Source organism: Miscanthus floridulus, chromosome 3 (assembly GCF_019320115.1).
Source record: "Miscanthus floridulus cultivar M001 chromosome 3, ASM1932011v1, whole genome shotgun sequence".
Taxonomy (NCBI): Eukaryota; Viridiplantae; Streptophyta; class Magnoliopsida; order Poales; family Poaceae; genus Miscanthus; species Miscanthus floridulus.
The window spans coordinates 121,294,814-121,423,934 of record NC_089582.1 but is presented as its reverse complement, the minus strand read 5'-3'; the positions used below and the strand labels follow the sequence as shown (position 1 = coordinate 121,423,934).

At 48.0% G+C, this 129,121-nt stretch overlaps 3 protein-coding genes and 3 pseudogenes across 9 annotated transcripts; 4 read left to right on the top strand and 2 right to left on the bottom strand.

The window, feature by feature from the left end:
* Positions 1-41,734: 41,734 nt before the first annotated feature.
* LOC136542234 (auxin response factor 10-like) lies at positions 41,735-44,829 on the top strand (annotated as a pseudogene).
* A 1,090-nt stretch (positions 44,830-45,919) lies between these two features.
* On the top strand, positions 45,920-72,420 carry LOC136544305 (auxin response factor 10-like; annotated as a pseudogene).
* A 633-nt stretch (positions 72,421-73,053) lies between these two features.
* LOC136546715 (U-box domain-containing protein 44-like) lies at positions 73,054-76,312 on the bottom strand. Its single transcript, XM_066538678.1, has 4 exons — positions 76,148-76,312; positions 75,510-76,009; positions 75,104-75,413; positions 73,054-74,890 (listed from the first exon to the last, which is right to left on the bottom strand). The coding sequence occupies exons 1-4, from the start codon at positions 76,185-76,187 to the stop codon at positions 73,266-73,268; spliced, it is 2,475 nt and encodes an 824-aa protein (XP_066394775.1). The 5' UTR covers positions 76,188-76,312; the 3' UTR covers positions 73,054-73,265.
* A 2,883-nt stretch (positions 76,313-79,195) lies between these two features.
* Positions 79,196-87,115, top strand: LOC136542231 (uncharacterized; annotated as a pseudogene).
* LOC136542232 (probable inactive beta-glucosidase 33) lies at positions 80,609-83,825 on the bottom strand. Of its 6 annotated transcripts, XM_066534577.1 has the most exons (8): positions 83,540-83,824; positions 82,860-83,437; positions 82,617-82,657; positions 82,246-82,401; positions 82,081-82,152; positions 81,826-81,913; positions 81,548-81,739; positions 80,635-81,409 (listed from the first exon to the last, which is right to left on the bottom strand). In XM_066534577.1, exons 4-7 carry the CDS (start codon positions 82,304-82,306, stop codon positions 81,673-81,675), a joined length of 288 nt encoding a protein of 95 aa, XP_066390674.1. In that variant the 5' UTR covers positions 82,307-82,401; positions 82,617-82,657; positions 82,860-83,437; positions 83,540-83,824; the 3' UTR covers positions 80,635-81,409; positions 81,548-81,672. The 6 variants fall into 6 exon arrangements, with proteins under 6 accessions (XP_066390673.1, XP_066390674.1, XP_066390675.1 ...); XM_066534578.1 differs by lacking the exon at positions 82,617-82,657; XM_066534575.1 differs by having other exon boundaries at positions 80,637-81,409; positions 82,246-83,015; positions 83,152-83,437.
* A 2,893-nt stretch (positions 87,116-90,008) lies between the features above and the next one.
* Positions 90,009-94,083, top strand: LOC136546714 (transcription initiation factor TFIID subunit 15-like). Of its 2 annotated transcripts, none has more exons than XM_066538675.1 (8): positions 90,009-90,167; positions 91,295-91,411; positions 91,531-91,868; positions 91,978-92,196; positions 92,476-92,559; positions 93,179-93,260; positions 93,340-93,466; positions 93,673-94,083. In XM_066538675.1, the coding sequence occupies exons 2-8, from the start codon at positions 91,295-91,297 to the stop codon at positions 93,915-93,917; spliced, it is 1,212 nt and encodes a 403-aa protein (XP_066394772.1). In that variant the 5' UTR covers positions 90,009-90,167; the 3' UTR covers positions 93,918-94,083. The 2 variants fall into 2 exon arrangements, with proteins under 2 accessions (XP_066394772.1, XP_066394773.1); XM_066538676.1 differs by having other exon boundaries at positions 91,282-91,411.
* Positions 94,084-129,121: the final 35,038 nt, after the last annotated feature.

Below are 129,121 nucleotides of genomic sequence, written 5' to 3'. Positions count from 1 at the left end.
GAAAGTTTGGCCGGTTATATATGTTTGTTTAAACCGTATTCTTACTGTAAAATATCATTCCCGCACATATTCTATTGTGCTAGATGATTGCATGATTGTATATATTTTGGTGTTTCAAAGTTCAAACTTGCTAATAAAAAAAAGTTATCAACCTTGCTGTAGTTTATATTATTGATTTTTTGTTTTATATCTCCTCAGTCCTGAAGGGAGAACAATGTGTTACCAACTTTGCCCTGAATAAATGTGGATCGATCTGCGTGTGTATCTATATGTGTGTACTGCGTGACAAAAAGCAGAAAAGAAGGCAATGAAAGAAGGAAGCTAAGATAAAGAATGGAAGGGAAAAATATCTTTAGAAGTCTTGAGGAAGAAGGGGATACAGAGGAGCTTTGCTGTCTCAGCCACCCTTTGGTGTGCGCCATGCATCAGCTTTAATTTACTTATTTCAGGGGTCCTTCTATGATCGTCCCCAAAATGGCAGTAATGATAAGCGAAGCGCTGCACATTATGCAAATTAAGAAAGGTCGATCTGTACATATATTGGGAAACAATTAGGCGGGGACATATATTCCATGGAAACGCCGCGTAAAGCTATCGCGTATTCGTGATATGTAAGCATTCGGCTCATAATAGGCTTTATAAAGGAAAGTAGCTTGAAAGAAAAAAAAAACTATATTAATTTAGAGATTACAACTCTCTTAGGTGCTACTCCGTAAATGCTTGTGCATAGACATGTAAATTGCGAGGCATTGAGTCCCGAAAATCACCAAGCAACTCAAAACCCAAGGAAGAGGGATCATGCAACATACCCGTGACCAGGTGTGGCGGACAGGTTCTGCCCCAACTCGAACTCAGGCGGTACGGTGGCGGAGGTGGACGAGCTTTCAAGGCGTCTACACGGCTCACCATCTCGCGCGCCATGCTTCCAAATTGCTTAGCTTGTCTACCGATTGCTAAAGCATTGTTTGGAACCCCTTCATTTGAGTACACGGGAATTTGTACCTGCTTGTAGCATGCAGGCCGCCTATTCTGCCCCTGAATGGGCTTAACTCGACACGAACAACCTAAATAGGCCCATACACTCAGGCACTGTTATGAGCTCCCAACATCTTCAGCGTCTTCTGCATGTATGTGACAAAGATAGGTTAGTATCCTATTCATAGAGGTCCAAGACCTCATCGCATTTGACCCTGCACTATTTTTCATGTATATCTTTGATTAGTTATTTTTTTCTAAAATATATTCTTAGAATCCTTGATATTTATGATATTTTGCACTACACATATACCTTACATGTTTTCAATCAAACTATATACAATTCAAAAGTATTGATAGATTTAAATTTTTTCCTAATTCTTATCTAAGGGGCCGTTTGGATCATCTTATTTTGGAGGAATTGAAATCTACTTAATTAATTATGCTATTTGGTTTGGAATTTGAGATTCCATAACTTTCCATAAGGTGGGAGATAGAAATGATTCTATAGATCACCATGTTATGTTTCTACTCTTTAACTTATAGCAAGCTCTTTAACTCGCTTCCCTAGAGTAGAAATGTAACATATAAGCATCTTTCTTACATGCCTAACAATAGTATACAAATATATTCTATATATAACTATATTAGTTTGATTATTATGTGCCTAAATTATAATTTATTAGAATGAATTCAATTCCAATGATCTAGAGCCAAGAGCATCTCTAAGAGTCAAATCATTTTTCTAAAGGCAAATTTAGCTATTATTAAAGGAAAAAATGTCTCCACCAGACTTTTTTTTGCGACGAAAGAAGAATTATATTATATGATAGCTGGGTACATCAACACGTTACAAGTACTCTGAATTACAAAATAGTACTTACGCTGTGAATAACACAACTCAAAACCTAAGCTGTTAGATGCTTTGCAGTATGGATGACCGCACAGGCAAACACTCAGCAAATGGCCTGAGAACAAATGCCCAACGAACGACGGCCAACATTCCTGTAGGCGGAATTGAGAAACTTCTTCTTTGTGGTGTCTTCCTTCTTCTTTCTGCCACCAAAGAGTGACGAAGACTGATCCAAAAATTATTCTCCTTAGTCCTTCATCATGGCCCGATCTAACCACAACAAAATAAAGAAAAGATCAGAGAAAATTATTTCATGGCGACGACATCATCTCCGCCTTGATGCCGCCGTCCAGAAACAAAAGTCTCCATATCGTCATGTCGATGAAGATGCTGACGCCGAAGTTGTCGCCCTCATCTTCAACGGAGCCGTCACGGAGAAGACAATTCCACCATTCCCCTTCACCGTCGCCGGAGAGGAGAAGGAGATAAAACTCCAATACCAAAAAATTTGACATGGTGAGACACTAATCCTAATGACTCGAACTAAAAGGAAAAACTTATTAAAAACAATGGATCCCCACTCCCTTCAGCCTCCGGCGAGATGCTGGAGGGGAAGGGAGGGGGACCAGCGGTGGTGGGCGACGACGGTGGCGGCGCTAGGGCAGAGTCGCCCGTCTCTTCTTTTCGGGCCTTTGTATACGACCAGATCTGGTTAAAACCGATACAGAGTTATGCTCCCGTCTCTATTAGACTCTATAAATGACTCTCCTACTCTAGTACTTTTTTGTCCAATCTATTTTAGAGAGTGGCTAAATCGCTAAATTTGGCTAGTTTTTTTTTTTTTTTTTTTTTTTTTTTTTTTTTTTTTTTTTTTTGCTAATCTCTTGATGATGCTGTAACGTGCGTGGTCCCATTTGTTTATATTCGACGAGCATGCCAAGATAGATAAAAGACACGGCTTCAGATTAGTCCATCATCACCTTCAATGTGCCTGTGTTTTGTGGGCAATAAACTCTAGAAAAAATTGGATTCATACCATCAAAAGAACAGATTGTTAGATATGATACCATCAAAAGATTCTTCTTTAGATATGAAAAAGCAAAAAATAAAGATACTGTAGAAATCTACCATTCCGTCGTTAGTATGATCGATTTTTTTCCCTGTGTCTACTTCCGGTTTCACCCTTCTTCTAAACAATCCTACAGACCGACATGTACAGAGTCGAGAAGAGCCGCAGAAGAGAAAGGGAACCCGCGACCGCCGACCGGCGGCGCCTTTCCTCGGCGGCCTCCCTGCCGCGCTCCCCACCAGTGCGCTCCGCCACCGCCCGCGCTCAAGGCGCCGCTCTCCCCTGCACTGGTGCCGCGTCTCCTGGGGCCTCCTCGACGCCGTGCTCTTCGACATCCCTAACCCCGCGCCTCCCCGACGGCATGCCCCCCACCGGCGCACCTTCTTTTTTTAGAAACATAAAGCGTTACGCTTCAGGTTCAAAGCGTAATGGCACGCCCGCCAAAGACAAGGCCTAAAGGCCAGACATCGCAGCAGAACTAACAGGCATTACAGAAGCAAAGCTCTGCTGACCCACAGCGATACAATCCATCACCGAAAGCTGCGACACCGTTACTTGAGAAAGTAATGGACTCCAGCCGATTCTAGGTGGTCTTTTTGCTTCCAGCTCGATCTTTTGAACCACCACCATCAGCTCCTCCTCCATCACCGCCTTGTACATTGGTCTCCATCTTCTTAAGGTTCTTGCAATTTCCGTCAGCACCTTCTTCATCCCTAACCAGACTTCTCCCTGAAAACAAATTCTGTTACGCAAATTCCACAAACACCACGGAGCAGCTGCATTTACCACATTAACCAGCATATATCTTTTGTTTGCTATCCACAGAGAAGCAACACGTTCATAATCCCATTGTCCAGACAAACCCAGAATGTCAGCTAGGGCTGAACACATACACCTGGCAACACAGCACTCGAAAAATAAATGGTGAACTGTTTCTGTTTCAGAACAGAAAAGACACGTCAAATCATCCAACTTCCTTCTCTTAGTTAAGTTGTTTCTTGTTAAGACCTTGTTTTTTGAGAGCAGCCATAAGAAGATTTGGACCCTCGGAGGGATTTTCAGTTTCCACACAGCTTGGACATACACAGGCCTAATACCTCTATGATTAATAACAGCATACAAAGATTGAACTGAGTACTTGCCATTGGAGCTAAAACTCCAAATGATCTGATCTTCCTCCTCAACTAAATTGACTTCCTCAATAATTCCTAATAGTTGAAACCACATAACCATCAACCTTTCTGAAACAGTTCTTCTAAATGAGAGTTTCAGAGATTCTCCATCCCAAACCTGATCAATGGTCTTCCCCTGTTGTTCATTAATGATATACAGGGGCCAAAACTGAATGGCCAGGCTAGAATTACCTAGCCAATGATCTTCCCAAAATCTAATTTTCTTCCCATTGCCTACATGCCACATGATGCCTATGTGGGTTGCTTGCAAGGCCCAAACCACTCCTTTCCAAAAAGGGGAGGCTCGACTGTCAGTGCAACAGCAAATATTTGGGCTATTAGTTCTATACTTATGATCAACTATCTTAGTCCAAATGGCATGTGATTGCAGGTTATATCTAAAAATCCAAGAGCTCATAAGAGACAAATTAAGATTTCTAAGATCCGGAATGCCCAGGCCTCCTAATTCTTTTTTCTGGGCAACCAGCTGCCAATGAGCAAGGTGGTACTTATGTTTCTCCTCACTATTATTCCATAAGAACCGAGCCATATGAGTATTGATTATATCAATCGCCCATCTAGGGAACTTGATAATAGACATCAAATAAATTGGAATACTAGCTAAACAAGCTTTCAGCAAAGTAAGACGTCCTGCATAGGACAACAGTCGTCCTTTCCACCCAGCTATCCTTTTCATCACTTTGTCAATAATAGGTTGGAGGTCCTCCCTCCTAAGCTTTGTGAAATATAAAGGAGCTCCTAAGTACTTAAGAGGGAAATCCCCTATTTTACAACAAAAGATTTTTGCAAAATCATTAACCCTCTCCTCATCAATCCCAATTGTTAGAAGATCACTCTTATCATAGTTAATTTTCATCCCAGTCATTTGCTCATAGCAAAGAAGAAGCCACTTCAAGTTATTTGCCTTTTCAATGTCCTTTTCTAAAAATAGGAGTGTATCATCTGCGTACTTGTCGGTGTTTTGTAAACGGACTAGTAAACTTATACGATTGCCGCGCTGCTCTAGGAAGACGATGGTAGCATCTAATAGACACGAGAATTTATACTGGTTCAGGCCAGATCCTTATGTCCAGTCTCAGAGATGATCGAGTGCGTGTTTCTCGCTTGAATGCTCTGAAGTTCTTACAATGGGGAGTGCAAGAAAGGTAGAAGAGATGGAAGGACCTATGCTAGGCGAAGGGCTGCCTGAAGAGAAGCTCCAGGAGCCCTACTACAACGGTGAATGAATGGAATGGTAGAGGATGTGAATTATGTTGCCCTGGCAGTCCTTATATAGAGTTCGGGGCTAGGGCTCATACAAAGAGAAGGCTCTCCTGACCGAAGGGTCATGAGCCTGAGAGAGGTCCTAGCTAACTTGGCTTGCAAGCTACGCCGTCTTCTGGTGCTCGTCTGGTCGTGGCTATCGTCATGGTCTTGTGGCCATGCTGCGACAAGGTGTGACGTAGTGTTACTGTGCCGGCCGTGGCGGCACTGTAGACATGGTGATGGTTCGCCAGCCGTCCTGTGCAGCATGGTCTCCGTTGTGGTGTTCGTCATCATCGTCTTGTCTCCCGGGGCGTCGTACGGGAGTTGGTGGTTGCCCGGGTCATCGATGACCGTCTTGTCTTGAGGAGCTGAGGATCATGACCCCAGTTGTCGAGGTTAGGGCTTGCTGCCAGTCTAGATGGCTTTGATGTCGTGACCTTCGTCGTGGATCCCATCCCGTAGTGGATGGGACCGTATATCCGTATCACCGGTCCGTATCTGGTCGGTGGTCTTCGTACCCGTTATCACCGCTTTGAGGCGGTGTTGTCTTTTCCGTGCGGCGTGGCACAGGGTTGGTGTCTGATCGGGCTGAGGTGACTGTTGTCCCCTCGGTCCTTGCAGGGTCAGTGCAGCGTGCTCGCTTTTATCAGAGCAGGAGCACTTGGCTAGACGTGACCTCTCCCCATCCCTTCCGAGGGTCGTAATGGGGAGAGGTTGTGTGCTTTGCGAACGTCGTGCGGCTAGGGCTGGAGATAGGGTCGCGGCCGACCCCGGCCTTAGTTCCTGACCTGTGTTGCTCGTCTTTTGCCGAGCCTCGATCGCTTGGGCCTCTACCTGCTGATGCGTTGCGGGCCACGCGGCCTGGTACCTAACCGGTGCCTTAAGATACCCGGGGTTATAACTCCGACATACTGCAGGCTGATAACAACCCCCTCAATCACTTGAGGCATCAGACCAGAGACCAACTTACTTCTAGCTGCTTTAACCAGCATACTAGTGAAAATGTCAGCCACCAAATTAAATAAAAGTGGAGACAAAGGATCTCCTTGCCTCAAACCTTTTCCTGGTTTGAAGTATGAGCTATTCTCATCATCAATTTTGACACAGATAGAACCACCCTGAATCACAGACCTAATCCATCTCCTCCAGGTAGAGCCAAAACCCCTAGAGATCAATATATCTTCTACAAAAGCCCAACTCGCCCTGTTGTAGGCCTTTTCATAATCCAGCTTAAGAATAACACCACTTAGCTTATTTTTATGAATATCATGTATTATCTCATGGGCTGCCACCACACTTTCTAGGATAAACCTTTCTTTAATAAAGGCTGTCTGATTGGGGGAGATAAGTCTATCAGCTATCTTGATGAGTTTATTATTCAGAGCCTTTGAAAAAATCTTAAAGCTGCAATTCAATAGACTAATAGGCCTAAATTTTTTAAGGTTTTTAGCTTCAGGTTCTTTGGGAATTAATGTGATCATGGCATAGTTCAATCTATCCAAGTTCAACTTCCCAGACTCAAAATCTTTAACTAAACTCATAAAATCTGACTTGATAACATCCCAAAAGGCTTGGTAAAACATAAAAGAAAAACCATCCGGGCCAGGGGCCCCTTCGGCATATGATTCAAAAACCACTAATCTAATTTCTTCTTTAGAGAAAGGAGCTTCCAACAGCTCATTCTCCTGAGTGGTAACCTAATCTTCTTCTTTCCAAAAATCCTCCCCTAACTTCACTCCTAGGCTCTCCTCAAACCCAAACAAATTCTTGTAGAAGAATACAGCATGTTTCAACATATCCTCTGTTTCTTCCAACATACCATCCTCACTTTCCAAGGCCGAGGTCCTTTTTTTCCTCGCCCTTTGATTGGCTAAAGCCTGGAAATACGAAGTATTTCGATCACCCTCCTTCATGTTTCGGTCACGAGACCTTTATCTTGCCTTAATCTCTTCTAAATTCCAAATACCTTCAAGATCTGAAACAATCAGATCCATTCTACATTTCTCTCCTGGTGTTAAAAGACCAGCCTCATACCTCAGACCCACCTTTTCAAACTCCTTAAGGAGCTCTCTTTTTTGTTTTTTTATACCTGCATTTGTATTAATAGACCAGCCTTTCGCTTTCTTTCTTAAAAGCCTAATTTTAAACTGCCATCTATCTAGTGGATCCGTAAAAGCACAGTTCGTATTCCAGGTTTTTCTAACTAGTTCCTTAAAATCAGGTTGCGCAAGCCACCTGTTGACACCAAATTTTGACCGAAGTACATAAGAGCCCTGAATTTCGAGATCTATTGGAACAAGCCGAAATATTTGCAAAAATCGGCTAAGTTAGTTACCATTAGAGTCGACTGAACGATATGGCGTCATCTGAAGGGTGAGCCTTGTCGACGTAGGATGGCAGTAGCCCAAAGCAAGAAGGCGTGTCGGACTCTATAGAAGGGAAAGATTGGAGTCCAAGATATCTTAGTTTAGAATGTTTTCCTTTTCCAAGTTTTGTAACCAGTCTTGTTCGACCAGGACTCGTAGTCAAGCCTCGGGTATAAATATTGAACCCTAGCTATTGTAATAGACATCTCTCATCGATCAACCAAACAAGTACCTTTACTTTTCAGCTCACGCCACCTCTTAGGAGTAGGTGTAGAGTAAATTTCGATGAGTTCTTTGGGCAAGCAGGACTGCATCGGACGACCTGACCTCTGGCTTGTTTGTGAATATCCGTCATGACTTATATTGTTACTTGTGAGGCTACAACAGACGACTGATCTCTTGCAAGTCACGTTATAAGTTAGTTATCGATCTATATTGTTATTTGTAAGGCTACAACAGATCTCTTACAAATCATGGTATAGATTAGTTATCGATTCGTATCAACATTTACAAGGTTGCAACAGACGACTGATCTCTTGTAAACATTGGTATTAATCAAAGTTATCGATATCATGCTAAATAGTTTGCTATTTAACTCAATATCACCAATTGCCCGATCTAGATTGAGATTTAATCGTCTTACTATTTTGATCTATCGTATGCTGATTATTATCACAGTTGAATTCAATTCTTGACGTTAGATCCTGTTTGATGACTAATCTATCTCGATCTTGATCGTACATGGTGGGTGTTTGAAGTTGTGTTCTATTAAGAGATAGATTCATTGATTGCCAGTATCCGGTATGACTCCGTTATCAATGCTGCATCAGCCGACTTGACCTATTGATAGCGTGTTAGATTGGACATTGTCGGTTAATAGATCTATCTATTAAGAAGAGCATGGTATCAAGCCACCCTTTATGTCTCCATCGGCTATTTAGCCGATGGCCTGAGCTTCCACGCGTATAACATGCCTTCATGATTTCTTTGTGATGTAAATAGATCTATCGATTGTTGGTCTCTGATCTAGGGTCCTACTGTCAATGCTGCATCAGATGACTTGATCTGTTGATGGTACAATAGATTGAGTCTAGTTGTTGTAGGTTTATTTATACTCAACGGACAAGTGATCGCATGTTATACGATAAGATCACCGGAATCAACTATTTTAGCCGATAGCCCTATTTGTCGAGGATGTCCTGGCTATTTACATGCTTTTGTTTGTTTATATCTTAGTTAAAGCTAGTATGTTTTCTTACATGTATGCTTACATGCCTATCTTTACACCTCTTTCGCATGTTTTCATGATCATCGGCTAAGTTAAGATCCACGTAACCGAGTAAATAATAATTGTCGATATGCTTGTTTTGTTTACATTACATCATGAACGTGCTGGATATTGACTCTCTAGTTGATAGCCTTATCCTACTAGCCATTTGGTTGTATATTTAGAACTGTCTGGACAAACACCGGCATGTTCCACCTTAAATTACTGATCAATTTTCTCTCCTTATCAATTGCAGGGTCAAATTGACTGGCACGCCCTCGGTCACGACCATCCGGTCCAGTGTCCACTCCTAAGCCTAGAGAGAGCTTGGGATCTGCTCCACGTGGTTTCTCTTGGCTTGCTTCATGTGTGCTCCCTTGACGGTGGAGAATGACATTTCTCAAACCTAAAAAGCCTTGGTTTTTTTTTCTGTTCATTAATACCAAAGTTCAGAACCAGAGGCACATGGTCACTACCTACCCTAGCCTTAGCAGTCACACAAGATTGTGGATACTTCTGATCAAAAATTGTGTTACAGAAAAACTTATCAGTAGCAACCATAATTGGTTGCTCTTGATTATTAGTCCATGTGTATGATCTAGATGAATTCTTTAACTCTATCAAACCAAAGCCATGAATCCAATCATTGAACAAGTCCACCCACTTTTGGTTTATAATCTCATTACTTTTATCTTTCAAAGTAGAAACTAGATTAAAATCCCCCCCAATAAGTGTTGGGCCATCCCAGTTTTCTAGCAAAGAATTCAATTCTTGAATAAAGTCTGCTTTGCCTTCCTCATAAGAGGACCCATACACACTGATAAAGCACCAAACAAATTTATCTGAGCAATTTTTAACCATAACCGACACACAGTTTTTAGTTTGTTGCCAAGCTAGACCTTCAAACTTCCTACTGTTCAAACCCACCAAAATTCCCCCAGCTGTCCCTTGTGTAGGTAGGAAATTCCAAATAAAATCCCTATTAACATAATTCAGAAAGGAATCCTCAAAAGATTCTTTTTAGTGTCTTGAAAACTCACAAAATCCAACTTGTTTTTAGAAACAAAATCCGTTATACATTGCAATCTACCCCTCTTATTGAGGCCTCCAACATTCCATATTGCTCCTATCATTTTTATTGTTAATGGTCTCAAGACCCATACTAGAAACTTTCACCTAAGAGTTAACTATTCTCTCATCATTCTTCTTCACAGAAGAATTTGAACCAAATGAGTTACGAGACCTAAGAATAGGGAACTCTTCTATATTTAATTCCACATCTAGGTCTGTTGGGAGATTAATCTCAAGATTCTTATCCACAAAAGCGACTCTATTCTCCAATTCTTTCTATTTCAGCACATCGATATTATGATGAATCATAGAATTATCATCACCCAAGGAAATGTTCACAGAAACTGCTTTATTATTAAGAGAATTATTGCTTTCAAAAGCAAAAGAAGAATGCTTAATACCTTGTGAGAGATTCTTAAGAGCCTTATGCTCCTAGGCTCTCTGCATGATAGTTTTTTCATCCTTTGGTATCTCCTAGGTCTTGGCATCCTCTGAACAGCCCCCCAAGTATTCTTTCTCTTTTGATTCTTCTTATCTGCTCTTTCTTCATATCTTTCAACTTCAAGTTCAACATTACCCATTTTAGATCTCCCCCACAGTATTTTTGGTAAAAAAACAGTACCCATTTCAGCATCCTCCAGAGACATCTGAATATAAAAGTGCAATCAAGCCCTAATTATAGGTTTTGGTGATAATGACCACACAATTAGAGGACTAATAAGATTTATCGAGATGACAAGCAGAAAATTTAGAATCGAGGATGTTGTACATAACGGAGGAGCCCCCAATTACAAAAGGTGATGGCATCAAGCTCAAAAGAAGGTTTATTTTATTTTATATTTTGAATTTAAGTATAGGAAATATCGTACTATAAAGGGGGACATAATAAACTTGCTAAAGTGTGCAACCAAGTGCTCAATCTTATACACATACATCCTCAGTTGCTTAGCCAAGACAACCAACTCAACTTCCTTCTATCCCTTGTTGTCTGGCTTGGTGTGGCACTGCCGCACCTAAAGCGCGGCACTACCACAGTGCGGCACTGCCATAGATAGGCCGTGGCACTACTGCGACTTATCTGACAGTTGGGACCAGGGGAGGTATTTATACCTCTCCTCTTCCCTCACAACGGTCTTCTTCGACCTCTGGCCATTCAGACCGAGCAGAATAGAAAAGTGCTCACTCTCTCTCTCTTCTCTATTGGTGATCTTGAGCTCCCAAGCATTCCTTTGTGATTTTCCCATCAATCCTTGGGAGAGAAGGCTCCAAAACTCGATTAGAGAGCAAATCCATTGATTCCCATAGCCTAAGAGCACTTGATTCGTGTTTTAGCCGGTGGATTGTGTTTGTTACTCTTGGAGCTTGCTCCTAGCCGGTGAGAGTGTCGCCTGTGGAGCTCGCCAACTTGTGTGGTAGCCCTAGGAGGTTTATAACCATCTTTTGAAGCTAGTAAACTCCCCCCTCATCTCAAGAGTTAACTCTCTTGACTTAAGATCAAGGAAGGGTTGCAAAGCTCTAAGCCTTAGTGGCTAACCTCAGCAACATAGACTTAGGCAAGCCTTGGTGGTGAGCTGAACCATGGGATAAATACTTGTGTCACATTATGCTTGATTTACTTCATTGCTTTTCATATTGTTGTTGAGATGATTTTTAGGGTTTGAGGTCGATCTACTTGTATACACTTGTGCTACTACTTTTTTGCTATCGATCTATGATCAACATACCTATAGGAACCTTAGTAATTTCTCTGATCTAAGTTTCCTTGTATAGATTTTGAATTGTGCCTCAAAGTTGTCTGTAGGTGCGGCAGTGCTGCTGTTCTGGCCCTACAGTGCCGCAGCTCGGTAGTGCCATGGGGTCAGAGCGGCAGTGCCACGGGTTGAATTTGAAGTTTGCTCAAGTTTGTTTGAACAGACCTATTCACCTCCCCTCTAGGCTAACCAGAGATCCTACAAAATATCCTACCCCATCTCTCCAAGCTCATCCTCCTCTTTTGAATCCTGCAATTCCATCGTCCTTAGAAGTTGAGAGCACTCATCATGATCAGAACCAATCTTCGCCAACCTTCTGAATTCTTTCCACTTAGAATGGTGTGATTCATCCTCTAACATTCTGTTGCATTTGTTCCCCACAATACCATAGTCAGAGTTTTTAGCACAACAAGGCTTAGGTGTTACCATATCACCAAATTATTTCATCTCCTTATATTCTTTAACCTGCTTTCAGTTCCCTTATTCTGATTACAATCCAAGGACTTCACTTGATCTAAGTGGTGTATACTAGGTGACCCTCGTTGTATAGTGTTGATAGTCTCCATATCTTCCATCATGTTATCCTATAGATCAGAGGATTTAAATCCCATAATCAATGAGTCCACATTTATATTATGCTTAGACATGTCTTCACTGTTTCTTTTCTCATTTGAAAACACCTTAGCATTCACATCAATATGTTCCTGAGGGTTCTTTTCTAAATTACTATCAACTGTCAATAGCCCTGGTAGAGTGGTACCCATAAGTTGAATCAACTGCTTTTCCTGGTCCAAATCGTGCAGAACCATAACATTCTTACTAACTGTCTTATGACCAGCACTTGAACTCGCATTTGTCTTGGTAACTGGAGTTTTAAGTCATCTAGAGTTCAATTCAGCCTCAACCGCTTTTCCAAATTCATCATCACTGTCCAAATCATCAGCCTCATCATCATCATTCTTCTTGTCATCTCCATCATCCCCACCACCATCACCATCTTCTGGCTGCTATTTATCCCCACAACATGAAGATTCTTATTCATCACAAATAACCTTTCAGTAGGTATCTTTGTTGGATCCTTGCAAGCAACTTTAATCCTCACCACCTCATAAAATGTTTTGAACAGCGTAGACCAGTCCACTTCCACCATCAACCCAAAACCAGAAGCTATCTGAGCAAAGGTCTTCTAGTGACACCATCTGGGAGGTATACCTTTCAACTGAACCCAGACCTCCTAAAGAACACCAAAAGGCTCCATATCTCCAACCTACTCAAGAACCTCCACCTGGACCCCCTTTTTCCTCAGGTTGAATGATGGGTAATTTTTTATGTCAGCTACTCACTTATGTGGAGGAAATCTGACCAAAAACTTACCCTTCTCCAGCTCTCTAATCTGCCATGGCCACTCTCTACAATAAATCTCAGATAATTCACTTTCCAACTTAGCCATGGTCACATACCCATATTTCACTTTAACCATGCCACAATTAGTGAGATTTAACCACTAAGTGGACTCAACATCACACACTTCAAGGTGATAAAACCCTAGACCTAGACTGACACTCCCTACATAAGCTGCAATTAGATGCTCTTGCTTCCAAACTGGGCAAACATTCATGTGATGGCTAGGTATACCGCAAATGAAATAGATCTTTGGCCTAGTATAGTTACCCACAAAGTGCCCTAGCTCCCCACAGTTATAGCATGTGAACTTCCTATACCTTGGATCAATAACAAAGGGGGATTCTCAGGAATCTCATTACCTTGCCCTCTTCCCTGACCTCCTTTCCTTGGCTGAGCAGGCTGCTGCTTCCTAGGTGGCTACTGTCGAGGCTGCTGCTGCCTTGGTGGGGGTGGGTGAGGAGCTCCTTGATTCTGAGGAACCTACTGCCTCTAGCCCTAACCTTGCCAGCCCAAACCCTGATTCTGAGGAACTAGTTGACGCTGATCTTGCCCTTGCCAGCCCTGACCTAGGTTCTAAGGAACCAGCAAACGCTGACTCTGACCTTGCCATCCTAAGCGCTGCTGTTGGTGTTGGGGAAACCTTGCCCAATTTTTAGGCCTCATCGGGCGCGGCGGTGGTGGGGAGGCTCCTACCACACCTAATGTCCACCTAGCGATGCCCTTTTGAATGACTTGAGTGTAAGTTTCCCTCTCCTCCTTGGTGCTCCAAATCTCGGTGAACTTGATCTTCACCGGATCCTTGTCAATCCAATCAGATTAGCGAACTAGATGGCAATCTTCGATGGTGAACCGCTTCAAATCAATGAGATCCTTTTAGATCCAGAACAACTAGCTAGAATTAGTGGATTTGGCAGTAGTGTCTAGAACCCTAGGTCAGCCTAGCGGCGGTGGCGGTGGCAATGAGTCGATGGCCCATAGTTGGCCAAAAAAGTCCACCATGACTTCATCTTCGAGCAGCCGAACACCTGGCACAAACCTAGCCTTAGGGGGCAAGCTCTCCCTTTTCTCTCCGGTATGTGGGCACATCCCCCTTGCTCTCTAACTCATGGACCCTCCCTTAGGACGGGGTCGAGCGGTCAGCTAGGGAGGAAACAGCCATGGCGGTGGGTTGAGGTTGTAGCTCTATCGTGTTGTGGAAGACGACATCTCCCCACCGGCACACCTCTCTTAGGTGACCACTTTGTGTGCCCTACCTCCATTGCTGCTGCTTTCCCTTCTCCGTTTCTCATCTTTCTTTCTTTTTATTAAATCCTAGGTTTTCCTTTTTACTGGTGCTGATTAATCAACCTCGAATTGATACAGTGCTGATTAATCAACCTTGAATTGAGTTGTATGGATCCTTCTAAGATGCTAGATGGGTAAGAGCTTTCTCTTTTCTTCTGAACCTCTATAATTTCTTGCAATTTGTACCTATTATGTTGGTATGATGGATGTGGACCTAGAATTGTTGCTGATTGGCATCACATTTGTTCTTGTAGGAGTAAATGTAGAGTACAAATCACTGTTAATGCTTACTTTACTATGCGGGGTGGTAGAAAGGAGTACAATTGGGGTAGGACAGTAAGCTGGCTTGTGGATTCAGAAGAGTACTCAAATCATCGATCTAGAGAAAGATATTGCTCCATATTTTAACAGAAGTATTTGTAAAGAAACTAAATGGTGGCAACACATTCATGGTTATCAAACTCTTAGAATTGGATGCTCAAACATGTTCCAGTACAAGCAAGATGAAGGGTGAAAGATGTTGTAAAGGAGGATCCCAGCTTGAGTGCAAAGAAGGCCAGCTGTGCCGGAAGAGAGGTGTTGATCAAATCAAATGCTCAGGCGGTTTTGACTTACTCCATGAGTTGTTTTCTTTTGCCGATCAACATCTATAAGAAGATGAGGGCTGTAGTTGCAAATTATTGGTGGGGCAGCTCAGCTGATAACCGACATATGCACTGGATGAGTTGTGAGAGGCTCAACTAGCCAAAAACCAAAGGAGGCATGGGATTTAGGGATCTCAGGAGATTTAACCTAGCCATGCTAGGGAAGCAAGGTTGGTGACTCATCACTAGGCCGGATTCCCTATGTGCAAGAGTCCTAAAAGGAAGGTATTTCCATGATACAGACTTCATGCATGCTACTAGAAAGAAACATGCCAGTAGTACATGGAGGGCGATCCTTGCTGGTCATGAGGTTCTGTAGCATGGTTTGATTAAAAGGGCTATCGATGAAGAATCCACTAATATTTGGTGCGATCATTGGATCTTGGATCACTTTGGGGCACGGTCGATCACCCCTAGAGAGGATGGGCATCCAACCCTGCTTTCTTAGTTGCTGCTAGATAATGGTTTGTGGGATGAAGCCTTGATCCGAGACTAGTTCCATCCGATTGATGCAGAAGCCATCTTGAGACAACCAAGAGGGAAAGGACAGTCAGATTTTTGGGCTTGGGAACCTAAAAAGTTTGGGGTTTGCATAGTAAGATCAACTTACAAACTTATGGTTACAAGGAAATCTGAAGCTTTATTTGTGCAACGGCCAAGCTCGTCTGATGATGGACCTTGGAAGAAGATTTGGAAGGTGGAAATTCTGCAAAAAGTAAGAGTCTTCTGGTGGCAAGTGTTACATGAATTTTTGTCAGCGAGACAGATCCTCTGCAGGAGACATGTGGAACCGGTAGTTTTTTTGTGAAGTATGTGGAGACCCAGAGGAGTCAATTAAACATGTTCTAGGTGATTGCACGGTAGCCAAGAAGTTCTGGAGTCAAACCAGAGCGACAATTGGGGTAAACATTCCTAATCTAAATGCAGAGACATGGGTGACTGACCTGATGTCGGAGCTTTGCCTAAAAAGGGATCGAGCTATTATCATGTGTGGCATGTGGGCATTATGGATGATGCGCAATAAACGCCCGCATGGTGAGCTATCGATGATGATCCAGCAGGCGGTGACCTAGGTGAAAGACACGACATTTGACTTGTGGCAGTTGGGACATTAGCTCGGTCAACCTAGCGGGGTGCATGATATACCAACATGGAAGCGACCAGAATTGGGCTGGGTGAAGCTGAACACAAATGCTGCATTTTTTGTGGAAAGCAAACATGGGGCCACCTCGTGTGTTATTAGAGATGAATGGGGTGTCTTCCAAACTGGCCAAGCTACTTGGTATGCGAGAGCTTTTTGATGCATGTTCAATGGAGGCAGTGGCCTGCTGAGATGGTCTGAGGCTTGCTGCGTGGCTTGGGCCATGGCGAGTAGCAGTGGAGACCGATTGCCTTCAATTTGTGTAGCTCTAGAGAAAGAAGGAGTCACAACAATCAGTCATTGATCCTATTCTGAAGGAGATTGATGTGGTTTGTCATGCCTTTTAGGAGTTTTCCATTTCTTTTGTTAGTAGATCATGTAATAAACTAGCACATGTATTAGCTAAACAAGTTTCTTCTTTGCACCCTTTGGGGACATGGCATGTAACTCCAACATGCGTGTATGACTTGATCATGTTTAAGGCTTTGACCAGCTGATAATAAAATGCAAGCAAGTCACAAAAAAAGCTTGAGTGCAAAGAAGTTATAGAAAAGATTAGAGAAACACTACAACTTTGAATTGTCATATTTCAAAGTGTGGCTCGGAAAGAAGTCTACAATGGAGAGGCAGGGAAAAGAGGCTCATACCAATGCAAAAGGTGCTTTTAGTTTGGACATATAGAGAAGGGTTGTACTACCACTCAAGCTGAATTAGAAAAAGAGCTTTCACCACCTCATCCAAAAAGGCAAAGGTACTGTAATAGGGATTCCACTGTAATAATATGTTTGATGTGTAATGCATTATGTTCCCTATCTAACTTATGTTGTACCTCCTAGGAAATCCAAATCTAAAGTTGAAGTCTCCATGGTTGATGTTGAACCATCCCAAATTGTGGTTGATCCAAAGGTGATGTCGAGTCCAGGTGTAATAACAAGAATCATATTGAAAGTGCAATCAAGCCCTAATTGTGGGTTTTGGTGATAATGACCACACAATTATAGGACTAATGAGATTTATCGAGATGACAAGTAGGGAATCTATAATCAAGGATGTTATACGAAATGGAGGAGCCCCCAATTACAAATGTTGATGGCTTCAAATTCAAAGGAGGTTTAAATTATTTATATTTTGAATTTGAGTATAGGAAAAGCCATACTATAAAGGGGGACACAATGCTTAAGCTAACATGTGCTACTAAGTGCTCAATCCTATACATATATCCTTAGTTTCACAGCCAAGACAGCTAGTACTTCACTCTTACCCTTGTTGTCTTGCCTGGTGCGGTAGTGTCGCACCTCGAGAGAGATACTACCGCACTTGAGCCGCTGCACTACCATGACTTAAGTGTCCGTTGGGGGCTAGGGGGTATTTATACCTTTCCCCTTCCTCCCCAATGTCTCTCTCTACTTCCCCAACCATTCAGTTTGAGCAGAAATAGAAAAGTGTCTCTCTCTCTCTCTCCTCCATTGGTGATCTTGAGTTCCCAAGCTTCTCCATTGATTTCTCCATCAATCCTTGAGAGAAAAAGGTGCCAAACTCGATTAGAGAGCAGATCTACTGATTCCCAAACTCTAAAGAGCACTTGGTTCACGTTTTTGCCGGTGGTTGTGTTTGTTACTCTTGGAGCTTGGCTCCTAGCCGGCTAGAGCGTCGCTCGTGAAGCTTGCAACTTATGTGGCAGCCCCGGGAGGTTTGTAACCAACTCTTGCAGCTAGTAAACTCAAACCTCATCTCAAGAGTTAAGTCTCTTGACTTGAGAATGATGAAGGATTGGAAAGCCCTAAGCCTTAGTGGCTAACATCAACAACGTGGACTTAGGCAAGCCTTAGTGGTGAACTAAACCACAAGATAAATCATTGTGTCACCTTATGCTTGCTTTACATTCTTGTGATTCATATTGTTGTTGATGTGATTTCTAGGGTTTGAGGTCAATCTACTTATGTGTGGTGTTCCTACACTTCTTGCTGTCGATCTGTGTTCAATATACCTATAGGGACCTCAGTAACCTTTTAGATCCAAGTTTCCTTTTTATAGATTTTTAATTACATCATGAAGTTGTCTGCAAGTGTGGTAGTGCTGCTGTTCTGGCTCGGTAGTGCCACAGCGTGGCAGTGCCATGGGCATAGAGCGGCAGTGCCATGGGTTGAATTTGACAAATGTTCAAGTTTTATTTTAACAGGCCTATCCACCCCCCTCTAGGCTAATCAGAGATCCTACAAGTGGTATCAGAGCAGGTTACCTCATCTACGCTTCACCGTGTGAGGTATGGAGCCTAGAGGAGGAACTAGTGGCGTGAAGCCAGTGGATGTCGATCCAGAGCGGGTTGATCTGCACGACACCGATAGTAGTGAGTTGAGCTTGTTGACAGCAAGCAACACCACGCTACCACATCTTGAGGCTACCGATGCTGAAAGAGCCCTCAATGATGATGAGAGAAGAAAAAGGAAGGAAGGAAGGAAGCTCAAAAGAGAAGTAAGAGAGAAGAAGAAGGAGCAGCAGTGGTTAGAAGACAAGAAGCAAAGAAAAGAAGAAAGAAAACTCAAAAGAGAAGCAAGAAGAAAAAGGAGAGAAGCTAGAAAGAAGAAGGATGAAGAAGAGAAGGCAACAAATGCATCATCAAGTGACATATCAAGTAGTTCTGAAGATGAAGATGATGATGAGTCCTACCAATTGTCGAAGGGGCAAGAAGGAGAAGAAAGGAAAGGGCAAAGCCAACAACAACAAATATGCTGCTGTATCATTTAACTATTCTTCTATGCCTATGACTAACCATGATTGGAGGTCTTTCATCAATGTGCCTGCGGGCAAGCTACCTCATTTCGATGGGACTAACTTTGTTAAGTGTAAGCACTTGATGAGAGCCTATCTTGTAGGTCTTCACCCCGGCATTTGGGAGATTGTTTGCAATGGATTTGAGCCACTAGTTGATCCCAAGAACCCAACACTAGAAGAGATGAGAATCATTCACCTCAATGGTCAAGCCATAAGTGTGTTGCTTAGTGCTTTGGATGGTGATGAGTATAATAGAGTGATTGGGGTTGATGTTGCTAAGCAAATATGGGACACTTGAAGGGGTTGACAAAGTGAGAAAGGCAATAATTGATTTGTTGATGTCAAAGCTCAACCAGTTTGTAACTTGGATAGAGAGGGGACACAAGAGATGTTTGATAGGTTGATGACGATGGTGGGAAAGATTAGAGGCTATGGTTGTGATGAGCTAGATAATCACAAAGTTGTCAAGATTATGTTGGAGGCTTATTCACCTAGAAATGAGACCGTAGTGACTCTAATTAGAGACAAGAAGAAGTTTGAGTACTTTACACCAAATGATGTACTTGGAAGGATCTTGACCTTTGACATGCAAAGAGAAGAAGCAAATGAGAGGAAAAAGCTTGGAGAATTGCAAGCAAAGCTAGAAGGCATCAAGATCAAGGATGTAGCTCTCAAGGCCAACAAATCAAGCAAGCAAGGCTCAACAAGTAAGTTCAAGATAAACAAGCAAGCTTCAACTAGCAAGCCCAAAGCAATCAAGCAAGTCCAAGAAAGAGTAGAAACCACATCATCCTCAAGTGAAAGTGAAAATGATGATGATCAATATGAGAAGGTTGATGATGTTGCTCTCTTTATGAAGAGATTTCACAAGGGGCTAAAGAAGCAAGGCTACAAGGTAGTGAAGAGAAAGTTTCTAAACAAGAAAAGAGGATATGCTACAATTATGGTAGCACCAATCACTTCATTGCCAAGTATCCATATGAGATCAAGGACAACAAATACAATAAGGACAAGAAAGAGGACAAGGCCAACCATAGAAAGAGCAAGAAGTACATGGAAGAGGCTCATATTGGGCATGAATGGGACTCAACTAAATAGAGCACAATTGAAGAAGATGAGAAGATTGCAACCATAGCTATTCACAAGTCATCCCCTACACCAAGGCTCTTCAACAACATGTCCGACGATGACTACTAATCCCCTCACATTTGTATCATGGCAAAGGATGAGAAGGTAAAATCCAAATCGAAGGCCAAACCTCCTCCTCCTAGTGATATCTTTAGTAGTGATATTAATGATAGCTCTAGTGATGATGAATCTAGTGATGAAGAAATTGATCAAATAACTAAAAATTTAGATGGAAAAGACCAAATTATTCATCACTAAGCTAATAGAGGATTTAGAGAGTATCCAAGCTGAGCTAGAATCTAGAGAGGATACTCTTATCCAATAAGAGGATCTCTACATTGCTAGCAAAGAAGCTCTTGCATTAGAGAGAAGTGAGGTGGAATCTTTGCACAAGGCTTTGGCCAAAGAGCAAGAGGACCATGCTATCACAAAGAAAGCAAATAATGCTCTCAAGAAAAAGTATTATGACTTGGATGAAAAGCACAAAGAACTTGAGCTGCAATATGGCATTCTTTGGGACAGCAACTCACATCCCTCTAAGGCGAAGGAAACCTCTACTCCCTCCACTAGTCAAGGTTGTGGAAAATGTTATAATCTTGATTTGAATGCCTATTCCACTAACCTTGCCAATATGGAGGCTATGAGAAAGGAGATTGCAAGGCTCAATGAGATCAATAGTAAATGGTGCATGATTGGCAAGGCTCAAATCAATGGCAAAAAGGAGGAACAAAAAGGGCCACAATACAAGCAACGAAGGCATCCCTCAATCAAGCACGGGCTTGGACACACAAAAGGAGACAAGACAAATGGAAGAAGGATAGTGAATGGCTATGAGTGTGTGCAATTTGAGAGAAAGGGCAGAATTGGTATAGATCAACCTACACAGCCCACGGTAGTGCATCGTCCCCCAATGGTAGTGTCGCACAGCAGCAGTGCCGTGGTGAAGGGTGGTAGTGCCGCGCCCCGCAAAAATAGGAAGGCTACCAATTCTTTTCCTGATCAAACTAAGCCCAATAAGGTGTTCTAGTAGAAATAGGTTTTCCAAAAGCCTAAGGAATCAATGTGGGGGCACCAAGAACAAGTATGCCTATCAACCAAAGACCCATGCACCTCGACAAAGCTTGACGTCATGCTTTGTTTTGAAGAACAACAGCAGTGGAGAAGTGGTTGCCAAATATGTTGGAAATGAAACCAACATATATAGGAATACTTCTATTTGGGTTCCTAAGTTTCTTGTGACTAACATGCAAGGTCCCAAGTTAAGTTGGGGACCTAAATCTAGAAACTAAAATTGTTTTGCAGTCATACTCCTCTGGTGGATCAAGTTGGGTGCTTGATAGCGAATGTACAAATCATTTGATCGGAGAAAGGAGTATGTTCTCATCATATTCCCGATGACGCACTCAAATGAAAATATTTTTTTGGAGACAATTCAAAGGGGGATGTGATTGGTCTCAGTAAAGTTGATATAACCCTTGAGCATTCAATTACAAATGTATTACATGTTGATTCATTAAGTTACAATTTATTGTCTGTTTCTCAATTATGTGAGATGGGCTACAATTGTCTCTTTATGGATAAGGGTGTGAAAGTCTTTAAAAGAGAGGATTCCTCTAGTGTCTTTATAGGTTGACTAAAGAATAAGCTTTACCTAATTGATTTCAACAAAAGTAAAGCTAATCTTGAGACTTGTTTAGTGGTAAAATTTAGCATGGGTTGGCTTTGGCATCGCCGACTAGCCCATGTTGGGATGAGGAACTTGGCCAAACTTCTAAAAGATGAACACATCCTTGGACTAATAAACATTCACTTTGAGAAAGATAGGATTTGTAGCGCTTGTCAAGCCAGAAAGCAAGTTGGCGTACCTCACCCATTGAAGAGCATCATGACCACCAAGCAACCATTGGAGCTAATACATATAGATCTCTTTGGATCGGTCGCCTACCTAAGTCTCGAGGGTAACAAATATGGTCTTGTTATTATTGATGACTATTCCCATTTCACTTAGGTATTTTTCTTGTATGACAAGTGACAAGTTCAAGAGAAGGTGAAGATATTTGTTAGAAGAGCTCAAAAGGAGTTTGGTCTTCCCATCAAGAAAGTGAGAAGCGACAATGGGAACAAATTTAAGAATACTCTAGTTGAGGAATTTCTTGATGAAGAGGGCATCAAGCATGAGTTTTCAACTCCATACACCCCTTAATAAAATGGTTTAGTAGAGAGGAAGAATCGTACACTCATTAACATGGCAAGGACAATGCTAATGAGTACAAGATGTTAGACCTCTTTTGGTGCGACACCGTCAACACCTCTTGCCATGCCATCAACTGCCTCTACCTACACAAGAAGTTTAAGAAAACTTCATATGAGCTTCTAATCGGTAACAAGCCTAAAGTGTCTTACTTTAGAGTGTTTGGGTGCAAGTGTTTCATACTTAACAAGAAACCAAAAACCTCTAAGTTTGCACCTAAAGTTGATGAAGGTTTTCTTCTTGGTTATGGATCAAATGAGCATGCTTATCGTGTTTTCAACAAATCCTCTAGAAGAGTTGAGATCACGGTAGACGTGACATTTGATGAATCTAATGGCTCTCAAGTAGAGCAAGTTGACTCAAGTGTTGTAGGAAAGAAGGATCCACCATGTGAAGCAATCAAGCAATTGGCTATTGGGGATATTAGACCATAAGAAGATAAAGCCACTAAAGTAGAGGTTCCTCAAGTTGCTGCTGCACCAATTTCCGCTGATGTACCTGATGCTGAATAGCAGCAGACCCTCGCTGCAACACCTGCACGCGGCAGTGCTGCACCTGAGAGCGGCAGTGCCACGCCTACACAGTCAGCAGTAGCTGATTTGACTTTAGCTTGTGGACAAGACCTACAACCCATATTTAAGCAAGAAGATGATGAAGGTATAGAAGATGAACAAGAGGCCATTGAGCATCCAAGGCTAAGGCAAACAATTAGAAAAATTGGTAAAGATATATTTGTGTGCCAAATATATGTCGATGACATAATATTTGGTAGTACTAATCATTCTTTTTATGAGGAATTTAGTAGGATCATGACCAAGAGATTTGAGATATCCATGATGGGTGAATTGAAGTTCTTCCTTAGATTTCAAATCAAGCAAGTGAAGGATAGAACTTTTATTAGTCAAACAAATTACACCCATGATATGATTAAGAAGTTTGACATGGTGAATGCCAAGCCTATCAAAACTCACATGCCAACCAATGGACATCTAGATCTCAATGATGAAGGAAAAGTCGTGGATACTAAGGTATATCACTCTATGATTGGCTCTCTACTTTATTTGTGCACATCTAGGCACGATATTATGCTTAGTGTGTGCATGTGTGCTATATTTCAAGCTAACCCAAAAGAGTGCTGCTTAGTGGCCGTTAAGAAAATCTTGAGATATTTAGTACACACTCCTAACCTTGGCTTGTGGTATCCTAAGGGTTCTAAGTTCGATCTACTTGGGTATTCGGATTCTGATTACGCCAGTTACAAAGTAGATCGAAAAAGCACTTCGAGGACATTTCAATTTCTTGGGCGGTCCCTAGTGTCTTGGAGTTCTAAGAAGCAAAATTATGTAGCCCTTTTCACCACTGAGGCCGAGTATGTTGAGCCAGTGCATGTTGTGCTCAACTACTTTGGATGAGGCAAACCCTTCTTGATTTCAGATATCACTTTACCAAAATCCTATTATTGTATGACAATGAAAGTGCCATAAAGCTTGCAAACAATCCCGTAAGCCACTAAAAAACTGAGCACATAGACATCCAACATTATTTCTTAAGAGACCACAAAACCAAAGGAGATATCAAAATTCACCATGTGAGCACCGAAAATCAACTAGCCGATATTTTCACTAAGCCTCTCGATGAGTCAAGGTTTTGTGCTTTGTGTAGTGAGCTAAATATACTTGATTCTCGTAACATGGTTTGAACTATAGCACACCTTGATTGATGAACTAGCAAGGATAGGAGAAAAGAATTGTAAAGGTTTAAATATTGTGTTTCAAAATTTTTATGAAAAGCTACAAATGCATTATGATCATTGTTTGTACTGATTATCTGCTGCTGATCATAGTGTGCTTGAGACATGTGTCCATATCCTATATATTTAGAGCTATTCAGTTAGCAGCTAATTTCTGCTGTTCTAGGGAGTGCGGCTGTGTCGTGCCTGCTCTACAGCAGTGCCGCACTTTGAATTCCAATTGGAATTTGGCCCACAACGGCCAGTTACCATGGGGCCCATTCTTTCCTCTTATCCCAACCGGCCCTAGGTAACTCTATCTCTCTCCCTTTTCACCTAATGTGTCGCTCCCTCCCTCTCTATCGCTCATCCACGCTACCCCACCATCGTCGTGCTTCTGTGCCACGCCCCAACGGTGCCGTGCCGGCTACTGGTCTTCTTCCTCATCGCCAGCAGCTGCTGAGGCTCTTGGGTAGAGCCATTTCCTCCCTTTCCTCTCCAATCTGTGAGAACCAAAGGTGATACCCTATTCCTTCTCGATCTATGCAATGTGTCGATTCTAGTTGTCTTGGATGGTTGATTGGAAGGTAGATAGTAGTTTGGATGGTGCCTTAGAGATTGACTGAGGTAGAAATCATGATCCAATCGTGGACTGCTACGGCAGTGCCGCACCTTTGTGGCAAAGTTGGTAGTGCTCAACACTTGGTTCGATGGTTGACTCACTTTATCTATTTCACTTAGCTCCCAAGGCCAAGATTCATGATTACTAGGCTTTCTTTCAATCATATCTAGATGAATCAATGACATAGACATGTTTATACTTGCTGAGATTGTATAGTGGGCTAGGAGTTAAATTATGAAGTAAGTTCAGTAGATAAGAAGATGCAAAATGCAGTCTTAGTGGAACAGCTGGTGTGGCAGTGCCGCTCCCAGGCACGGAAGTGTCTCATGTCTAGGGGCAGTACCACATCAGCTGCTCCCCTGGCTTGCACTTTGACTCTTCTTGAGTACTTAATTTGCTTTAATAGGGTAACTTCTACTCTCCATTTGTACAGTTCTCATTTTGGTCTATGTTTTTGTGTAGATGGCCTTCGGAGGTGAAGATGACCTGAGGAGGAAGAGGAGGCTAACTGAGTCTCATGACAAGCAAGCCCCTCACAGTAGTTATGGGAGGATAGCTGGTGGTAGCAGCAGTGCAACAACTAAGGGTGGTGTCCGAGATAGGGGGAGGATAGAGCAGTTGATCCAAGAAGAGGAGGATTTGTAGAGGGCTAGCCACACCATTCCTCCTGGTGCTTGCCCAAACACTCCTCCTCACCTTGAGGAGTTTAACAGAGGCTATATCAGAGAGTACCCTGAGGAGGTGATCGTGAGGCGTCCAGTTGACACTCGTGCTCATCCCGTGCTCAACTATGCAGAAAAATAGAAGATGGTGGAAGAAGCACGTGAGAATAATCCTTATAAGTAGCCAAAGGATTTGGGGGTGGACTACAAATTTTGGAATGAGTTTCATTCCAACTTTTATGCCTCAGTGATCTTCAACTCAAGGAAGTCAAAGATTGTGAAGATGCAATATATTGATTGGGAGGAGATCAAGGAGAAGGATGATCCCAAGTTTAACAAAGTGATCAAGGCTTGTGAGCTTTTTGGCCTCACTGACATCATGAGCTTCTAGTATAATTGGAATGAGAAAGTGCTAGCCCAGTTCCATGCTACCTTTTTCTATGACATCTATACTGATGAGATACACTGGATGACTAAGGGATGGCACTATTGGATTGACTTTGTGACTTTCAGCCGGATCCTTGGTTTTGGTGAGGAGGAGTGGGGCTTCACTTATATCCATGATGAGGCTAGAGCTAAGATCCATGACATTGAATACATGTGGATTGATAGGAGAGGTGCAGATGGCAAGGTTAGTAGCTTGCAAAGCTACTACTACATCTTGAACAACCTAATCAGGCACACTATCAATCCCAATGATGGAGTAGCTTTAGATCTTAATGGGTATGTGAGAAATGTGCTTGCTTGGTTTGCTTCTGGAGGTGGCAGGTTCAATGTCCCTCGCTTCATGTGGCATGAGCTAAGGAATGCCATGGATGATGGGATAAAGAGGCTGCCATATGCCCCCTATCTCATGTTCATGATTGAGAGGGTCACCAGTTACAAGTTTGACAAAGATGGTCTCCACACCGTCTATAAGATTGAGAAGACCCAAGCCTCAGGTGCTAGCAAGGCAGTGAGATTCTCTCCATCAGTTGAAGACGTGCCTGAGTCCTCTCACTCTAGGTCTCGCAAGGACAAGAAGATGGAGAAGTTTGGGAAATAGATCAAGTCCATTTTCACTACTTGCACCTATGCAGCGAGAACCGCATATGAGGACTGGTTGGAGAACCATGAAGCCAACTGGGAGGCTAGAGAGCGTGCAGGGTTGCCACCCCTTCCTCCAGTTTAGTCACCGCTGAGGTTTGATAACCTCCCTAGCCTCTTCGACATGGATTCAGAGTATGAGGAGGAGGAGGAGGAGCAACTAGAGCTTGACCCTCACACGACATTGAGCACTACCTTGTAGTCCTTGACGAGGAGCACCAGGCGTAAGTGCCACACTTCGACCACCCATCACCAAGGGAGGGCGGTGATGTCCTCCTTCGATGAAGATGATGGTGGTGGTGGTGGTGGTGGTGAGGAGGAGGCTGCTGTAGGTGCTGGTGGAGCTGCTAGTGGCCATGATGTCGATTGGGAGAACATCCAAGAAGAGGAGTGAGTTGTTGGTCTTTCTTCTTTTCTTCACCTTTTGGTGCTTTATGCCAAAGGGGGAGAAAATTAGAGGGGTCAGCACTTTTTCAACACCATGGAGAGTCTGCTGCAACTTGAGTTTCATGTTCTATCCGTAGAGAGTAGTCTTCGTTAGGTGAGAGTTTGAGAGTCGCTCAAAACTCTAGTTTGTGTAATATCGCTACATATGTACTCTATATGTGTGGGATATGGACATGCATTAATCTGTGTTGTAGCTTGACATATATATGTGCTAGAATGTACTTCTTTATATGTGTTACATGTTGTGTGGTGCCTGTTCTTACCTGTGCTATTGCAGCAAGTGCGGCAGTGCCGTACCTAGGCTCTACAGTAGTGTTGCGGCTAAGGAGCAGCAGTGCTGCACCCAACTGTCCTGTCATAGCAAATTTGTTGTGCATAAACTATCATTTGCATCACGTTTATATATTTGACATAGTGTGTTGCACCCCATAGGAGCATGGATGTAGGGGGAGCCCCATCATTTTCACTAAAATGTGAATCTTGGCCTCTTATGCCAATTTGAGAATTCAAATTCTCTATTCACATATTTAGGGGGAGGCTCTACACCCATGGCTCAAAAATCTCAGTATTTATTTCTTATCTTTTGTAAGCTCTAATTGGGTTGTCATCAATCACCAAAAAGGGAGAGATTGAAACTATAATCAAGCCCTAATTGTGGGTTTTGGTGATAATGACCACGTAATTAGAGGACTAATGAGATTTAACAAGATGACAAGCAGGGAATCTATAATCGAGGATGTTATACAAAATGGAGGAGCTCCCAATTATAAATGTTGATGGCTTCAAATTCTAAGGAGGTTTAAATTCTTTTATATTTTGAATTTAAGTATAGGAAAAGCCATACTATAAAGGAAGAAACAATGCTTAAGCTAACATGTGCTACCAAGTGCTCAATCCTACGCATATATCCTCAGTTTCATAGCCAAGACAACCAGCACTTCACTCTTACCCTTGTTATCTTGCCTGGTGTGGCAGTGCTGCACCTAGAGAGAGGCACTGTCGTAGAGCAGCACTGCTGCACTTGAGCCGCGGCACTGCCACGACTTAAGTGACTGTTCGGGGCTAGGGGGTATTTATACCTTTCCCCTTCCTCCCCAACATCTCTCTCTGCTTCCCCAACCATTTAGTTCAAGCAAAAATAGAAAAGTGCTTCTCTCTATGTGGTAGAAGCGCCCAATTTAACATAATCCCAAGTATACTTATCAGCCATTTGACACTAAGTACACAAGAGACTAAGCAAAACCTGGTAGTCTATCGAGCACACCCAGCGGGTGAACTCGAAAATCCACGTTTCCATTAGGATCATAAACAAGTGAATAAAGCTTACAACATTCTTAACCATTTCATAAATCAGAGTTTTTACAAAATAGATTTCATAAAAGCAGCGGAAGAAAGGTTATTTTATACAAAAGCAGCGGAAACTTAACAGTTTTGAATATTGAAGTAGATGTAGGGATTTAAGAATAAGATGCTACGATAGCAGTGATAGAGGAAGCCTCGCTGAGCCCACCAGGAGGTATCCACACATAGCAATAGTTAGCTCCAATATCCACATGTTACATGCAATAGGGTGAATAAAACCCTAAGTACACAATGTACTCCGCAAGACTTACTCGACTAGGTGGGAGTAGTCTCCTGACTCTCAAGGATATGCAAGGGGCTATTTGGCTAGCTATTTAGTTATTTTTGCAGAGAAGCATTACTAATAGTGCATCTTGGTATTCAAGGTTTTAGCAGTCACATCAAGTTTATTACTTAACCATTCTAGGTAAGCACCTGAACTACTTTTAAGCATGTGGTAAGCAATCAAAATATATTTCATCATCTGGCATAAGCCTCATCATCAACTCCATGTTCTAGTTGCATTAACTATGATAGCAGTGGTGCGACAAGTGGTATCCATATCCGAGGAGGGTGGTGATTGCAATTGATGTACATCTAGCTAGGCAATCCCAAACACATGCCTGTACTTCTCTCAAAAGAGCAAGTACCAGGCAGCCATTCCAATTGTACAACCAAGACCCAAAATGACCTAACCACCCAGGGAACCCACCCTAGGAGGCCCATCCTGAACGGGTTTCCCCCTCCTAAGTTTGGTCCATGGACATTCCCCGCCCTAAAATAGCCACTAGATGGCCAGTGAAACACTACAGTGAACGTTTTGCGCACCTTAGTCGTAAGAAAGTATTAAGCTTCACGGTCAACTATAACTCAGGCCCTAGTTATGTGTTTGGTACCTTCAAGCTTATCACATCGCTACTAATGGTACGGTACTTAACCGACACAGGTGGGAAAACGAGCACCTAGAGCCCAACTCTACGGCACCCACCAACCATTCAGAAAAACCATTTTCCACTTCTTGCCTAGTCTCCAATTATTATCCAGCATCTCAAGTCCAAGTGATAGTAGTAACAGTATAACCATCGCCTATTTCTCATGAGTGACCGTCCATCACTCGACTTCTACCGTAAGCCCTATAGAATGGCATACTACACGATTTCTATCATACTAGTAGGACTCATAGGATAAAATATTTATGTAGGTGGGTTTCAAGCAACTCCTGCAACTTAATGCATAAACAACATATTAATAAGTGCTAGAAAAATAGAGGTTATGCACCAGGGCTTGCCTGGGTAACTTATTAACACTGAGTTAGCTGGCTCCATCATCAACCATCATCTTCAGTACTAATCACTATGACACCCTCTCTCGCTTGACGCCAACATCCTTCAGTTGATCCATTGATCGATCATCGTTCCTAAATGATATACAATAATGCAATGCATGCTTAAGTCAAACAAGCATAACAAGACATTTACAAACACTACAATACAAGCATCATGTCACCACGGTGAAAGGTAACTAAACGTTGGAGGTTCGACTCTCATCCTCTCCTAGCGACTTACTTGTGAGTTACTATTATCAACCTAACACAAGTGAGCAAAACAACCATTTGCATTTTTAACATACAAGTGAAAGCTTATCATAACATGTCAAGCACACTTCTACTTACTAAACATATTTTTTGCCTAGTCATCACGTAAAACAAGTAGTGTAGACAAATGTATATTAACCCTAATCTAAACACCTAACATATATAAAAAGCTTTAATAATTATAACCAAGGAATAAAAAGGTGGCACACCAAACATCTCTTTTGGACATGAAAAATTTATGGTGATACATCTTAACTAAACATAACTACTGCATAAATTTCATAATTTCTGGATAAGCATATTATTTACTAACAATTAATTAAGATTTAATGGCAATAAAAGCATGTGACACATGATAATTCAATAACTCAATAAATAAACATCCATTGAACATGAAATTTTTACCACGGCACCAGCATGCAACAATTAACCTACCGTAAAAAATTCACAGCAATTGGATTTATACAACAACATATATGAATTTAACATTAAAAAGGATAGACCAATATCTATAGCACAACTTTTGTACTAAAACATGTCATATTATGTATCTACTGCATAGATGTAGTTGTGTGGAGTGTAACAAAACTAGTTTGGTATTTTTATGATTTTTCTATGATTTATTATGAATTTTCAAAGTTTTAGTCGATTTAAACATAAAAGAAAAAGGGAAAACCATAAAAGACAAACACTTTGCACCGAGGCCCCAGAGCTTTTCCTGAATCAACCCACAGTCTAGCAGCACTATTCATGTGAGTCATGAGATTTACATTCGAAACCCTAGAAAAGCTTCTATTTAAACACGAGGTCCTTTTCTTCTTCTTCCTCGTCTTCACCGAGTAGAGGAGGGTCGTGGCAGGACCGATTTGGCCGGCAGAGGCCACTCGTGAGGGCGGTGCATGGGGGCAGAAGTAGCCTTGGTTGCATGCATGGGTGGCGGTAGCTCGACCAGAGGAGGAGTGTGGAGGGTCGGCCGCGTGTGCGTGCCGCGCGCAGATCGGCGGCAGCGGCGCTGTGGGGCGCGATGGGCGGTGAGGGTGAGCTGTGTGGAACCGAGCGGCCACAAAGTGCCCACGACTAGGCTCCACTCGTGCCAGGGTAGGGCATGGTGGCCAGGCCATGTGCTCGTGCGGCGGTGGCCTAGGCAGGGGCCACGGTGGCTCCTGGCAACACGGGCTACGATGAGCGCGTGCAGGGCATAGCGAGGAGCGAGGTGGAGGTGGGGACGAGATCAACTCAGCCTATGATCGAATGTAGCAGTGAGAACGAATGTCATGGCCATTAATGGAGATGGGGATCCCGATCTTCTGTCAGGTGATGGTAACTATCGTTGTGGCGGAGAATGACACACCGATCCGGCTTCAGATCGAAAGATCGAACCCTGCAATCTTAGCACCATAGCTCCTCTGGTTATCAACCAAGTCATGGACTATGTTGACCTCACCAATAAGGCTAATCCTTGCCTATGCAACGAAGAACACAAGCAAGAACAAGAAAGAACACAACCGAATTGCAGATGAAAGATTATCTCGTGAAGTTGGGGTCTCACAAACCGATGAACGGCGAAACTGTTCTTGACAGAATAATCTAAGCAAAACCCAAAACTTAATGATGGTGGTGGAGTATGATTATAAAGGTCTTAGGGTCATCACCTACCCTGGACGCGCCCCCTAATGGGCCCAAACACGATACACGGTCCAACGGACCAAAAGAAGGTGTCGCAGCACACTGGTAGATTCTGGATGCAGACTTGTTTCGATGATTCCTGTTGATTCCGAAGAGGTTTTGATGTGAAACCACTTGTATTGGCTTCCTTATCAAATTAGCTTTCCATCCATATATGGATCATTGAAAACGGAGTCCGGATACGTCCTGGGTGATCAGTTTAAGGTAGACTGGTCCTGGAGGCCGAGGTAGACTCGAATTCTTGTTGGACTGGGCCTGCGGCTTGTGTTGGACGTCCTTGCTGGTCATCATCACCTCCACCACTTCCTCTAAGTCCTTCATGACCCTCTCTAATATTCCTAAGCAAGATAACATCATTAGGTAGTAGTCTATTCTCAAAAGTATGAAAAGTATCGCTTAAGAACGAGCTCACCTCTAAATTGAGTTGTCGCTTTCGAGCCCGGGTCATTGGACCTTACATGACGGTTGGAGGATTAGCGGGTACCTCTAAAGAAGTGATGTCCTCATCATCCTCCCCCTCACTCAAGCTCATCTTCTTCTCCCAAATAAGGTTTCAAATCTACAATGTTAAAGGTGGGACTAACCCCGAACTCGGGTGGCAATTCAAGTTTGTAGGCATTATCATTTATTTTCTCAATGATCTTATAAGGACCAGCTGCTCTTGGCATTAATTTAGACTTATGCAGCTCAGTAAATCTATCTTTTCTCAAATGTAACCAAACCAAATCAGCCGGTTCAAGTTTAATCTCTTTTCTACCTTTACTACCAGCAATTCTATACTTTTCATTCATTCTTTCAATATTTGCTTTAGTTGTTTCATGCAACTTACGAATAAAATCAGCACGCTCTCTAGCATCACTATGTATTCTCTCAGTGGTAGGTAAAGGCAAAAGATCAATAGGAGCATAAGGGTTAAAACCATACACTACCTGAAAGGACTTATCTTAGTGGTGGAATGTTCCGCCCTGTTATATGCAAACTCCACATGTGGCAAACACTCTTCCCACATCTTTAAGTTGTGCTTCAAAATTGCTCTCAACATGGTGGACAATGTTCAATTCACAACCTCAGTTTGCCCATCAGTTTAGGGATGACAGGTTGTAGAAAATAGTAGCTTGGTCCCCAATTTATTCCACAACGTGCGCCAAAAATAACTCAAGAATTTTGCGTCGTGATCTGAAACAATAGTAGAAGGCATACTATGCAAGCGAACGATTTCTTGAAAGAAAAGGTCAGCAATATGAACAGCATCGTCGCTCTTATGACAAGGAATAAAATGTGCCATCTTAGAAAAACGATCAACCTCCACAAAAATACTATCCCTCCCCCTCTTAGTCCTTGGCAAACCCAACACAAAATCCATAGATATATCAGCCCAAGGAGTAGAAGGAACAGGAAGAGGCATATACAAACCATGTGGGTTCAACCGCGACTTAGCTTTTTGACATGTGGCACACCGAGCCACGTACCGCTCTACATCTCGCCTCGTCCTTGGCCAAAAGAAGTGTATGGACAACACCTCCTCCGTCTTCTTGGCACCAAAATATCCCATCAATCCGCCTCTATGTGCCTCCTGCAACAACAAAAGATGAACGGAACTAATTGGAATGCATAGACGGTTAGCTCTAAACAAAAACCCATCATTGATCATAAACTTATTCCATGCACATCTCTCTTTATAATTAAGCAACACGTCCTTAAAATCAGGATCAAGCATATATTATTCTTTTATTGATTGAAGACCAAAAATCCGACAATCAAGTTGGGACAGCAATGTATATCTTCTAGACAAAGCATCAACAATCACATTATCCTTCCATTTCTTGTGTTTGATAATATAAGGAAAAGATTCAATAAATTCAACCCATTTAGCATGCCTATGATTCAGATTATTTTGAGAGCGAAGATACTTAAGCGATTCATGATCAGAATGAATAACAAATTCTTTAGGCCACAAATAATGACGCCACGTCTCTAAAGAATGAACAAGTGCATACAATTCCTTATCATACGTAGAATAATTAAGAACAGGGCCATACAATTTTTCACTAAAGTAAGCAATGGGTTTACCATCTTGCATCAAAACACCTCCAATGCCAACTCCACTAGCATCACATTCTAGCTCAAAAGTCTTACCAAAATTTGGAAGTTGCAGCAATGGTGCGTGTGTAAGCTTATCCTTCAAAGTGTCAAGGGACTCCTCATGTGCCTTTCCCCAATGAAACACCACCCCTTTCTTCATCAACTCATGCAATGGGGCAGCAATGGTGCTGAAATCTTTGACAAAGCGGTGGTAGAATCCTACAAGACCAAGAAAACTCCTCACCTATGTGACGGTTTGGGGAACCAGCTAGCTCTTTATGGCTTCAGTTTTCATCTCATCCACCTCAATTCCCTGTGGAGTTACAACATAGCCAAGAAAAGAAACTTGATCCATGCAAAAGATGCACTTCTCAAGGTTACCAAATAAACGTGCATCACGTAAAGCATTAAAAACAGCACTTAAGTGATCCATATGTTCATCAAAAGACTTGCTGTAAATCAATATATCATCAAAGTAAACTACCACAAAATGACCAATAAAAACTCTTAAAACCTCATTCATTAAGCGCATGAAAGTGCTAGGTGTATTTGTCAAACCAAAAGGCATAACTAACCACTCATACAACCCGAATTTGGTTTTAAACGTAGTTTTCCATTCATCTCCAAGTTTCATTCTAATCTGGTGGTAGCCACTTCGCAAGTTAATCTTAGTGAAAATTATAGAACCACACAACTCATCAAGCATGTCATCTAGCCAAGGAATAGGATGACGATACTGAATAATAATATTATTGATGGCTCTACAATCAACACACATATGCCAAGTTTCATCTTTCTTAGGAACCAAAAGTACAGGAACGGCATAAGGACTAAGGCTTTCATGTACATACCCACGGTCCAAAAGGTCTTGGACTTACTGCTGAATTTCCTTAGTCTCCTCAGGATTGGTTTGATAGGCAGCACGGTTGGGTAAGGTTGCTCCCAGAATCAAATCTATTTGATGCTCTATCCCTCTCATAGGTGACAGCCCCGGGGGTATCTCAGCTGGAAAAATATCCTCATACTCTTGCAAAAGGTTAGTGACAACAGGAGGTACCGAGCTAACAATATCATCAAGCGAAAACATAGCTCGTTTGCATACTAAAGCATAGCAAATATCATCATTAGAAATTTTAGAAAAGTCACATTTTGTTGCAAGCATAACACCATCCTTCAATTTAATCCCCTCAGCCTTAGAAATAGATGTAGACTTATCCTTTTTAGGTGGGAAAATAGAATTAGCAACTTGCTGATTTTTAGATTGAACATCATTGAAACTAGCAGCGCGTTCTCTATCAGCTTGTACAATTTGAGCAAGGGTCAAAGGTACTAAAGTAATTTTCTTTCCTTTATGCACAAAAGTGTATTTATTACTTCTACCATGGTGTGTATCATCATTATCATGTTCCTAAGGATGACCCAATAAGAGTGAACAAACTTGCATAGGTACCGCATCACAATCAATAGAATCAGTATAAGAACCAATGAAAAATGAAACTCTGCAAGTTTGTGTTACCTTTGCTTTACTAGAATCATTTAGCCACTGAATATGGTATGGACGTGGGTGTGGACGTGTGGTCAAGCCAAGCTTCTTGACCAAATCTGAACTCACCAAATTGTTGCAGCTATCTCCATCAATAATGACACATGCTCGACGGTCGCTGATGACGAAGAAAATCTGGAACAAGTTATGGCGTTGTAGCTTCTTAGGTTGCTAGACTTGTGAGCTGAGCACCCGCTGTACAATGATGCTCCTATAGGACGTCATGGCCTTGTCACCAAGGACTTCACCGTCGTCCTCATCTGCATCTTGGTCTTCTTCATCCTCAATGTCAGAGGTGCTGATGTAACCATCTTCTATAGCAATATATGCCCACTAACTTGGGTAGTCCTTCTGCACATGGCCAATGCCATGGCAGCGGTGGCACTGAATACCTGAAGTGCATCCCATCGATGCAATGGATGAGGAACTCTTGGTAGGCACCTGCAAAGAATTTTTACCTGAATCTAAAGGTCGTGCGGGAGGTGCCTTAGGTGTAGCGGAAACTCCAGAGGCTATTGATCGCTTGCTCGCTGGTGGAGGCGCCTGAAAAGTGGTTGGCTTGGTTAGCCTCGAAGATGGTGCTGAGCGTGGCGTGTATGTGCTAGTGCTGACCTTGTTCTTGCCCTGCTGTTCATGCCCCTGTAATTCCTTTTCTACAAGCATAGCAAACTGAAATAACTGGTTGACAGTGTTAAATTCTTTATAATCAACAATGTCCTGAATCTCACACCTCAAACCCGAATAAAAATGACAAATGGCATCTTCGTTTCCCTTCACAACAATACAGTGCATCAATCCCTTTTGGAGCTCACCATAGTAATCCTGTACAGATTTATCTCCTTCTTCTAAACGCATCGATTTCTTACGCAAGTCTCTATGATAAGGAGGAACAAAATGATTATGCATAGCTACCTTAAGTTCTTCCCATGTACTAGGTAAAGCATTCTGTGCAGCTAGCCCATTTCACCAAATAATGGCAAAATCCTTAAACTCACTAGTAGCTTGTCTAACTCTATGCTGCTCAGGTACAAGGTGGGCACTAAACTTTTGTTCTACCATCATCTCCCAGTCAAGATATCCCTCAGCATGATAATGACCCGAAAAAGATGGTATTGTGAACTTAATTATAGCATAAGGAATTAAGGATCATCGGGCACATGGTGATTATTACCTTGACGGTGGTGGTGGTGGACACCACCCATACCTGTCGTGTTGCGGTGAAGACATTATCGTAATCTCTCTTGTCGAAAAGTTGCTCGACCTATGTTCCTGTTGGCATCATACACCGTGTCTTGACCATCTGTGTTGTTGCCGGAGACGTCGTTGTTGCCTGCCACAAAGGTTTTCAACTCAGTAACCTTGTCGGTTAGCATGGAAATTTGCTTGTCCAATCTCTCCATGCTATTGCCAATGTTGAGTTCAATGAGTGCGTCAGTGACGGCCTTCCTGACGGCCTCATTTATTCTTTTTTGGGCATCCTCTACAACAGCTTGTAGTTGCTCTTGGCTGACACACTCGCTGAAACCCTTAGGATTGTTATCTCTAGTCTATTCACCTCTTGCCATTGAAAACACAAAAACAAGAACAAGCAGGTAAAAGTTATCCCTACCAAATGACTACGTGGTTGTAGTGGTGTCACTTTTCATAGCAAATGGAAGCATCTTACCAAGCTCTTACAAAGTTCTTACCAACATAAGCAGTGGGCGGTACAACCAGCGGCTGGTTTGTGATACCTGTGAGGCAGTGATACCGAGATTGCAAGGCCCTTTGTCTGTACTGATCTGAAGAGTTTGTGGAGCTTGGAAGGCATATAAAGAGTAATATGTATATCTAGCACACAAGTTAGTAACAGAAAGAAATGCTGACTTATAGTCCAAAGTACTTGTTCTCGTTGCTGGTCTAAAATGTTCCAAGTACCAGGTGTGTGACAAAAGTATGGTGGATAGCAAGGTGATAGGTGTGTAAAAAATAAGTATGGTGGATGGAAATAGCAACACAAACAAGGAACTAGACAGCACACGCAAACACAGCTCACTTTGGTCTTCTCTATGTGCTCTTCTAGATATTGTTCCTCTTTTGCCCCTCCCTTTTTTTTATTTTTTGGGCTATCGTTGTTTTTTTTTGGGAAAATTTTGACTTTTTTATTTTATTTTTTTGATATTTTTCCTTTACTTAGGACCACAAAAGAAGTAACCACAGAAAATATGAGCTGAAACAAGTGAAAGACGTGGGCTGTGGAATTTTTAGAAAACTTGCTCAAAATCAACAAAAACCTTGTGACCACGAAAAGAGGATCTTGTGACCACTTTTTGACCAATCTAAAATTTTTGAACCCCAACAGATGGGGGATGGACGGATCCAAAAAAAAAATCTGATCGATTTTGATATATGGAACGTCAAAATCGGAGTTCGTATGCGAAAACTAGACCAATTTTAAAAATTGGCTCTGAATTAGAGGACAAAACGGGAACAATATGCGCAAAACTGGTCACAATAGCAAAGATTTGATGGAAATGATGGGGGAAAACACACGAACTGGACTCTAATACGACCTAACCAGCAACAAGACCTCGACCAGGACATAAACTCAATACGACGGACTCTGAAACTGAAATATGCAAAGGCTATGGCGCGGAGGGTTCTAGGACAGGAAAAATGAGTATGGTACTGGACTATGGGAGGAATGCAAAACACTCAAAACTAGGGAAAAAAGTGAACCTGATGATATACCATAGCTCTGATTACCACTTAATGGAGACGGGGATCCCGATCTTCCGTCACGTGATGGTAACTATCGTTGTGGCGGAGAATGACACACCGATCCGGCTTTAGATTGAAAGATCGAACCCTGCAATCTTAGCACCACAGCTCCTCTGGTTATCAACCAAGTCATGGACCAGGTTGACCTCGCCAAGAAGGCTAATCGTTGCCTGCGCAATGAAGAACACAGGCAAGAACAAGAAAGAACATAACCAAATTGCAGATGAAAGATTATCTCACGAAGTTGGGGTCTCACAAACCGATGAATGGTGAAATTGTTCTTGACAGAATAATCTAAGCAAAACTCAAAACTTAATGACGGTGGTGGCGTATGATTATAAAGGTCTTAGGGTCGTCGCCTACCTTGGACGCGCCCCCTAATGGGCCCAAACACGATACACGGTCCAACGGACTAAAAGGTGTCTCAGCACCCTGGCAGATTCTGGACGTAGACTTATTTCAACGATTCCCATTGATTTCGAAGAGGTTTTGATATGAAACCACCTGGATTGGCTTCCTTATCAAATTAGCTTTCCGTCCATATGTAGATCATCACCTCACGATAAACTTTCATTCTTATTAAGGGACCAAGGTCTTTAGAGCAGCGGATTAGTAGGTAATTAGGACCAAAGTTAGCAGTGTCAGTGAAAACACTAAGCACTTAGAAACTTAGAGGATGGCATCTATGTCACCTAGAGGAATTAATTGAAGGTTCATTATTAGCTAGAAACATTAGCTTTCTTATCTATTTTGTGTGTGAGCATGGCTCGTCAAATGTGGTCTTTTGTGCAATTTTGTATGTGTAACTAGGGATCCTGTGTACATATGGGTCATGTTCGGCTTACCCCATATTCGGTTTGTTCTGCTTTTTTTTCAGCCGGAACAGTATTTTTCTCTCACAACAATTCAGCCGGAACTGTGTTTTTCAGCCAATTTCAACCAAATTTCATACCAGCGAACGGGACCATGGTGCTGCTATGCAGTATTATCTCAGATTTTGATGAACTTATAAAAATTAGTTGTACCCTGTTATTATATTGTATTGAAATGGCAGCAAAATTGGGGCAAATTTGTGTTATATAATTCTCAAATGTTTGTGTTATATTTTGCTGAGAGGTTGTGTTATATCCTACTAAAAATATTGTTTTATATTATACGACCTCTTATATCCTATTATAATGCTACTGAAACGGAAACTGCAGCGCAGCTATATTGCTACTGGAATGGGAGTTGGAGTGTAGCCTTCTAGCAAGGGTACAATGGTCACAATTAAAATTCAGTTAACAGAAGTGGTAAGCTGCTAAGAAGTTATTTCTTTTGCTGGTACATATCTAAACAAGAATCTTTTGATGGTATGAATCCAATTTTCCCTAAATTCTTCGTTCGGCTTGCTGAATCTTGATTAAAATTGGCTGAAAAACACTGTTCCGGTTGAAATGCTGTGAGAGAAAAATACTGTTCTGGCTAAAAAAAGAAGCCAAACAAGCCAGATATGGGGTAGGCCGAACAGGTATGTTGGCAATGTATTGACAAAGTCTTGAAGCAAATAAAAAGATGCTACTGTAGTTCTGATATGTCACCACAATAACTACAGTCAATCCGCCGGCTTTATCAACATGATGATGATGAAGGCTACTTGTTGACCTGTTAAATTTGTGGCACCGTAATTGTAGTGTCCATCTTGTAACCAACAACATCAAATTAAAAGAGGGAAATTGGCTGGCGGACACTCACAGTGGTGGTCGTTTGCTGGCGGACACCCAAAGTGGAGTTGTATGCTAGAAGACACTCTGGTTTGTTGTAATTATGCCAGAGGACACTGTGGGCCAGTTTCCCCCGGTTGAGGAGAGAGAAATTTTCAGTTTGGACATCCGGTGCCCCTGAGCCACGTTTGGGTCTGGTTGGACCAGCTAAAAACCGACCCGAGCCTGGTCTGGTTGGACCTGCAGTGAGATGGCCACGGACAGGCTACCGTCGCGGTTGGCGCTGGGGAGCACGAACGCCATGTGGTCCCAAACAGCGACGTGTCGCGCTCCTATCGGCTAGGTGACGTGGTATTGGATGCATCGGGTGCGTCCACTCCTCCCGTTCGGTCAACGCCCGGCGAGAAAGAGAGAGAAGGGAAGGAGAGCATAGAGAGGGGAAGAAGCAGAGCACGGCGGTGGTAGGCAGAGGCGAGGGCGAGGGTCGCTCCAGTGGTGGTGGGTCAGGGCGGGGACAACCTCCAGCGTCTCGGCACCGACGGTGTTGGCTCCAGCAGTCCTGCTGGATGGCGAGCTCGACATCCTCTGTTTCTCCTGCCTCGGCATTAGGATAGGGGAAGGGAAGCAGAGAGAGAGAGAGAGAGCGTGGAGCGGGGTGGAGGCTCTGCTCAATGGTGTAGGGTTGGTGGCCGAGGAGAAGGCGGCTCCACGCAGCGCTCAGTCCTAGTGCGGTGGTCAACGGTGTCCGTGGTGATGGAGGCAGCGTCCTTGGTGCCAGAGGCGCTCTGCACCGTGCAGGGTTGGCCAGGGAAGCAGTCGACAGGAATCCTCTGCCGTGAACGCGCTCTCAGCCGTGGATGAGGCTCGTGGCGGAGGTGCTGCCGCGACACGCAGAGGCTTGGGATGAGGCTCGTGGCGAACGACGCCGTGGACGCGCTCTTAGCCGTGGTGTCCTAGCGTTGACGGGGCTGATAGGGCTCCTCCGCCGTGACGGCCGTGGGAGCACCACGAGGCCGCCACGGTGCTCTTTGAGCTCTACAAGATATTCTGCTCCACGTCCGTCCGCTACCTCACGCTCCTAGCCCCGCGCCTCGCCCTCGTGAACGTCTCCTTCACCATCGACATTGTCACGGTGGGCGGCGAGAGCACATTGTCCTTCCTGGACGCTATGGAGGAAGCGGGGAACTAGATGGATAGGAAGGTGGACGAGGTCGAGCATCGTCGTAGCTTGTTCCTTCTTCGTCGCTCTCCTGCCTTCCTCTGCTCCACACGGGGATGAGGAGACCGAAGCCGGTCCACCGCTCACCGTCGGAGCACAGACGCCACCCGCGCTGCGGCAGCCCGAGCCCGCGCCGGAGCCGCCCTCGGCAACCCTCCTCTGACTCCTCCCCATCCTCTGCCTTGACCAACGTCGTGAGCCCTCTGCCCTCTCCGTCTCTCTCTCATCTCCCTCTCTGCTCCACTTTCACCCCACGCCGCCGGAGCCAACCTCCCCACAGTCGGCGCGTCCCTCCCTCTCTGTTCCGCCTCCCTCTCCTCCCTCGCTATCTTCCTCCGCTCTCTCTCTCTCTCTCTCCTTCGTCGCCGTCCCCTATGCCCTCTGTCGACCGGTCACCATGTCGGAGCCGTGGCCATGAGCCACCGCCGCCATGCCCTCTCCTCTCTTTCCGTCGCCCTCTCTCTCTTCTTTCTCTCTATCCCTTCCTCTCCTTTCTGACCTCACGGCTTGGCAGCGGATGAGGACGACCAACGCAAGGCAGTGCTCGGCCACATCACTCGGCCCAATAGGGGCAGGCCACGCCTGGCCGCGGGGCCCGCCTGTCATAGGCTTCACTCCCTGTCCCTCCTCTTCTGTAGACAAGGTTCACAAAGACCACTGATAGTCCACAGATCGGTGTATAGGTCCACGAGCTCACAGTGCCCCAGTCAACCCTGACCCACGCGTCAACCACAGGATAAATTGCTACGCATACACAGGGGGTGTACACAGAATAGTAAAGAATGACCTAAACGTGGCTTAGGGGCACCGGATGTCCAAACTGAAAATTTCTCTCTCCTCAACCGGGGGAAACCGGCCCGCGGTGTCCTCTGGCATAATTACAACAAACCAGAGTGTCTTCTAGCATACAGCTCCACTTTAGGTGTCCGCCAGCGCACGACCACCACTGTGGGTGTCCACCAGCCAATTTTCCCAATTAAAAGGCTGTTTTGCTCAAAGACAGACACCCCCACGGCCCCACATGCGGCGTTTGACAGCCAGCCCTATGCCCCTATGGACTCTGTTGCTCAACTTGAGTACTTGACCCCCGCTTGGCTTGGGCAGGCTGAACAGTTCCACCTCAACTCCCTCTCGGCCGCTCACTCGTGTGCGTGCTACCATTATCTCTCAAATCACTTCAGCGTTCATAATTGCTGATGCAAGGGGCAACGGGCAACGGCGCCTAGCCATAAGGTGCCCGGAGCGGACCGCGGAGGTATGTTACTGACCGGAGCCCGGAGCCCGGAGCCGCGGTGCGGAGGACTTGTTCCACGTCGCTCCGAACCGCCCGCCCACCCTGCAACCGCAGCTTCCGCCCACTCATTCACCGGGCGGCTTCCATACATATACATCCTTCACCGGAAGCAGCTCTCCTCGTGGACTAGACACACAGCCCAGTCATGTCTACTGCAGCCTGCGCGCCCACGCGGCTCGGGACGACGCTCACGTTTGCGGCGCGGGTGCTCCCATCGCCGGAGCCGGAGGCCGGTCGTGGCGCCGCCGAGCCCAAGGGGCGCGACGTGCACCCGCAGCTGTGGCAGGCGTGCGCGGGCTCCATGTGCGCCGTGCCGCCCGTCGGCGCCGCGGTCTACTACTTCCCACAGGGCCACGACGAGCAGGCCGGCGCCGCCGTGGACCTGCGCGCCGCGGGCGTGCGCGTCCCGCCGTTCGTGGCGTGCCGCGTCGCGGCCGTCAGGCTGATGGCGGAGCCCGACACCGACGACATGTACACCAAGACACGCCTCGTCCCGCTCCACCCCTGGGAGCCGGTGGCAGACGTGGGCGACGCCCTGGCCGAGGAGAGCAGGGGCGGGGATGGGGACGACCAGCAGCAGCGGCCCAGGCCGCTGTCTTTCGCCAAGACGCTGACGCAGTCCGATGTCAACACCGGCGGCGGCTTCTCCGTGCCGCGGCTCTGCGAGCTGTCCATCTTCCCGGAGCTGGACTACAGCTTCGATCCGCCCCTGCAGATCATCTCCGCCACGGACGTCCACGGCGTCGAGTGGACGTTCCGCCTCATCTACCGGGGCAGCCCACGCCGGCACCTGCTCACCACCGGCTGGAGCAACTTCGTCCACAGCAAGGAGCTCCTGCCCGGCGACTCCGTCGTCTTTGTGCGCGAAGAGGACGGCAAGGTCCACGTAGGCCTGCGGCGCGCCAAGAGCGTGTTCTGCGACGGCGGCGGCAATGCGGGCAGCACGGGCGCCGCCGTCGCGTGTCCATCGGGCGGCAAGGTCCCAGCGGAGGATGTGGTCGAGGCGGCGAGGCTGGCCGCCGCCGGGCAGCCGTTCGAGGTGGTGCACTACCCGCGTGCGAGCGCGCCAGAGTTCTGCGTGCTTGCGGACGCCGTCAAGGAGTCCATGCGGGCCCCCTGGTGCCCCGGCCTGCGGTTCAAGATGGCGTTCGAGGCGGAGGACCTGTCGCGGATCAGCTGGTTCATGGGCACCATCGCCCGTGTCGAGCCGACCGATCCCGAACGGTGGCCGCAGTCGCCCTGGCGATGTCAGCTCTGAACCGGTGTTCTTGACAGCCGGTGAGCTTGCAATCGTCAAATGCAAATCACAGAAGCACTCAAACACAACGTAAACACTTGGGACACTGGGTTTTGGTGCTGCGAACTGCAAGCAGCGTTTTCTGTTCTTTCTCTTCTCTATTTATTCAGAGTTACAGACTATCAGGACCACGCAGTGGTCAGGCGCGCACCGTGCGGCGAGCATGTCCATCCCCGTGCCCACGATGCCGCTCAAACACCGGTCATCCTCAGGACGTGCGAGCTACTCCCGCTGCTACTTCAACGCGAGATGGCAACCACAGATCAGTGCTCATCCGCATGCAAAACTGAATAAGAAACATGCAGTCCTAACTAACTGAGCCAGCCAATGCGCTAGGATTACTACTAACAGGCGACTCCTTCAGGTACGCGTAAATAAACGAACGCACACGCCATCACTCCCTCCGTTCGTTCTTCCTCTGAACCGTTCAGTGAATCGTGGTTGTTGCTTCTCCAATTTCATAGGTGACCTGGGACGAGCCTGAGCTCCTGCAGAACGTGAACCGCGTGTGCCCGTGGCGGGTCCAGCTGGTGTCGAGCATGCCCAACCTGCCCCGCTTCTCGCCGCCGCCGCGCAAGAAGCCGCGCACCCCGGCGTACACGGAGACTCTCGGAGCGCCAGCAACTTTTCGACCCTGCCTTCCCGTTCCCGCCCACACACCCACTCCCGCCGGGAACGAGATCCTCTGCAGTCGATCTGGCTGACTGCTCTCTACAGTCGAGGGATCTACGTCGTCCGTTCCATCCAAAGGGCATCTCACGGTCCTCGTGTAGCAGGCTGTACAACATAGGCCCAAGTAGGCCCGTGCAGTATGCGGCTCGGTCTGTCGTGTCCGCCGTCGTCGCCACTTGGTCCTTCCCCTCCGTCGCCGTCTCTCCCACGAGCACATGCATCTCACCGACGAGCAGGGAAGCCATGTCACCGCTGCCACAGCTGCCTGCCTCGCGAACTCGCTCGACCTTGCCGCCGCGCTGTCGCTAGGCTCCAGTGACGAGACAACGGTGGCCGCGGCTTCCGCGCCCGTGGTCCCGATCCCGTGCGGCCGAGCCCCCGCACGCAGGAGAGGAACAGGAGCGCGTGCGCTTGCGCTTGCTTCTTCCCGCGCGTGCGTCGTCGCTGCAGCGCCGCCCTGCACCACTTCACGCATCACGTGCCACCGTCATCGCCCACGAACCTTGCTCGTGCATGACCACCCGGCGCCGCCTATGGAGCTCGCACGTGCTGGACGGCGCCGCTGCACGCGGAGCTCGCAGCTGCCCTGCCTCGGTACCCACATGCGCCCCGTCGCGTGCAGAGCTCGCGGCCACCGTGTCGCGAGTCACGCGCGGCCGCGCCATCACGTGCGGAGCTCGCGGACACCCCTCCCCGGCTCGCCGCGGCAGCGGAGCTCGCTCGTGGCCGGCGACGTCTACGTGGACTTTGTCGACTCGGGGGCCGCATCTTCGGTACTTCGCCAAGGCCGCCGTTGGCGGAGCACTCCGTGGACGACTCGGCAGAATTTTTTTTTTTTAGTCTTTTTTTTAAAAGTTTTTTTATAAATAAATCTCTAGAGGAAAGATTTTTAGATCGTTAGTTCGACGCCATCGATATTAACATTGAGCTAACACGTCTCAACGTCGGTGTCTGACGCCATCGATATTAACATTGAGCACGTCGGTGTCTTTCACGTTGAGATCTTGGGCTCGACGCCGTGGCGGCGCTGATTTGGCTGGTAGTGGTAGGCGCAGGCGCTGGCTACGAGAGGCGCTGATGGGACAACGTTGTGGTCGTGGCATCCTGTACAGCCCTGATGGGACATTGATGGGACCCTGATGGCCAGGTGGCGGGTGCACTAGACACTGATCTCTCATGCAGGCGTACTACCCTATGTTTTTTCTAGAATTAAAAAAGAATAAGCTAGTGTACACGTACGGGAAATAGTAATGAAATCCATAGCCCACCGTGAATTTGTCTGGCAGTAGCTCAGAAAGGACAGGAAGACAGCACCCGAGCTGCGTTTAGTTCCCGCTCAAAATCTCAAAAAGTGCTATAGGATTTATCACATCGAATCTTGCGTATATGGAGCATTAAATATAGACGAAATAAAAAACTAATTACACAGTTTGGTTAGAAATTACGAGATGAACGTTTTGAGCCTAATTAGTCTATAATTAAACACTATTTGTCAAATAAAAACGAAAATGCTACCGTAGTCCAAATTCCAACTTTCACACGCGCTCAATGCCATGGGCCAACTTGGTCACAAGTTTTTATCTGTTTTATAGGAGTATTGCTGAGTAGCAACAGGCAAGTAGCGCCTGTTGGTCGTAGCTTCTGGATGGCCATGTTCTGATATGGTAAGACTGACTCCAACGGTCTGATCCAAATCAGATACATATTTGATGGTTTAGGTAAGGCACAGTGAAATCTTCGACGCATCCTATTCTTGACTTCTCCAACGATGAGCCCCAAATCCCCACGCTCCCTCACTCTCCTCTCCCCAGGCGGCAGCAGCGCCTCGCCAGCAGCGCTCGGAGCAAGCGGCGTCCGCCACGGACACGGCCTGCCTTCTTCCCTCCCTCTCCTGGCCGGATTCGGCCCCCCTCCCTCCCCTTCTTCTTCCCCGAGCCTCCCTCTCCCGGATCCGGCCGGTGGCGCCCGTGCCCCGGCAGAGCTCGCGCCCGCGCTCGATCCCGTGCGGAGGAGGGAGATGGCGGAGGTGAGGAGGATGGCGTGGCCGAGGTGGAGGCGGGCCGCGCGCCGGAGCAAGCTTGCCGCGCGCGCCGGCGAGGAGGTGGGCCGCAGTGCGGGGGAAGCTCGCCGTGCCGGGGGAAGCACGGGGTAGGGCGCTCCCAGACGCGAGCAGCCTTGCTCCCAGACGAGGGTCCTCGAGCCCGCCTCGCCCCGCCGGCCGCGCTCCACCGCGGACCTGCCTCGTCGAGTCGAGCCGGCCGCGCCCTGCACCGACGGCTCCTATGGGCCCACCACTGCAGGTTTGGGTCGGCTCTCTTCGAGGACGCAGAATTGCCTCCCAACTCGCCGAGAACGCAGAATGCGTAGCTGCTTTCGGTCTTCGGTTGGAAAGTGTTTTGAGGACCCAAAACACTGTACGTAACGCATTTTTGTGTTTAGGACACGCCGTTGAAGACAGTCTAAGGCAGGTCTCTTTTGTGAGGGTAGGTACAACAACAGTCGCATCAACAAGCGTGTCAGAAGCTTTGCCAATCCGAAGGAGAGAGAAAACATGGCACGGGACTACTTAGCGCTGTAGAAGTTGACTAGCTAATCACATATTCCCATGCAAAAAAAAAATTGTTGCCTTTTTCTGATTTTTATCCAGCGTGAGAGGGAGGGTAAGAAAGAGAGTATGGAATAGTTGAACGGTGGGACCATTTCAGTACTAAAAATTATATATTAAATTAGCTGTAGACAAGTTGGTGAATGGTTTGGCTATTAAGACTTATCTTACAGTTAAACACTTATCTCAACTATTGAACCTGCAATGACCGTGTTGTGATAGAGGCAGCATTTCCTTCCAAGGAAAATAACGAATAAATCAGATCCGTTCCCGGACGCCAAACGTACTCCATCCAGAGGTGAAATTCAGCCGACTAGCATCAGCATTAGGTAGCTGCAGCTGCGCCAATACTGTGCTACAGTAGTACGTAGCCTACAGTTGGGTCCGGTTTAGATAGTAAATTTTTACAACCTGGACATCGTAGCATGTTTCGTTTGTATTTGACAAACTTTGTCCGATCATGGACTAACTAGGCTCAAAAGATTCATCTCGTGATTTACAACCAAACTGTACAATTAGTTATTTTTTTTACCTACATTTAATGCTCCATGCATACGTCCAAAAATTGATATAATGGAGAGAGAGTGAAAATTTGGAGGTGATTTAAACAAGGCCTTGGTCGATCTCTGTACGGAGACAGAGCCTATAATACACGCCTGAGTCTTTCAGCATGGCACATGAGGGGCAGGCCCGCGCCCGGCAGGCGTGCAGCGGAAGAGTGACCGTGGCCGTTCGTTTTGGCGAGACTAGCTGGCCGGGCGGCGGCGCGCGCAGTGCACAGTGCACTGGCACTGCAGTGGGATGCGCATGGGCAGAACTCACGGCGAGATTCCCGCGTCCCGCGTCAGCGCGGCATGTTGGGGGTGGTGGTCCCGAGAAGCTGTGCGTGCGATTCCCGAGGGATGAGAGAGGTCGACCGTGTGTCGCGTTGCGCCCACCAGTGCCAAAAAATTCTCGTGGATCTCCTGGTCAGTCTTGCTGTGCCTGGAGCCCTGGACGGGACCTGTTACACCATGGCCACAAGGTTGTCCCATCAGGGCCTCTCGCACAGGGCACTGAGTTGGCGCCAGCGTCTACGGCGCCCAGCTCGGCGTCAGCATCTATGGCGCCGAGCTGTCTGCCAAATCAGCGCCACGGCAGCGTTAAGCCCAAGATCTCGGCGCCAGAGACGCTGGGGCCGAGACGTGTTAGCTCGACGCCAGCATCGCCGAGCTAAGGGTTGAAATCTTTCCTCCATGAATCTATTTATGACAAACTTTTAAAAAAAAGGGGCTAAAAAGTAAAAAATTCGAACGACTCTCTGCCGCCATCTTTCTCGTGCATAACTGACCTGGAGCCCCTACCGTTCATCCTGAGATGGCCTTTCGACGGAACGGACAGATTGTAGATCTCTCGGCCGTAGAGAGCAGTCAGCTAGGTCGACTGCAGGGATCTCGTTCCCGCAATTCGCTCCATTCTTTTCGGATCTCCACCTCAGCGAGGACTTGCAGCAAAGCCTGCTGTTCTGTGGCATCCGCCCCGCCGATCACCAAGCCCCTCCCGCGCCAAGGATCGCAACCGACTTGAAGATCGGCAGCCCAATGCCCCGCTCTCCATCACCTGAGGCCAAGAAAGGCGACGACGTCAAGCCACCGGGGAATATAAGCAAATCCAGATTCTCTGACTTTGTGAACAAAAAAGTCACAGGTGACTTTAGGCATGTCCGATGCCATCCATACACGAATCAACGGCTGGTGGCCACTTATCTCTCCCCTTGCCAGCCTGCTCAGCCGGTCAGCCCACACGTATAACACAGCCCAAGTAAAGAGGCCCATTTCCTGGTTAAGAGACGTCGACGGCTCAGAGGCTGCTTTTGGCGTGGAAATTTCCTGGTTGCCGCCGCCGCCGCCGCTAGGTCGTGCTCGCACCCGCCACAGTCGTCGCGCCTGGCCGCAGTAGTCGCACCCGCCTCAGTCGTCGTGCCTTGCTGTGCTCGCGCTCGCGTCTCTTCCACTCACCGCGTCGGTTGTGCCGGAGTCGTCGTCGTCCGAAGTTGTCTTGCGAAGACGGCGCAGGCTCATGCCATGACTGAGCATGGTGTTGTGGTTGGCGGAGGGTGACTGACGCACTTACCGGCGAGTTGTAAACTGGGTGATGATCAGGGTCTCATCTTCCTCTTCCTTGCTGTGATACTGCTTCTCCATGGGTAGCAAAAAAATCTTCCCTGTCTCACTATTATTTGTTCATGAGTCTGAAAATTCACTCGTACACGTTCATTGTTTGTGCAGTGTTCTTTGAGCCCTTAACTTTTACTTAAAATCCAATGGCGCAACCCGACAAGTAAGATATGCTTACATTCGATCCCCTTTTTTTACTTCCAGATGTGCAGCAATAATAAGCATGCATTTATTTTCATACAGAGAGAATGCAACTCCAATTTGGGTACCTTATATTGGTCAGAAATTTAGAAACTTGGAAGATGCTTGGTCATTTTGGGTAGATTATGGGGGTCATGCAGGTTTTGAGGTCAGAAAATGGTACACAAATGAAAGTAAATATGATAAAAGGGTAACTTCATGTAGATATGTGTGTGCCAAGGAGGGTTGTCGAGCACGAGACAGGAGAGATCATGTCACAAAAAATCCTCGAGCTGAAACAAGAACATGTTGTCCAGTTCGTATGGGTATTACATTAGATCGAGTGACAGGGAATTATGAAGTGCTTGATCTAATTCTTCAACACAATCATGTGCTTCACTTGCCACAAACCTCTCAATATTTCTCTTCTCTTTTCTAACTGTTCATTTGCCTTTGCAGGGTCGTACTAAATTCTCTGACCGGGCCATTCAAGATCTTTTTTTAGATCTTTGATTTAGTAGCTGCTATCACATATGGAACATTTCCGTCTTTTGAGATGATTGTTGAGCACCTGTGTGCTAATGGATTGCTTGAATGGAGATTATTTTGGTTCCTTTAGCCTTGATAGTTCTCTGGCTAACTGTACACAATTATATGCTGTAGTGGTGACTATTGATGGAAGTTATTTATTAGCATGTGTCGGGTACCGTGAGAAGGGGTACCCTAAGCAAGACCCAAAAAATGACTGCTTAGACTTCGTAGAGATCGAAACCAGCTAAACACTGCTGGCCTCGGCCGATTCTCCGACTCGCCCGAGGCCCATCACCGCGGGCCTCGGCCGATTCTCCGACTCGCCCGAGGCTCCCTCACTACCGACCTCGAGCGATTCCCCGCCAAAGGCCTCGGCCGGGCCACCGACCCTCCGTCTCGCGCAAGGCGGGCTCGGCAGCACTCCGCTGCCTCTTCCTCCTCCCGTCCCTCTGACAAAACGTCGTGTCGCATCAACTCAGCCAACTGCTGCCCCTGACGACAACCGCATGCTCGGCACAGTACAGCAGAATGGCCGATGGGACAGGAGGCAGGACTGGGCAGGGGTTACCCGTCACTGTACTAACCACCATGCACATGGTTGACACCCATGCCTCACTGTGCTGCCAACTCCTGCTCCGAGGACAACGCAGCGTGGGGAGCCACGTCTGGGCTACTGTGGCCTCGGAATCAGTACCCAGGACCAATAATTCCCTCCAAGGCCTCGGTAGTTTGCCTCAGGGGCTCGACAGCCTGGGGACCCATGTCCACCAAAGCCCCCCGCGATGGCTTGGCCTCGGCACCTACAGAGCCACAGCCCCCTACGACGTCATCACGCGATGACCTGCACGTCCCCCGGACTGGGCAGGGGTTACCCGTCACTGTGCTAACCACCATGCACATGGTTGACACCCATGCCTCACTGTGCTGCCAACTCCTGCTCCGAGGACAACGCAGCGTGGGGAGCCGCGCCTGGGCTACTGTGGCCTCGGAATCAGTACCCAGGGCCAACAACTCCCCCGAGGCCTCGGCAGTTTGCTTCACGGGCTCGGCAGCCTGAGGGTCCATGACCGCCGAGCCCCCCACGATGGCTCGGCCTCGGCATCTGCAGAGCCGCTGCCCACTACGACGTCATTACACGGTGACCAGCACGTCGCCCGCCATGTCCTGCATCAAGCTGTACTGGAGCCCCACGACGCACAAGATCAAGTATGACCGGCGTGTCACTTCTGCACGACAAGGACGGAGCCACTCCATCGACCATACCACAACAACAGTGGCCGGCTACAGGGCTCGGACACGACACCCCATTTGCAGAAGCGCTATGTAGCAACCTATGTACGTTCCCGGTCCTCCCTTAGAGTATAAAAGGGAGGGACCGGGGCCATTTCTAGGGGACGAGAAAGACGAACACACCGATAGAACCACGCACTCCTACGCTGCTTGGGAACAACGCCTCAAGCAGCCCGCACCACCCACGCCGAGACCTGGGGCTAGTCCCCTCTCTCACCTAGCTTGTAACCCCCTACTACGAGCACTCCGGTGCAAGGAATACAAGATCGATCTCTCGGACTGGACGTAGGGCCTCGATTGCCTGAACCAGTATAAACCTTGTGTCTCTTTGCACTACCATCCGGGATTAGGGGCACGCAGCACAGATTCACTCGTTGGTTGAGGGACCCCTGGTTCCAAAGCACAGACAGTTGGCGCGCCAGGTAGGGGCGTCTGCGTGTCAGCTTCGTCATCCTAGCAAGTTCCGGATGGCAGACCCCGTACGACCATTGCGTCTCGGCACCGTAGTTCGGTTCGGGAGCCTAGAGTTCATGTCTCTAGGGCATGAGTACGACATGGTGCTCCTCACTCCTCGAGCCCCACCGTCCGACGATGAAGTCGCGCCCCGGCAGCCCAGGCGCAGGCGGCGCCCGGGCGGCCGCTCTCGCCACGCTCGCCAGGCGCGACGCGAGCAAGGCCACCCCGACGCTACGCGAGCCCAGGGCGCCACGCCCTCCCCCGCCGATGCCCTACGACCAGCTGTTGGTACGGGGTCCCTGGCTGGGGACCTGTCTGGCCTGAGCATGGACGAAGGAAAATCGCCGGTGGCTCGCGGCGACGCCCAGTCGTCTAGCTCCGCTCCACCACTCCCTGAAGAGCCGACCCGGGCGGGGCAGAGTATGGAGACGGCACCGTCCCCATACCCCTTTGGGTTAAGAAATGCCGCCGCCTCTTACGCCTACGCTTACGCTGCCACTCACGAGCACCCCTCGGAACGCCGCCAGCGCTTCACTCTCGACCTGAGCACCCGCTCCGACTCCTCGGACGAGGACGAAGCATGGCCCAGGGTGGATTTCTCCGAACTCCACAACCCTGGGGCCTTGCGCCAATTCTTGGCCGTAAGCGACTACTGCCTCGGCTACTCCGACTCTGACGACGAAGGGACTTACGATCCATCTCGTGAGTGCTTCCACGTCGGGCTCGGGATGCCAAGGGCGGGCGAAGAGGACGAAAGGACAGGCAACCATTCCCCGCCCCAGGCAGGGGCGGGCGACGCCACACCTCCGCGTCTCGAGGCCCCGGCAGCACGGAACGAGAATCCCGTTCGTGGGGGGCATCGACGCCCAGACCTGGAGCAGCTCCGCGAGCTTCGAGACAAGGTCGAACAAGACCGACTCCTTCTACAACAGCTTCGGAACACTCTCGAGCAGGAGCAGCAAGGGCGCGGTGAGGGCGGAGGAGCCCGAGGGAGGGCCCGCGACGTCCATCACCGCATCAACAACGACGAGGAGGGAGCGCCACCCCCAATCTTTAATCGCGCTAGCCAGAATGTCGCAGCAGCTGCGATGCTGGTCCGATCAATGCCCGAGCCCTCCACCACCGAGGGGCGACGGGTCCGTGGGGAACTCCGCGATCTCCTCGAGACCGCAGCGGTGCAGCAGGCCGAAAGTTCCGCCTCCCGCCGGCGCGGAGGCACCTCGGAGCAACCCACAGCGCAACCTCGCCGGGGCCAGGATGCCTCGGTCCGTCCCGAGGACGCTCGCGCGCCGACGGTCAACAGGGCCCCCTCGGTGCGCGACCGACTTAGGGACCAACGCGAGGCACAGGGCGACCACGAAGTAGTTGGCAGGCGACGGCGCCACGACGACGGAGCCGCACGGGGCTACCACCCACACCGAGGCGGTCGCTACGACAGCGGTGAGGACCGCAGTCCTTCCCCTGAGCCGCCAGGACCTCGGGTCTTCAGCAGGGCCATCCGTGTTGCTCCTTTCCCCGCCCGGTTCCGACAGCCGGCCAACCTCGCGAAATACAGCGGCGAGACCAACCCGGAACTCTGGCTCGCCGATTACCGCCTGGCCTGCCAGCTAGGTGGCGCGGACGATGACCTGCTCATCATCCGCAATCTCCCTCTGCTCTTGTCGGACTCGGCACGAGCCTGGCTCGAGCATCTCCCTCCCTCGCAAATCCACGACTGGCGCGACTTGGTTAGGATCTTCGTCGGGAACTTCCAGGGCACATACGTGCGCCCTGGGAATTCCTGGGATCTTAAAAGCTGCCGCCAGAAGCCAGACGAGTCTCTCCGAGACTTCATCCGGCGCTTCTCCAAGCAGTGCACCGAGCTACCCAGCGTCGGCGACTCGGAGATCGTCCAGGCTTTCCTCTCCGGCACCACTTGTCGGGACTTGGTCCGAGAGTTAGGACGCAACGTCCCACGCTCTGCTGCCGCGCTCCTCGACATCGCCACCAGCTTCGCCTCAGGGGAAGAGGCTGTCGGAGCCATCTTCCCCAACGCCTGACCCCAAGGGGAAGCGGAGGGAAGAGGCCCCCGAGGCCTCAGCCCCCCACCTCCCTAAGAAAAAGAAGAAGGGTCGCCCAGGGAAGCAGGAAGTTCTCGAGGCCGTCCATGTCGCCACGACGGATCGCAGGAATCCCCGCGGCCCCCGCGGCCCCGGGCTATTTGACGACATGCTGAAAAAGCCCTGCCCTTACCATCAAGGTCCGGTGAAGCACGCCCTCGAGGAGTGCACCATGCTCCGGCGCTACTACGCCAGGCTCGGGCTCCCCGACGACGACGCCAAGCAGAAGGGCCCCAGCGGTCGGAACGAGGACAAGGACGACGGGTTCCCCGTGGTACGCAACGCTTTCATGATCTTTGGCGGACCCTCGGCATGCCTCACGGCACGCCAGCGAAAGAGGGAACGCCGGGAGGTTTTCTCGGTCAAGGTGGCCACCCCCCGGTACCTCGACTGGTCTCGGGAGGCAATCACCTTTGACCAGGATGACCACCCTCGATTATGTTCCAAACCCCGGGCGGTACCCGCTTGTCGTCGACCCGATCGTCGGCAACACCCGACTTACCAAAGTGCTCATGGACGGAGGCAGCGGCCTCAACATCCTCTACGTCAACACTCTGGAGCTCCTGGAGCTCGACCAATCACGGCTCCAAGGCGGTTCCGTGCCCTTCCACGGCATCGTGCCAGGAAAGCGCACGCGACCCCTCGGGCGCATCGACTTACCCGTCTGCTTCGGCACTCCCTCCAACTACCGCAAGGAGGTCCTCACCTTCGAGGTGGTTGAATTCAAGGGGGCTTACCACGCCATCTTGGGGCGCCCGTGCTACGCCAGGTTCATGGCGATCCCCAACTACACCTACCTCAAGCTCAAGATGCCAGGCCCCAACGGCATCATCACCGTCGAGTCCACGTACGAGCATGCATACGACTGCGACGTCGAGTGCATCGAGTACGCCGAGGCCATCGTGGAGGCTGAGACCCTCATCGCCGATCTCGTCTAGCTTGGTGGCGAGGTTCCCGACGCCAAGCGGCGCGCCGGGACCTTCGAGCCCGCGGAGGCTGTCAAGCCCGTCCCCGTCGATCCCACCGTCCCCGACGGCCGAGAACTGAAGATCGGCGCCACCCTCGACAGCAAATAGGAGGCCGTGCTCGTCGACTTTCTCCGTGCGAACGTCGATATGTTCGCATGGAGTCCCTCGGACATGCCGGGCATACCAAGGGAGGTCGCCGAGCACGCCTTAGATATCCGGGCAGGCTCCAGGCCGGCAAGGCAGCGCCTGCGCCGATTTGACGAGGAGAAGCGCAGGGCCATCGGCGAAGAATTGCAGAAGCTCATGGTAGCCGGATTCATCAAGGAAGTATTCCATCCAGAGTGGTTGGCTAACCCTGTATTAGTCAGAAAGAAAAGTGGCAAGTGGAGGATGTGCGTGGACTACACTGGTCTAAATAAAGCGTGCCCGAAAGTCCCATTCCCACTACCACGAATTGACCAAATCGTCGACTCCACTGCAGGATGCGAAATCCTCTCCTTCCTTGATGCATATTCCGGTTACCACCAAATCAAGATGAAAGAGTCCGACCAGCTCGCGACTTCTTTCATCACTCCATTCGGCATGTACTGCTACATAACCATGCCGTTCGGCCTCAGAAACGCAGGGGCTACTTACCAACGATGCATGATCCAAGTCTTTGGTGAACACATCGGGCGAACCGTCGAGGCCTACGTAGATGACATCGTAGTCAAGTCCAGGAAGGCCGGGGATCTCGTCGGCGATTTGGAGATTGCCTTCACATGTCTCAGAGAGAAGGGCATCAAGCTCAACCCCGAGAAGTGTGTCTTCGGGGTTCCCCGAGGCATGCTCTTGGGATTCATAGTCTCGGAACGAGGGATCGAGGCCAACCCGGAGAAGGTCTCGGCCGTGACCAACATGGGCCCGATCCAGGGACCTCAAAGGGGTGCAGAGGGATCATGGGATGCCTTGCGGCCCTAAGCCGCTTCATCTCGCGCCTCGGCGAAAAAGGCCTGCCCCTGTACCGCCTCTTGAGAAAGTCCGAGCGCTTTTCTTGGACCACCGAGGCCGAGGAAGCCCTCGCCAGGCTCAAAGCACTGCTCACCACCCCCCCCCAGTCCTAGTTCCACCCACCGAGGGCGAGCGCCTCTTACTCTACGTCACTGCGATGACCCAAGTGGTCAGCGCGGCCATAGTAGTCGAGAGGCAGGAGAAGGGACACGCTCTACCCGTCCAACGACCTGTTTACTTCATCAGCGAAGTGCTCTCCGAGACTAAGACACGTTACCCCCACATCCAGAAGCTGGTTTACACCGTAGTCTTGGCTAGACGCAAGCTGCGTCACTACTTCGAATCCCACCCGGTGACTGTGGTGTCGTCTTTTCCTCTGGGAGAGATAATCCAAAACCGGGAGGCCTCGGGTAGAATAGCCAAGTGGGCTGTCGAACTCATGGGGGAAACCTTGTCTTTCGCGCCTCGGAAGGCGATCAAATCACAGGTCATGTCTGACTTTGTAGCCGAATGGACCGACACACAGCTGCCACCCGTTCAGATCCAATCAGAATGCTGGACCATGTACTTCGACGGGTCTCTGATGAAAACTGGGGCCGGCGCGGGCCTGCTCCTGGTCTCGCCCCTCGGAGTACACATGCGCTACATGATTCCGGCTTCACTTCGCCGCCTCCAACAATGTCGCCGAATACGAGGCCCTCGTCAACGGCCTGCAAATCGCCATCGAACTTGGAGTGCGACGTCTCGACGTACGGGGTGATTCGCAGCTCGTCGTCGATCAGGTGATGAAAGAGTCAAGCTGCCATGACCCCAAAATGAAGGCGTACTGCACGATAGTACGTCGCCTGGAGAACAAGTTCGACGGTCTCGAACTCAGCCACGTTGCACGAAAGTTCAACGAGGCCGCGGACGAACTAGCAAAGATGGCGTCGGCACGGACCCCGGTTCCCCCGAACGTCTTCGCCAGAGACCTCCACAAGCCATCCGTCGACTATGCCTCGACGGAAGAGGGCCCATCAGCCGAGCCCACCGCAGGGCCCGAGGCCCCCTTTGCCACCGAGACCTCGCCCGCCGGGCCCGAGGCCATGGCAATTGACGCAGAGCCTCCCGAGGCCGATCCAGGAACGGACTGGCGAGTCCCTTTCCTTGATCGCCTCAGTTCGAGGAGAACTTCCTGCTGACAGAACCGAAGCCCGGCGGCTTGCGCGACGCTGCCAAGACTTACGTCCTCTGCAATAGCGAGTTGTATAGGCGCAGCCCATCCGGTATTCTCCAACGATGCATCACCACCGAGGCTGGCCAATCCTTACTTTGGGACTTGCACGCGGGAGTCTGCGGGCACCACGCGGCGCCTCGGGCGCTCGTGGGTAACGCCTTCCGCCAAGGTTTCTATTGGCCAACGGCGGTGGCAGACGCCACGAGGCTAGTACGCTCCTGCGAGGGATGCCAGTACTACGCTCGACAGACGCACCTCCCGGCCCAAGCCCTCCAAACCATCCCCATCACATGGCCATTCGCTGTGTGGGGGCTGGACATGGTTGGGCCTCTGCAGAAGGCACCCGGGGGCTATACCCATCTGCTGGTAGCTATCGACAAATTCTCCAAATGGATCGAGGCTCGTCCGATCGCTCAGATCAAATCCGAGCAAGCGGTGCTGTTTTTTACGGATATCATCCACAGGTTCGGGGTTCCTAATACCATCATCACTGACAATGGGACACAATTCACCGGTCGCAAATTCCTAACTTTCTACGACGACCACCACATCCGGGTGGCCTGGTCAGCCGTAGGGCACCCAAGGACGAATGGCCAAGTAGAGCGTGCCAACGGCATGATCCTACAAGGCCTTAAGCCAAGAATATTCAATCGGTTGAAGAAGTTTGGCAAGAAATGGCTCGCCGAACTCCCGTCAGTCATCTGGAGCCTAAGGAATACCCCGAGCCGAGCCACGGGGTTCACACCGTTCTTCCTGGTCTATGGAGCCGAGGCCATCCTCCCCACTGACCTAGAATACGGTTCCCCGAGGCTACAGGCGTACAACGAGCAAAGCAACCGCACTGCCCGCGAAGACGCCCTCGACCAACTGGAGGAAGCCCGAGACGTCGCGCTGCTACACTCAGCCAGGTACCAGCAAGCCCTACGACGCTACCAAGCCCGGCGCGTCCAGAGACGAGACCTGAAGGTGGGCGACCTGGTGCTGAGACGGAGGCAGAGCAACAAGGGCCGCCACAAGCTGACCCCACCCTGGGAAGGGCCGTACATCATCGCTCAAGTGCTGAAGCCCGGGACCTACAAGTTGGCCAACGAGAAGGGCGAAATCTTCACAAACGCTTGGAACATAGAACAGCTACGTCGTTTCTACCCTTAAATTTCCAAACGTTGTTTACATGGTTTCTCGAAATACAATAAAGAAGCGTTCTTAGTTGTTATAATCTTTCGTGGAACCCCCCTGATAGACAAGTCGATTGTATAGAACCTAAGGACCGCACGATCGTCTCAAAAGCGAAAAGACTGGCCGAGCCGTGAGAACGACCCACGCCTCCGGGCTACGGCAGCTCCCTCACCACCTTTTCACCCAAAGGACAGCGTAGGCTCCGAGGAAGTTCTATGCAGAGAGCTTGTCTATCAATAGGGGCTCGACGTCACAATACCCCTATAAGGGGGACTCGGCTCTGCCTCTGCAAAGCCGAGCCCCCCTCGGGGGCTAAAGAGGGGAACCCCCTAAGTCTCGAACACCGTTTGTTAATGGTCTTTCAAAAAATTTCTACGCCAAACTCTCTCGCGCTCCGACGGGACCCTCACAAAAAACCCAAAGACCAAAAGTTTGTCTGGAGGCCAAAGGGCCGGTCGAGACGTGAGAACGGCCTACGCCTCTGGGCTACGGCAGCTCCCTCACCACCCTTCGCCGAAGGACGGCTTAGGTCCCGAGGGATTTCTTTGCGGGTTCCCAAGATCGAGACAGAGGGCACAGGCTCGGAAGTAGAACAGAAAACGATTAAAAAACGCACGTACGCAAATACTTTACAGGCCTCGACGGCCACGAAGACGTCACGATATGACAACTAACCCAATCCGGTTACATGGCCCCTTTTTTGGCCCAGATCAAAGCTCAAGGACCGGCGGCCGGCGCGGGAGGGACCACCTCTTCTTCAAATAGACGGGCCAGCGCTGTGCCAGGTGCCTCGGCCGCCTCCAACAGCTTCGCGACCTCCGCATCCGCCTCTTCGTCATCTTCTGGCAACACGTAGCCGTCGCTGACAGCCTCGAGGTTGATGGCGTAATGCGAGGAGACGACGGCCAGGGCACGCTTGACACCCGTGTGCAACGCCCCCCGGAGCCTCTCGTGGACGCGGCCGCTCAATGCAATCAGGCGGCTCCCAAGGGAGCTGGCTGATTGGACCTCCTCGACGTCTAGGGTCTCGCAGGCGATACGAACGGCTGCCGCACAGCGCCTCGTGCTCCCGGACCTCAACATCTAGCGCTGCTTGCGCTGCGACGGAGGCCTCAGCCGCCTGGGAAGCCTCTTTCTCCAGATCTACGTCGCAACGAAGGGGCAGGAGTCAAACGCGAACCGGAACAAATGGACAAGGAACATGGTCCAGCGGAACTTACCTTCGGCCTTGTTCTTCCAGGATAAGACCTCGACCCGAGAGGCCTCGGCCTGCCTTGGTAGCCTCTGCCAGGGCGACTTTCGTCGCCTGATGCTCGCTCTGCTCCGCACCCAGCTGCCCGGCCGTGGCCTTTGTAGAGGCCGTTGCTTCTTGGGCCCGAGACCTGAAGGAGTCTCTCTCCTCCTCCAGTTCCTTAATCTTCGCCACCAGAGGGGCAGCCTAGCCCTTAGCCGTGACCAGCTCGGCCTGAAGGTCAGCACAACGAAGGCGGAGGTCCTCCACTTCCGCACTCCGCGCCGACAGAAGCCCCTGGGCATCGGCAAGCAGGCCCCTCTGTCACCGGAGCTGGTCCCAGACACCCCTCTCCCTCCGTAGGAACACCGATTTCCCAAGGGACCGGGTCTCGAGCTCCTAAAAAGGTAAAAAACGCACGTCAAACACTGCGAGGACAACTCGGCACGAGACACGAAAGTACTTACCCGAGTGACACCAGGCAAGTCCCCTTCCATGACAGTCATCGCTGTCTGCAACGACCGCACTGCCAGTTGGCGGTACTCCTCGAGGGTATCCCAACGCCCCCCCTCGGCGATGTCTTCAAGGGCGAACACAGGCTCCCCCTCGGGATCAGCCTGGTCCCGCCAGAAAACACGCGGGAAGTTCCACCCACGGGGCTCGGGCCGTAGCGGGGCAAGGGCTGAACTCCCCTCGGCAGGATCTGGGACTTGCTGCTCCGCGGCACTGGCCGCCTCGACGTCCGCCGCCTCCTTCCCTCGGGAAGAATCATCAGACGAGATTGTCTGAACCAGGGGCGGCGCCAAAGTTTGCTCCGCCTCCACCTCCATCGCCTCGGTCTCGATGGACCCGGGGGCTCTGGCCTCCGCCATCTCTACCTCGATGGCCCCGGAGTCCACCGCCCTGACCTCGGAGGTCTTGGGGGCCCCGGCCTCACTCTCAATGGCCTCGGCAGTGCTAGACGCCCCAGCCTCCATCGCCCCAAGACCCACAACATCGCGAGGCGTGGGCTCCTCCTCCTCCACTCGCTCCGCGGCCGCCTCGGCACCCTTTTCCTGGGCGGCCACCTCCTCCGAAACGGCCTCGCCCGACGCCGCGCCACGCTGCGCGTCAGCCTGCGCCTCCGCTGCCTGATGGGCGGAGGAGCTAACGTTCACCTTGAGCGCCTTACGGGGCGCCAAGGGAGGATCTTCCACCAGATGCGTCTGGCTGGAAACAAAGACACTCCCGAGGTCAGCATGCGATCAAGGGGCAAACAAGAAGTACTACGGACTCCACCAGAGAAGACGCTCACCGCGAACGGGGATGCAGCCGCTTCGACACCGCCTGCCTCCTCTGCAACGGTGGCGGTGGTAGCGGCAGCGCGGCCTCGGTGTCCACCAATGCCAGCTGGCCTCCGTCGGACCCCGGCACCTCCTTGACCCTTCGCGGAGACAATGGGGTCGCCCCCACCGTCACCCGCTCCACCTCCACCGTCGAACCCGTCAGGCCGACGGCGCGCTCCTCCGACACCCACGCCTCGGGTGTGTCGGCCTCGTCCCCGGGATGGACCGCCACTGGACGGACCGCCACTGGCCCCGGGACACCTCCTCCTCCTCCTAGGGGCGTCAGGCTCCTTGCCGACGCCCCGGGTACCATCTCCCTGATGTCGGGGAGGTGTTCCAAACAGGCCGTCCCCACCTCGCGCCCGCCGCCGTCGCTCGAAGAATCCAACACCGACGACGAAGGAGACGGCTCCAACGGGAGACCGTCGAGCTTCTGACGCCGGCGGCGGGCGTCCAGCTTTTCGCGCGCAAGGATCTTCTTCGTGCGCTTCGCCTCCTTGGCATCTTTCTTCCTCTTCTCCTCCTCGGCACACGCCCTGTTCGCGGATCGCCGCCGGGCGTCCTCGGGTACGGGCGGCGGAGAGCCTCGCACATCTCTTATCCCCTGAGGGAACGACGAAGTAAGACAACAGACGAAAAGGCAAAAAGCAAGAAGGCCGCGAGAGCCTCGGCAACTTCCAACTTACCAGCGAGACATACCCCCGCGACGGGCGCATCGGGAACGGCATCAAATCCTCAATCTTCGGCTTCACGTCCACCGTTTCCCTCACCCGACGCAGGGTCTCTTCGTCGGTAAGGGCGAAGGCAGACATCTTGATACCGGCGATCGGATCGCTCGGCGTCATCTCGAACAGCCGCCGCCGCCGAGCCATCAGCGGCAACAACCCTCCGGCGGTGAAAAGCCGCCACGACCACAGCCGCCGAAAGGCCATGGTCACGCAGCTTCCGCAAGGCCCTCAAAAGCGGTTCCAGCCTAGGCTGATCGGCCTGGATGACGCCGTACCCCCACTTCTCCGGTTGACTCTCCACGACCCGCCCGGTATAAGGGGGAAGTCCTCCGCCGTCGTTGCGGAGGTAGAACCAGCCATCATACCAACGACGGTTGGACGATGACAGCTGGGCCGGGATGTAGAGGGACTGCCGGTCTTGCCGCACGTGAAGGGTGCAGCCGCCGGCCCTCTGCACCTTCCGAGCCCCCCTCGTTCCCCCCGGCTTGGTGGTGAACGTCGCTCGGAACAAGTGGAGCCACAACTCCCAGTGGGGAGCGATCCCCAAGTACCCCTCACAGACGGCGACGAAGATGGCCGCCTGCGCGATGGAGTTGGGGCTGAAATTGTGCAGCTCCATGCCATAATAGTGCGGGAGCACCCGCATAAAGTTATCCACCGGCGACCCAAAGCCTCGCTCGTGGAAGACCATGAAGCTCACCACGTAGCCGTCGCGCGGCCTCGGCTCCGACTCGTCCCCCGGAGCAATCCACTCCGGCTCGTCGGGGTCGGTGATTGGGCGAAGAAGACCGGCCTCCACGAGCGACTGCAGCTTCTCCTCGGTGACGTCAGACCGCTCCTAGGGATCCGCCGCAAGGAGGACGAGACCACCAGCCATTTGCGCGGCGAAGGACGCTGCTACGGCAGTTATCTCTCTCCCTCTCTCTTTCAGTCTCTCGCCCTCGCCCTTCTCCTCCCCGGCGCTCTATGCTCTCAGCAGCGGCACGGAGGTAGCAAAAGCGAATGCGAAAGAGGTAAGAAGGGGAAGGGCGAGGTTCTTTGCGTATTTATGCAGGGACAAGACGAAATCGCCGGGCGACGAAATCGGGGAAGTTTCCCCCAAAAGATCCGGAGCGGTTATCCAGATCCGGTTTTACAGCCCACGCGCCCACTCCCTCCTCAATAAATCGTGCGTGCAGATACGTCCCGTCGACTGACCCCACGTCGCGTCCAACCGCAGCAGCAGCAGGCGCCGTTCTGCCTCCCCGAAAAAGCCGCCTCAAAAGGCGCGCCTGCCGTTGTTAGCCGTAGGGAGAGAGATAACCCCCCTGATTCCTTTCAGGCAAAGGAACTGGGCACCGAGCCCGTTACGGTCCAGGGGTTCAAAGGCTGGGCCCCCAGGGGTTTCGACAGCCGCCCCAGGGCAACAGAGCCAGGGGCGACTACGGGCGAGCCTATGCGAGGCCGAGGCCCAAGCAAGCGAAACGCTTGGGACGCCCCGTGTCGTGTCCGAGACCGGTAGGGAGGTCTCCGAATGGGATTCCACCGCAGGGAGGCGCCGAGCCACCGAGGCCCAGCGAACGGCCTCGGCACCCACTAGAGAAACCCGCCGATACTTTTGGAGCGCGTCTCCGAACCGCTAGCCGACCCCCAGCGAACGGGGTACGGGCCTCCACTCGGACTTACCCGATAACAGCTCACCGGAAATGCCGTCGCTCGCGCCCACCGAGGGTAGCATGGCATCTTCCACCCCTCCTTCCGAGCGAAAAGGAAGCGCGAGGGTCGAATAAAAAGTCAGGAGAATCCCTGACGGCCCTCCTGCCCCGCGCAGAGGCTAAGGGACCCTTCCTGCAAAACATTGCCGAGGCCCAGCGACTTAGACTCGCACACGATGGGGCTCGGCAAAACAAACCCTCCTTCCGAGCAAAAAGGAAGTGCGAGGGTCGTTCAAAAAGTCAGGAGAATCCCTGACGGCCCTCTTGCTCCGCGCAGAGGCTAAGGGACCCTTCCTGCAAAACATTGCCGAGGCCCAGCGGCTTAGACTCGCACACGAGGGGGCTCAGCAAAACAAACCCTCCTTCCGAGCGAAAAGGAAGCGCGAGGGTCATTCAAAAAGCCAGAAGAACTCCTGACGGTCCTCTCGCCCCGTGCAGAGGCTAGGGAGCTCCTTCTGCAAAAGACGCCGAGACCCCGCGACCTAGCCTCGCACCCGAGGGGGGCTCGGCAGACAGACCCTCACGCGCGAGGGGCGAACCAAAAGCCAGGGGGACCTCTGACCGCTCTCTCGCTCCGTGCGAGAGACTCGGGGGTTCCTCCTGCAACTTTGCCGAGACCCAGCGGCTCAAGCTCGCACACGAGTGGGCTCGGCAAACAGCCCCCCCGTCCGAACGAAAAGGACGTGCGGGGGACGAACAAAAAAGTCGGGAGGACCCCTGACCGCCCTCTCGCTCCGTGCAGAGGCTCGGGGGCTCTTCCTACAGCCTAGATAAAGACAAAGCGACCCAAGCCCGTTATGGTCCAGGGGTTCGAAGACTGGGCCCCCAGGGGTTTCGACAGCCGCCCCAGGATAAAGGAGTCAGGGACGACCACGAGCGAGCCCGTACAGGCGCGCCCCGGGTCGTGTCCGAGACCGGCAGGGAGGTCTCCGAATGGGATCCCACCGTAGGGAGGCACCGAGCCACCGAGGCCCAGCGAACGTCCTCGGCACCCACTAGAGAAACCCGCCGGTATTCTTGGAGCGCGTCTCCGGACCGCTAGCCGACCCCCAGCGAACGGGGTACGGGCCTCCACTCGGACTTACCCGATAACAGCTCACCGGAAATGCCATCGCTCGCGCCCACCGAGGGTAGCATGGCATCTTCCACCCCTCCTTTCGAGCGAAAAGGAAGCACGAGGGTCATACAAAAAGCCGAGAGAACCCCTGATGGCCCTCTCGCTCCAGGCGGAGGCTAATGGGCTCTTTCCGCGACATCGTCGAGGCCCCGCGATCCGAACTCGCACCCACGGGCCCGGCAAACACGATGAAAACGCTCCACTCGAAAGAGAAAAAAGCCCCTGAAGAAGTGAAATCACTCCTCCAGGGCCTCGGGGGCTACACCCGGCGGGTGCGCTCGCGCGCACCCACCGAAACCTCGAATGCAAAACACCATCCCGACAGGAACTATCAAGAGCCAATTCTTGTCAGAACCTCAGGGGGAGTGCCTCCACTCCCCCCAAGGCTCGGGGGCTACTGTCGGGTACCGTGAGAAGGGGTACCCTAAGCAAGACCCAAAAAACGACTGCTTAGACTTCGTAGAGATCGAAACCAGCTAAACACTGCTGGCCTCGGCCGATTCTCCGACTCGCCCGAGGCCCATCACCGCGGGCCTCGGCCGATTCTCTGACTCGCCCGAGGCTCCCTCACTACCGACCTCGAGCGATTCCCCGCCAAAGGCCTCGGCCGGGCCACCGACCCTCTGTCTCGCGCAAGGCGGGCTTGGCAGCACTCCGCTGCCTCTTCCTCCTCCCGTCCCTCTGACAAAACGTCGTGTCGCATCAACTCAGCCAACTGCTGCCCCTGACGACAACCGCATGCTCGGCACAGTACAGCAGAATGGCCGATGGGACAGGAGGCAGGACTGGGCAGGGGTTACCCGTCACTGTGCTAACCACCATGCACATGGTTGACACCGATGCCTCACTGTGCTGCCAACTCCTGCTCCGAGGACAACGCAGCGTGGGGAGCCACGTCTGGGCTACTGTGGCCTCGGAATCAGTACCCAGGACCAATAATTCCCTCCAAGGCCTCGGTAGTTTGCCTCAGGGGCTCGACAGCCTGGGGACCCATGTCCACCAAAGCCCCCTGCGATGGCTTGGCCTCGGCACCTACAGAGCCACAGCCCCCTACGACGTCATCACGCGATGACCTGCACGTCCCCCAGACTGGGCAGGGGTTACCCGTCACTGTGCTAACCACCATGCACATGGTTGACACCCATGCCTCACTGTGCTGCCAACTCCTGCTCCGAGGACAACGCAGCGTGGGGAGCCGTGCCTAGGCTACTGTGGCCTCGGAATCAGTACCCAGGGCCAACAACTCCCCCGAGGCCTCGGCAGTTTGCTTCACGGGCTCGGCAGCCTGAGGGTCCATGACCGCCGAGCCCCCCACGATGGCTCGGCCTCGGCATCTGCAGAGCCGCTGCCCACTACGACGTCATTACACGGTGACCAGCACGTTGCCCGCCATGTCCTGCATCAAGCTGTACTGGAGCCCCGCGACGCACAAGATCAAGTATGACCGGCGTGTCACTTCTGCACGACAAGGACGGAGCCACTCCATCGACCATACCACAACAACAGTGGCCGGCTACAGGGCTCGGACATGACACCCCATTTGCAGAAGCGCTATGTAGCAACCTATGTACGTTCCCGGTCCTCCCTTAGAGTATAAAAGGGAGGGACCGGGGCCATTTCTAGGGGAGGAGAAAGACGAACACACCGATAGAACCACGCACTCCTACGCTGCTTGGGAACAACGCCTCAAGCAGCCCGCACCACCCACGCCGAGACCTGGGGCTAGTCCCCTCTCTCACCTAGCTTGTAACCCCCTACTACGAGCACTCCGGTGCAAGGAATACAAGATCGATCTCTCGGACTGGACGTAGGGCCTCGATTGCCTGAACCAGTATAAACCTTGTGTCTCTTTGCACTACCATCCGGGATTAGGGGCACGCAGCACAGATTCACTCGTTGGTTGAGGGACCCCTGGTTCCAAAGCACAGACAGCATGGAACTGTTAAAAATATTCAAGTGAATCCTATTTTAGTTCTGCACTAAAATGACTGCATACTGAAACTCTGTAAACTGCATGTCTCCCCTGTCCATGAAGTGGGCTTTACTTGGGCTGGTTTCACGTTTGGGCTAGACAAGCCTACAGTGAGAGAACTGAGATGGGCAGCCACCGTTGGATTCTAAATGAATGGCATCCGGCAACAAGAAAGTCGCCTGTGACTTTTGTTCAGAGAATCTGGATTGGAATACAAGAGCACGACCAACGCAAGCATACGTCGGTTGTAGTCCCAATAAAAAGTAGTACTCCAAGTAAGCTCTAGCATTTTAAGACCACTATTGTCATGTGGGGCCGCCCCTATGCAAGGAAACGGCGCGCCCGAGACATACGCCGCGCCATCAAGCGCGCTGCTGGGGCCGCGCCGTCGCCCTCTAGGCATGCAGAGTAGGTTGAGCCATCTAGTGGCTAGGATAGAAAGAGTATCAAATCAGTTCCTCATATTAAGGAACAATTAGCTCCTGGTTTGTTAGCCTCTAAGGCCTATTTAGTCGGTACGGTGACAATGAAAGAAGGCAAGCAAGATATTATCATCTAATCTTTCTTTCTCTCTTCTTCCAAACAAACTAGGCGCAGAGGGGTAAAACCTCGCCTTAGTCACAGATCACGACTACGAACTACGTAGTCGGGGTCCTGCTACCCTTAACGTCGACGTCCTTGACAACCTGGTATCACGATCCCGGCGTTCCTCGCCTATGCGTGGTGCCTCTCCACCGCCGTCGCACTCTACATCTTCACCGCCCGCCGCTTGCAGCGCCTCCACCATGGGGGACAACGCCGACCTCAAGGCCACCCTAGAGACCCTGGCCGCCACCCTCAAGACCCTGTAGACCTCGGTCAAGGCCAATTCTCGGGCCATTGAATGCCTGGCCACTGAACCACGATCATCCTCCAGCAAGTCCAGCGCCGGTGAGCACCACCAGGACCGTCCGCTATGGTTCCAGAAGATGGATTTCCCACGGTACGACGGCAAGTCCGATCCTCTCATCTTCATCAATAGGTGTGAGTCGTATTTTCATCAGCAGTGGATCATGGGGGAGGAGAAGGTGTGGATGGCCTCCTACAACCTGGAGGAGGGCGCCTAGATGTGGTACATCTAGGTCCAGCAGGACGAAGGGATTCTGTCCTAGCGGTGTTTCAAGGACTTGCTGAACCTCCGCTATGGCCCTCCCCTACGATCCAACCCCCTCTTCGAGCTAGCGGACTGCAGGCACACCGGCACCGACACCATCATCGAGTACCAGGACCGCTTCCAGGCGCTCCTTCCCTGTGCGGGGCCCCTCGATGAGGCTCAGCGGGTGCAACTCTTCACCGGTGGCCTGCTACCGCCGCTCAGCTTCGACGTCGAGGTCCACAACCCGCAGACCCTCGCCGGCGTGATGAGTTTGGCCCACAAGCTAGAGCTGCGGGAGTAGTACACCCCAACGCCACCCTGCGCTGCCATGCATGGCCTCCTGCCGGTGCCCGTTTAGCGTCTCACCCTTCCAACGCCCCCCGCGACGACTTCATCCACCTCAGCTACCGTCACCGTGGAGGGCCGGCCAATCAAGCGCCTGACCACAGTCGAGCAGGAGGAGCTCCACCGCTTGGGCCTCTGCTACAACTGCGATGAGAAATTCGTACGCGGTCATAACAAGGTCTGTAAATGCCTATTCTTGCTGGACAGCACGGTGGATGACACGGAGGAGGCCCTAGAGTCGTCCGAACCGGTGGCTGTAGAGGAGGAGTCACCCGTGTTCTCTCTCCACGCCATCGCGGGCGTTCGTTTCACTAACACCATGCAACTCAATGTCAGCCTCGGCGGTACTTTGTTCCTAGCGCTCCTAGACTCAGGGTCTACACACAATTTCATCTCTGAGTCCATGGCGCAGCGCACGGGTCTCCCTCTACAACACCGATGTAGGCTCACGGCGACAGTGGTGAACGGTGAACGCGTCTCCTGCATGGGCGTCATCCGCCGGGCCACGATCACCATCCACGGCGACACCTTTCACGCCGATCTATTTGTCATGCCCCTTGCAGGTTTCGACGTGGTTTTGGGCACTCAGTGGCTGGCAACGTTGGGCCCTGTCCTCTAGGATTTTGGTGCCCGGCGCATGACGTTCCACCAGAACGGCCAGCCGGTCTGTTGGCAGGGCATCCAGGGTCTCGAGGCGCCCACCATCTGCACCACCACGGCGACGCCATCCCTGCTGGACGAGCTCCTCGCCTCCTTCATCAACATTTTCGATGAACCGCACGGGCTGCCACCACCCCGCGCCCATGACCACGGCATTACCCTTGTTCCTAGTTCGCATCCAATCGCGGTGCTCCCCTACCGCTACCCGGCCATGCACAAGGACGAGCTCGAATGCCAGTGCACCGCGATGCTGGCGCAAGGACTCATCCAACGGAGCTCCTCGGTGTTCACCTCGCCCGTCCTCCTCGTCAAGAAAGCCGATGGATCGTGGAGGTTCTGCGTCGACTACCGTGCCCTGAACGCCATCACCGTCAAGGACACCTTCCCCATACCCGTCGTCAACGAGCTTCTAGATGAGCTCCATGGCGCCAAGTTCTTCACCAAACTTGACCTGCGCTCGAGCTACCATCAAGTCCGCATGCGCCCCAACGACATCGCCAAGACGGCGTTCTGCACCCACGACGGTCTGTACGAGTTCTTGGTCATGCCGTTCAGGCTATGCAACGCCCTGGTGACGTTCCAGGCCCTGATGAACGACATGTTGCGGCCTTTTCTTCATCGATTTGTACTCATGTTTTTCGATGACATTTTGATCTACAGTGCATCATGGGCTGATCATCTTCACCACCTGCGGGTCGTCTTTGCCGTGATGCAGTAGCACCGCCTCTTCGTTAATCGCTCTAAATGCGCTTTCGGCGAGCGCTCCATCGCCTACCTAGGGCACATCATCTTCGACGCCGGCGTCGCCATGGACCCCGCCAAGGTGTAGGCGGTCTATGACTGGCCCCAACCCTGCTCGACACGTGCAGTGCGGGGGTTCTTGGGACTTGCGGGCTATTACCGCAAGTTTGTCCATGACTACGGCGCCATCGTAGCTCCACTAACGGCACTGTTGAAGAAGGAGGGCTTCACCTGGAACGACGCCGCCGCCACGGCCTTCTAGGCTCTAAAAATCGCGGTCATCATGGCCCCGATCCTGGCGCTCCCATACTTCGCACGGCCATTTGTCGTCGAGTACGATGCGTCCACCCATGGCTTCAGGGCGGTGTTGATCTAGGACAAGCACCCCGTTGCGTACTTCAGTCGGCCGGTGGCGCCCCGACACCGCTCCCTCGCCGCCTACAAGCGCGAGCTCATTGGCCTCGTCCACGCCATCCGAAACTGGCGCCCATATCTTTAAGGTCGTCGCTTCATGGTGCGCACAGACCACTACAGCCTGAAGTTCCTCCTCGACCAGCGCCTCACAACGATTCCGCAGCACCATTGGGTCAGGAAGCTGCTCGGGTTCGACTTCACCGTCGAGTACAAGCCCGGCGCGCTCAACACGGTCGCGGACGCGCTCTCCCACCATGATACGGACGACGGTGTTGTGCTAGACATCTCCACGCCGCGCTTCGACTTCATCACGCGCCTTCACTAAGCTCAGGCCACCAATCCGGCCTTGGTCGCCCTCCGGGACGATATCGCTGCAGGATCACGCGCTACCCTGTGGTCTCTCACTGATGACCTGGTGACCTACGACAGTCGCCTGTATGTGCCACCGACATCGCCCCTTCTTCCGGAGATCATGGACGCGGTGCATGAGGACAGCCACGAGGGCGCGCAGCGCACTTTGCATCGTCTCCGCCGGGACTTTCACTTCCCCGACATTCATCGCCTCGTCCAAGACTTCGTGCGTGCCTGCGCCACGTGCCAACGCTACAAATCGGAACACCTCCACCCGGCCGGCCTGCTCCTGCCCCTTCCGGTCCTGACGGCGGTCTGGGCGGATATCAGCCTCGACTTCGTGGAGGCGCTACCACGCGTGCGGGGGAAGTCCGTCATCTTAACGGTGGTGGACCGCTTCAGCAAGTACTGCCACTTCATCTCCCTCGCGCACCCATACTCGGCGGAGACCGTGGCCCAGGCGTTCTTCACCGATATTATACACCTTCATGGGATGCCACAGTCCATGGTGTCGGACCGGGACCCCGTGTTCACCTCCACGTTCTGGAAGGAGCTGATGCGACTCATGGGCACCAAGTTACACATGACGTCGGCGTTCCACCCGCAATCGGATGGCCAGACAGAGGTGGTCAACCGCGTCATCGCCATGTACCTGAGGTGCTTCACCGGCGACTGCCCACGTCAATGGCTCCGCTGGCTGCCGTGGGCCGAGTACATCTACAACACGGCGTACTAGACCTCGCTGTACGACACGCCATTTAGGGTGGTCTATGGCCGCGATCCTCCAACCATCCGCTCCTGTGAGCTCGGGGACACACGTGTGGCTGTTGTGGCACAAACGATGGCCGAACACGAGGAGTTCTTGGCGGCCGCGCGGTACCGGCTGGAGCAAGCTCAGGCTGTCTAGAAGCTCCATTACGACAAGCATCACCGGCACGTCTCCTACGCCGTGGGCGACTGGGTCCTGCTCCGCTTACGCCATCGCCCAATAGCGTCGTTGTCCTAGGCGCCCAAAGGGAAGCTGCAGCCACGCTTCTTCGGACCCTACCGCGTCACGGAGCTCATCAACGACGTGGCTGTCCGCCTCGCCTTACCCCCGCGCGCCAAGCTCCATGATGTCTTCCACGTCGGCCTCCTAAAGAAGTGGGTGGGCAACCCTCCAGCTGCTCCGCCACCTCTCCCAGCTATGCGCAACAGTGTGGTGGAGCCGGAGCCGGAACACGCAGTGCGCCCTCGCCTGGCCCGTGGAATCCGCCAGGTGCTCATCCAGTGGAAAGGCGAACTTGCGGCCTCTGCTACATGGGAAGACTTGGACTCCTTTCGTGACAGGTTTCCATCCTTCTAGCTCGAGGACGAGCTGCTCGTCGAGAGGGGGAGAGATGTCATGTGGGGCCACCCCTATGCAAAGAAACGGCGCGCCCGAGACATATGCCGCGCCGTCAAGCGCGCTGCTAGGGCCGCGCCGTCGCCCTCTGGGCATGCAGAGCAGGTTGAACCATCTAGTGGCTAGGATAGAAAGAGTATCAAATAAGTTCCTTAGATTAAGGAATAATTAGCTCCTGGTTTGTTAGCCTCTAAGGCCTATTTAGTCGGTATGGTGACAATGAAAGAAGGCAAGCAAGATATTATCATCTAATCTCTCTTTCTCTCTTCTTCCAAACAAACTAGACGTAGAGGGGTAAAACCTCGCCTTAGTCACGGATCGCGACTACGAACTAAGTAGTCGGGGTCCTGCTACCCTTCAGCCTGTTCGTTTGGCTGTGGCTTATCGTAAACGATTGTAAATTTCCAGCCGGAACAGTATTTTTCTCTCACACAAACCAACCAGCAGTACTTCTTCACGAATCAGCAACGAAACGAACCAGCCAACCGAACAGGCTGCTTAACGCCGACGTCCTTGACAACTATAGCCACCACATTCATTATTCTGCTGTGACCTCATCTCTCTACCTTTCCTCAGTCACTTCCATCTCCTTTTCTCTGTCACAGGACAGCCAAGGTTTGCTTTTAGAAACGGGGCTACCGCAGCCTCTGCAGGTGATTCTGACAACCTGCAAGCATACAACAAAGTCGACGTGGACAAATGCATCAGGCGGGTAGACTTGAAGCAGCATGACACGTAGGAGCGTTGGGCATGGCCTCTTCGGACGGGGGATACTGACCGTGGAGCAGATGAAAAGCAGCAACGGCTCTGGTGTCCCGACCTCGCCGCGAGCCACCAGCAGCGGCGACGAGAAAGCGTCCAACACGTCTGATCGCTCTCGCTCCGACGTCTCCCATGCAAGTCCCGCCAAGAAGAATTCGCCCTCCTCCTGGAGATTGTGGTGATCTGGAGACAGTTCACCGTCTGAGTTTGCGCTGGAGCCCGGGCAGTGCAAGGTGTTTGTGGAGTCGGACACTCTCGGCAGGAACCTTGACCTCTCGGCGCTGGGCTCATTCGAGGAGCTCTGCTCGCGCCTGTCCAGCATGTTCGGCATCAGCAACAACGCTGATCTGAGGAGCCACATGGTCTACCGCACCATCGCCGGCGAGGTGAAGCACGTCGGCGACGAGCCTTTCAGGTGAGCACATCAGCGACTTCATTGCACTTCCTTGATTATACAAATCCAAACCGTACGACAACTCCTTTCGATGACTAACAAACTGAAAAAAAAAGGTTGCCGTTTTCTCGCTTTTCTTCACTTGTTTGCAGTATGTTCGTGAAATCCGCGCGGAGGATCACCATACTGACCGACGCTGGCAGCGACAACACTGGCAACCGATGAACGACCAATCGAGATCGGCTGCAATAACTTCGGGCGCTATACTCCTAGGATGCAATAAGCCGGATGCACAGCTGAGGTTGCTGCCGCATGCATTCGGTTTCCTTCTTAGATCAGTCCTAGAGAGTTTACAGCTTAGAGTAAGGGTAGTCACAGTGAGCCACATCGGCTAGTGTTTATAACATTAAATAGGAGTGCCACCTAGGATTTTTATTGACGTGGCACCATAATTATGTGAGAAGAAAATCAAATGAAATTGGGTCTTGCATGGGACCTACTTCTTCCTCCTAAAAAGACTTACGTTTTAGGATTTTTAGGATAGAGGGATGTGAAATAACCATGAATGCACCCTATCAATTGGGATTGTTCTAGGTTTGAAGGACCGCATAGGCTAGCAGATGGAGACGAGAGGGATTTAGAATCACATGTTTTATGAGACAAAGTTTGAATTCTACAATGTCAAATTTTTTAGGAGGGAGATAGTTGTTTCTAGCATAAAAATTAAGGCATAACAAAAGTAAAAGTATTTTTTATTTTCTTATAATAGTTTAGAAACTATGCATTGGAAAACATCATAGTTTTTAGTATTGGGACTACCCTACCAAATAAAAGGTTGACCGTATGGTACTCATAAAATAAAAATGGATTCTTATCTTCACATCCATTACTCATAAATAACATAGCTGTTTTGCTTGCGAATTGACGGTAGTTACTGAAAACTGAATGAGAATATTTTGAGAATCTAAACATAAGTAGCCTTCATTAGATCCACTGCCAGCCGAGATAACACATTCAGCAAATGCAACGTGCATATACACCTTATAAGAATAGTAGATTCAGTGCCTAACAGCTCATGACTCTTGTCTACCCCGCCCACCCCAGAATATGTTCCTACAGTTAAACATATATTAAAGGATATGTTGGCCACAAGGCATAAACAGGCCATGTAATTCTTTTGCGTTTCATAACAACCTAGCGATCAAACTTGATAAAGCGCTCCATGCTTCCCATGGATGAACCTCGTATCGAGGGACTCTTATCAATGATTATGGAAAAAGTGGGTAGCTTTCGGACATGCTTCAATGCTGCCTCTGCAATACGCCGTGTTCTGGAATCTCCATGTTGGAAAGCATGAACAAGTGCAGATCCCAGACTGTGATCGGTTGAAGCAGCTTGGGCGATATCCCCTGCCCGCAGAATCCTCTCCACAGCCCACGTCACCCTGTGCTGAAGACTGCCTGTCGGATTTTCCTTCAAGATGTCAAACATAGGTGCAACTCCATTAGACCTATGGAGCACCGAAACACCTTCTGCAGTCTCCACTCCATCTTCAAGCAGGGTGCAAAGAGCAGCCAGAGCAGCTTCGACAACCTTCTTGTTAGAATGATTCAAACAATGAACCAGTCGTTCCACGGCTTTCCCTTCTAGGATACAGAAGTTGTCCCTAATCGAACAGACTCCAGAATGAACACGACAAAATTGAATATTTGGTGGTTTCCTCCCAAATAGTGCAACTTTAGACCTCTGTTCAGTATCATCAAATTTCGGCATACTAGTCAGATACTTAGATTCTAACGAGAGATTCATTAATGCCTTTGCAGAGACCACTTGTACCTCTTCAAGCCCATTCAGCCGAAGCAAGCTGGTGAATAAGGCAGCAAGGTTGTACTCACGAGCAAGGGAAACACATCGGGGTTCATCTCGCAAGACATATGTTATCCTTGCCAAGACCTTTGCAAGGCCCTCAAGCAGTGCATTATCATAGATGTCACTTCCAGCATCCCTGCGGTAGATGCTTAAAACCTTACTAACAACTATCTTGAAAGCCCCTTGCTCCATTAGCTCTCTAGTGAGGTGCTTGTCCCTTTTTGGAAGGTTTGCCAGAATCTGAAGTGCAGCATCTTGCTCATCAGCGTTTCCATCATTAAGAAAGGCAACTTTAACTAAGCAGCCAAGTAGTGTTGGACTTGCACGGAAGACTTGGGCTATCTCATGGTCCAGGTGGAATGAAATTTTGTATATCAGCTTTATGGATGCAGTGCGGCTTTCCTGATGATCACTCTCAATAAACTGCACCAAGTTGGTGATAGCACCAGAAGATTTTATACCTGAGACAATTGATAGTACTGTCCCTGTGGAACTGCTCAGGGTATCAAAAAATTCAAGAAGCTTGCACTGTATTGGAGGTGAGGTATTACTGATCAAAAGAAGTAAGCTGTGAACAATGTCTTCAGACACCAGAGTACGGTCCCCGTCAAGGGGTACTGTCCCAAAGTCAACACCAGATGCAACCAGATTAGCTAGAACTGCAGCTGCAGCCTCTTGCAACCTCGGTGGAAGGAGACTGGTGCGACTGATAGAGAGAACTCGGAAAAGAGGGAGAAGGACATTTTCCTCTATAAGAACCTTGGCACTCTCTGCATTGGCGGATATATGCTCTAACACCTTGAAAGCAACTTCTTTTGCTTCCAAGTTTCCCTTTTCAACAATACAACCAAATAAGGAACCCACCCTTCGGGCAACTAAGATCTTCAAGTCATTAGACAAAACAATCTTTTCTAGAGATGATGCCATAAGCAGCTGCTTTTCTGGAGAACCTGATCAATTTGCAGAAAATATATCATAGCGTGAGAAACCAGTAAAACACTTCCATAGTCAACATCGTAAACTAACAAGTTCACCAATGCTAAAAGATGTGGGAAGCTTATAACTTACTATTACTCCTACGATCATATTCATATATAGATAACTTAAGATAGTATCACATTGATCAAGTAATAATGTACTATTGATAGGGAAGGAGATGGCACCTTCAATAAGCAGGTTAAGTAGAGGTTCCAGCCTGCCATTTTCAGCCATCTGCACGGCATTATTCTCACACCTGTCCAAATTCCCAAGTGTCCTTTCAGCCTTCTCAGCTATTGTTGGATTGTCGGCTTTGCTTCCAGACACCTTGCCCAGTATAAGTACGGCTCCATTCAATTCACTTATCTTTCCACATACTAACTCCGACTTGGAAAGGTCGCACAATGCAGAGACAGCAAACTCCCTCTCCTGACAATCCTCGCAATCGATGAACTTGATGATTGTGCGAATAGTGTCCCCTTCCGACACAGCTTCCTGCAAAGGATGAAGAGACATGCTGTCAATACTACTGTTATCGTCCACCACGTAATTATAAACACACTCAGTTTCGTTGTATCTCCTTTCACCTACCCTGTCTTGATCAGTTTCTCTGGCAAATTCCTGAATAGCTTCCAGCGCTTTGAGACGCACCATAGCGCTGCCGCTTCTCAGCATGCCACCAACCATGGGTATCATCCCCTCGTCACGCACTGTGCGCCTGCCCACCCTCCCTCCGCTCCACCCTCGCACAACGCAGCCTAACGCCCGCACCGCCTCTTTCTCCGTGGCGTCCTTGGTGAGCCACTGGCAGGCTCTGCGGAGCTCATCCCTCTGCTGCCTGTCCGTCCACTCCTCGATGGCGGCCCGCAGCGCCAGGACCGGCCTCAGGTCCGCCCTGTGCACCTCCCGCATCGTGATCGGGCAGCACGGGCCCCTGCCGAGGTCGCGGCACTCAGAGAACCACCGGGCGATGGCCTCCCGCTCGAAGGCATGGCCGGTCTCGATCACCACCGGGTCCCGCATCACCTGCATGGTGATCGGGCAGACGAACGCCGACAGCGCCCCGTCCTCCTCGTGCCCGTCGAGACCGTCTGCAAGGTCGAAAATCAAAGAATCAGAGCCCCCCGCGGGCAATCCGTCGAGCACCGTGAGGGCGTGAAGACGTCATTGCGACCTTCGCATCGACCCGCGAGAGGATGCTGGTTCGTGCGATGGACGGGCTACTTTACCTTCTTGTTGGCGCCACGATCCTTGGCGGTGCCGCTCCATGCCTCGTGGGGCTCGGGGAGGAAGAGGAAGCAGCAGGCGTCAGTGAAGTTGACTGGGCGGGCGCCATTGGGTTTGGTGTAGTTTAAAGAAGAGTTGAAATGGGAATGGTGGTGCTAGTTGGCGGAATGGCGCAGCGCACACGGAAAGGCCGGCGTCTCACGGAGTCACGGTCACGGTGGCGATGACGCGCGAGGAGGAGCGGTTGGAAACGTGCGGCGTGCGTGGGCAGCTGCGAGGCGAGGCTGACGGTGGTGGCCCGCGGCCGCGGGAAAGCGGGGTGGAAACGAGAGCCTGCGACTGGGAATGGGTGTGGCCGGGGGTGGTGAATCGGTGATGGGAACTGCTCCGCTGCCACGCGAGTTCTAACATTTTGTAATCCAGGTTTCGTGCGTGTACCAGGCCAACATTCGTCGTCCCTCTCGCTGTTTAACTGGTCGTGCGCGAAATTACGGCCTGCCATATGTGTGTTGAGCGTTGACTAGGTGGCGAGGTGGAAGAAAGGCAAGCGACAACCTCAACGGCTGACTTTATCACCGTAGGGGTAAAATGTTTAGAGGACTTTTTTTTAGCAAAATTTAGAGGACTTTGTTACCGTAGTTTTTTTTAGGGGGACTTTGTTACCGTAGTAGGCTTGGAAAATTGGTGGAAATGGGATGGGCCTTTGTCCCCCAGCCTGCGTCGTTGCGTGTGGTCGGGCAGCACGGCCCAGCCCTGCCATGCTCGCCGCCCTTCCTGCTACCGCTCAGCCTGGCCCATCTGCCCCTTGCGCTGGTCTCTCTATAGCCTTTTCGTTTCGGCTGAAACGATCACGGATTATAAGCCAGAAGTATTACTGGTTGGTTTGGTATGAGAGAAGAATATTATTCCAGCTTATAATCCACGATCGTATACGATTGTATAAGCCGAAACGAACAGGTTGCTAGTCTCTAGTCTCTACGGCCTACGGGGGCATGGCAACGGGTACCCGATACCCAATACCCAACGGATATTTGCTCCATTAGGGAACGGGGATAGGATCAACTCTCTCCCTGCGGGGATTCAATTGGGCAAAAATCTATCCACATCGGTATAGCGGGTACGGTAATGTCCTCTATGTACCCGTCCCCGACCTGCTATATACATATATATACAGGCTAAAATAGGCCCAATCAACATATGTTGGCCCAAGCCCACTTGTTCCTATCAAAGGAATCCTAACCCTAATTGACATCGTACCTCTCCCATCTCTCGCCGCACTCCCGCATCCCGTCGCCCACTCACGACTCGCGAGTTCGCGAATCATCCCGCGTGGTCACGCTCGGTCGCCCTCACCGATCGCCCCCAATCCTAGCCGCTAGCCCTCCATAGCTCCACTCTAGTACTCCACCAGACCACCACTGCTCCATCCATGGCTCCGCACAGATCCACACAGCCAGCGCCACCGCGCCAATGAAGCCCTGAGGGAGCGCTACTTGCATGCTTGTGCTGCCCTGCGGGGATGAGAATGCCTCTGAGCTCCTGTCGTCCGACGGGGAAGAGAATGGCTCTGAGCTCTTGTCGTTCAGCGGGGAAGAGAAGCCGAAGGCACCTTCGAGCTACCGCCGTAGCAACAAATCGAGTCAACCAAGGAAGCTGTTATCGGGTATGCAGTACTGTTACCCGATCGAGGACAGGGACGGGCGAAAAACTATACCCGAGACTGGTAACAAGGACGGGCGCGGGATGTTTACTGCAAAGCGGGGAAGAGGGGAAGAGAACGTTCTGACGGTACTCAACGGGTACGTCATCGTTGCCACGCCACCAGCTGTGATTAGCACGCACGCCCAAGGTATGATACAGTGCACCGCACGAAACAACCATTTACACTTGTACTTATCAAAAGTTCAAAACTAATTTCGTCATTGGTAAATATACGCAGCAGCCTTGGTGTACTTGCACGTTCGAACTGAGAGCCCGAGAACACGGAGGTTTTCAGCAAACAATGACGTGGAGTGCACATTTCAAATCCGAAACCCACAAACCCTATACGTTAGTACGTATGGCCGCTGCACGGCTAACTCTGTTTGGTTGATCCGCAAGTCGCCATGCCTAAACTGCAGCGTGCTCAGCCTCTTGTTTGGTTGCTAACTAAGCAGAGGCAAAGTTTGGCTGGCTCCTTGACCCCTCTATTGTTCTAGGTGGTCACAACTCGCCAAATGTTTGGCGCACATTTTGAGCGCCACAATATGCCACACCTTAGGCGAGCCGTGGCTCGTTATGTACGTCAGCCAAACAGTTAAATCCCGACCGTGAAGTACACAAACCACAAACCCTGTGCGGCTGTATGAGCTGTTTCTTGACACAACGTACAAGTGGTACCTTTACATTTATTTACACCGATAGCTACGTTTATCATCGAAATTACCTGTGCCGTCTATTCCATATACAGGTTGACTGGTTCGACTGGTACTAAAGCTGACTTATAAATTTACTGAAGTTATTTAGTCGTTGAAGAAAAATACTCAGTTAGCTGATAAGCCGCGGATAAGTTCAGGATGCGCCGGCTGGTCACCGAGCGCGTGCAATGTCATGCGCACACATGCCGGCCTCTGCACCATTGACCGGCGGCGGCAACAAATGCCGTGTCGTCAACTGCTCCCAGCGCCACCGGCCCATCACCATCCAACCAGCCATCCCAAAACCACAGCCCATCAACACACCAGATACCGCGCCGAAGGCAACCCGCCACCAACTGACATGTTGCCCCCACGTAGATCCGGTCCCATCCTTCAGCGAGATAGCGATTCAAACGCGATCCACAGCCACGCACGGGAAAGGCGGAGAAAGCAATTAGCACCGTGATTTAAAATTAAAGCGTCCTAATCACAATTAAGGTCCTATTCATTTATCTTATAATCCATATTTTTCAGTTTATTTTTTTTAGCTGAAACAGTCGAAACAGTATTTCGATTTTTTTTTTTCTGCGAACTGAACGGGCCTAAACAGCGGGCGCCTTTCCTTTCCCGGTGGTGGCGGAATGGTCACTTCTCCCTTCTCCCTTCTCCGGCCCTGCCCGACCACGAGTGCGTGCAAATTGCTAGAGGCACCCCCCACGTTTATAAAGCGGAGGCCCAGCCTGTCTTCTCCCCGCACGAATTCGAATCCGCCGGAGGTGGAGGAGACAGCAGCCCGGTGCGGTGGGTGATTGGGTCCGTCTCTCGTCTCGGTCGATGGCGACATGGCGTCGCTGTTCGGCAACAGCGGCTACAGCTACTCCTCGGGGTCGGAGGGGGAGGGGGAGGGGGAGGGGGAGGACGAGGACGAGGGCACGGAGGGGTACCGGAAGGGCGGGTAGCCAAAGGAGACCCGACGAATTCCAAGGGCGTGCTGCGGTTTTGGACCATTTAAAGCACGCTGGCCCCAATGGGAAGCACGTTTGCCTGGTCACCGAATTCCTCGGTGACAGCCTGCTCCGGTTGATACGGTACAATCGGAATAAGGGCATTGGGCTGAGCAGAGTGAAGGAAATCTGCCGATCAGTCCTGGTCGGCCTTGACTACCTGCACAGCGAGCTCGGCATCATCCACACGGATTTGAAACCAGAGAATGTTCTTCTGGACTCAACAATTAACCCGGCCAAGGACCCAGTGCGCTCTGGGTTCACACCGATCCTTGATCGACCTGTGGGGAACCAGTATGGTGGTACAGTGATCAGTTTCAGTGAGAAGATGCTTAAGATGAGAGCAAGACGTGCAGTGGCTAAGATTTTGCAGAGACGGGTGTCCCTTGGTGGGGTTGGGGCAGAATTAGAGAAAGAGAGGTGCCTGGATGGGATCAGCTTGAAGTGTAAGATTGTCGACTTCGGGAATGCCTGCTGGACCGATCAGCAGCTTGTTGGTGAAATACAGACAAGGCAGTACAGAGCTCCCGAGGTTATCATTGGTTCTGGGTACTCGTATTCCGCTGACATGTGGTCGTTTGCTTGCATAGCCTTTGAGCTTGCCACCGGTGACTTGTTGTTTGCTCCCAAGAATTGCCAGGGATGCAGCGAAGATGAGGTACAGTAAAAACAATTTCCTGTTTGTTTGTAGCATATTTTTTTCTTATTAACTGCTTAGGATCAACAGCTGTCGTACATGTTCAAAATATTACTGTGGTATTCTTGATGTTGCCAAATTTCATGGCAACAATATACACTAATTTTCTTCATCCCTTATATTTGCAGACAGCACAATATTTGTTATTTGGTTTGTTCATCCACTAAACTTTCAAACACTCCCTTGCAATTATTCAGGCATTTAAAAAATTGCACTGACACAAATATATGTATCATATAGTGGGGCACTTCAGAATTAAAACAATATATTCAATCCTGTAAAAGATGTACCCAACCTGACAGCTGCCAACCTAGCTACTGAAATCTTTATGGAATTGAAAGTATTTTGAAACATAGTAGAGATTTGTTGGACATTATTTTGAAACATAATCTGTACAAGAGAAAACTTACTCGATTAATTTAGGCTTCAACTTTTTCCTGCCAAATGGGATTATTTTTATGCACCAGTTTTGCACAAAAAAAATCAGTTTAAGAGCCTTAACTCCTACAAAGGAAACCAACAAACTGATGGTTATTCAGTTTAGATGTGCTTGCGAACACCATGTGCTTGCGAACACCGTGGGCTACAGGAAACAATACTTATAATTGTTTTTGGTGATATAAAGTATAAAGGAAATTTACGCTTTCATTAATAAAATGTGTCATTGATACTGAAAAGTCAATGCTGGTTGGAAACATCATCATCAAATTTCAAGTAGCAGTCCCTTTTCAGTATTCTCAAACAGGAGCTAATATTACCCTCTTCTTGCAACCAACATAAATGTTGCAACCAAGTATCCAGAAACCAACTACTTCCACTTCCAGCATGGACTAACCAAGTATCCAGAAACCAACAGTTACAGAATGTTTTATCTGGTGTAAGCTTAGTAATCAGGGGAGAAGTACATAATTATTTATTTCTGGAAGAAACGGTAATGACTACACCTATTTCTTGTTTCATGATGATCTGGGTGACACATCAGGCGGAGATGATCTGCATACAGTTATAGATAATCTAATCCTCCTTGTTGCTAAAGGAATTGAGTTTGAGCCCAGCGAAGCAGCTGGATATCGCCCATCATAAATTGTATCCATACTGACAGGTGAAGCGCAATCTCGAGAGCCTTGGGATCTTTGAATGTGACGTAGGCAGTCCTCCCCGAAGCCACTGTATCGCTTACAACCACCAACCAGAGGCCGAAATCACAATGCAGTTCAAAATACAAATTGAAAAGGGGGAAAACACAACTAAAACATAAAAAACAAGAGGCAGAACAAATAGAGAAAGAAATCAAGAGGCGCTCACAATCTGATTCGACGTGCTTGATTTGGCTGGAAAAGGAGAAGAACTCGCGCACCTCCCGCTCAGTCGCCAGATCTGAGATGTTCCGCACCCGCACCTTCATTCTAAAGAGGAAATTGCAATTGACATCAGAATTGCTTTACTCTGTCACCGAAGTTCCTGAAGCAGACTTCTACAAAAGCGAGGATTTCTTCTCTGCAAAACATGGTAGAAGCAACTTTCAGGTCAAAATATGTGCACTTTTTTGTGGTGCTGAAGGAGGCTTCTCGCTCAGCACTTACATGAATCTGGGGCTGAGAAATCCACCGCATTCATTCTGAATGACCTGAGGAAGATCGAAATGATAGGTGGTGGCATGAGGCTGAATTCCTACAGACATGACAGGAAGAATGGATAGTTTGTTCAGGAATAAAAAGGACAGCAAGTCGATTTTTTTTCAGGGAAAAATTAAGAAGCTATGACAACAAGTCAATAATGCTTGGAGTCACGGGTCAGTACTTCAATCTTACGACAAAGTAATAGTTGCATCGCCTTACCATGCAATATCAATGCATCTATGAGATTGTTGTAGTATTCCAAGCCTTTTGGGTTGATCTTTCCTCTTCCATCTACACAAGGAAATCACAATTTTCTAGGAATACATGCATTCAGATGCAGAATTGTTTTTTTAAGGGAAAACTTGCTACTGTATTTTTACCTACCTGAAATCAGCCTTGGCCAAGCAATGAAGAATATGTAAGCATCTAAACCCATCTCATGCATAAGCTTCACATATTCCTGACAAGAAAATATTTTTGATACTTGCCTTTATGATTATGCTGGTACTCCCTCAGACCTTGTAATGGTGATATTGCCTACTGTAATCATGTGGAACGATGCACCCTCATGAGTGAAGTGTGTGAGTAATATATGTTTTACACAGCTACTGGACCAACATTCTGGACTTTTTTGTTAATACGCAGTAACTAATTTTCTATCAGACTACCATCTTTTATTGTATCTACTAATAATTTGACATTCACATTGGTAAAAGGGAAGCAATCTACAATGACATGGACAACAAACATCTGACCTGATCCGCAATCCTGCTCCTTCAGTAATCATGGTGTGAAGCTGCATTCCAAAATTTTTTTTGCATGGTGCACAAATATAATATTGAGACCAAATTTAGAGGCAAATTAATAGTATTTTTCAAAATATATATGTACGAACAAATTTATTGGCAAATTTTGAGGTCACGGAGGAGTCTTCTGCTATCTTGTGCAGTCATTACAGACCAAATCAACCATTAAATAAAGGGAGGGGGGAATCTGACCTGGCATATGATCGAGAGGTCTGCTCTTGATGCGGTTAGAGTAAATGGGCTACACCAGACAATCACTATCCTCTAATTAACACATTATTACCCCCAAGTCCGCTTTGTAAGCATTCTATCAAACACCTTGCAGTCTATATAGCCTTGGTGCATGCACTTCACCAAAATAGAGAGCATCAGGACTGTAATCATAATGAGCGCTGGTCCGCTACATCAGGCGGGCAGAAGAGAGACGAGGACGAGGCGCAAAAACCAAAAGGGAAGGTGGGCATGGGCCATGTGGTGAGCTTACCAATGAAAGTTTACATCTGGCGGCGGCGTGTGGCCTGGCGGCGTGCGGATGAGCCGTGCACGCCCCCACGGCGAGCAGGGCTAGGCAGTGGGGTGACTCTCTTTCACGTCTGGTAGTGCCGCGGTGTCAGCCTGGTGGCGTGCTCGGCGAGAGGGTCGGCGGGGCTGATGCTGGCGTTGGAGGCGCGAACGGAGAGAGGACCTCGGCGACGGCTGCTGGACACGTGGAGCCTGGCCGGCCTAGGTGCTCGCGGTCAGGGGGGCCGCCTGGCCTGGCGCCCTGGCCTCTGCACACACGCAAGGCACATAAATCCAAGTCACCTTAAACTCGAACCCTAACGAATCGAGTTGGAGTTGGGGAACAGGAAAGGATGGGGCATGGTTGTTACCGGTGTGTCGAAGGAGACCACTCGTCGTTGGGGGCGGCGGTGGGAGATGGAGGCAAGCGGAGGGCGAGCAAGATGGCTACGGGCCGACGATGGCTGCTTGGTTGGCCCAGTAGCAGCGGCCTCTGCACGTCGCCACACGCTCGCGCTATGTTGGGAGGTGGGCCCGTGGCACCGGGAGACGGGCAAGCGCAATGGCTATGCGGCGCAGGCGGGATGCGTCGGCGAGGCGTGCGCGGAGGGAGGAGGCGGTCGGGTCCACGGCGGCGGCGCGCGAGATCAACGGGTGCTAAAGTTTTCCAAACGGGCCTGGCCCATCGGGCCAGCACGGGCACGGTGCTGATTTGGCCCGGTCCGAAAACGGCCCGGCCCGGCCTCTCCCGTGCTCGTGCCAAGCACGGCACGGCCTCGTGCCCGTGCCTGGGCCGCTATGCTAGCCCGTTGGCACGGCACGGGCACGGCCCGCTCCAAAGGCCGGCACGGGGTCGGCACGGCTAAGAGCCGTTGGATGAAGCCCCCGGCGAGCACTGGCCGTTGGATGAAGGGCTGTGGTGGGGCGCCTATATAAGCCAGGAGCCGCCCGGGGGAAGGTACTGTGCTCATTTCTTCCCCCTCCGCGCCGCGCGCACCTCGCTCTTTGGCTCTGCTCTCTCGTTCGAAACCCTAGCCGCTCACTCTCTTCTTTTCGCCGTCCGGTGGCTGGTGACAGCGGTGGTGGCTTGCACGGGCACACGGCACGGCCTTGTACACCCCTTCTCTTCTCTCTGACCGGCGATGTAGCTTAGTCGTTGAGATCTCCAACGAATCGTCTTCGTCTCTCTCTCGTCGCGCTCGTCGCGCTCGTCGATCTCGCCGGACTCCGACGTCATTGGGGCTCCGCTATGATGCGTTGAGGTACCAGGACGCCGGATCTGAGCGATGTCGTCGTCGCCGTTGCCTCTGGTGCTCCGTCAAGCGAGGTGAGTTAGATCTGTTTCTTGTTCTTCTTCTTCTTGATTCGTTGTTCTTCTTCACTTCTTCTTGTTGATCTTGCTTTGTTGTTTTTACTTCTTTTTCTTCTTCTTGATTTAACCCTAGATCTGTTTCTTTTTTTGAAGCCACTGGCGTTGAGGGACCGGAGGCCGGCGATGACGAGATGTCGGATGAGCAGGAGGACATCGGTCTCTCCATGACGATCAACGACGAGTTGCGCCTCTGCGGGATGACCGGAGACGACGAGGACGATATTGTTGGGGATGCTGAGGAGCTCTTCAGTCGTCGTGCTGCCGAGGAGCTCAACGGCGGTACTGCTACTCACCCACTTCCCGTCGACGACGCTGACGGCCCCAACGCCGTCCAGGGCGACACTCAAGCCGCTGCTGATGACGGCTCAACCAGCCGGTCTAACCACCCTTCTACCTCGGTTTGCTGGGAGGATTTCGAGAAGCTCTACAAGAAGGTAAATGGTAAGGATGTCAGGTATGGCGCTCGGTGTCTTCACTGCCGTAAGGAGTACTCTGCTAATTCTAAATTTGGGACTGACCACCTTCTCCGTCATCAAGACTCTTGCCCTAAAAAGCGTGAGAAATGTCACATGGCTCAGTCCCACATTACTTTCAATAAGGATGGTAGTATGCGTAATTGGGAGTATTCTGCTGAGGTTGCTCGTGTTCAGCTTGTTCGTTTGCTTGCTAGGCTAGATCTTCCCCTGCGTCTTGGTGAAACTGAGGCCTAGGAAGATTACATAAAAACTGCTCATAACCCTAGGTACTCAACTGTCTCTAAGCAAACTACAGCTAGAGATCTTTTTAAGTATTTCAATGAGAAGCGTGGTCGTTTGATTGATGATTTGAAGAACAATGCCATTTCATCTGTTGCTATTACTTTTGATATTTGGTCTGGAAATGCTAAAGAAGATTATTTGAGTGTTGTTGGTCATTACATTAATGCTGATTGGCAACTTGAAAAAAGAGTGCTTGGCTTAAGGCTTATAGATGCATCACATAATGCTGAGAACATTGCTGAATGTGTTAGTAATGTGCTTAATGATTATAGTATATTGAACAAGGTCTTTTCTGTTACTTTGGACAATGCCTCTGCTAATAACAAAGCTATGGATAAACTGAAACCTGTGCTTAAGGAGTATTTAGGTTCTGATTTGTTTTTACATCAACGCTGTGCTTGTCATATCATAAATCTGATTGTTAAAGAGGCTCTGGTTGCTGTTAGTCCTTTGATTGATGCTTTCAGAACTGCAATATCATACATTAACTCTTCTAACCAGAGAGTTGCTGCATATAAGAGTTATTGCATGGCATCTGGTATTAGACCTAGGAAGTTTGCATTGGACATGGATGTTAGATGGAACTCTACATACCTGATGCTTAGGTATTTGCTACCACATAAGGAAACTTTCCATACTTTCATTGAGTCTAATTATCCTAGAGCTAAAGGTGGCCCCTTTCTTTTGACTCATGATCATTGGGCTATGGCAATTAAAATTCTGGAATTCCTTGAACTGTTTTATGACTCAACAGTTGCTTTGTCTAGTGTCTACTATCCTACTGCCCCACTTATGGTTCATCATATTGTTAAGATTGCTATACACCTGCATAAGTATCAAAATGATGAACATATTAGAACTGTTGTTCAACCTATGATTGATAAGTACAATAAGTATTGGAGAACCATACCTGATCTTTAATGCATTGCATTTATCTTGGATCCAAGAGCTAAAATTAAAGGTTTTAACAAAGTGCTTAGAAAGTTAAATTTGCTTACTGATGCTGATTATTCTAATAAGCTCATGCAAACTAGAACTCTTCTCTTCAAACTGTATCATAAGTATGATGATTTGTATGGATCTGCAAGGGCCAAAAGGGCTGACCCTCCAAGCCTATCTGGTAAGAAAAGAACAGCTTGGGCTGAAATATATGATGATGATGATGGTGGTGGTGGTATGGTTGGAGCTGGCTGTTCTTCTCTTCCTCCTAATCTTGATATGTCTAGGACTATTCCTGCTACTGCTTTGCTACATGCAACAAATTCTTCTAGCAGTAGTTCTGAACTGTCTGCTTATCTGGACTGTGACACAGTGAGCCAGTGGGATGGTGACTTCAACATCCTGAACTGGTGGCATCATCATAAGCTAACATATTCAGTTCTTTCTACCCTTGCTAAAGATGTTTTCAGTGTGCCTGTTTCTACCATTTCATCAGAAGCTACTTTCAGTACCACTGGCAGGATCATTGAAGAAAGGCGGCTGAGGCTAAACCCTGAGACTGTGGAGGCACTCACATGCATCAAGGACTGGGAAGCTGCTGAGTCAAGGCTACAACATATGGTGGAGGATAAGGAGCTCGAGGAGGCCTTTGAAAACCTTTATCTTGATTAGTCATTCATTTATGTAATGGTCTGTAATTTTAATTGGACTTGGATGCTTTGGACCTGTGGATTAGATGTAATGAACAATTGAATTACACTAAGGGGCTGGCTGCACTCTTTTTCCCTATCCAGGGTTTCTCACAAGGGTGAGTTTTACCTGGACAGGTTTTTAATGAGGCAGCCATTGCACAGCCCTTCCTTTTGATATTTTGTTGCCTGGTGTTCTCTTCTTGATTTTGATTTCTTCATATTTGAGCTATTCTCTGTTTTCTGAAATTTTGATGTGGTTTTGTGGGTTAGTGCCAAGGCACGGCACTAACACGCTAGACTGCCGTGCACAGTGGCACGGCACGGCACGATCTGGAGTGCTTAGTGCCGTGCCTGGGCCAGAGGCTGAGCACAGCGGCACTACACGGCACGGCACGGCAAGGCTACCATGCCTGACCGTGCCGTGCCCAGCCGTGCTCGTGCCGTGTAGTGCCCGTGCGGCCCGTTTGGAAATCTTTAACGGGTGCTCGCGCGGCGTTTCCTTTTTGTTTTATTCCGTACTTGCAGCCTTCGATCCCTGCTCATGCGTGGGGCGTGTTTGAAGGCGCGCGTATGAGGCAGAGTGCGCGCGAGGTGCTGACCACATCGAATCGTGCCCATCTGATTTGGTTTAGGTGTTTTAATCGTCCTCTATTTCAATGGAGATGAATTTCTAGGTGCACAATAGTGGTAGGCTCTCAGTCAGGGGACGTTTTACTAAGAAACCAAGTATAATTTTGATTGATCTATTATAGTAGAGATTTTATCTCACATATCAGCACGCACACTAAAATCTGCTCTTCTTTGCTGTTGCTTTGCCAAGAACGAAGGTATATAACCTTCCTCTTTCCATCTCCTTCACCACCTTGAGTGTCATGGAAACGAGGTTGAGGTAAGGGAGACAAGCACGACCATCCTCATCATTCACGACCATCTCTTTGTTGTTTTTACCGAGCATGACACGAGTCAAGGCCCCAATCCTACTTTCCCAAGGGGATTTGACCTGGGAAAAGGCATACTTACGGGACTCGTGGAGATGAGATGATTCTCTATCCCCGTCCCCACATGCCCTCCCTGTTTTTCGTATACGCAGTTATATATCACCAGAGTTTGTCATGTAGTATCGTCCTGTAGTGTGTACATAGTTTTTGTGCGTATTTGTGCTAAAGTATTAATGATGGACTTATGTATTTACATGTTAGGTCATCAAGTATACACCGGAGGGTGGTAGCAGCATGCAGTATATAAGCAAACGTTCCTGCTGTTGGCGTATAGCACCAGGTACCTCCCGTCCACGACGCCTCCACGGTGCGCGGCCAACGCGGTCGTGCTGGTTGGGACATCATCGTTTAGAGCGTGGCCGCTGGAGACGTAGACGGTAGACGCCATGAGGAAGATAGCACGGGAGGCGGACAGGTAGGGCTTGGGCTGGGATGCGCCGGCGCTGTCGAACCCGATAGACGTTGTGTCACTACGGAAATGATAGGACACGGGCGTCCGTCCTATTCAGACGTCGCGCACCTAGGCCTGCAGATCAGTCGGCCCAATAAACCTTGCGTCCATCCCCTTTCGCCTTGCGCTTCTCTTGCCGTCCGCCTCACGCTGCTCCTGCTTCTCCTTTGCCCCAGCCCTCTTCCGTTGCTCCTGCCGCTCGCCCCACGCTGCTCCTGCTCCTCTGTCGCCTGCCTCGTTGCTCTTGCCATTGCTCCTGCTTCGCCACCTGCGCCCGCTGCTCCTGCTCCACCACCCGCCCGCCCCTACGACACTGACAGATGCTGCCAGCGCAAGGAGAAGCGTCAGACCCTGGTGTGGAAGCCCCCCAGCCTCGTCTACTGCTACGGCTGCGACGCCCTGATGCAGACAGTGGAGGAGGCCTCACCGGGATATGATGCATGTTGTAAGCTCACATTTCAAATGTTTCAGATGTTTTAGAGGTATGTTGCAAGAGTTTCGGACGAATATTGCAAAAATAGATCAGGATATCGCATATGTTGCAATAGTTATATATTTATGTTATTACAAGAGACCATCTCCAATGTTTCATCTGTTTTTTAGACGTATGTTGGAAGTGTGTTTATTTATATGTTGATTATGTTTTCACACATATGTTGCAAATATTTTTATCTAGATGTTGTGTATGTTTGCAATTGTTTTCAAATATTTTTGCAAGTGTTTCATACGCATGTTTCAAGTGTTTCATTTGTCTTTTTTTATGTTGCAAGTGTTGTATCCGAATGTTTTAAAAGTACATCGAGTGTTGCACATGGATATGCGTGTGAAGCTGAAGGGGCGCGAGCGGTCGCGTGGCACGGGTGACGTTTGGAAGAGTCTCCATAGGCGCGCAGCGCGGACGACGTTCGGCAGCGCGGGCCCTGCGTGGCCACGAGACGCAGACACAAGAGAGCAACGTATGCCCATGCGTGAACGTGGAGAACAGACTGCAGCCACGGACGTGCACCACTTCGGATGTCCGGGCGCTACCGGTGCCGGTGTCACTGTGTGCCTACGGCCATGTCGTGCGGGCTCGGGTGTTGTGGGATAAATAAATAAATAAAATAAAGTCATAGGCCTCAACACCATGTTCGCTTGATCGTTTTTATGGCTTATAAATTGGCTAATGTTGTTTTGTTGTGAGAGAAAAACACTATGGCCCCGTTTGGCAGGGCTTCACTTAACTAGTGAAGCCATTTTTTTGCTTCAGCTCCACGAACAGTTCCACCGGTGGAGCTGAAGCAGTTTTGGTAAACCGTTTGGCAAAATGACTTTCATGTAAGAGCATGTTTTTAGGGGCCTGGAGGAGGAGCCGAAAGAAGCCACTTTTTTTTTAGCTCCATCCCACCCCAAATCACTCTGAAAGCATGTTTTTAGGGGCTTCACAAATAAAGCTATTTTACTTTACCTCGTTCGATAGAAAACAGCTCCAAACGGCTCCTGAAGCCGGTGAAGAAGCCCTGTCAAACAGGGCCTATATCATGGCTACGACTGATACGATCAAGCGAAAAGGTCCAAATCGATCTCGCCCCTTGGATCTTGATTGGAGCGTGGATGGTAGGGAGAAAATCACGGCCTGACTTGCCGAAGGGAAGTCACTGTGAATCCGCATCCAACAAACCCCGTTTCCCGTTCACCCCGCGTGCGCTCCATCTGGGCGAGGGCGACCGCTACCGCCGCCGCCGCCACCGCCCTACGCGAGGTTCCCAGGCCTTCGTCGAGCCCTTCGCCGGCGACTAGCACCCACCAGGTATGCCCACCCTCTCTCTTCCCTTCCTGCTGCGCGAAACCGAGCACCCAAACCCTAACATGAGACATTTGTCTATTTGTATTCGGATCTGATCGAATTAGAACTTTATACGTGTATTATGCATAATAACTTCGATTTTTTTTTGCAAAAACTATCGGGTATACATGTGTAAACTGTAAAGCCATGTTCTTGCTGGGTCCGCCCCTATTGGGGAGGATGGTAGGTCGTCATCGCCCCTAGTACCTGGGGTAGATTTGATCCCTCTGTCGTGGTACCTGCGTCTGCGAGGCTGTTTTGACGTTCTAGCTGTTCGTGAGATTCATCGTGTCCTTCGCATCCTGTCATGCTGCTCTTGATAACATGTGTGGCCTGCTGAACTTATGCCATTGTGTGATCCAAAACACTGATAACCTATGCGGTTTGATATGTTCTATCTGTTGCATGGTTTTCTCCTGCCAGTTTTATCGGCTGTCTGGACTTAGTTTGTCAGCTGTTGGTGTAAATTTACTAGTACCTTTAGTTGAGAGCTCTTATTCAAATTGTTGGATGGTAAAAGAAATATTGCCACACAGCATTATTAGCTTACAGATTTCTTGGGAGCTGACACCTGGTGTTCCTTTCTTATATGGTAATGATAAATTGATAACTATACAACCTACAGTTGTTCACTTGTTTTGTTTGGTTTCTTTGTCTTTTCTTTCCTTATCCACATTCCTACTAACTAATAATTGAACTTGAAGTTTTCATGCCACAAGTCTTATAAATTGCAGATCTTATAGAAGTGATAGTCAACTGAAATGCCCTATTTTAAGTCTGAACTGTTACAAACAAATTAATTTGGTTTACAAATTAACTGGAGGCTGTTCAATGCTTATACTCTCAACTTCAACATATTTTAGGTTTACTCCTTGACTTTTGTTATGAACTACAATACCCTATTCATTTCATTCTTTTATTCATATACTGCTTTACTGATTGTCTTGTTCTGTATCCCATTGTTAGCATTATTTTTTTGTACTTTTATGCCTGTGATGATATTGTCTGTTTCATACCTCTTTAGTATTTTTAGAAGCAAGATAAATCGAAATGATGTTTCTACTCTTCCATAACTTAGTGGTTTGTTACAGATGGCTGGTTATATGTCAAGAGGGCCCCAAAATGGTTCTGTGTATGTCTGCAATCTACCTCCTGGAACTGATGATAATATGTTGGCCGAATATTTTGGCACCATAGGGTTGCTAAAGGTATGGGTCTTACCAGGTAACATTTTTTCGGCCACTACCAAATTCTTTAAAATTGTTTATACATTTACAATTCCATTTAAAGAACACTTAGCCTCGTCTCTGCTGTAAAATTGCAACAGAAGGACAAAAGGACTGGGCGCCCAAAAATTTGGATATATAGGGACAAAGTTACCAATGAACCAAAGGGTGATGCAACAGTCACCTATGAAGATCCACATGCTGCTTCAGCTGCTGTGGAATGGTTCAATAACAAGGATTTCCATGGGAGCACTATTCAGGTTCACATAGCTGAGTCAAAAAGCAAAGATGCATTTGATAACCCCATGAATTTGAACATCATTGCTGGTGTCGGTGAACAAGATGAACTGGATAACGGAGCAGGCAGTGGTAGAGGACGTGGTGATGGTCCAGGCAAGGCTTGGCAGCAAGATGGGGATTGGATGTGTCCAAATACAAGGTCTGTTATGATTGGTGAGCGACTTCTCTATCACTTCAGTTCACTAGTTGACTAGTATGGTCTTCACATTGTTATCTTTTTGATTATCTGAGATGATTTCTTCTCTCAGTTGTGGCAATGTAAATTTTGCCTTCCGTGGTGTTTGTAATCGCTGTGGAGCTGCACGCCCTGCTGGTGCTGGTGGAGCTGGTGGCGGCAGTGGCGGTAGGGGTAGAGGCCGTGGTAGCTCTGATGCAAGAGGAAGCGGCCGTGCTGGTGCTGGTGCTACTGCTTCTGCTGTTGGTGGTCCACCTGGATTGTTTGGCCCAAATGATTGGCCATGTCCAATGTAAGAGGCTAAGACTTAAGTTTTTTTGTTTCGTAGATTTGAATATTTGATGCGTCTATTGATTTCGATCTTCATTTCTTCACATTTATTTGTATGCATCGTATAATTGCTGCCCCATGAAATCGACAAGGCTTTGCTTTCAACGCCCTTTTATTGTGGGCTTTTTTTTAGTATCAAATTTGACTGCCACCCTCTCTGTCTGCAGCCATTTTTATACTTTATTGGTATAAACTTGCTGTCTGATAGATGATATGAAACCTAACTTCATTTGTGTTCCAGGTGTGGCAACATCAACTGGGCTAAGCGGACCAAATGTAATATATGTAACACCTCCAAGCCTGGTACCAATGAAGGTGATGTGAGGTAAGTACAAGGGCACTATTTGCATGTGGTTGGTTCAAAACATATTATTTATTTAAGCTGATAATATAAATTGTACTCTAGCAGGTATCCTAAACATCTTGTAAATTATAATACCAATTCAGGAATATTAAACATATTGTAAATTATAATAACAATTCATGTAAAGAAGAATGTCAGCCCTCATTTGTTATATGTCATAAGGGATTAATAAGGGTTGTTCGTTAATAGCTAAACATCATGCTTTTACACCTGATGCGCTCACAGCCCGGATGAATTTTGCCGCACAGCAACATTAGGATACTCCTTGAAAAACTGCAGCTCAATTGCAGTGATATTGTGCCCTTCATGTGACCAGTTTTTGGCTTTTGGGCTCAGAAATTGACTCAAAGGAGGTGCAGTGCCACTTTGGCCCATTGACAATTGTTGTGACCTGTGAGTGGTTAGTTGTGAACCATGGATTGCATGTTGTGTGAAACGTAATGTAAAATACAGGCACACTGTGGGTGTCTTGTATGTTATGCCCATTAAGTGAGCAACCATGCATTTAACTATTTTGTAACCAAAAGGTGTTTATTCAAATATCAAGGTTTGCCTTGCCAATTATTTTTTTTCATTTTAGGGGTGGCCGTGGTGGTGGGTACAAAGAGCTTGATGAAGAAGAACTAGAGGAAGTTAAAAAACGTCGGAAAGAGGCTGAGGAGGTAGGATGCTTGCTGAACATTATATTTTTGTATATGTAGTGGCCATTTGTTTCCATGTCTAAATTTGGCTTGTCTCAAGGATGATGGAGAGATCTATGATGAATTTGGCAACCTGAAAAAGAAATTTCGCTCTAAAGCTCTGCATACTGAAAGTGCACAGGCACTTCCTGGGTCTGGACGTGCTGGATGGGAAGTTGAGCATCGTGGTATTCTTCTGACACACTTTGGATTTGAACTCCGCGATTTAGACTGTTTTGGGACTATTTATCGTCAAGTTTCTGCTTTTTGGTGTTTGTCATTGGAACATTTGAACATCTGTTGCATTTGGGGAAGGAAGAAGAGGGGGGAAGTTTTTGTTATGAATTTACTTTGACAGTGCTGAACATGACCTGGTGTTAATTCGCTACTGTAGGTTCTAATGAAAGGGAAGGCAGGGAGAGGAGCAGGGATCGTGGTAGGGATGACTACGATGAAAAGGAAACCAGGAACAGAGATAGAGGTGATCATGGAAGGGACCAGCGTCGGAGCAGGAGCCGGAGCAGAGACCGTGAAAGGGAAAGGGAAAGGGAAAGGGAAAGGGGGAGGGAGAGGAGACGAGACCACGAGTATGAGAGAAGTAGGGAGCGTGACCGGGACCGGGACCGACGCCACAGGTGAAGAGAGAAATTACAGGGCTTTCTGTTCGTACGTTGCATTTGCCAATTTTTGTAGCCATGGAACCTGTGGTCCCCTGGTCTTGTGTTAGTAACTGGGGGCGTGCATTGTTGCTCTGAAACTGATTTTTGCTTTGAGTGATTCGCTGCACTGGCACTTTATTCAGATATTCCGTTTCTTCTGTGATTACTTTTATGTTTGTGGAACACGTATGAAACTTACGGATCCATTGTCATGTCCATCACGAGCTAGAAGTAGTCATTGATCTCGAGCAGCAAACTCATCTGGGATGTTGTGGATTTGGGCGGCTTGGATGAAAGTTCAGTTTCTAGGAGTTAGGGCGTTAGGCGTTAGGTCTTAAGTTGCATCCTCTGATCATTTGTTGAGATGAGGCGCAGAGCACACCTGCCGGACCTTGGAGCAGGGCAAGATCCAGAGCTAGCAGGTGGCGCTATGACTCCTAAGTTGTAATGTGTCAAGCAAGGTGATGCAACTCGAGCAACGCACCTCAAGCTCGCGTGGTGGCATGGCGCACTCATTCTCAGGCCAGGAGACTCGCCGGTGTAACACCCTTGGTGTTATGTTGTACTGTTCTTGTTAAAACATCGCATGCGCATCATATTTATGTGCATATGCGGATAACATGAATTATAAATCAATGTTCGGTACTAGAAACATTTATACGAAACAAAAAACCAATGTTACGTTTCATGTCACGTAATATGGTTTAGTAGTCTAACCGATTTTTTATCGAACAAAAAGTGTTATAGAACGTTTATGCGAACTTGATAGAGTTGGTAGTACGTGTTTCATAGGCAGCAATGAAATAGGTGCGGTCGAGGACAAGGATAGCTAGCTAGTACATCCAGTAAGTCGGATTTGGGATTCGACGCGAAATCGTTCGAATCGACGTCGTTCCGCGTAAGTTTTAAAAGGTGTCGACGAAGCCGCTTCTAGCCATTTGTGTAGAGCGATCGGCTTAGGAAGTAGCGCGATGTCATGACTTCGGTTGATAGCTTGATGTACCCTCTTGCGCATCGAACAACTGGTTTGACATTTGGAGCATTGTGTACAAGTTTTTGAACTGCTTTAAAAAGCGTGCACGGCACATGGCCTAGCCCTAGGCGCGGTCACCACCTGATGCTGGCTTGCCAGCGCACGCTGCCACGCCGGCTGCGTCCCACCGCCGCGCCTGTGCACGCGCACGACCCTTGCGCTGCGCGCCAAGGTCGTCTGCCACCGTTGCTGGCTGCGACCACCGCTGCTGCTCGCCTGCCGCCGCTGCTGGCTCGCCCAGCGCGCTGAACCACAGGCCACGTCTTCGGGCCGCCGTGAATGCGATGCACGCAGGGCCCTGGCGCTACTGCCTTGGCTGCCTGCTGCCACTCGCTGGCACGCGGGTCGCCTCACCGTGCCTGACGCACTGCGTCCGGGACGCTGACCGTGTCCTGCCGCGCCGGTCGCGTCCCACTGCCGCCCCATGCCCTGCTCTGCTCTAGCCGGAGGCGCATCGGGTCCCGCGCTATGCGCCGCCAGCGGCCATGCCCGGCACTGCTCCATTGACTCACCCTGGCTGCTTGCGTGAAGGACGACAGCCTGCTCCACCATCACCTACGCGTCACTTTGCACTGTGTTTCCCTTGTCTAGCGCTGCCCGCTGTGACGCCGTGCCGAGCCTCGTCGGCTTGTAGCCACGGCCGTGCGGACAACCGCCTGGAGCACGTCCCGCTGTCCCCTATCGTTGTGCGTGCTTGTTTGTTGCGTTGACATCCGCAGCCGGACCGAGCCAAGCCGCGCTAGGACCCCCCTATCTCCGCTGTCGCCATGGCCGCCAGGATTGTTCTTTCAAATTCATCGTGGTGGTAGTGTCGTGATTCAAATTGACTATGTCCTCGACTCCGCTAGGTAGCCAGCAGTCCTACCGACCCCACATCGCTGCCTGTAGCTCCGTCCTATGCTTCAATTTTGAATCACCGCTCTACCGGGTCCATAAGACTAGACGGACGCGCGTCGTCGGCAAGTCAGCCATTCCGAGCACCCAGTAGCGATTCATTGCACCATCAGCTTAGTCGTACCCTCCTGAGCACCCCACGCACCTCAGACGTAGCTTTACAGTAGGCCAGCCATCACTGACGCGGCCATGCCATCAATGGGCGCCGTCGCATCGTCGGTGCGCACGTGGCCAACTCACCTCGGGCCTTCACCGGCCAGACTGTCACCTCTAGGTGAAAGGTTCTTGTGTGGTTTTGGTAATTGAGTAACAACCTAGGTGGACTAATTGTGTTTATGTGAGATACATAGGTGATTAGTCTACAGGTACATATGTGTGAGCAACATATGCCATGAAGGTGAAAATGGCTTGGAGATGTTGCAAAGCTCACACATGTGATGATGAAGGAGCTCATTGCACATGAGACATGACATTGAGTCATGTGATCAAGGTGGAGAAGATCAAGACAAGACTTGGCTTGATGGACCGATTACAAGCGTGAAGGGCAAGTCGGAGGCTTTGGAGCGATGGACCGCGTGGCGGTGAAGCTTGAGCAAGACTTGGCGCCGATGGACGAAGGCAACGGTGAAAAGCAAGTGAAGTTAAGATCAACCAATATGATCACGTGATGATATGAAGTGGATCATATCATTGTTGATCGTGTTGGTGCATGTGTTGCATCGACATTGGAGGAGATGGAATGGAATGCGCAAGGCAAAGGTATAACCTAGGGCATTTCATTTCACCAGTCATAGGTGTGTAGAGAAGTTTGTGACCGGGTTTAGGATAGATGGCCGTACTATCAAGAGGGGCAAACTTGTTTGCATATTGGTCATCTAGTGCCACTCGAGTGATCTAACTTTGCATCGTCGCTAGGATTGAGTGGCGTGGCAAGTTGAGTGGCTAATCCTTTGAAAAATAATTGTGAAAATGCTAACACACATACACATGGTGGTGTACACTTGGTGGTGTTGGCACATTTACAAAGGAGATGAAGTTAGAGTTGATGTGGATCAACTCGGCGATGGAACGGAGGTGAGAAGGGTTCGAAACTCACAGAGTGGACCGGACATTGGTCACGTAGTGACCAGACGCTGGGTTCCAGCGTTCGGTCAGAAGTGGCAGTCAGCGGGCAGGCGTCGGTCTTCGACCAGACGCTGGCGCTGGAAGTGACCGGACGCTGATAGGGTGCGTCCGATCAAGGTGACGTGTGATGACGCATGCAGAGCAGTGTTGCTGGAGGTGACCGGACGCTGGTGCTACGTCCGATCGTGACCAACTAGACACGTCCGGTCATGTCGGTACCTTACTAGAAACGATTAGACGCTGGGGTTACTGCGTCCGGTCAGTTCAAGCTGGAGCGTTCGGTCGTCAGATGACCGTTGAGATTGGATGAACAACATTTGAAGAAGAGGACACATGGCGTGTATCGCACGACCGGACGCTGAGGTCCAGCGTCCGGTCGATCGGACCAGAGCGTCCGGTCGTCCCGACTTTTGCCCAGTGAAGGGGTAATGGCTCTATTTATTCGTGGGGTTATAAATAGAAGCCATGGTTGGCCTTGGGCCGGTAGCTGAGCACACTAGAGCCTTGGTGGCTTGTGTAGTAGTACTTGGGAGCCCTCCATCTCACATATGCTTGATAGTGATCATCCGATTATGTGAGAGAGCGATTCTAGTGCGATTGCATCATGAGGTTACATCAAGTGGCACTAGGTGATCGAGTTGCAAGCCGGTAGTGCTTGTTACTCTTGGAGGTTGCCACCTCCTAGATGGCTTGGTGGTGGTCTCTGTTGAAGCCCGTAAGAAGCTTGTGTGGTGCTCCAAAGAATAGCTTTGTGAGGGGCATTGTGCTCGCCCCACGGGAGCCACGAAGAGCAACTCTAGTTGAGCGTGTCATTGAGCTACCCTCACTTTCAGGGTAGGTTCTTGCGGTGCCCGACGTGCGAGCTTGGCGGGTGATGCCAATTAGCCGCTGAACCTCCAAGTGAGCGGTCAACACAATAGGGACGTAGCGTGTTGGCAAGCACGTGAACCTCGGGAGAAAATCATTGTGTCAACCTTGTTCTTCCTGTTGGTTTGCAATCCCCTTACACAAGCTTGTGATTACTTTTATATACATTGTGCTTGTGTAGTTGCTCTTGTAATTAGTTAACTTGTATAGCTCACTAGTTACCTTCTTGCTTGTGTAGCATAGAAGTAGCTCCCTTGCGTGGTTAATTTGGTTTGTGTAATCTTGTTAGTCACTTTGCTTAGTTTGTGTAGCTAAGTATTTATGCTCTCTAATTTGGCATTGGTTGCCTTGTTATTGAGCATTGCTAGTGAGCTTAGTTGGCTTTGTGCTTTTGCTTACTAGCATGTGTAGGAGCTCCCTCATTGCTTGAAATACTAGTGGCATAGGTTTGTGTGACCTTGCTCCTAGAATTGGTTAGGTGATCTCTAGCTAGCCCGGCACCTTTGTTGCTTAATTAGTATCTTTGGAAGGTGCTAGAGAACATAGATAGAGGGGTGTAGTCTTGGCTAGACCGATAGTTTTAATTCTGCACTTGTTTCGGTTAGCCGACGCGATTAATTTTAAAAAGGACTATTCACCCCCCTCTAGTCCGCCATCTCGACCCTACAAGTGGTATCAGAGCTAGGTCTCTCATTTGTGGTCTTCACCGACCTGAGAGGATGGCGTCTAATGGGCTAGATGTTTGTGAGACACACATTTTTTATAGCACAAACTTTGCACTTTGGAAAAATCACATGCTTGATCATTTTCGTGCAAAGGGACCTAAATTTTGGTGGGTTGTCACAAGTGGTCTCACCCGTGTCTTGGACCATAGAAATCTCACCAAAGCTCAAAGAGTTCTCTGTGAATTTGATGCACATGCTTGTTGTTTTCTAATGGATGCTTTAAGCTTTGATTTGATGAAACAAGTAAACATCAAGGGAACCGCTCGTGAGATATGGGAGTCCATCAAGGAAACCTTCGGTGATTCCTCCACATGGGGTGATGGCAAATTTAAGGAGGATGAGCCCAAGAAGGAGGCACATGAGTGTGTTGAGCATAACCACAAATTGGTGATTATGGAAGATTGCTCCACCTCATGGTCAAGTGATGATGATTGGTCTACCACAAGTTCACTTGACAAGGTTGATGATGATGCCACAAGTGTTGCAAGTGATGATGCTACCCCATGCACACTTATTGGTGATGATGGTTCATGCTCAAGCTATGTTGAAGATGCTACTATAAGCTCTCCAACTACATCACCACATTGCTTCATGTCACAAGGTGACACCAAAGTAACAAATGATAATGTGGTTGATCATGTTGATTCATATGATGAGCTTGTTAGTAGACTTGCTAGCATGACCATGTCTTTAGAAAATGAGAAAGCTAAAACATTGAAATTAGAAAATGAAAACTCATTTCTAAAGAACTCTTGTGAAGAACATAAGAAATTACTTGATGCTTATAAATCTTCACATGATGAGCTAAAATTGAATCATGAGACACTACTTGCATCTCATGATGAATTATTAGAATAACATGCTTCTCTCATTAAAATGTTTACAAAGAAACTTAAAAATAATGAGAGCTCATCACATGGATCAAATGATAAATCACAAATTGTTGCTAACCCTTGTGATGTAGGCAAGAAGCATGTATCCACCTCTTGTGATGATTTATTAGGTATGCCATGCTCTTCACATATAGATGCTTGTTCTACTTCCATGTCTTGTGAGACTAACATTTTGAAGGAGAACATTGAGCTCAAAAGTGAAGTGAAGAAATTGAGCAACAAGTTAGAGAGGTGCTACAACTTAAAAGTCACCTTTGAGCACATGTTGAAGACTCAAAGAAACTATGGTGACAAGTGTGGCCTTGGCTTCAAGAAGAAGATGACAAAGGGTGAAAGAAAGAGAGAAAGAAAGATGAAGAAGCTACAACAAAGAAAGCTTTCTCATACCATGTGCTACCGGTGTCATGAAGCAGGACACCTTGCAAATGGTTGCCCTAACATTGAGAAGCTCAAGAAGATAAAAGAAGATGAGAGGCTCAAGCATGTCAAGTGCTTCAAGTGCCGCACTTGGGGTCATCTTACCTCAATGTGCCCAACCAAGCAATTGGTGAAGCAACAAGTGAAGCCTCAACCAAAGCTACAAGTTGAGCAAGAGAAGATACCCCAAGTTCAAATCAAGATCAACCATGAAGATGGTGGTGATTTGATGATAAAGAAGAAGAAAACAAGAAGGGGTGGAAAGGCAAGGCATCCAATGCAAACTCAAGATGCCAAGATGATGAGCAAGAATGAAGATGAGAAGAAAGATGATGCTCACATCAAGTGCTTCAAGTGTGGAAGTATAGGACACTTTGCCTCTAAGTGTCCTACCAAGCTTGAGAAGAAGGCTCAAGCAATCCATGAGAGGCAAGGCAATGAGAAGCACCACATGAGCAAAGAAGAGAAGGCTCAAGCAAAGATAAAGTGCTACTCATGCCAGGAAAGGGGACACATGGCACATTCGTGTCCCCTAGGTGACATTTCTAAGCCTATTTCAACTGTTGATAATAATATACTTAGAAAGGATGGTAATGGTACCTCTATGGTTGCTTTTTGCAAAACATCCCGCTACTCATACTAAGGCGTTGCCTAAGTATGTTGCTCCTAACTTGAGAGGACCCAAACTTGTTTGGGTACCATCAAAAAGTGGATGATTGATTGTAGGTACCATTGGCATTGGAGACTTGATTCAATTGATTTCATATTGATCATCATATGTTGAGTCAAGATATAAATCCTAGTGCACATCCAAACCCAATGTCAAGTGAAAATTGAGTAAGTCCAAGTGCTATCAACATACAAGTGTCATATTCAAGTTGGGGTGATTTATTAGAATATTTGATGGCTTGCAAAAATATTTGAGTTGAAACTTGCTAGTTGGGTGATCATGAGCTAACCAAGGTATATCTCTTGTTGATCATTTTATTTGGGTGCATATGAGTTGATTGAATTGGATAAATATGCAATGTTGCTTGCTATAAGTTGATTGAATGGATAATTGCTTAGTAATCAAGTTTGGATTGATTTGTATTGGATGAATTCATGAGATGACATTTAGTAAGTGGATTGAATGGATTTATGTCTTGTGAAAGTATTCAAACAAGTTGGTTTCAAGTTTGATTCATACTTGATGAAGTATAGCTCAAGTGATTGAAATCTGTCCTATATTGGAAATCTGAGCTAGCTGTGATCTTAGCCATGTTTGAGTGATCAAAACTTATTGGATTGGCATGAAAATTGGTGTACATGCTTTAGACTTATGTTATAAGATGCTGTAGAAATTTCATGAGAATTGGATAAGAGATGCTTCAGTTTTGGAGTGGATCTTGTCAGCTATAGTGCAGCTGTTTTCATCATATAGTAGTGGTGGAAGAATTGAAATATGGTAGCAATCTAGAAGTCAAATGGAGCTAAAATTTTTACAGATACTAGGTAACTTAGTATTGCACACCTCCACCAAATTTAGTGGTATTTAGATTTGTACTTTGGGAGATATGCTTATTTCTTTGAAGGGTACAAAATCTGTCAGAAAGGTGATAAATGTTGGATTGATCTAGAGTCACTTTGATTGAAAGGTCCTCAAGTTGGAAACATGTTTACAAGTGTTTGAGGTACCTAAGTTTGGTTTTGAGATGATCTAGAAGCATGACAAGCAAAGAGTACAAGTCTATTTGATTGTGGAGTGTACTTTGCACACATTCAGTACTCAAATTGAAAGATCAAGATCAAACTCAAGATGAAGTTGAAGTTTAAGTTCTAGTGACTATTGGAAATCATTTGGTAGAAAGAAAAGGACTTAAACAAGAAGAAATAAAAGGACTTAAAGAAGGAATCAAGGTTACTCACCAAGTTAAGTCCATCACTTGGATCAATCAATCAATTCTTTTCAAGTGAATATCAAGAATGATTCTTGGAGAGAGGTCACTTCTCCCTAGTGTAGGGGCTTGCTGCCTATGTGTAGGTGAACCAAGTGTGGTACTTGGAAGGCTAACATAGAAGTGATGATCCGAGGAACATTTGAGATGCTTAGTTGAAGCAATCAAAAGGGTTGATCAAGAAAAGCAAGCAACACCCAAAAGAGAGCTAGTCATGATATTTCAAGTGGTATTCTCAAATTAATGCTCTCATGCAAGCAAAGATTAAAAGATAAAGCAAGCCAACCACAACAAGAAAGTGCACTTGATCATAAGTGGTATTCATTTCATATGAGTAAAGAATGAAATTCAACATGGTATCTATTGGTCTTCACCAAGCCTATAATTGGACTTCACATTGCTATTAGAGTAATGAATTGGAATTTATGTGACTATCCTCTACTCCAACATAGCAAATATATCATTGTAATGTGCATGATCATTTCATCCCTTACTAGTATGCGGTGAGTGCATATAGTACATGCTTCATAGGATCATGCATAACAAATGAAATTCTTAAATTCATAGCCTACCACTATTGTTTGAATGATTACTTGATCTAGTGGTTAGTACATGAATTTGTTCATGAGCTAGTGAACCCAAGTACTTGACTCAATTTGGATTGCTAACAAGTGACAAGTACAACATTGACAAGATAACCCTTGCAAGAGGTGTGAAGAAGCTTGTCATTGGTTCAAATCGGACTTAGAAGCTTAGGCAAATCAATTTAGTTCAAGTCAATCATAGAAGCTCATGATAGTGATAAGAGTACAAGCACAAGACAACAATGTAAATGGATATCTAGTTTGTTTGTTTCAAATGGTATCTAGACTCAAGTATTTTTATCAAAAATCTATAAATGATGTCTAGATCAACTCACAAGTGATATCCTATAAGTGGTACTCATGAAGATAGCAAATGTTCAAGAAATGATTTTTATTGAAAAATCCAACAAGTGGTTCCATACTAGAAGATTCTTTCAAGTGATATTACATCTACACATAATATCAATCATGAAAGAAAATGGTTCCACAAGTGATCCTCAACTTTAAGTGATCATCAAATGAAGAATACATCCCTCATCTACAAGAGCTCAAGTGTGTCAAATGGATGACCCATGCTATCACATAGGGGGAGGTGTCACACAAATTGGTATCAAGATCAAAGATCCTATGTGTGGTATCTCAAGAAGCCTTACACAAGATACAAGTGGTATGAGTTACAAGTGGTATCTACAAGTGGTGTCATTTCAACAATCAAGTGATGTCCATAAAAAATGCAAGATTCAAGCCTCAACCATCTACCCCAAACGTATAACTTTGCATCAATGAGAAGCTCACCTTTTATGGAAATTGAAGACAAAGGGGAGAGATTGTACAAAGATATGAAAGCTTTGAGATTGAGATTATACAAGGGGGAGAGATAAGATATAAAAGCTCAAAGAAGTAGAGGTTGGACATGGATATGGACAAAGAGGGAGCAACATTGAAGAAAAGAGATGATCAAAATTTCTTGGACAAGAGAAGCACACAAGTAGGGGGAGCAAGCTCATGAACTTTGATTGATTGCATTTGATATGTGCATATTCATGTGCTTGCTTGCATTGCATAAGCTTTCAAATTCAATATGCATGCTTGTGTGGTGTATGCTAGTTGTAGAACTTGAATGATGATTTGATAACTAGCATGCATAGGATGATAGCTAGACACTTGGTATGTTTTTCAAGTAATGCTAGTACCTTGCTTTTAATGTTGATCTCATAAGGTATCTAGTGCTTTTATTTCCAAGTGATATCTAGCTAACCATGGTGCTAAGGATGAACTTAAAGGTGCAACTCCGATTGGTACACGCTTCAAAGGTTTATTCTATACACCTTAGCATCATTTTGTAGTAATTACTCTCCCACAATTTTTAATCTATGCATATGTGTGACCTTCAAATCAAACACTCTAGCACATATGTAGGGGGAGCTAATACTACCATCTCAGGTTTGTGGTACTTGTCTAAAATTATTTTCACATGGTAAAATTGCTTGGGCAAGCAACATGAATCCAAAAGAGCTTAATTTCCATATCTTTGTAGAGTTGTCATCAATTACCAAAAAGGGGGAGATTGAAAGGTCCTTGTGTGGTTTTGGTAATTGAGTGACAACCTAGGTGGACTAATTGTGTTTATAAGAGATACATAGGTGATTAGTCCACAGGTACATATGTGTGAGCAACATATGCCATGAAGATGAAAATGGCTTGGAGATGTTGCAAAGCTCACACATGTGATGATGAAGGAGCTCATTGCACATGAGACATGACATTGAGTCATGTGATCAAGGTGGAGAAGATCAAGACAAGACTTGGCTTGATAGACCAGTTGCAAGCGTGAAGGGCAAGCCGGAGGCTTTGGAGCGATGGACCGCGTGGCGGTGAAGCTTGAGCAAGACTTGGCGCTGATGGACAAAGGCAACGGTGAAAAGCAAGTGAAGTTAAGATCAACCAATATGATCACATGATGATATGAAGTGGATCATATCATTGTTGATCGTGTTGGTGCATGTGTTGCATCGACATTGGAGGAGATGGAATGGAATGCGCAAGGCAAAGGTATAACCTAGGGCATTTCATTTCACCAGTCATAGGTGTATAGAGAAGTTTATGACCGGGTTTAGGATAGATGGCCGTACTATCAAGAGGGGCAAACTTGTTTGCATATTGGTCATCTGGTGCCAATCGAGTGATCTAACTTTGCATTATCGCTAGGATTGAGTGGCGTGGCAAGTTGAGTGGCTAATCCTTTGAAAAATAATTGTGAAAATGCAAACACACATACACATGGTGGTGTACACTTGGTGGTGTTGGCACATTTACAAAGGAGATGAAGTTAGAGTTGATGTGGATCAACTCGGCGATGGAACGGAGGTGAGAAGGGTTTGGAACTCCACCGACGGAGTGTCCGCCCGTAGAGTGCGGACAGTCCGACGGTGCCACTGGTGCCCTATTCCAAAAAGATAGGGTCTCATAGAGTGGACCAGACACTAGTCACATAGTGACTGGACGCTAGGTTCTAGCGTTCGGTCAGAAGTGGTAGTCAGTGGGCAGGCGTCGGTCTTCGACCAGACGCTGGCACTAGAAGTGACCGGACGCTGACAGGGTGCGTCCGATCAAGGTGACGTGTGATGACGTAGGCAGAGCAGTGTTGCTTGTGGTAGAACCACCTAATTTAATGTCTCACAGGAGTGCTTGTCTTCCATTAGACACTAAGCACTCAAGGGAGAACACTAAATTACTTAGTTCCATCGGGCACACCCCAGGGCAGAACCCGAAAATCTACATTTTTGCCATCAGGATCACAAATGAGAGAATAAAGCTTACATCATTTGTAACCATTTCTTACATCACTTTTAATACAACATCAGAGTATAATATTTATTAATATAACAGCGGAATGAAATCATGTTATCAGAGTTATAACCAATTTAATTGACAGCGAAATAAAAACATGTGAACAGAGTTACAGCAGAAATAAACATCTATTAATGACATGATGAAATATTGATATATAGACTACGGCAACAGATTATGAAACTTTCGTTTATAAAAGTATTTAGTGAGACTTATAAATAACAACTACGATCGCAGCGTAAAGGAAATCCTCTCTGAGCCCACCAGGAGGAATCCACACACAAAGGTCAGCTCAAGAGTCCACCTATTACCTGCAACAGGGGAATAAAACCCTGAGTACTCAATTGTACTCAGCAGGACTTATCCGATAGGAGAAAAGAAAAGACTCCAAGGATATGCAAGGCTATCTGGCTTGTGGGTTTATTGCATTAGCAGGAAGCATTACTAAGCGTGTGTCCTTATATTCAATTTTTATTAATAGATGCATTGGTTCATTAACTAACCATTCTATGTAAGCACCTGTGCTACTTTTAAGCAGGTGGTAAGCAATCAGATTTCCTTTTTCCATCCTGCATCTTTTAGTTCTTACTATGATGCTAAACCATAGACAAGCCATACCAGATTTCCCAGCGATTCACAAATCAATGCCCCAGCTGGGTACCCCTAAAACACACGCCCCGCTTGTACCCCAGGCACAAGCAGGACCAACCCATCACTCTCCTGTCCTGAGTGTCCAGGTCCCCATCCAAACTGGGACTCCAAGCCTCCGCCCCTGAGTCCCAGACTCAGTGCGGTGCAAGGACCTCCTCCACCAAAAACAAACCCTGATAGTCGGTCCGGAAAGAGCCAGATCCGCGACAAGAGAGCAACAAGTCTTCCAAGCACCCATACACAAGTATATGCTTGGGATAATAAGTCTATGACCTGCCTAGAGTCTTATGCAATGATTAGTCCTTAACCGACCAGACAGGGAAAGCAGTGTAACCAAGCCATGCCCCGCATCTACGGCAACACAACCTCTTACACCCACCAATACTCAAACCATATCCCTGCCCGGTCACCATTTTTCCTTTCCACCATTTATATTTTTCAAGTGATAATAATATAGTAACATATTTACTATATCTTGCGAGTGACAGGCAATCACTCGACTTCTACCGGTGTCCTGTAGCATAGCAATCTACACGATCCTATCATACTAGTAAGACTCATTGTATAAAGATATATATACAAGTGATTAATTTTAAAAAGGACTATTCACCCCCCCTCTAGTCCGCCATCTCGACCCTACACTAGGATCTCCTGGGTAGTGCCTCGAGCTCGCTAGCTATTTGGTTTGTTCCATTTTTGCTGAGGCTCATGGGAACGCACCCGCCATCGCAAGTCAAGGACCACCGCCAGGGAGGGAGCCTGGGATGATGCCCCTGTTCACTGTACCGCTTCCAGACGCTACGCGTTGTCGTGGAGGTAATCATCGGCCCCGTAGCTAGGTCTTGGTGGCTCGGATGACGCCGACGTGGATGCCCGGTGCCCGCGCCATCGCACCAGTGCGCGCACGAGTGCCAGAGGATGTCGCCATGGCGAAGAAGAAGAAAGGGGAGGGTGTAGATGTAAACCCGAAGACTGAAGGAATAGTGTCTTAGAGCTCATAGTGAATACCGAGTAGACCAGGGGCATTTTTGCATAATTGTCATCGCGCACGGGTTTTCCCCTCGTAGCGGGCCATCGTCCGGCTGGGCCGTGCCCTCGCGTGGGCCGCGCTATGCTGGCACGTGCATCGCGCCTTTATGGGCTGAGCCGCGCGAGTTGAGCCGAGGTGTAGAATTTTGTTTCCTTAATTTACAGTAAAGTAGAAATGCTTATTTATTTTAGTTATGAGTCGAACTTCGATAAATCGTAGTAAATTGCGTAGTTGTCCAAAAATAGTGAGACTAATTTTGTTAGGTTTGCGAAAATACCATCTACTCGATAGTATAGTTGGATTACAATTAGCTGTGACGAGTATTGGGTCATAAATTCAAAACTAGAGAGGTAATATTAGGTAGGATAATACTTGTAGGAATATTTGTGGATAATTGGTGATAGATATAGCCACAAAAATTTTACAGTAGGTCCACTAGGTTGTTATGTACTTGCTATAAATTTTGTAGCCTTAGAATGGGTTGTTAAATAAAATAGCTATTACTCTTGTTTTATCGTATCTCGATTAAATCGGTATTAGGAGTAAGAATACCTATGGTTGCTGTAAGAATGTATATCATGTTTCATACTTGTTAGTGGTGACGGTACGTAGCTTAGCCTTTTGTGGGTAGACCTCACTTAGTAGTTTAATAGATGTACTTTTAGGTTAAGAGTTGTTGTCATATTATTAAACATTGCATCATCATTTTATGTAGATCATGAACTGGTAGACTTCGTGCTCGTCGGCGAGCCGGAGTACGATGAGGTGATCGAGGAGTACGAGGAGGAGATCCTCATGCAGGAGAGAGCCTAGGAGCATGTTGGTGCTAACCCTGCTACCCCGACGCCTGCCCAAGCCAAGCCCCAGGGCATAACCCATATTTTTATGATCACTGAATATATATATGTGATGTGCATTTAAGTTACAGGCATTTTATGGAAACTACCTACATAAACATACCTACCCATGAGTCCTACTAGTACAGGCTGAGTAGCTGCTATGCTTAGGATACTGGTAGCATGAGTAACCTGCCGTTACTCGCAAATAGGTAATAAAATATGAACACTCATGATAAAATGGTGGAAAGGAAAATGGTGACCGGGCAGGGATATGGATTGGGTACTGGTGGGTGTAAGGGGTTGTGTCTTGCGGTCAACAGGGCATGACTTGGTTACACTTTTTCCCTGTCTGTGTTGATTAAGGATCGGTCATTACATATGGCTCTAGGCAAGTCACAGATTTATTATCCCGAGCGCATACTTGGGTATGGGCGCAGGGAAGACTTGTTGCTCTCTTGTCATGGATCCGGCTCTTTCCAGACCGACTGATGGGAAGAGGAGGTGGTGGAGGTCCTTGCACCACACTAAGTCTAGGACTCAGGATGTGGGGGCTTGGAGTCCAAGTTTGGATGGGGACCTGGACACCCAGGACAGGAGAGTAATGGGTTAGTCCTGCTTGTGCCTGGGGTACAAGCGAGGCATGTGTTTTTGGGGCACCTAGTTAGGCACATTGATTCGCGAATCACCGAGAAATCAGGTATGGCTTATCTGCAGTTTAGCACCATTGTGAGAACTGAAAGTTGAAAGGAGAAGAAATGGAACTGACTGCTCAACTCTTGCTTGAAAGTAGAACATGTGCTTATATAGACTGGTTAGATGATAACTTAATACGGTTAATAATAATACATAAATAAGGACTCACTATTAGTATTGCTTTCTACTAAAAGAAACCAGCAAACCATAAAGCTTATCATATACCTTGGAGTCAGGAAATTATTTCCACTAGTCGGATAAGTCTTGCGAGTATATTATGTACTCAGGGTTTATTTACCCCTGTTGCAGGTGATGCTTGAAGAGTACCTTTGTGTGGAGGATCCTTCTGGTGGGCTCAGACGGAATCCGCGCCCCTTACCGCTAGATGCTATTTTTAAATTCCACTGTTTATCATTCCACACTTAGGTATTTGGTATTGTAATAATATACCTTTTAAGAATCTCTTATGTATGAAATAGACTTGTATTGTAACTCATTTTCATTATTGGATCCTTAGGAAAATGTGGATCTTTCGGGTTCTCCCTTAGGGTGTGCCCGACAGACACTGCCCGCTGTAGCTTGCTTTTGGGGTGCTTAGTGTCTGGTGGAAGATGAGCACCTCTGTAAGTGCGCTATTTTAGGGGGTTCTACCACAGTTGGTACCAGAGCCAATAATGGTAACGAGTTCATCATCTTTTTTCAAAAAACTTAAAAATTTGACCAACAAAAGTTTTGCAAAAAGTAGGATATGATTATATTAGGTAAATAAGTATAAGCCCTACCAATATGGTCTATCTAGGATAGTGGCACTGGTTTTATCTGATCAGTTTTCTGTAGGTACACTGACTTACATTACGTAAGAAATCGCTTAGTATCGCGGAAAGTGAGTGTGCGGTGTGCCAAAAATTTTATGAATGCCGCTATATTCCGGCTTGAGTGAACTTATAGGTCGAAGCATGCATCATGATAATAACATTTTACTTCAACTGAAATCCCCTTCACATATAATGGAATTAGTAAATTGATAGGACTAACTAAATGGATGCTTTAATAAATGTGCTATCATTTCTCTAATCCCTTGATTCTGATTGGAAGGGTGTTTTAATGGATGGTTCCTATCTCTTACAGATGAACCTAAGGTCTAGACATGGAAGCACCAGTGCTGGGGCAGCTCATGGGCTTGGTGAGGGCCACGGCGATAGTGGCTAGGCTCATGAGCACAACAGGGAGAGCCATGGGGCTCCGCTTTTGGCTCCTCCTCCACCGCCACCGCTACCTCCGATGACCCACGCTGAGATGATGGTTGAGCTGTTGGTAGCTCACCATGAGTCAGCTCATGCCATGGACATCATGGCATAAGCTGTCGTGGGCCTCACCCGCAGAGGCCACGAGGGCAATGGTGGGAATGAGGGTGGTGTCTGCCGTCCTGGGGGACTATCCTCTTACCAGGACTTCCTCAAGACTCACCCACCCACCTTCACCCCGTCTGATGAGCCTCTGGAGGTGGAGCACTGGCTTCACACCCTAGAGCATAAGTTTCTGCTGCTCGATGTGACTAACGAGCAGAAGGTGTGCTTTGTAGCTCAACAACTTTTGGGGTCCATAGGTGCATGGTGGGAAACCTTCCATGCCACGGAGTAGTTGAATCATCCGGCAACATGGCAGGAGTTCTCCACCAAATTTCGAGAGTTCTTTATCCCTGTTGGTTTCATCAACCAGAAGGTGACTGAGTTCCTAGAGCTGCGCTAGGGAAATAGGACATTGATGGAATATGTGAACAAGTTCAATCACTTGGCTTAGTATGCTGGCAGTCTGGTGGATACTGATGACAAGAAGAAGGACTATTTCTTTCATGGCCTAGCTCCCCTCCTCTAGGAAAAGCTATACACAGCAAACTATCAGACCTTTGGGGCTCTGATGAACGCTGCCATTGCCATGGAGGGTTTTTAGTGGGAATCCCAGGCCATTTGGAAGAGGAAGCGGGTGGCAGCTGGATCCTCTAGCCACCCTCACACACAAAAGATATAGGTTGTCTGGTGGGGGTCCTATCAACCATCCAGTAGGCCTTCGTTCCGGCAACCCTAGCAAACTTTGCAAGCTTCCTCTACACAGTACCGTGCACCTCCGCAGTAGGTGCAACCTCAACAGTCTCAGGGATAGTAGGTCCCATCTCGTCAGGGGTTCGGGAACAAGCCTGGTGCTTGCTTCAAGTGTGGCAAGGATAGCCACTATGCTCGGGCCTATCCCCAGAACTAGCCAGCTCAACCGTCCACAAATTCTAGGCTTGTCAAGAGGACCGTCATCAAGAAGAAAGTGCCCGACAGGTCTGGCCAGGTGCACTTCACAGATGCTGAGCAGGTTTTGTAGCAGGAGCTAGTGATGGCTGGTATGTTTACCATCGACTCCCATCCAGCTTTGGTGTTGTTCAATTCTAGTGCATCACATTCCTTTATGAGCATGGGGTTTGTAGAGTGGCACAACTTACCACTTATGGCTATACCGTATGCCTATAAGATCTGTACTATGGGTTCACAATTATTCATCAATACCCGCATGGTGTGGGGGTATTAACCCCTATACCCTTATGGCTAGGCTAGGGCCGGCCTAGATCAGAGGGCCTAGCCCATTAGAAGACGACGCGTGGCCTAGCCAATCTGTTCGGAGTCCCGTGCAAGGAATCAAGGCAGATTTGGAGATCAAGCAAGATCTTGGTTGGTTAGAATAGGAATCCTTATCCGGCCACCTATAGCAATTGTAACTAGTTAGGATTAGTTTCCAGATCTGTAACCCTGCCCCCCAGATTATATAAGGTGGGTAGGGGACCCCTCTAAAAACATCTATCATTGACATACAATAATACAATCAGACACAGGACGTAGGTATTATGCCTTTACGGTGGCCAAACCTGGATAAAATCTTGTGTCTGTCTTACGTCACCATCTTGTTTGTAGCTTGCGCATCTGTCTGCTGATAATCTACTACCTTGGGCATACCCCTAGGTAGACCGCCAACCATATTTCATCTTGGTCATGTGGTCCTGGAGCTGCGACTGGTCATGCACTAGTTTTCTGTTGTCCTCCTTCAGGCGATCACACTCCACGACCGCATGATTGTTCTCCTCTCGGAGACGGACCACTTCGGCTTCTAAGCCTGCACTACAGCTATTACTACCAACAACGCAACAACACTTGTCATGCACTCGTTGTGATAAAGTGACTACTTACTTGTTCTTTCCTGCTCTTTGTTACTGAGCTGGATGACCAGGTTCTGGTTCTGGGACTCTTGCTCTGTCCTCTCATGGTTGGCGGCTTCAAGTTGGTGGTGCAAGCGTTCCACTTCCGTCATCAGCTCTTTATTGCTTGTAGTGATCCCCTCGATCTGGTCGAAGCATTTCTTACGGTACCTTGCTGTCTTCATTAAGTCCTATGTGCAAAAAGCTAAGTAAGAAAGTTTGACTACACAGCAAGATCAGGTGATGAAGCAAAACATACCTGGACCTCCGTCACTAGTTGTTTCACCGCTCGTTCAACCTTCTTGGTCTCTTCGACCTCTGGGATTTCCTCATGAACTACCCATTGGTCATTTCGCCAGCGCGACACATATACATGTCGCTTGTCCTGTGGATGGCCTAGGACCTCCTCTACTTCATCCTTTTTGGCCTCCTCTTTGGGTATCGGTGTTGGTCTGGAGTTGGCAGCTTCTACAATCACTATGCCCTTTCCATGGGCTACAGCATTGACAAACATGCTCTATGCTATCACCTCCGGCCACTGCTCCTCGATCTATTCTGTTACTCTTGGTGCTGAGGTGTTGCCCTCAGCAGGGTTGGTGCTCGGAGCACTTGTGCTTGGCTTGGCTCTTCCCTCGATCACCTGCTCAGGGACTGTTGTTTGGCTGCTTGTGTGCTGAGGCTCCAGTGGACCTTCTGCTATGGTTTCCTCCATGGCTAGCTGCTGGGCAGTCTTCTCTGAAATTGCTGGCAGAGCCATGCCACTCCTGGCTAGTTGGTCTGGATTTTCGGTGGACGCCAAACTAGTATATCCGAGATAAGTTCAGAAGGCAACCGTAATCAATATAAATTGCAAGCTTACATCAAGGTTACAAATACTTACATGTTGGAAGTGCAGAATGATGTGGCGAAGGCGCATCTCTTCGGCCGTGCTTGCTCCATGTGCTGTGCGGGTGACACCTGGTCTCCTTCTACATCCAGCACCAACACCGGGGCTTGGTGCTTGACCCCTCTGCCACTTGTCCTCCACGCTACAGTGGTCGGTGATGTGAGTCCCACCGGCATGGAGGAGCCACCTTGCTCCGTCGACTCTAGTTGCCTCCTCCTCTTTCGAGGGACGAGTCGAAAGATGTCTACATCCTCTATGTCATCGTCCGACAAAGTCAAGATCGCCTGACGACGCTTGCTTGCCACCAGCTGCTTACCAATAGCTTTGGCCGCTGCCTCCTCTCCAACTCCGAGCACGGCCCAGTCAACGTCCTTGGCCCCAATGCTGGTCTAGGTGGTCGGGTTAGCAACTTGCGACCAATCTACACCAGGGGGTGGCGACACAAATACTGTCGCTCTATCTCGACCATTAATCTAGGAAAAAATAGGAGATCACACAGTAAGTTTCTACTACAATATGAGACTACGGGTACAAGGCAAGATGAGTTACCTTTGGGGGAGGTCGGGTGAGCTTGAAAGCGTGCTCGATGTTGCTCAATCTAACATAATTTGGATTAGCTAAGTTAAATAGCTCTCCAATTCTGGCTCTGACTTCGATCTTGTCAAGCGCCTCCTGCCTCGTTCTCGTTGGGTCTGCGCTACCTTGGTACTCATAGCCGGGATGTACCCTCCTCTGGTAGGGTTGGATCCTTCGGCTGATGAAGCTCCCAACCACGCTCGGACCGTCCAGTTTCTTCCACGAGATCATCCCAAGTATTTCTAGAATCTATTCCAGGTGCTCGGGCTTCTCCAACCAGCTGGTCCTCTTCTCTAAAATGAACCCCACGTTACATAGTCTGATCGTGTTTGGCTCTTCATGGATGTAGAACCACTTCTTATACCAGTCATCAAGTGACGTGTTCCATGGGCAGTGCAGGTACTGGGCCTTCATCCTATCATAGAGGTTGAGGTACACACCTCCGGCTATCTTCAAGTCGCCGCTTCCTTTCTTCCGTAGACAGAAAAGATGGTGAAAGAAGTCGAAATAGGGCTAGAAACCACCATATGCTTCGCAAAGATGAATGAAGGTGGAGACAAGCAGAATCGAGTTGGGATGCAGATTGCAAATCCCAATCTCATAGTACAGATAGAGGCCCTGAAGGAAAGGATGTACCGGAACCCCAAATCCCTGCTTAAAGAAGTCTTCAAACACCACGATCTCACCTGGTTGTGGATCGGGGTACCCTTCGCCCCCCGGTGCATGCCATCCTATGAGCTCCTTGTTGTGGGGTACTCCCATGGCAATGAGGTCTTCAATGGTCTGCTTGTTGTTTCTCGATTTCCACCACTCCTTTGCCATGACTCCTGCTTTCTTCTGTGTGTCACTTTTCGCCATGGATCTGGCCTTGCTGATGAACGAGGAAACTATGGAGGATTGATTGGTGGTGATTTCGAGGGTATTAGGGTTGGCAAGAGGAAGAAGAAGGCTGTGGCTGCGAATGGTAATGGGGTTCAGTAAAAAGTAACTTCCAATTCTATACTGTATTTAACCAAGAGACCTCGCCGTTTCATCTGCCCGAGATTCTTGGGAGACGTGCGCATGCACCATAGACGGTTGTTTTCATAGCCTCAAGATCTACGCCAATACATGCACCTCTTCGTTATCAGTGTATGCGCCTCTTTGTTACTAGTGTGAGGGGGCCCATGTTGACGCACCTACTTACAGGTGCCACGCAACTGTTTGCTTGAAAAGACAAGAAGGAAGTATGACGTGCTATACCGTCTACTTTTTTGACCAGACATGTCAGATTGGACTTAACAAGGCAAGTAATTACATAAATACAAAAGATAATAGCACAAGTGGCATATGGTTTTTCACCGCACTTCTCGTGCTTGGGGACTGTCTAGACCACATCGTGCTCGAGGACTGCCCAGACCACCATCGTGCTCGGGGATTGCCTAGACCACTATCGTGCTCAGGGATTATTCCAACTACTCTCATGCTCGGGGACTGTCCAGACCACTATCTTGCTCAGGGACTACCCCGATCACTCTCCGAACATTGCTTGGAGACCGCTCTCCTCGGCTACATGTGATTTATACTCACATATAGTTGAGAGGCATTTATTTAGACCTTGCTACAAGGCTCATACCTCGCCTTCCAGTAAGCTCGGGGACTACATCGGTATGATGCACCTGCCGGTGCATCTCATATCGCCTGTACGATGATTGGATTCTCAATTTAACTAGGAATTCTTTTTAGACCCTGGCACCACATGCCTACGTCACCTACTACCAGGCTTGGGGACTAAGTGGGCACACTTCACCTTGTGGTGAATGTGTTTATTTTATCGACCCCTACGCTCTGACTGTTGGCTAGAACTACTATTGTCCAAGGGTCACTTATATTTCTTTTTAGAAATACAAGTGGGCACACTTGATAAGGAAAGAAATCTTTTTCTTTTTTCTTTAGAGCACCATGCATTCTTCGGACAACCAGAATCTTCAACTATAATCGTGGTCTACTACTCTCTGTTCTGACCAGAGTACTAGCACATTCGATTAGTCAATGTTTCAACCAGTTGGAGATGACATGAAGATAGATTGCATTAGCCGAAGGAGATCGAACGGCGTGTCGCAGCATAATACATGGCGCTCGGGGACTAGCTGTGGGGGTATTAACCCCTATACCCTTACAGCTAGGCCAGGGCTGACCCAGACTAGAGGGCCTGGCCCGTTAGAAGACGACGCGTGGCCCAGCCAATCTGTTCAGAGTCCCGCGCAAGGAATCAAGGCAAATTTGGAGATCAAGCAAGATCCTAGTCGGTTAGAATAGGAATCCTTATCCGGCCACCTATGGCAATTATAACTGGTTAGGATTAGTTTCCAGATCTATAACCCTGCCCCCTGGATTATATAAGGTGGGTAGGGGACCCCTCTAAAAACATCTATCATTGACATACAGCAATACAATCAAACGCAGGACGTAGGTATTACGCCTTTACGGTGGCCGAACCTGGATAAAATCTTGTGTCTGTCTTGTGTCACCATCTTGTTTGTAGCTTGCGCATCTGTCTGCCAATAATCTACTACCTTGGGCATACCCCTAGGTAGACTGCCGACCATATTTCGTCGACACATGGATATAGTAAGTTTGGTATTAGCCACCCACACTTACCGCCTATAGTTCATGGTCATGCCTGGGCCAGGCATTGATGCTATTCTTGGAATGAACTGGTTGCGGGTGTATGGGGTAGTATTGGATATGTAGAGGAGAAGTGTGGAGTTATGGCTTCCTTTTTCTGAGGATAGGATGTCTCTTATTGTACCCTCAGAACCAGTCTTACCTGTTGCTGCCCATGCTGAAGCTGCTCCTGATCTTATCTCCATTCCGGTAGTATGTGAGTTTCTGGATGTTTTCCTTGAAGATCTTCCTGGGTTGCCACCGGACCATGAGGTAGAATTCTCCATTGAGCTTGAGCCTAGTACTGCTCCCATCTCCAGACGCCCATACCGCATGGCTCCAAGAGAACTAGCAGAAATGAAGAAGCAGCTGGAAGAGTTAATGGACAAAGGTTTGATCCATCCTAGTTCTTTACCATGGGGTTGCCCGGCTATTTTCGTGAAGAAGAAGGATGGTACTCTATGGATGTGTGTGGATTACCACCCCCTTAATGTGGTAACAGTTAAGAACAAGTATTATTTGCCCCACATAGATACTTTGTTCGACCAGCTATCCGGTGCCAAGGTGTTCTCGAAGATTGATCTCCGATCAGGCTATCATCAGATCAAGATCAGGCCACATGATATACCAAAGATAGCTTTCTCTACTAGGTATGGGTGGTATGAGTACCTAGTGTTGTCTTTTGGTCTCACCAATGCTCCTGCCTTCTTCATGTACCTGATGAATTCAGTTTTCATGCTAGAGCTGGATAAGTTTGTGGTGGTTTTCATTGATGACATCCTGATCTATTCCAAGAATGATGAAGAGCATGCTCAGCACCTCTAGATAGTACTGACTCGACTAAGGGAGCACAAGCTGTATGCTAAATTCAGCAAGTGTGAATTTTGGTTAGATCGAGTGCAGTTTTTGGGGCATGTGTTGACACCTGATGGTGTTTTAGTGGATCCTAGCAAGGTGCAAGATGTATTGGATTGGAAGTCTCCCAAGTCTATGCATCAGATTCATCAGTTCCTTGGTCTAGCTAGATACTATCGGCGTTTCATCCCTGACTTCTCCAAGATAGCCTAGCCAATGACCAAGTTGCTCCAAAAGAAAGCTAAGTTTGACTGGAGCCCAGCATATGAGGAAGCTTTCCAAACCTTGAAGACATTTTTGACCACTGCTCTTGTGTTGGCCCAACCAGATATTGATAGGCCCTTTGATGTATACTATGATGCCTCGAAGATAGGGTTGGGGTGTGTGCTTATGCAAGATAGGCGTTTGATAGCTTATGCTTCACGCCAACTGAAGAAGCACGAGGTGAACTACCCCACTCATGACTTAGAGCTGGCTGCTGTTGTCCATGCTCTGAAGATTTAGAGGCATTATCTATTGGGCAACAAAGTGCATATCTTTATAGACCACAAGAGTCTCAAGTATATTTTCACTCAGTCTGAGCTAAACATGAGGCAAAGGAGATGGTTAGAATTGATAAAGGATTATAATTTAGAAGTCCATTATCATCTAGGAAAGGCCAATGTTGTAGCAGGTGCTTTGAGCCATAAGTCACACTAGGTTGAGGAAATACCTTTGTCTCTCAACCACACAGAGGTGTTAGCTCATATTGCACTGACCTTAGAATTGCTGGAATAGATTATTCTTGGGCAGAAGCAAGACCCTGAAGAGATTCCTCACATTAGGAAATTGATGGCCGAAGGTCATGGCCCTCACTTTAGCATTGATGAGCAGGGGGTCGTGAGATACAAGGATAGACTAATGGTTCCATCCAATGAAGAGCTGAAAAGAAAATTTTTGAATGAAGCTCACCATTCAAAGTTGTCTATTCATCCTAGAAGTAACAAGATGTATCATGATCTGTGCCACTTGTACTGGTGGTCTAACATGAAGCAGGACATCACCCGTGTAAGGTCGAGATGGCAGACTAGAGGGGGGGTGAATAGTCCTTTCTAAAATTAATCACGTCGGCTAATCAAAACAAGTACGAAAATAAAACTATCGGTCTAGCCAAGACCACACCCCACTATTTATGTTCTCTAGCACCTTCCAAAGATACTAATTAAGCAACAAAGGTGCCGGGCTAGCTAGAGCTCACCTAACCAATTTTAGAAGCAATGTCACACAAACCTATGCCACTAGTACTTCAAGCAACAAGGGAGCTCCTACACAAGCTAGTAAGCAAAAGCACAAAGCTACCTAAGCTCACTAGCAATGCTCAATAACAAGGCAACCAATGCCAAATTAGAGAGCACAATTACTTAGCTATACAAACTAAGTAATGTGACTAACAAGGTTACACAAACCAAATTAGCCACACAAAGGAGCTACTTCTATGCTACACAAGCAAGAAGGTAACTAGTAAGCTACACAAGCTAACTAATTACAAGAGCAACTACACAAGCATAATGTATATGAAATATAAATACAAACTTGTGAAAGGGGATTGCAAACCAATGGGAAGAACAAGGTTGACACGGTGATTTTTCTCCCGAGGTTCACGTGCTTGCCAACACGCTAGTCCCCATTGTGTCGACCACTCACTTGGTGGTTCGGTGGCTAATTGGCATCACCCACCAAGCCCGCATGTTGGGCACCACAAGAACCTACCCTAAAAGTGAGGGTAGCTCAATGACACGCTCAACTAGAGTTGCTCTTCGTGGCTCCCATGGGGCGAGCACAATGCCCCTCATAAAGCTCTTCTCTGGAGCACCGCACAAGCTTCTTGTGGGCTTCGATGGAGACCACCACCAAGCTATCTAGGAGGTGGCAACCTCCAAGAGTAACAAGCACCATAGGCTTGCAACTCGATCACCTAGTGCCACTCAATGCAACCTCACGATGCAATCGCACTAGAATCGCTCTCTCACATAATCGAATGATCACTATCAAGTTTATGTGAGATGGAAGGCTCCCAAGCACTCACAAGCATGGACACAAAGTCCCTCGAGGAGCTCAGCACTAGCCATGGCTGAGGCCACCTTCTATTTATAGCCCCACGGGCTAAACTAGCTGTTATCCCTTCACTAGGCAAAAGTCGAGACGACCGGACGCTCCAGTCCGATCGACCGGACGTTGAACCCTAGCGTCCGGTCATGCAATGCACGCCACGTGTCCCCTTATTCAAATGTTGTTTGTAGGATCCCAATGGTCATCTATCAACCGAACGCTGCAGCAACAACTAACTGGACACAACAACCCCAGCATCCGGTCATTTCCAGTAAGGTACCAGACATGACCGGACGCGTCCGGTCGATCACGATCGGACACAGCACCAGTGTCTAGTCACTCTCTGGCCTTTCCGCTCTGCCTACGTCACCACACGTCACCCTAACCAGACGCACATAGTCAGCGTCTGGTCACTTCCAATGCTAGCGTCCGGTCGATGACTGACGCCTGCACGCTGTCTGCCATCACTGACCGGACACTGGAACCCAGTGTCCGGTCACTGCGTGACCAGAGTCTGGTCCACTCTGTGGGACCTCTCTTTTATGTATAGGGCACTGGTGGCACCGTCGGACCGTCCACACTCTACGGGCGGACACTCCGTCGGTGGAGTTTTGAACCCTTCTCTCCGTTCCTTCATCAAGTTGATCCACATCAACTCCAACTTCATCTCCTTTGTAAATGTGTCAACACCACCAAGTGTACACCACCATGTGTATGTGTGTTAGCGTTTTCACAAACGTTTTCCAAAGGATTAGCCACTCAACTTGCCATGCCACTCAATCCTAGCAACGATGCAAAGTTAGATCACTCGAGTGACACTTAGATGACCGATATGCAAACAAGTTTGCCCCTCTTAATAGTACGTCCATCTATACTAAACCCGATCATCAACTTCTCTACACACCTATGACCGATGAAATGACATGCCCTAAGTTATACCTTTGCCTTGCGCATTCCATTCGATCTCCAATATCAATGCAACACATGCACCAACATGATCAACAATGATATGATCCACTTCATATCATCATGTGATCATATTGGTTCATCGATCTTGACTTCACTTGCTTTTCACCATTGCCTTCGTCCATCAGCGCCAAGTCTTGCTCAAGCTTCACTGCCACGCGGTCCATTGCTCCAAAGCCTCCGACTTGCCCTTCACGCTTGCAACCAGTCCATCAAGCCAAGTCATGTCTTGATCTTCTCCACCTTGATCACATGACTCAATGTCATGTCTCATTTGCAATGAGCTCCTTCATCTTCACATGTGTGAGCTTTGCAACATCTCTAAGCCATTTTCACCTTCATGGCATATGTTGCTCATATACATATACATGTGGACTAATCACCTGTGTATCTCACATAAACACAATTAGTCCACCTAGGTTGTCACTCAATTACCAAAACCACACAAGGACCTTTCAATCTCCCCCTTTTTGGTAATTGATGACAACTCTACAAAGATATGGAAATTAAGCTCTTTTGGATTTATGTTGCTTGCCCAAACAATTTTACCATGTGTAAATGATTTTGGACAAGTACCATAAACCCAAAATGGTAGTATTAGCTCCCCCTACATATGTGCTAGAGTGTTTGATTTGAAATTCGCACATATGCATAGATTGGAATTGTGGGAGAGTAATTACTACCAAATGATGCTAAGGTGTATAGAGTAAACCTTTAAAGCATGATACCAATTGGAGTTGCACCTTTAAGTTCATCCTTAGCACCATGGTTAGCTAGATATCACTTGGAAAGAAAATCACTAGATACCTCGTGAGATCAATATTAAAACCACGGTACTAGCATTAGTTGAAAATCATACCAAGTGTCTAGCTATCATCCTATGCATGCTAGTTTTTATTTCATCAATCAAATTTTACAACTAGCATACATCATACAAGCATGCATATTGAATTTGAAAGCTTATGCAATGCAAGCAAGCACATGAATATGCACATATCAAATGCAATCAATCAAAGTTCATGAGCAAGCACATGAATATGCACATACTTGTGTGCTTCTCTTGTCCAAGAATTTTGATCCATCTCTTTTCTTCAATGTTGCTCCCTCTTTCTCCATGTCCATGTCCAACCTCTACTTCTTTGAGCTTTTATATCTTATCTCTCCCCCTTGTACAATCTCAATCTCAAAGCTTTCATATCTTTGTACAATCTCTCCCCCTTTATCATCAATTTCCATAAAAGGTGTGCTTCTTATTGATGCAAAGGTTTGCATTTTGGGGGTAGATGGTTGAGGCTCGAATCTTGTATTTTTTATGGACATCACTTGATTGTTGGAATGACACCACTTGTAGATACCCCTAGTAACTTGTACTATTTGTATCTTGTGTAGGGCTTCTTGAGATACCACACATAGAATCTTTGATCTTGATATCAATTTATGTGACATCTCCCCCTATGTGATAGCATGGGTCATCCATTTGATACACTTGAGCTCTTGTAGGTGAGGGATGCATTCTTCATTTGATGATCACTTAAAGTTGAGGATCACTTATGGAACCATTGTCTTGCATGATTGATACCATGTGTAGATATGATATCACTTGAAAGAATTTTTGGATTTATCAATAAAATCCATTTCTTGAACATTTGCTATCTTCATGAGTACCACTTATAGGATATCACTTGTGAGTTGATCTAGACATCATTTGTAGATTCTTGATGAAATGCTTGAGTCTAGATACCACTTGAAACAAACGAACTAGATATCCATTTACATTGTTGTATTGTGCTTGTACTCTTATCACTACCATGAGTTTCTATGGTTAACTTGAACTAAATTGATTTGCCTAAACTTTTAAGTCCGGTTTAAACCAATGACAAACTTCTTCACACCTCTTGCAAGAGTTATCTTGCCAATGTTGTACTTGTCACTTGTTAGCAATCTAAATTAGATCAAGTACTTGGGATCACTAGCTCATGAACAAATTCATATAATAACCACTACATCAATTTATCATTCAAGCAATAGTGGTAGGCTATGAATTTAAATATTTCATTTGTTATGCATGATCCTATGAAGCATGTACTATATGCACTAACCGCATACTAGTAAGGGATGAAATGATCATGCACATTACAATGATACCTTTGCTATGTTGGAGTAGAGGATAGTCACATAGATTCCAATTCATTACTCCAGTAGCAATGTGAAGTCCAATTATAAGCTTGGTGAAGACCAATAGATACCATGTTGAATTCCATTCTTCACCCATATGAAATGAATACCACTTATGATCAAGTGCACTTTCTTGTTGTGGTTGGCTTGCTTCATCTTTTGATCAATGCTTGCATGAGAGCATCAACGTGAGAATACCACTTGAAATATTATGACTAGCTCTCTTTTGGGTGTTGCTTGCTTTTCTTGATCAACCCTTTTGATTGCTTCAACTAAGCATCTTAAATGTTCCTCGGATCACCACTTCCATATTAGCCTTCCAAGTACAACACTTAGTTTACCTACTCATAGGCGGCAAGCCCCTACACTAGGGAGAAGTGACCTCTCTCCAAGAATCATTCTTGATACTCACTTGAAATGACTTGATTGATTGATCTAAGTGATGGACTTAACTTGGTGAGTAACCTTGATTCCTTGTTTAAGTCCTTTTCTTTCTTCTTGTTTAAGTCCTTTTCTTTCTACCAAATGATTTCCAATAGTCACTAGAACTTAAACTTTAACTTCATCTTGAGTTTGATCTTGATCTTTCAATTTTGAGTACCGAATGTGTGCAAAGTACACTCCACAATCAAATGGCCTTGTACTCTTTTCTTGTCATGCTTCTAGATTATCTCAAAACCAAACTTAGGCACCTCAATTACTTATAAACATGTTTCTAACTTGAGGACCTTTCAATCAAAGTGACTCTAGGGCAATCCAACATTTGTCACTTTTTTGGCAGATTCTGTATCCTTCAAAGAAATAATCATATCTCCTAAAGTACAAATCCAAATACCACGAAATTTGGTGGAGGTGTGCGATACTAAGTTATCTAGCAGCTGTAACAATTTGAGCTTCATTTGACTTCTAGATTGCTACCATATTTCAATTCTTCCACCACTGCTATATGCTGAAAATAGCTGCACTATAGCTGACAAGATCCACTCCAAAACCGAAGCATTTCTTATCCAATTCTCATGGAAATTGTACAGCATCTTATACCATAAGTCTAGAATATGTACACCAATTTTTATGCCAATCCAATAAGTGTTGATTACTCAAACATGGCTAAGATCACAGCTAGCTCATATTCTCAATTATGGGATAGATTTCAACAATTGAGCTATACTTCATCAAATGTGAATCAAACATGAAACTAACTTGTTTGAATACTTCCATAAAACATATATACATTCAATCTACTTACTAAATGTCATCTTATGAATTTATCCAACACAAATCAATCCAAACTTGACTACTGATCAATTATCCATTCAATCATCTTACAGCAAGCAACATTGCATATTTATCCAATTCAATCAACTCATATGCACCCAAATGAAATGAACAACAAGAGATATACCTTGGTTAGCTCATGATCATCCAACTAGCAAGCTTCAACTCAATTATTTGCAAGTCATCAAATATATCCAATGAATCACCAACAACTTGAATTATAGCACTTGTATGTTGATAGCACTTGGACTTCACTCAATTTTCACTTGGCATTGGGTTTGGATGCGCACTAAGCTTCATAACTTGATTCAACATATGATGAACAATGTGAGATCAATTAAATCAAGTCTCCAATGCCAATGGTACCTATAATCAATCATCCACTTTTTGATGGTACCCAAACTAGTTTGGGTCCTCTCAAGTTAGGAGCAACATACTTAGGCATAGCCTTAGTATGAATAGTGGGATGTTTTACAATAGCAACCATAGAGGTACCATTTCCACCCTTCCTAAGCATATTATTATCAACAATTGAAATAGGCTTAGAAATATCACCTAGGGGACATGAATGTGCCATGTGTCCCATTTCCCGGCATGAGTAGCACTTTCTCTTTGCTTGAGCCTTCTCTTCTTCGCTTATGTGGTGCTTCTCATTGCCTTACCTCTTATGAATTGCTTGAGCCTTCTTCTCAAGCTTGGTAGGACACTTAGAGGCAAAGTGTCCCACACTTCCACACTTGAAGCACTTGATGTGAGCATAATCTTTCTTCTCATCTTCATTCTTGCTCATCATCTTGGCATCTTGAGTTTGCATTGGATGCCTTGCCTTTCCACCCCTTCTTGTTTTCTTCTTCTTTATCATCAAATCACCACCATCTTCATGGTTGATCTTGATTTGCTCTTGGGGTGTCTTCTCTTGCTCAACTTGTGGCTTTGGTTGAAGCTCTTCTAGTTGCTTCACCAATTGCTTGGTTGGGCACATTGAGGTAAGGTGACCCTAAGTGCGGCACTTGAAACACTTCACATGCTTGAGCCTCTCTTCTTCTTTTATCTTCTTGAGCTTCTCAATGTTAGGGCAACCACTTGCAAAGTGTCCCGCTTCATGACACCGGTAGCACATGGTATAAGAGAGCTTTCTTTGTTGTAGCTTTTTCATCTTTCTTTCTCTCTTTATTTCACCCTTTGTCATCTTCTTCTTGAAGCCAAGGCTACACTTGTCACCATAGTTTCTTTGAGTCTTCAACATGTGCTTAAAGGTGACTTTTAAGTTGTAGCACCTCTCTAACTTATTTCTCAAATTCTTCACTTCATTTTTGAGCTTATTGTTCTCCTTCAAAAGGTTAGTCTCCCAAGATATAGAAGTAGAACAAGCATCTATATGTGAAGAGCATGGCATATCTAATAAGTCATCACAAGAGGTGGATACATGCTTCTTGCTACATCACAAGGGTTAGCAATAATATGTGATTGATCAATTGACCCATATGATGAGCTCTCACTAGTTTTAGTTTTTCCATTAGAAATCTCCTTAGTGAGAAAAGTATGGTCTTGTACCAAGTTATCATGAGCAACTCTAAGTTCCTCATGAGCCAATTTTAGCTCCTCATGTGAACAAGTAGTAACATAAAGTAGATGCTTTTATTGTTCACATGTGTTCTTTAGAAAAGAGTTTTTATTTTTCAATTTCTTGTTTTTAGCTATCTCTTTTTCTAAAGCTTTGATCATGCAACCATATCTATCTAGAAGCTCCTCATATGAATCAAGATCAATCACATTTGCATTAGATACCTTAGTGTTACCTTGTGACATGAAGCAATGTGATGTAGTTGGAGAGCTTGAAGAAACATCACTCTCATAGCTCGAGCATGATCCATCATTATCACCATCAAGTGTGCATGGAGTAGCATCATCATTGGCATCACTTGTGGCATCATCATCAATCTTGTCAAGTGATCTTGTGATATGATCATTATCATCATCACTTGACCATGAGGTGGAGCAATCTTCCACAATCATCGAATTGTGGTCATACTCAACACACTCATGCACCTCCTTCTTGGGCTCATCTTCATCATTGGAGACCGTCCCATACTTCTCATTTAGATAATTCCAAATCTCATGGGTGGTCTTTATGTCAATGATCTCTCCAAATATACAATCATGCAAAGATCTATACATGATGTTAGTAGCTTGGATGTCGAGATCTAGGCATTTCTCTTATGCTTGAGTTAGATTATCTTCATCCAACACATAAGAAAAGCCTACATCTACCATCCACCACATTTTAGGGAAAATAAACTTAAAATTGTATATCATTCAACTTTTCCATCGTGTAAAGTGTGTGCCATCAAAAATTTGTGGACAATCAACATCTAGCCCATAAGCCACCATCCTCTCAGGTCGGTGAAGACCACAAATGAGAGACCTAGCTCTGATACCACTTGTAAGGTCGAGATAGCAGACTAGAGGGGGGGTGAATAGTCCTTTCTAAAATTAATCGCGTCAGCTAATCGAAATAAGTACGAAAATAAAACTATCGGTCTAGCTAAGACCACACCCCACTATTTATGTTCTCTAGCACCTTCCAAAGATACTAATTAAGCAACAAAGGTGCTGGGCTAGTTAGAGCTCATCTAACCAATTCTAGAAGCAAGGTCACACAAACCTGTGCCACTAGTACTTCAAGCAACAAGGGAGCTCCTACACAAGCTAGTAAGCAAAAGCACAAAGCTACCTAAGCTCGCTAGCAATGCTCAATAACAAGGCAACCAATGCCAAATTAGAGAGCATAATTACTTAGCTATACAAACTAAGTAATGTGACTAACAAGGTTACACAAACCAAATTAGCCACGCAAAGGAGCTACTTCTATGCTACACAAGCAAGAAGGTAACTAGTAAGCTACACAAGCTAACTAATTACAAGAGCAACTACACAAGCACAATGTATATGAAATATAAATACAAACTTGTGAAAGGGGATTGCAAACCAATGGGAACAACAAGGTTGACATGGTGATTTTTCTCCCAAGGTTCACGTGCTTGCCAACACGCTAGTCCTCGTTGTGTCGACCGCTCACTTGGTGGTTCGGCGGCTAATTAGCATCACCCGCCAAGCCCGCACATCGAGCACCACAAGAACCTACCCCGAAAGTGAGCGTAGCTCAATGACACGCTCAACTAGAGTTGCTCTTTGTGGCTCCCGCGGGGCGAGCACAATGTCCCTCACAAAGCTCTTCTCCGGAGCACCGCACAAGCTTCTTGCGGGCTTCGATGGAGACCACCACCAAGCCATCTAGGAGGTGGCAACCTCCAAGAGTAACAAGCACCACCAGCTTGCAACTCGATCACCTAGTGCCACTCAATGCAACCTCACGATGCAATCACACTAGAATCGCTCTCTCACATAATCGAATGATCACTATTAAGTTTATGTGAGATGGAGGGCTCCCAAGCACTCACAAGCATGGACACAAAGTCCCTTGAGGTGCTCAGCACCAGCCATGGCTGAGGCCACCTTCTATTTATAGTCCCATGAGCTAAACTAGTCGTTACCCCTTCACTAGGCAAAACTTGGAATGACCAGACGCTCCAGTCCGATCAACCGGACGCTGAACCCCAGCGTCCGATCATGCGATGCATGCCACATGTCCCCTTCTTCAAATGCTGTTCGTAGGATCCCAATGGTCATCTGTCGACCAGACGCTGCAGCAACAACTGACCGAACGCAGCAACCCTAGCGTCTGGTCGTTTCCAGTAAGGTACCAGACATGACCGGACGCGTCCGGTCGATCGTGATCGGACGCAACACCAGTGTCCAATCACTCTCTGGTCCTTCCGCTCTGCCTATGTCACCACACGTCACCCTGACTGGATGCACACAGTCAGCGTTCGGTCACTTCTAGCGCCAGCGTCCGGTCGATGACCGACGCCTGCATGTTGCCTGCCATCACTGACCAGACACTAGAACCCAGCGTCCGGTCACTGCGTGACCAGAGTCCGGTCCACTCTATGGGATCTCTCTTTTCTATATAGGGCACCGGTGGCACCATCAGACTGTCCGCACTCTATGGGCGGACACTCCGCCGGTGGAGTTTTGAACCCTTCTCTCTGTTCCTTCACCAAGTTGATCCACATCAACTCCAACTTCATCTCCTTTGTAAATGTGTCAACACCACCAAGTGTACACCACCATGTGTATGCGTGTTAGCATTTTCACAAACGTTTTCCAAAGGATTAGCCACTCAACTTGCCACGCCACTCAATCCTAGCAACAATGTAAAGTTAGATCACTCGAGTGGCACTTAGATGACCTATATGCAAACAAGTTTGCCCCTCTTGATAGTACGGCCATCTATCCTAAACCCAATCATTAACTTCTCTACACACCTATGACCGGTGAAATGAAATGCCCTAAGTTATACCTTTGCCTTGCGCATTCCATTCCATCTCCTCCAATGTTGATGCAACACATGCACCAACACGATCAACAATGATATGATCCACTTCATATCATCATGTGATCATATTGGTTCATCGATCTTGACTTCACTTGCTTTTCATCGTTGCCTTCATCCATCGGTGCCAAGTCTTGCTCAAGCTTCACCGCCATGCGATCCATTGCTCCAAAGCCTCTGACTTGCCCTTCACGCTTGTAACCGGTCCATCAAGCCAAGTCATGTCTTGATCTTCTCCACCTTGATCACATGACTCAATGTCATGTCTCATTTGCAATGAGCTCCTTCATCATCACATGTGTGAGCTTTGCAACATCTCTAAGCCATTTTCACCTTCATGGCATATGTTGCTCACATACATGTACATGTGGACTAATCACCTGTGTATCTCACATAAACACAATTAGTCCACCTAGGTTGTCACTCAATTACCAAAACCACACAAGGACCTTTCAACCTGGCACATCATAGAGTGTGACACTTGTAGTAGAGTCAAGGCAGATCATATGTGTGCTCCTGGATATCTACAGTCCTTGCCTATTCCTATTTGGAAATGGGAGGATATTTCTATGGATTTCATTGTGGGTTTACCCTGCACCTCCATAGGCTATGATTCTATTTAAGTAATTGTGGACCGCCTCACTAAGTCTGCTCACTTTATCCCGGTGGACACAAGATATATAGCCAAGAAGTATGCTGAGATATATTTCAATCAGATTGTGACCCTTCATGGAGTTCCCCTTACTATCATCTCTGATAGAGGGTCAATCTTTGTCTCTCGTTTCTAGGAGCAACTGCAGCACTGCCTGGGTACTCATCTTCTTAGAAGCTTAGCATACCACCCACAAACTAATGGTTAAACTAAAAGGGTGAACCAGGTGCTCGAGGATATGTTGAGGGCTTGTGCCATCTCTTTTCCTGAAAAGTGGGATAAGTGCTTGAAGCTAGCTGAATTTTCTTACAACAACGGCTACCAAGAGAGTATCCGCATGGCACCATTTAAGGCTCTATATAGGCAGAAGTGTAGAACACCATTGAACTGGGTTGAAGTGGGAGACCGTGGGTATTTTGGGCCTGATTTCATAAAAGAGGCTCGAGAAAATAAACATTATTCGAAGCCACTTGAAGATAGCTCAAAGCCGACAAAAGTCTTATGTAGATAAGTGAAGGAGGCCCTTGGAGTTTGCAGCTAGAGATTATGTATACCTCAAGGTGTCTCCTATGAGAGGGGTGCATCAGTTTGGCATTCATGGCAAGCTAGCCCCTTGATATGTGGGTCTATATCAGGTGTTGGAGCAATGTGGTCCAGTTGCTTACCGTCTACAACTTCCAGATATTCTATCTGTAGTACATAATGTGTTCCATGTATCAGAACTGAAGAAGTGTTTGCAGGTTCCTAATGAAGTGGTGGAAATGGAAGGACTTCCTCTCTAGCTAGATTTAACGTATGTGGAGCACCCTATCAAAATCTTGGATGAGAAGGAGAGAGTG

What these genes read in the sequence shown, in the direction of transcription:
- LOC136546715 (XM_066538678.1), bottom strand. Translation starts at nt 76,187, where the DNA reads ATGGAGCGGCACCGCCAAGGATCGTGGCGCCAACAAGAAG. An exon ending in ATCGTGGCGCCAACAAGAAG is followed by an intron (nt 76,010 to 76,147) that starts GTAAAGTAGCCC and finishes TCGACCTTGCAG; the next exon opens with ACGGTCTCGACGGGCACGAG. An exon ending in GAGAAACTGATCAAGACAGG is followed by an intron (nt 75,414 to 75,509) that starts GTAGGTGAAAGG and finishes CATCCTTTGCAG; the next exon opens with GAAGCTGTGTCGGAAGGGGA.
- LOC136542232 (XM_066534576.1), bottom strand. Translation starts at nt 82,306, where the DNA reads ATGCATGAGATGGGTTTAGATGCTTACATATTCTTCATTGCTTGGCCA. An exon ending in TTGGCCAAGGCTGATTTCAG is followed by an intron (nt 82,153 to 82,245) that starts GTAGGTAAAAAT and finishes TTCCTTGTGTAG; the next exon opens with ATGGAAGAGGAAAGATCAAC. An exon ending in AGATGCATTGATATTGCATG is followed by an intron (nt 81,914 to 82,080) that starts GTAAGGCGATGC and finishes TCATGTCTGTAG; the next exon opens with GAATTCAGCCTCATGCCACC.
- LOC136546714 (XM_066538675.1), top strand. Translation starts at nt 91,295, where the DNA reads ATGGCTGGTTATATGTCAAGAGGGCCCCAAAATGGTTCTGTGTATGTC. An exon ending in AATGATTGGCCATGTCCAAT is followed by an intron (nt 92,197 to 92,475) that starts GTAAGAGGCTAA and finishes TTTGTGTTCCAG; the next exon opens with GTGTGGCAACATCAACTGGG. An exon ending in ATGGGAAGTTGAGCATCGTG is followed by an intron (nt 93,467 to 93,672) that starts GTATTCTTCTGA and finishes TCGCTACTGTAG; the next exon opens with GTTCTAATGAAAGGGAAGGC.